Source organism: Haemaphysalis longicornis, unplaced genomic scaffold (genome assembly GCF_048455015.1).
Source record: "Haemaphysalis longicornis isolate Haplotype H1 unplaced genomic scaffold, Haemaphysalis longicornis Haplotype H1 scaffold_1, whole genome shotgun sequence".
Classification (NCBI taxonomy): Eukaryota; Metazoa; Arthropoda; class Arachnida; order Ixodida; family Ixodidae; genus Haemaphysalis; species Haemaphysalis longicornis.
In genome coordinates, this window is record NW_027526203.1 from 298,379,632 (window position 1) to 298,495,599 (window position 115,968).

General features: G+C 48.8%; 2 protein-coding genes across 4 annotated transcripts; one reads left to right on the forward strand and one right to left on the reverse strand.

Annotated features, from left to right (window-relative positions):
• Window positions 1-38,763: 38,763 nt before the first annotated feature.
• LOC144148863 (uncharacterized) lies at window positions 38,764-69,628 on the reverse strand. Its single transcript, XM_077680388.1, has 2 exons — window positions 68,946-69,628; window positions 38,764-40,630 (listed from the first exon to the last, which is right to left on the reverse strand). The coding sequence occupies exon 1, from the start codon at window positions 69,415-69,417 to the stop codon at window positions 68,980-68,982; it is 438 nt and encodes a 145-aa protein (XP_077536514.1). The 5' UTR covers window positions 69,418-69,628; the 3' UTR covers window positions 38,764-40,630; window positions 68,946-68,979.
• A 7,047-nt stretch (window positions 69,629-76,675) lies between these two features.
• Window positions 76,676-110,869, forward strand: LOC144148872 (uncharacterized). 3 transcript variants are annotated; one of them, XM_077680398.1, is made up of 2 exons: window positions 76,676-76,821; window positions 109,751-110,869. In XM_077680398.1, the coding sequence occupies exons 1-2, from the start codon at window positions 76,805-76,807 to the stop codon at window positions 110,052-110,054; spliced, it is 321 nt and encodes a 106-aa protein (XP_077536524.1). In that variant the 5' UTR covers window positions 76,676-76,804; the 3' UTR covers window positions 110,055-110,869. The 3 variants fall into 3 exon arrangements, with proteins under 3 accessions (XP_077536524.1, XP_077536534.1, XP_077536520.1); XM_077680408.1 differs by lacking the exon at window positions 76,676-76,821 and adding an exon at window positions 78,886-78,904; XM_077680394.1 differs by lacking the exon at window positions 76,676-76,821 and adding an exon at window positions 83,783-84,085.
• Window positions 110,870-115,968: the final 5,099 nt, after the last annotated feature.

A 115,968-nucleotide genomic window follows, 5' to 3' on the forward strand; every position in this document is an offset into this window, starting at 1 on the left:
TTTGGGCTCGTGCAGTGTGCTTGACTGTGGCAAGAGCGATGTCATATCGTCGGTTGCAGATTTTTCAGCCCAAGAGCCATCATGACTGCAAGAAGCTCGCTATCCTCACTTAGATTAACGTTTTCTCGAATTGCTCAAATTCGGCTATTACAGCTAGATTAATTATAGCTTGGTCAATTATTCGTAAAAAATTCGGTACTTATAGCTCGAGGATTCACGCTACATTCATCCTAAGCATTGGCTGAAAATTATTGAGGGAGTTAATGTTGCGAAAGCATTTAATCCGTACCATAGCAGAAACATTAAATGGAGGGAGGTCTATTGAACAGGCTGGTACAGGAACGATTGAAATTCATCCGCCTGGAAACCCTTGGGGGTTTCCAAACGTTGATACGTTCACTTCAAACGGCCAAATGTTAATTTCAAAAGTTCAAATGTTCAATTCATTTGCGCGTTCGAAGTGTTGAAGGCACAGAACTCCCACGAAAGCATGTCGAGGTGGAAGTTTAGCGTGCGCGCACACATAATTTTAACTTTGTTTTCAAGGCCTTGCAGGTACAAAGTATCCTTCGGACTTTGAACTTACTCTTTGTTGTATACTTTACTGGAGAACGAATAAAATGTTTAATAGTTCTGTCTATAATACTTTGGTGAACGGGAAGTAATGCGGTTTACTCGGGCGCATTTAGCTTCAAAAGCCTCACTTGGTATACTATTTCTCCAATTGATGTGATATTTGCTGTAACGTTGTACGATATAAACGAAATACTATTTCAAACATGTTCATGTCGGTGCGAACTGGCCCAGGTTTTTAAATCTAAAGCATTAGTCAACTACGTTGGTCGAAAATCCGGTGTGCATGTCTCCCAAAATGACCGACGGACGGCACATAAAGTTCCCTAATGCTCGAGCGGTACATACAAGTTATGAATTCTCGAAAGGACACCACACTTCTCAAGGAAGCTTCTATAAACAATATCCCTAGTTCAGGCAAATGCTACGCTCGCTGGGATTCGAACCAGGGCCCTCTGGAATGCGAAGCGAGCATGGCACCCCCGGACCCCCACAGCCCTGCGAGCTTAGTTGACTAAAGGTAGATGAGGTGAACGGGATGTGGCTTTCGACTTAGAAATGTGCGTTAGAAGCGTGCACTCAGTACTTCAGGAGAAATGTGAGCATGGTTAGTTTGGTGAGTAGCAAAGTATGTTCCCGCTAATAACGTATACGTAGGCCAGGCCTGTCACATATAGAAACCCAAAGGAGAAGAGCTTTGCAAAAGGAAAATGGTGGTGGTGGTGGTGGTGGTGATGATGATGATGATGATGATGGCGGTGGTGATGATGATTATGATGATTATGATGATGATGATGATGATGATGATGATGATGATGATGATGATGATGATGATGATGATGATGACGACGACGACGACGGTGGTGGGGTGGGGGTGGTTTTGGCGGTGATGAGAGGGCACAATGCGTACCACTGGGCAGGTTCCACTTTAAGCACCCCGTCCTTTCCCCGCGTATAGAATGAACGCTCCACCTTCCACGTGACACATGTTCGACAAATTTCACGGGTGAGATGCATGCGGCGATGGACCCTAAACCCTCGAGCTGAACCCTCGGAACAGACAACCGTTTTTTTGTGGAGTGCATGCCGTCTAGCTCATACGAAAGCCAGCGTTTTATATACTGCAGGGGCAACCGCAAGGAATTTCTAAATAAACAGGCGGAAATAATTTTAATTTGGCACTAAAACTTCTGAGGTCTGAAAGGTGGCGACACGTAGTGTCTAAACGCGGCACTATGTTACGTGCCCCAATGACTCCTTCGTTTTCAATGCACGATTCAAAAACCTCATGAATGAATAGGAAAGGTTGCCCATTATTGTTGTTTTAGCCGGGGACAAGTTTTTAAATGCCTTTTTTAATCTCGCGTGCAGTTAAAAGTGCGTTGCCGCACGGCTCACAGTCGCGGTTGCCAGCACGTATGGCTGATAGATCTAAAAATTCAGATTCCAAAGTTCTAAGCCTGCGCTATCAGCAAAGCCGTTTCGGGTTAAGGTGTTTAAGTTATGTTCTTTCGTTTGGGATAAAGAAAATATGCTCGACAAAAATCGGTCGTCTGTACCTTTTAGGGCATCTCTGGTTCCACAATTCAATGCTAATGATATCGCGTTCACTGCGTCATACGGAGTTCTTTGGTGTCCACGAGTAAGTTTTTTTGAGTAAGCACTATGATGTTCGACTTTGATGCTTGACACTACCGGGAGCTAAGCTTGTTTGGCTTTGGAAGGCCCCAAGTTTGTAACCTGGTTTTTAAAGACCGGATGTTTATTATTATTAGATATACTACTTATTATTCTAATTAATAGCGTACTGTTCAAATGCAGTTTACCCTGCAGCTGTGTCCAGGGAAATGCGTAACGAAAATGCGCAACGGTGAAAAGCAATGGGGTAAGCGTTGAAGGAGGGGTTGTGGGCAGTGTTTGTGGAGAAAAAAGACTAAGTGCCCATAAAAAATAAAAAAAGAACAAGTTAAAAAAAATCAAGTATTCACCTTTAGCATTTACAGCTTCACCTTTTCCCACTTAACACTGTACACCCCTAACAAAACCAGTGGCCACTCAGGCCTCCTGGATGCTAAACTGTTACAACGAAACGAATGAATTGCCCCAATGATGAGTTTCACGATACGATTTACGTCGAAAGATGTGGTGTACGCAATGGCATTGGGAATGCAAGCTCGACGCTGAGCACTTCACAATGCAACAGCTCAGATAGCATTTTTTTAGCCGCGGAATCGTTACTTGTGAATTCCGATCCCTCAGATACACTTATTAATCATTCAGGTGCGTTGCTAGAGAAATACAAAATATTCGGCAACGCATATGATTCGTGTGCTTGATCAATGTCGAAATGACGGCGGATTGTAGAGCATGTTGCGTTATAACCAGTGTTTCTAAAACCTGCGCAGGATTACGGCGACGCATCGTGTTAATTTAAGCATGACGACCGCTGCCGCGGAGCATTTGGCAACCCACAGGAAGCCACTGGAACTCCGGTATCCCGGCCCCCCGGCCAGCGCGCGTGCTAGCAAACCTGCGCGCCGTTCAGCAGGCACGCTGTTGGGCACGATGTCAGACACGATGTCAGACCAGCACGCTCGTGAAAACAATGACACCTCATATTTATTAATGTCGCCGTAAAACACTTTAACCTGGCAGAAAGTGGAGGCGAAAGAAATCGCGCTTGTTATGAGTTGATAAATGCGAAAGCATTAATGTCGTAATAAACGCCACTCAGTGTTCGATTGAACAACGCGGTGAGCTCTGGCTCTCCGGTATGGCATTGGACGCGTATTCCGCAGGCCCAGCTTTAGGTTGAAGTCCTATCCGTGGAACACGCTTTCCTCCGCTGTATTTTTTTTTCCTTTATCTTCCGAACTGTTCAGTGAAGACATCTATGTCAACGCCAAAAAATGGAGTACTTAATTCCTTTACGTCTTCCTTGGCGTCTTTGACTCTAATATATATATATATATATATATATATATATATATATATATATATATATATATATATATATATATATATATATATATATATATATATATATATTAAGACGTAGAAATTAAGATGAAGAAATGCACGTGGGCCGTTGCAAGGGGCGGCAGAAAGTTAGATGGGCAGATGAGATCAAGAAGTTTGCGGGGATAAATTGGTCGCAGTTACCACAGGACCGCGATAATTGGAGTATAATGGGAGAGGCCTTTGCCCTGCAGTGGGCATACATAGGCTGGTGATGATGATGATATATGTGGTTTGTGCGGTTGAACGCACCGACGCTACAAAGGTGATGAGGCGCGCCGTAGTGGAGGGCTCCGGATTAATTTTGACCACCTGGGGATCTTTAACGTGCGGCGAAATCTCGTGCACACGGGCGTTTTTGCTTTTTGCCTCCATCAGAAGAGCGGCAGCCGCGGCCGGGTATCGAACCCTATATATATATATATATATATATATCGAAAGGCGTGGGTTCGGTCCCCACTCTGGGCGCGTGTTTTTCTTTCTTTCTTTCTTCTGTATATTTAAAAAAATGTTTACCTCATTAACCGTAGTGAAAAAGAAAAAGAGCCTAACCACACCCCTATGCCTCCTTTGGCGTTGTAGACTGCTGACCTATCTTTCTGTATATATATATATATATATATATATATATATATATATATATATATATATATATATATATATAGTAAGAAACCTCGGTAACAGTAACGGCGGAGGGTTTATAAGAACATAAGTTGGCGGGTTGGGGTGAGGGAACCCGCCAACTTATAAACCCTCCGCTGTTACTGTTACCGAGGTTTCTTACTTTATATATATATATATATATATATATATATATATATATATATATATATATATATATATATATATATATATATATATATATATATATATATAGCCCTGTTCCATGTATGTGGGAAGATGTACAACATAATCGCCAACAACCACCCGCTCTTTCTATGTTGAGTGAACTCATTGATCTCAAAGGTTGGCCACTTGAACGATAAAAGCACCACTAGGAAGTCCAATCGTCCCCGCCGCCGACCATCTACCGACACCGGTATATAACTGTACAGAGCGATACGCGCGATGACATTAAAGGGACAGACAACCGATTTTTGTCGAGTATATATTCTCTATCCCAAATGAAAGGGCATCACTTAAAGCACCTTGACGAGAAACGGTTTTGCTGATAACGCCCTAGAACTTTTTAAATCGAATTTTTTTTATCTACGAGTCGTATGTGTCCCTCCCAAAACTAATGCTGGCAACCATGACATAGAGTATCTGGGCAACATACTTTTGTCTGTATGCGAAATAAAAAACAATATTTAAAAACTTGTTCCCAGCTAAAAAAGTTTGAATCGCAGACTTTCCTGTTTCTGTGTGTGTTTTTTTAATGCAACGGTCTATTTTGCCCGAATGCGCCATCTGTTGGGATAGACGATAGGTAGAAACTGGCTTCACGTTGTGGAGGCGGGAAGTTCGATTCTCCCCGGGCGCGACGTTTTTTTTTTTTTTTTTTTAAGCTGCCGTTGGCGTATTTGGAAACTGAAATCAAATATTTTGGCAGAACAAACGCCTCTGCCTCAGGCAGAATCGTCAAAGCTCCTTCACTGGGCCTGTTTACTGAACGCTGCCGTTGATTCTGGGCATGGAGGCTCAGTTAGCCACACTGAGAGCAACCCAGCGGCGGCGGGCGGCGTGTCTCAAAAAATTTCAAAATAATGCTAAAAAATACATATACAATTTAAGCTTTTATAAATACATGTGTTAAAAGGTTTCCAATACTTAAATAAACATTTAGGCAGTTACAGTAGCTGCTAGGTTTGCAGGTCACGTGACAGGCACACATATTGTAGTGCCAAGTTTCGACACTACGAACCGCCACCCTTCCGTTTTCAGGAAGTTTGCTGCCAAATTAAAATTACTTCCGCCAGTTTGTTTAGAAATTGCTTGTGGTTACCGGGCTATATAAAACGCTGGCTTTCATATGAGCTAGAGAACATATACGCGACAAAAATCGGTTGTCTGTCCCTTTAACAGAACGATGACGCGGCAGAGTTTTTTCCGCACAAAACGCAGCAGACGGACGATGACGGAGCAGCGGCGCGCGCCGAGCAACACCCGCTCTGCGTGCGCGTCGCGGAACTCCATGCGTCGCGGCGGGTGGCGCCAACACCGCTCCTGGCGGTGCAAGCAGCCTCTTTTAACAGCGGCGGCCAAAAACTCGAACAAAGACAGGCTGGTTGTGTCAGTGTGGCGGCGCATGCGCAGATAGAAGCTATCTCGAACCAAGTGTCACCGATAGGCGTCGTCTATGCCATCCGCGGCACCCCGCTCTACTGTTATGGACAAGTGTGTTGCCGTTTGTACGTCGAAGTTTGCATGGCTGATAAGCCGGTCTAGACGGAGCCGGAAATTCTTTGTGCTGGCCGGTACTATAGGTACTCATTGGTATAGTTGGTATTGATTGGTACGACCTGTACATTTTATGTTAGCAGTTGCGGGTCGCACTGCGAGCGAAGCGAAGCTGTCGAGGTTAGGGATTAAATTTAGCACCACTTGACGAAGCATGCCGTCCCTACCCAGCGATCTTCTGCACGTTGGCTCTCATTGTCGCCGCCTTCTATGGGCAGGCCGCTAATTTCTAAATCCTGTCGTGCTTCAAAGTAAGAGCAAGTGACCTTTACGCAAACTAAAGGTTATTAGGTGTGACGCAATCTTTTCCGCCAAAGGATGATAATACGTCATTGCTTTGCAGCCAATCACAAAGAGAGTGCAACCTTTAGCGTTGCCCACGCGATATTTTTGTGCAACAGCAAATGAAAAGTGCATCGACGTCTTTTGTTGATTGATTGATTGATTGATTGTGGGGTTTAACGCGCCGACGCAACGCAGGCGATGAGGCGCGCCGTAGTGGAGGGCTCCGGATTGATTTTGACCACCTGGGGATCTTTATCGTGCGCCGAAATCTCGTACACACGGGCATTATTGCTTTTCGCCTCCATCAGAAAAGCGGCCGCCGAGGCCGGGAATCGAACCCGCGACCTCGTGCTCAGCAGCGCAACTCCTTAGCTACTGAGCCACCGCGGCGGGTATCGACGTCTTTTGTGTCGGCCGCGTAATATTCGATGCCAGCCATGCATGTGATGCAATGGAAGACCAAGAAACGTAAATCTTAGAGCCGGTGCCGTGAAACCACATGAAACATCAAATACGCGAATACACACGCACCCATTTCGTCACTCGGAAGAGCGTGACAGAGCTGAGAACCAACCAGAAAACGCTTCAGGTCGAAATGTCGAATTCACGTGATATTCCCAAAGTCCAGTAAAGGGTTCCAGCGCCCTCGTTAAAAATGAGGACTACCAGGAAATTCTGGGCTAGAGGGTATCGGCAACAGTCAGTAAGCGAGTCCCAACGTGGACCGCACCGATGCCGAAAATATGGGAGGTGGTTCAATGTTACGTTGCACAAGGTTATATTTTGCAGGACATGCGCAGTGCACACGTGTGTGAACCGGATTTTCTCCGCCGACTGAACGTGTTGTGGGCGGGCGACGTTCTTCAGTGATGAAAATGGGGCGTGCTTGCGCATATCTTGGGAGGAACGGTCTGCTCTTTGTTGAGGCCTGGTTGAGTCAGAGGGGAAAACCTTCTTTTGCGTATGACGAGCTGCGACGTGTTTTCCTTCGTTGCGAAACCCCGTTCCAGAGCGGCGTTTCGTGCCAATCTCCTATGTGTGATTGCTAGCGAGCCTGTATCTTCGTGGCCAGGATATGCAGGAGAGAGTAATTTTAATGTAAGGAAAGAAAACACCGAGAGGTCGGCCTGAAAATGCAAACTCGGTTTTGGACTCTGTGTGAAGGAATGGGAAAAAAGCGGTGGAGTAATGATGAGAGATATTATTATTATTATACCAGTGAGATTAAGGTAGGTTATATACAAAAGATGAATGCCTATTATGTTCAGCAGTCCACCATGACGGGGCCTGCGCTACAGTCTGTATTTGCAAAAATGTCACGAATGACCTGAACGCCTTGATCGCACACTGTGGGTCTGGCCAGGGTCCTAGCAAGACGATATCTAGTTTTGGTGAAAAAAATTTTGTCTCTTGACAAAAATAGAGCAACATTCAACCAGTCACCGCTATAGCGACAACATTCCTTCAAACAAACCTTGAAAACACACATATGAGGCCTTTTGCACCCCTGTTGTTTTTCAGATCTACAGAAACTTATAAAATTTAACGTGCGGAAAGAGTGAATAAGTACAAGTCTTTATTTTGTTCAGTTTGCTGCAACTTCGATCACAAACATAAGAAACTCAATCTCGGACGGCATAGAATAAATACTCTAAATTTGTTTGCCACCTCGTCAGGTTAGTTGATTTGAGGGAAAGAACTGATTTGTTCGTGAAGGAATAAATAGACAACCAGCAGATCTCCCCTTAATTATATGCTGACGTTTTTCTTCGTGAACCGCGGACTGAAGCCAACCGCCAAACTACGCGCCAGAAGGCTCCACCGGGCTATTCACTGCTATCTGCCAGCCTTGAAAATTGGTTCCCAGGCAACGTCATCGTAAACGCCACTCTGGCTGCTTTTATTGGCAGGATACACCTTTCTTCGTGTAAACTACACCGACGAGAATCGAGCAGTCAACGATTCTTTCGAACTGACTGCGAACTTGGCTTGGAGCCACAGCTTGCCGGACACGTTTCCCATGTGAATAATATGACTATTGAGCTTGATTTTGTTGTTGTTTAGGGTATCCCTAGTTCATTTTCATTCTCCGGCGCACTTTTGATGCCCATTTCGTCAAGCTGTTTCGAAGGCACAGAGACAATCCTAAGACAGATGCGCTTCAAGAAAGGTGAAGCTAACTATGCACCGTTTCTCTTCTAATTTGCATAATATCAAGACTGCTGGTGTCGGGGGCTCAGGGGCTAAAGCGTTGTGCTGCTGAACACGAGGACGCGGGTTTGATCCCGGCTACGGCGGCGGCCATTTTTGTCTCGGAGACGAAAACTGAAGACGCTTGTGCGTTCAATTTCGTCGTACGACAGAGATCTTGGAATTAATCCGTATAGTCTTCCACTACGGTGCGCTTCGCAGCCCAGGTGCAGCTTTTGTTTGTAAAATCACCCCAAATTCATCTTTCTCTTTCAAGATCTGGGGCGGTATTCTGAAGCTTCGTCCGTTTTGGGTCGGTTTCAAAAGCGTCCGTTTTGAGCGAGCCCTTATTGGCTAAAAGCGAAAACCTCGGTGTGACGCGACGCAAGCACGGCGGAGCAACTGCGTTGAGCCTCGGCTTCACGGAGCAGACGATTCGGATCAGACGATTTTGGCAGTTCTGATATGAATGCACCGGTCATAGCCTTGTCTTTGGCTCGACGGGGCAACAGGAGAGCAAAAAATAGTTTTGACCAGTTCGAAATGCCTGCAGAAACATTCCGACTCTCGAAGAGAACTGTGCAGTAACTGTGCGACGAGCTGCGCGACGAACTTGGCCGGCGGCAGCGCGCGCGTCCCGTGTCGAGGGCCAAGTGGCATGCGCCCTTCGTTTTAGATGCGAAGGCATCTCATTCACCCGCCTTGTCCCTGCTTCCGGCGTCGGCGTCGTCGTCGTTGGCGTCCGCCCCTCCCCCATTCTCCTCGCCGCGCGAGCTGCGCTCTCCGCCGCTCACCCCCTCTCCTCTCCGATAGCGAACACTCTCTCGCGAGGGGCATTGGATTGGATTCGATTGGATTGGCTTGGATTGGCTTGGCTTGGCTTGGATTGGATTGGATTTGGATTGGATTGGATTAAAGTGAATTGTGTTGGATTGTGTTGCGCCATAGCCGCGTCAGGCGCACTGGCGCCGGCGCGTCCCCTCACCGTTATGCGCGCTATAAAACGCGGTGCCTGCGCCGCTCCGCTGCATCGTTCCAGCGCCGTTCCTCCGCTGTCCAACGCTGCAACGTGAACCCCCTATGCGTCGCATCTACACAGGGGTTCCCGCGAGGGGAGGTGGGAGTTTTTTTTTTATGGTAGAAGCACCTTAGGGGCTGTCGGCGTCTTCTGTCGTCTCATGTAGTAACGTTACCGGGACACTCGTTTTCGTGCGCCTCGCGGTAAAAAGTTTCATCTAGATGGGAAAAAACGCGTACTAACAGAACACTCCGGGACACTCGTTTTCCAACGCTTCGCGCTACTTCTCAACCTACTCCTTAGCATGCTGCAGCGTGGGACAAAAAGACAACTTACGACCAGTTTGTCTCTCACTTAGTTGCTTAAATCTGGTTGAAAGCAAGAGGTGGCGCCACCGCCTCAGCAAGCGCGGGATTGCTCCTACCATCGGCGCTTCTCCGGTGCCCAATCAGCGTGCTCCGTGTGGCAAGAAAGAGAATATCAATCTTTGAATAAGCTTATAGTCTGCATGATTCTCTCCTCCCTATGTTTCCCGTTAGTGGAGATGGCCGAGGATTTTTTAGGGGTGAAACGCCTTAGGGGCTCGGTCTTTCGGCGTTTCATGTAGTCACGGTACACTAAACAATTGGACACTCGTTTTCCAAAGAGTCGCGCGAGAACGCTTCATGCTTCAAAGACACGAGACTGTTACAGCAAAGCTGTATGTCTCTAGCCCCCGAAGGTTTCATATCCTTGGGCACAAACGCCAAGGCGCCAAGGCCTAAGACGCCGAGCGCTCATCACAGAAACCGCCTTATATACTTCATCATAACTGCGAAACCGCGTCATCAAAACCGCATCCTACACTTATACACTGCATGCTTCGCCCCTCCGCCAGTTTCACGTTAGTGGAGATGGCCCTGCGTTTCTTCGCTACTGATGGCTTTCAGTCAGCGGCCGGTAACGAAGAAACGATCTCGCTGTAGCAGCCCTCCATGAGCCGGTGCATCTACACCGTCGCCATCACACAGTGAAATAAACAGTCGTATGCGAGCTTCACAGCTGCCGAGCAGACAACCAAAATTTCACAAGCAATCGGGATGGAATTAAAAACATTTATTGCTACTTTACGAATACACATACGGGCTTAACGTTCGTAGGCATGCCTCGAAGGAGACATGTAAGAAACGATAATTCCGACCACTCACATATTTTTCCCAAGGAGAGTATCACAGAAATGCCAACGAAAAGATCACTTCAGCATGCCGCAAGTGCGTCCAGGCGAAAATACGTAACAGAGGGTCATTATCGTGATACACGGTCATTGTCATGAACATAAAAATCGTGGTCGAACAGCGAGAAAATTGAGCAACCATATCATTGTTTACACTTTACTGCCGCAGGAAACAGCTGTCTGCAGTTGCAAGCTTTCAACATTCGTCCGCCTCTGGTGAAAAATTTCAACGTCTTCATAGAAAAATCTTATCATGTTTAGGCTTTCAAAATACGTTTAAAATAAACACATAAAATATAGTTTAAAATAGGTTTAGTTCTTTAAAATAAGTTTGCGAAAGCAGTTGCGAAAAAGTCAACCCATTTCGGAGCACGTTAAAGATCCCCAGCTGGTCAAAATTAATCCGGAGCCCTCCACTACGGCGCGCCTCATCGCCTGCGTTGCGTCGGCGCGTTAAACCCTACAATAAAAAAATCATCATCAAAAGTCAACCGAAAGGCAGCCTGCAAAGGAATTTACGTCAATAAAACGGACGCGAAACGGACGTTTTCAAAACGGGCAAACGACAAACTCCAGAATACCGCCCCTGAGCTGACGAGGCTATGGCGGCCGCATGATATTGTCGTTTAATTAAGCGGCCTTACCAAAATTAACATAATTATGTAATCACAGTTTCCTACAAACGAGTGTGAGCTCTTAATTAAGTGTTTTAAGGCTCATGATAGCATTGCCGAACTGATGGCAGTCATTGTACAAGAGCTGCACACCTTGGATTTTATAATCACTTGAGCCAACGCTTTCTTCGAGATGTAAACGGCCAAAATATGCACGGTCAGAACAAGCCGTTCAGTCCAGATCGCTTAGCATGACGCGGTAAAATTAAAATAATATAAATAACTGCTAGAAATCATATAATATATTTTATAAGTATGGAGCCAGTCTAAAACCATCATACAAAGGCGTTTGAAACAAATATTTTAAATGCTACTATGCCCAAAAGAGGCATTCCAAGCGAATTTTAGGGGCCAAGCCCCTGAGTGGCGGGGACTGTTGGCGTCTCCTGACGTCGTCGTAATCGTCGTGTCATGTAGTCACGGTACTAAAACACCGGAGAACTCGTTTATGCGTCGCCCTAGAACGTAACGCATGCTAAAAAATCACCGGGACGCTCGTTCACGCCTCGCGCTCGAGCGCCTCGTAACGCGTACGAAAAAACCCCGGGACACTCTCTTTACACCCCGCGCTAGACAGCTTTGTGCTTCAAAGACAAGAGACTTTACAGCAAAGCTGTATACCTCTACCCCCAACGGTTTCACCTCCGTTGACAAAAATGCCAAGGCGCCAAGCATACACTTATACACTGCATGCTTCTCCCCTCCTCAGAATTCATGTTAGTGTAGATGGCCCGGGATTTTTTTTTTTCCTTTTTACAACACGCTCATTATCGCATCCTTGGAATCATGCTGATTGCAGTGTTTTACAGCAGTGAATTGTAGTTGTATTTGCTTCATAATCTAATAATTTTAATTATTTTAATTTTACTACGTCGACTGTGCTTACTGTGATGCATCAAGAACTCTACTGCACTATTTTTCTGCTGGTGTCTAGCCAAAAATTTTGTTTTTATCACTTTGTTTTATCTAACATTGCTTTAACGGGAAAGGGTTACTTGAGTGAATTGTCGAAAGCGCACCCGGCTGGCGCCCGCAAAACAGAAAAAAAAAAGAGAAAAAGATCGTCCATAGCAGCCAACCCTCCTTGCGCTCTCAACTACCATTGGCTGCTGCACTTTCCATAGCACGTGCATCCGGAAAAATAAAATGCTAAGACGCACGTCAAGATAAGATCAACAGAGTTCTGATTCGCGTGTATCGGAAATCTCGTTCCAGTCTCTGTTGGTCTTCAGCTTGTGCGGAAACAGTGTCACAGCAGCATGGATCGTGATTCTACAGGTAACTGCAGTGAGTCCAATGAATAGGTTGCCGCCTTTAGTCTACAACGGAAGAAGAGTCATTAACGAACCAGTAAAACAGAAACGCTTCGCCGCTCTTATCTCACTAGAGCATGTTTCGGGACCCTCTGCACCATTTTATGTAGCCTTTGTATATATTCCTTGATTTTTCTTACGATACAGCACTTTCAAATGTGTTCAGTCAGTTCGTTTGCAACGGTATACTGGGCATTGTCAAACTATTCCTTTAGGTTTTAGTACTGGAGACGACTCAGGCAAAAAAAAACGAGTAAATAAAATTGAATAAAATGGAACAAAGAGTCGCCCGTCATCACAGAAACTTGTGTGAAAGCAAGCAAGGACTAGGTTTAATAGGATTTTCTTTTATGGGTAGCACCACCGCACCTCCTGTTGTCTTGATTAAAGCAACGTCCAGCTATTCAAGGCTAGAGACGAAAGCAAAACAAAAACCTAATGACGCTTGTACATGAAAGGTCAATCGCTGCACACCAAAAACGTAAATTTCACCCTATTATGTACCGATAATGAGCAATATAGACACTTTTCTTCGTAGGCCACAAAACGTAAACATTGTTTTGATTGTTCTGCTCCTTCTATGTTGCATTCGTAAGCACATGACTTCAGACCTTTTGTTTGCTTACAAAGCTCTCAGCAGACTACCGGTGACGCATGTATGACGCCAGGAAGCGTTATGAAAATAGAATATAAAGCGATTCCTTCGTGTATCTTGTTTCGCTAAAAATGAGCGAAATTTAAGATACGCTTCGCGAGTATTGACAAATGCACGAGTGCTGACAGAGCCAAACGCGGCGATACTGCTTCTGTGATGTCACACAAGAACAATGAGAATGTCTTTAGTTCGAAGAATTTGGGGAAAACAATAAAAGTATTTTAAACGAATTTCCAAGTTATCGGATGTTTGTAGAGCGTTAATATTTGGCGCAGGTATTTTATGGGTCACTCAATCTGAGGACTGTAAGCGTTCATTGGCCATCTTGTAAAACCTTTAAGATCTTGAGAAAAGTGGCGAAAAGTGTTATTGGAGCCATTTGGCATTTTTTGTTGCTGAAAAATATACGAATGGAATACCACTAAAGCCAGCATGACATAGGTCATCTTTCAAGGCAGGTCCAAAGCGGCTATTAAAACTCACCTCAGAAGTAACGCGCGACGTTTCTTGTTTTGTGACTTTTGTGAATCTATGCCGTCGCCACCAGGCGCCATTTAGGAGCATTCCGTTTCTTGCTTTTTTATGTGTTCGTATTGCTCTCCTACACGTGTGGGCAAGCACGAGGTCGACCTGTCATACTAACTCCAAAACAGCTTGAAAAAAAGCTCCCTTAAAAAACCGTTCACGAGAGGATGAAGCGAAATAGAGAGGATGAAGCGAACAATGTCGATAAGCTGATGTGACGAACATCTCGCTGTATCGTAGATGCGTACAAATGCGCTCTCTCTGTTGGGTTGGCATGCGCTGTCACTATATGTTGGGCCGCCGAAGGCCCTCCGGAGGCTGCGAGGAAGGCAATGCTGAGCAGATTAGATCGCAGATTCTATCGGCAGTCTGAGTCGTTTTCGTAGTACTCCTACGTGGCACGCGTCACTCGGTCGTATATGTGGGCAAGGCCATCGCCGAATGTGGTATTTTCACTGCCGCGTTCACTGGATGGCTGTCGCCGGGTTGCGCAGGGCGTATACAGAAAACGGCCCCGTTTTCTCTTTTAATGAGACGAATTTGTGCAACACACGAGCGCATTCCAACGGGCCCATACCCAAAAGGGCATTACTAGGATATGGACACGGGTTAGATTCCCGGCCACGGAGGCCGCTTTTCTGATGGAGGCGAAAAGCGAAAACGCCCTTGTGTTCGAGACTTCGGCGCACGTTAAAGATCCCCAGGTGGTCGAAATTAATCCGGAGCCCTCCACTACAGTGCGCTTAATCGCCTGTGTAGCGTCCGTGCGTTAAACCCCATAATTAATCAATCAATCAATCAATCAATCAATCATTACTAGGGTAATGTGTGACTAAGGTGACATGGCCCTCAGTTTACCCTGTTGCTATGACATATTGAGATAACAGACAAGTGCGTAGTAATAATATACGCAATTTTTGTTCTTGTTGTTTTTTCAGTTGGGACAAAACAGAGCAGCTAAGGGCAATTCGGGCTGTCTTCCGCATTTTTAAAGAAGAAAGTCGGGTGATGTATCAGCCGCTTTTTTTTTCTGTGATATGATAAACGTTGCCAGATGGCATAGAGCAACAATTCCTGGGCAACCAGTTATGTATACTCAGACGGTGTAACACGTACCACGTATAATGGGACTGACTACGGGCCTTTTAAAGGCAGAGCTGCTTAAGACGAGCGTTATCTGTCCGTCGCACCAAAAAGATCTCTGGGAGTGATGATGTCACCTCGCGTTGCCTAGCGACCCCTGGCGCAGCTGTGCATAGCTTTGCGCCGGCTTCGCTATTCCGACGAAGGGGGAGGGGCCGCCAGCTTTGCTGTTTCTCCAGCCTTGCACCGCTAGTGTAAGCTGCGCCATATTTTTTTTTTTTTTTGCAACCTCCACTCTCAGAGCAGCTTGTTTCTCATCTGGGCACAACTGTCAGAGAATCGTGCCCAAGGAGCAGAGCCGTCGGCACTTTTCTGCAAAGCGAGTGCTGGCGCATTTTCTTGAAAGTGGCAGGCTAAAAAATGGAGGTGGATGTGCACATCAGGATCATTGTTCTGAAGTACTGAAGGCAACTGAGTATAGTGAACTGAAACGTTTTATAAAAGGCTGATCGAAGAAGTGCTTTTCACAAGTCAACCGATTTTTCTGCAGAAAATTGCGCGTCAGCATCGGCTGCTCTACCTAGGAGCTATATAAGCGTCATCCCCAGCGCCCCTTCTCGCGAGCGGCGGACGTACAGTTGCAAGAAAAAGTAAACGGAGCACGGCTGCGTGAAATTAGAACAATTTCTATTTTATGCGGCTGCCAGCAAAAGTAGAATATCCGCGGCCGGATTTTATTTTAGAATGACTTTCTTGAAAAGTCACTTCGAGATTGCTGGTTAGGTCCACGGCGAAAAAATCTCCGCAAAATTTCCAACCCGTGCTCCGTTTACGTTTTGTTTCACCTGTACATCTGTGGAACAACATTGAGATGGGGAAATATTTTTTTCAAGACGTGCAATGAGTGGATATCAAAGCATCGCACGGACATTTACTCATGAAAGGCGCGTAGCGATGACTTTTAGCCCTTGGCAGCGGAGTTTCGCACGGACATTAACGATTCACTCTGTAATACCCCTGGGCACCGATTACCGAAGTTGGCGCCCGTTTTCCTCTCACGCTCCCGGGTATTCCGCGCTGGCGACTTCAGCGGAATAAAAGGTCAATCGACAGAAAGCTGAGTGGACACCACCGTTATGTTGTGCGATTAGTGAAGTCGGGAAGTCCAGTCTCGACATTTTATTCGTGGGCAGCTGCAGGATAATTTCAGATTAATTTGCGGAGCGCTCACTGTCCTTTCCCAGGATGCTTAGCTGGCTTCATCAGTACACTACCCAGGAATTCCCACATCGCCGAAAATGAATGTATTACGTACGTATGTACGTCATGGTGCTGCCAGGTGCGCGCTTGCTCCTGCAAGCGCGCCCCTCGGTTTTCAGTCGTTCCCAGACGTGCACTGCGTTCCCAGTCGAATCAAAGGTTTCGTTGAACGACGAACGCCGCAATGAACTTTCAAGCTTCCCTCCGCGGATGTCCGTCGCGCTGGAAATACGAAAATTCATTCAGCGGTGGGAATTTCCTGTTTTAATTTAATGATATACGGCGAAATTTGGATAGTAAAATTGTAAGTTGACCTTAGCCCTGTAAAAGTCATCGAGCGCAAGCAATCACGCAAGCAAGCAATCATGCAAGCAAGCAAGCAAGCAAGCAAGCAAGCAAGCAAGTCAGCCAGCAAGCCAGCAAGCCAGCCTTCACGTTTAGATTGTGACACGCAGGCTGTGTACTTTCTCGGTCAATGAACCGCGTGGGTTTGTGCCTGTATGCGTACGCAGGTACGCGTCTTGGGCACTTTCTTGACACCATATGACTTTACAAATATATCATTTTCTAGACGGGTTTTTTTCGCCACTCTCTCGTATGAAACGTGAGACACATAACCATGTGTCATGTGTGGGTATGTGTGGCGTACACAGCAGCAATGACAGGTTGGATACTGTTTAATTTTTGCGCAGCTGTTTGGAGATGCTGTAAAAACTAGAAGCATTTATGAATTGTTCAACACAAGATTGTCACACAGTGGTTACCATGCCCGCTTCGACAGTAATTGGCCTGGGGTCAATCCCCAGAACTTGAAAACGAGCAAATGCATCTTATTTTTCCAATCTTCTCTAAAGGCACGAAAGCACGCACACACAAACATGCGACAATGGGTTGTGTACGGCATCTGCTAAAAAACATGGACTGCATGCGATTGCAACTGCCCGAGTTAATTACGTTAGCGGTTTTTTTTGTTTGTTTGTTTGCGGTTATATTTCTTCACGGCAGCCTTTAAACCAATTGCTAATCGCAACGGTATGCAATGACAGGATTGGATACGGTATCATGACTGAACTGCTTGAAATTACTGAAAACAAAAATACTTGTAATTGTGTTTTCGCTGTTTTCTTTTCGGGAATTGACGGCATAGAAGTTGTGAGCGCAAAGAAAAAGGAAGTGAGAGTTTAAAATAGATAGATAGATAGATAGATAGATAGATAGATAGATAGATAGATAGATAGATAGATAGATAGATAGATAGATAGATAGATAGATAGATAGATAGATAGATAGATAGATAGATAGATAGATAGATAGATAGATAGATAGATAGATAGATAGATAGAGGGGGGAGAGGGGGATTTAATGAATACTGCAGATATTCGCTAATATCATGGTTTGCTACTACGGACGAGCAATATAATTTTGAGATAGGGGCGAAGTGAGAAAAAAATAAAAAAGGAAGCCTGTTGGATCAACTTAATTTTGTTGCCAAATTCACGAACAGCTTTTTTGCCGGGCGAACTGTGACTTCGGGGATTTTACCTCTTCTGTAATTCAGTTGCACACCTACCTGCCTCTATTACACTCTGTGTTAATTCCTGTAAGCGTAACGCAGTTTTCTTCTCCTATTTGTTCATTCATTCATTGTTGTCGTGATTCCACGCGATACTATCAACATTGAGTGGAGGTAAACACTTTTTCCGTGAGTTATGTTTTTGTACCGCGTGGTATCTCATGGTCGAAAGGGGTCGGAATAACTTATCGAAAGCAGCGGCGGCCACGGTAAAAAAAAAGGGGGAGAGATAAAACGGATATGTCGGCTGACTAACCGCACAGCGACGTCGCGTATGGCGGCTACTCGTCGCGTGCGGCGATCAAATTGGCAATATCTGTCGCTCCATCTAATCTCGGTGGGATGCGCGACGGCAGTTCATAGGCGCTTTCCGTTTTATCAAAGGCCAACCGATTGAGTGAAACACCCCCAACCGGCTGTTTATTTCGCCTTTCAGTCTGGGTCGCTTCCAGGGCCAGCGTCCCAAGCCTTGCAGCTGAAGTCACCTCGGCGAGCGTATTCGCGCCCACGCCGAGACTAAACGGGGCCGTCGCGCGGGCTGCGTGTCTGCGGCAGGCCTCCGTGCGGCCGCTGAATACTTTCGGACGCGTGTCGAGGAGCCCGTTGCGCGTGCCTTGCGTAAATCATCCGCTCCCTTTCAGCCTGGTCATCAGGGAGCCATCAGAGGGCCGTCTCTTCATTGCACGCTCATCTCGTTTGGAGGAGGAATTAGGCTCAGGCAACGGCGAACTGCCGTCACTCAATTGAAGTCTCTCTCGGGCATTCAAACTAGCAGACTAACGCCGCGCGGAGCTCGTTTCGATTCTCATCACCTGCGCGTTGCCTTAGGAAACTTCCTGCAATGGGTGTGTTGTACGTGGGCTCATTTGTGTGTAATTGCTGGTGCGGGTGAGGTGAACTTCTGCTTCGCATTAGCGATAAGTGGCGTTCCATTGTAAAATCAAGGACGTCGCAGAACGTGTTCTTTTTGTTTTGTTCATTTCCACTTTTCAGGCTGCCTACCATACGTAAACTCTGGTATACTTAGCTACCAAAGTGGCGTGTTTTCTGGAAAACGTTAATGCCATTTTCTCCGCAGTTCTTGTGCAGCGCAAAGTGACCCCCGCTTTGAGAATGCCCTTTTGGGCAGGGCAAAATACGACAGTGACGAGGTGAAAGAAAAGTACTGTAAACGTCCTGCCTAATATTGCCTAAACCTGTTTATCCCCCTGCGTGTTGTCGTCGTCGGGAAATTCTGCACCGTTTCCCTGTCGTGTGCCTTCGCTTCTGCATGCCCTACGCATGACGTCGCTATTCTCTACACCGAAACAACCTCTGCGACCTTACGCATTGTTGCTCGCTTGGCGCTCTGTGGTCGTGATGTGCAGCACATTAAGAGCTCCACTCTGTGGGAATTCTACTTCTACGAGTGGTTTATACGGGAAAAGATACCGCCGCGGACACGTTACTACCATCTCAAGTATAGTGGCATTCCTAATGAATACAAGGAGGTGAAGCTCCTCAAGCACACGTGGGTGTTCTACGTTTGCGCGTGCGCTCCGTGCTACTTGCCGAAAGGATACATCCAATGAATTGCTCGGAAGACATTATCCGGATAGCAAAAAGTGAAGGAAGCTCGCATTAACGCGTCAGACTTGAAGGTAGCGAAGCTTTATGCAACCTTCACGACCATCACGAAGGATTGAGTTCACGATTGCAGCCGATTTGCTTCTTCTTCGCTGCCGCAACGACCTTTACTCCGTCTTTGTTGCTATCAGTGGGAGCTTCTTTCATTTTTTTTTTTTTTGTAGTGATAATCATCGGACATCATCTTCGAGGGGCGCACGCTATGACGGGTCTATCTCGTTCTGAGCAAGTGTTGCCACGATTACGGCGAACGCTGGAGTCTTTCTCGGTCCGAGCAAGTGTTTCCACGATTACGGTGAACGCTGGAGTTACGGTGAACGCTGGAGTTTTTTTTTGGCCAATCTTGGCCGATCTCCCTTGGCTTGACAAATGCTTGGCTTGACAAACGCGCGCCGGGGACGCTGGGTGGTCGCCGCGAGGCCTGCGTTCACGTGCGCGCGCTCGGAAATTGCTTGGAATTTTTAACTGCGGACACAAAAAACCTCAGCACACTGTCAGCATTCTTTCCGGTAGGACGTATTTTAAATCGTGAAGGCCGAGGAAGTTTTGTCACATATCTTAATCAATACGCTTCGATTAAGCAGAAATGGGGCTTTGTAAAACGGACTCCAGATAACGTCGGCGTAAAATAGGAGCTTTGCACCCTTTTTAAGAATACCGCATTCCTGTTGAGAGAGAGATAGAGAGAGAGATCAAACTTTATTTGAAGCGGCTTATATCCGAGCGGAACTGTTTTGAGCGTTCTAAATGCTGTGTTGACCAAGCAATGCATGTCTGCCAGGCGTACAAACTGTAACGGAGCTTGCGATCTGCACACGGTAAAAATGCGGCCGTAGCTTACAATATGTCTGGACGAACTGTTGTAGATCCGTTGTATGTATGTAAGCACGGATCCGTTTCTGGAGTTCTGCTGCTTATTTGTGTTGTGCTCAAACACCTCTGTTTACTCGAGGTGCTTCCTTTGGGCCCCTTCTCTCTATCCGCCAGCACGAGGACTAACGCTTCCGCTTCAACGCGCCAACCACTCGTGGGTTGTCAACGGTACGCGAAGCGTCGTGTATGCAGACTCTGGGCGTCATCTTCAACATGAACGATGCGGCGTAGTTTCTGGCTACTTCACCGTGCGCCACATCAGGGATATCATCAGCTTTGGCACTGTCGTCTACGTGACCTACTTGTTTTGCTGAAGAAAAAAAAAGGTGACCGGGCGCCGCTCAAGCAGAGAGCGCGAGCTAGCCTCATGCATTGTTCCTATTGTGTTTGTCGCTCCTCGCACCTGTCCGAGGAAGTCTTGCTCAGGTGCAGTGCGCCTCCCCTTCGGTTTCACCCATCCCGACAACGAGACCCGGGGGATTGAGGCCTCCTAGGGCTTAGCGGGCTTACACGTCTTGCGGGAACAGCGTTCAAATTTCGCGGGCGGATGTGTTTCTTCTTTTATTGTTTCAATGCTCCACATAATTTACTGCCTTGATTGATTGCTGGGCTTTAATGCACCGACGATTCACAGCCGATGCGGCACGCCGTAGTGGAGGGCTCCGGAGTAATTTTGACCACCCGCGGATACTTAACGTGCGCCGAAATCTCGAACACAGAAGCGTTTTCGCTTTTCGCCTTGATCAGAAAAGCGGCCGCCGAGGCCGGGGAGCGAACCCGCGTCCTCGTGCTCAGCAGCACAACGCCTTATTCTGCGGGCCACCTCGGCGGGCAATTTATTGCCTCTTTTACACCGTGGGTATAGAACAAGTGTGTTATATTCCAGCTTCGCTGGCACGTCACGCGAGGAGTAGATCCCCAAGGAGCGAAGGCGCCAAAAAACTCGCTGAAAGAGGGTCTTCACTACAAACCATTGAAGCGAGCGCAGCACAGCAAAACAAAGAGGCGGGATTCTCTGAAAGTTCGATATCCTAGAGGGTCCGAAAGAGGAGATAAAAAAAGCGCGCCAATGCACCCCGTGAAGGTGGTTGGAAAGCGAGGCTGTAAACGACACCCGCAACGATTGCCCATGCAACGTCACTTGAATTTACGCAAGTGGCTCTATAAAGAGTGAAACTAGAGACAAGTGAAATGCACTTAACCGCATCGTCTATCATTTTATCACTTCAAAAAGATATTCTATTGCTAAGGTTAAATCAATGCATGATTCATGAACGGTGGTTGGTTGAATTGTATTTGTGAAGCCCATGAGTGGAAACACTATTTTTATAAACTTCATGGAAGCTCCATTCCGGTGTTAGACGATCTCACTTCTCCTCCGTCTCTACCTCTGCCGACGGAGGTGGCGAGATCGGTGGCACAGACAGAGAAGTGCGATGCCATGCGTTGGTGTGAGCTTCCTTTAATATTTATAACTCCTAGCGCATGCGCAAGGCGCGCACACGTCCGCTACACGTGCCGTGGGCGGAGCGCACAGAGGCGCGAGAGGTCGCGAGACGCTATCGCGTGGCATTCAGCGAAACGCAGGGCGTAAACCCGCAGATGTGCTCGGTGAGCGCACCGTCTGTCTCCCCGTCTCCCCCTGCGCTTGTTCTCGTAGGATTGTTAGCTTGTGGAAGTGCCGCATGGCTGATCGGTATGCGGAACCCCCTAGGCCGACCAAGTGCATTTTTCGGGAACAGGCGGCGTTGGTGAGGAGCATTTATGCTGCGCAGAGTGATCCATCGGAGTGGCTGCCTCTTTTGGATGCGTGCGTTTGCTTGGCTGAGTTTTGACATGGTGCCGATCTTTGTTAGACTCATGTCCTTACCTTTTGCTGTCTGTTAGTGTTTTGTGTGTTAATTGTCTTGTCTGAGTTTTTCTGAAGTTTTTCTAAAATTTCCACGCAACAAAGGAAAAAAAATAGCTCGCAGCTCAGGCGGTTACCACGGGCTCTCGCTCCGTTCCTCTATTCGTTCCAGGTTCGATTCCCGGTGGTGCCAATGACTTCTTTCATTTGTGCGCGGGAGTTTTCTGATGACACCCACGGTCACGACAGAATCCTTGGGAGGTAGAGGTAAAAAGCTGTGCCTTAAAATGACAGACGATTATCCCTATTGATTAATTGGGATATGCACTAGCATATATTTGAGCTGACGAGCTGAATTGACTTCATCCATGCTCCCGTCTCCCCCAAGCCTAAGAGCTTTAAATATGGCTGCTTAGGCATGTATGACCTGGGCTGTATATTCATGGCGTTTGCCACGGGAGTGCGGGAACAGGACGGATTTTTGAAATTTGGTATTGTTTTTGAACATAAGTTGCACGTGCACCTGACAAGAAATAATTACTTCTCGCGTTTTGCTTGGTCCACAGGTACTCGTCTTAGGAAAGGTAAACCGAAATGAGCGCGGGAAACGAAGAGCGGTGTATATCCGACGGCTCGGAGGTAAAAATCACCGGAACGCGAACTGAGGTTTTAGCGAGAGTTCGCATTTCGTTTAACCATGCACACACACTTTGCTCAGTTGTATCAGCCAGTTTGCCTCCGCTCTTTCTACATGCAAATCGCCTTTCAACAATGGTCTCGTGCTAATATATGGACGTCGTTTTAGTCCAAAATTCTTGCTCGAGACACTGTTCCTGCCGCTAAAACAAGCCAATCTAACACCTGTGGCACGTGCTTTTATTCACTGATCATAACGATCCTATTTCAGGTCAATGAATGCGCTCAAGCGAGAATGCAATGTTGCCACCTTAAGAGACGGTGAGGCAACGTTACGGCCACGAAATCTAGCCACCAGCTCCTCTAAATCAACAATCGGGATTCAAGAACACTCAATGGAAACAGCCTGCAGGTGGTATTCGTTGAAAAGTTAAGATGTCAATTTCTTCGCTTGGCAACACTGGAAACGGCCACAGACATGGCCGATGGGCCACTGACATGGCGCGGCTCTGGCCACTGCGACCGCACGCCGAAGAAAAAAAAACATCGGCGTGCGTCGTCTGCTCCGTTTCAACCCGATTCTCTTCGGTGGCTTCAACAGAGATGTTATTAATCGCACTCACATTAGGCTCGAGGCAATACTTCGCGTTCGGCGAGGTAGAGTGTGCAACCTGCAGCACAGTCATGATGTGCTTAGCCCGGAAAAGTACCGCCATACCGCGGATCCCGACGTAACGACTGACGGCGCACTCACACGGTTGCCTGCATGCTCGCCTCGCCAGTGAATACAAGCAATAGTCGCCTGCAGCAGCATCGTGTGGCATGGAGCCACTGAGTGTCCGTACAGCTTCGTTTCATGAATGCTTCATAGTCTCACTGCATGATCTGGGCTGGGTGCAAAAAACCAAGCTTCTCATTATTCATTTATGAAATGATACAGCCCCATATTTGATCTGTGAGGGGTTCACTTATATGGCAAGGCATAACACTTTATAGAGCGATGAATAACCTGAAATTTGCACAACAATTTTTCGCGTAGCTCTCCTTCCTGAAGCTTCATTGGTACGAGCGCTAATGCTTATTTTTCGGCTCTGCAGTCCGTGCGACCTGCTTTGTTTAACACGTCGTATTTTTCGTAGTAAGTTTTTACTGCGTTTAACGATGTGCAATGAAAAACGGAAATGCCCAGCATTATTCTATCGAATTCCGGGGACCATGCGAGGTAAGTTAATCCTAGAAAATCAGAACCTTTTTTGACACCCGTTGCGGTGGCTCAGTGGCTAAGGCGTTGTGCTGCTGAGCACGAGGACGTGGGTTCGATTCCGGCTGCGGCGGCCGCTTTTCTGATGGAGGTGAAAAGCAAAAACGCCCGTGTGTACGAGATTTCGGCGCACGTTAAAGATCCCCAGGCGGTCAGAATTAATCCGGAGTCCTCCACTACGGTGCTCCTCACCGCCTGCGTTGCGTCGGCACGTTAAACCCCTACAATAAATGAAATGATGAACGTTAGATCAGATCCTTTACAGTGGAAAGGAAATGGGAACTTTCTCGAAGTCGTGCACAAACACCCTAAATGTTTCCCATCCCACCCGATATGAAAGCCAGCAGGCAAGAACGGCGAGGCAGGCGTTGGCGAAGTAGTTCATCATTTTTTCTGCTTGAAACAGAGATGTTATTTAAATGTTTGAAAGAAAGAAATAAGTTGGAGAAAAACATGCTCCACGGGTGGGACCCCAACTCACGACAATACGCTTGGGGGCTTCGACATGGAGGTAGCCAGCGCCGCTGGCCTGGGGACCAAAAATGTCCCCTTCACCCCGAGTTAGGGGAGAAGGGGACCTTCTCGGGTCGGTTCCAGATGGGTTCGGGTGATTTGATTTCATTCCCGTTCAGTTCCCATTCGACAAAGTCGCGTACCGAACCAGTTCACGAGCCGATTGGGAAAGTTGAATAATCAATACCAGCAAAAAATAGACTGCATAGTTAAAAGTAATCGTGAAGAAAATTACACGTTAGGTTCAATCGCAACTCGGTTTGCCCAAATAACAATGCAATGATGCCAATTTTGACGTCAACAGTAAACAAGTTGTCTTGGTAATAACAAAAAGAGATCAAGTAGTTGGGGTCCACCAGCCATTTCTTCATCCTGACCTTATAACGCCGCAAATGGCGGCCGCAAATGCCCTTATTCACGGCATTTGCGGCCGCCGCGAAAGCCGCCACTATAAGAACCAGGACTCTGCGATAAAGTGGTGCCTCCAGTTCCGTTTGACCGTGCCACTTGAATGCAAACAATGAAGTTAACCCACTGATAGCAGTGGGTCCTCCTATTGCGTCACTGCAAACATTGGGTCGTGTAAAACCCAAAAGTTCTTTAGTGTATCTTTTTTTTTTTTTTCGCGTGTGAAAACACCACCATTCGGTGTTTTCAGCGCTGTTCCTTTGTGTTCTCCGTCTCATCCCGTCTTTTCACGCTGTTGAAAATGATGCCAAACCAACTGGCCCAGATTTCCCTCCTGTTGCAGTTAATTACCGTCATTCGGGGCCGGAATAGGGTTGAGCGGGATACCAACAGCTATTTTTTAGTAAAAACAAGTTTTTTTTTTTTTATTTTATGGCCCTCTCCTTACACCCCGAGTAGAGGGTGTAAGGAGACCCAGCAGAGGATCAGCGCCGACCACGAACTTATATGCATTTAAGCTCACGCAAAATTACGAGCCGCACTGTCCACAAAATCACGAAGCGCCTAGCCGACAGCCGACAAAGCGGCCTAAACTACCAGAACCGACGGGTCCTTGAACATGAAGGTATTCAAGGCAACGAGGAGGCCCACATAATCTCACGGGAGCAACGTCGTCTTCACCCCGAGCAAGAAACCCGTAAAATCCTCTGATTTAGAAGCGGAGGCCGACAACGACGTACAGGACGGCATCGCGTTGGCGAAAGCTGAGCGGAAGGCCGTGCTACTAGACTGAGTGCCGGACGACCCCGACCGGTTGCCACCCGGATTCAGCTGTTGGGCAACTACGAGGTTAATGCGCATAAGAACAAGCACGATCTTTACACCTATAGGGCGCATTACTTTTTCGGCGGGGAAAACCACACATGTCCGCAATGCAGTACCGGAGCACTTTACAGCGGGCAACACCTCAGTGTTCAAAAAGAACGCTGCCTGAGGAGACTTGGCCGCCCGCTAACAGCGGCAGACGATGAAATTCTGGTCGACCCATTTGGAGCTCCGCTCACAGAAAGCACGCGCTTGATGTTTTGCTGGACTTCGTTAGAGAAGCCGGCATTGAGGACTCCTTTTATTTGCTTTCCCTTCCGACCCTAACCTCCCCACCTCTTTCTTCCCATCCCGTTTCCCGACCCCAACCGGAGCCTTGGACCATGGTTAGAGGGTTTCCCACTTTGAAATGTTTCTGTCCTTCAATATACGTGTGTCCATTCCATCCCATTCATACCCCACTAGCAATACATAAAAATATGGTAAAGAGTTTTTGAGAATTGTCTACTAATGTGTAAACACCCTATAGGCAATAACACCGTTCGGAAGACGTTTCAATAGGCTCATTGAGAGCAGTCTTATGTCAAAGTAAGAAAGCCCCATGTATTCTTTTGTATTCCTATGAATTATAAAATTCAACCCTAGGAACTTTTAGGGTGTGGATCGCCGATGCGCGATGCTGCAGTCTCGCGGTCTGCTTGACCCTGCAGACATTTTACTGCCAAACAGTATACCTCAACCAGCCAAGGAGATTTTCGTGTCCTCGCCAGCTCAAAATTCCCACGATACTACTGGCTACACAAACAAATATCCCAGGCAACTACTGGCTACTGTCTACACCAAGGACAAAAAAACTACTGGCACCGCCAGGGATAGACCCTAGGCCCGAAGACATTCGGAGCGAGAGCCCATTGTCTTGCCGACTATGCTACACCCACACGTGGAATCCCAGGTAATGGCTGGCAGAATCTCCGGTTGCATCTTTGTAGAGCTACGTGTGTGAATTCAAGTGATGCCGCATGGGTAATCGTTGTGGGTGTCGTTTACAGCTTCACAGTTCAACCACCTTCACAGCGTAGATTTGAGCCAGTTATTTTTCATTGAGCGTGCTAATACAAAAGAATCCCGTCTCGTGCCACTGAAGCATAACGGGTTAATAAAAGAAGATTGAATCCGAAAATGTTCTTTTTTAAGCTCTGTAAAACTGAAACATTACACAAGATAAGTATAGAAAATTCCTTCCTCTTTTAAGGCGAAGCTTTCTGCGCCGCATTGATGGCGACAGCCCCGTCACCAAAACGCACTGCAGGAAAGCCAACGTTACACAGTGAGTTTTACAAAGTGATGGCGATGATAAGAAAAAGCCCATCAAGCGCCTCAAGAAAAACACGCTCCCCGTGGTCTGAATCGAACCTGGGTCCTTCGCGATATGAAGCTGACGCCCATCCGATTGCGCCATTCTGACACCGTCGAAGCAGTTTGGATTTTGGCATTTGACTTTGACTCAGGTTGCACGGGAGAAATCTTGGCATTCTAACCATCTTTCTCGTAATTAAGAAAGGGGCTTTGATTTTGTTATTTTAAGTCTTGTTTCGCTATGAAAAGGCTTTTATAGTGGCAGCGATACGTACGCCTGGAAGCGCGGAGTCGATGTTTCGTATCGCCTGCAGTCTGCCGAGAGTGCGATGTTTCGTTAGCGCAGCGGCAACATACCATTTCAAATGGTATGTTGCCGCGACCGGCGGCAACATACCATTTCAGTATTGGTGCGCATCCCTTTCTTTGTGTTGGAACTATGAACAGGCTGTTCGTAGTTTTGGGATTGACCGGAAGAAGGAGAGCGCGTGGTAGAATCCGAAGTTCATCGTACGAGAAAAAAAAAAGCCCCGATAGACAGTGAACTCGAATGACCTACAACGAATGGCCAAACTGTCGTGAAGCGGTAAATGTTAGATCTTTTTTCTTTCGGTTAAGCTCCAGGTGAGCCTGTATGTATATATATATATATATATATATATATATATATAGGGTTTGGAAATGAGGGGCTCGTTAGGAAATACAGAAAGAAATGCCGGCAGTCTACAACGCTAAGGAAGGCATAGGGGAAAGGTTAGACTATTTTTTAGCGTTAGTGACGTTACATTATTATTTTTTTATTAATTACGTGAGAAAGAAAGAAAGAAAAACACGCGCCCAGAGTGGGGACCGAACCCACGCCTTTCGATTAGATCTCGAATGCCTTACCAATTCGGCTATCTGGGCGACTGTGTTCTCCTTCACTTTCTGGGGTATTTATATTTACTACAACTGTATCTGACGCTTGAGGGTGGTAGCCAGTGCCACTCAGACTACACGGGGAGAAGGGGACCTTCTTTTCAACCCGCTAAGTTTTCGCTAAGCGAAAGCTTAGCGAGGGCCTCGGTTCTGGCAGCCTTGATGCCAAGGTAGCATAAGAGGGTTTCCCGTCAGTTTCTCGCTTATGACAGGCTGTAGACGTTCGCGTCACGCCCCGGGGGTTGAAAAGAAGGTCCCCTTCTCCCCGTGTAGTTTGAGTGGCACTGGCTACCACCCTCAAGCGTCAGATACAGTTACAGTTGGACAGATTCGCTACAATTACAGATTCGCTACAGTTGCATGTAGCGAATCAGAATAGGAAATGAGGGGCTCGTTGAAAATAAGACAGTAATAAAGTTTGGCAGTCAAGAAACCCTCGGAAAGCAAAGGGGGGATATGGTAGGTCATTGAAACAGATAAAGAATTTGGAAAAAAAGAAAGTGGAGAATAAATATATAATAATATATATATATATAAAATATATATATATATATATATATATATATATATATATATATATATATATATATATATATATATATATATATATATATATATATATATATATGTATGTATGTATGTATGTATCGAATCAGAAAATGGGAAATGAGGGGCTCGGTGAAATAAGAAAGAAAATAAGGGTTGGCAGTCAAGAAAACCTCGGAAAGCAAAGGGGAGGTTGTGGTGGGTCATAGAAACAGTGGAGAATTTTTTGAGTCACAAAGAATGTTGTGAAAAATGCCCGCCGGGTGGGATCCGAACCCACGACCTCCAGAATACCGGTCTGGTGCGATAACCCTAAGCTACCGGCGGGGCTGTTTCCCCACCACTTTCTCGGGTATTTATGTTAGGCTTTTTTTTTTGTTTCCAGCACTTGGGGGTGGTAGCCAGCGCCACTCGGACTACTCGGGGTGAATGGGACCTTCTTTTTAACCCCCGGCCGGGACTCGAGAGAAGTGGTTGTCGCACCAGACCGGTATTGTGGAGGTCGTGGGTTCGGATCCCGCCCGGCGGGCATTTTTTCACCACTTTTTTTCTGACTCAAAAAATCCTTCATCTGTTTCTATGACCCACCACAACCTCCCCTTTGCTTTCCGAGGTTTTCTTGACTGCCAACCCTTAGTTTCTTATTTCACCGAGCCCCTCATTTCCCATTTTCTGATTCGCTACATGCTTAGCGAAGGCCCTTGTTCTGGCAGTCTTGGTGCCAAAGGCAGCTTAAGAGGGTTAAACGCTGGTCGGCCACTCTCGACATGTCGTAGACACTCGAGTCACGGCCCGGGGGTTAAAAAGAAGGTCATCTTCACCCCGAGTAGTCCGAGTGGCGCTGGCTACCACCTCCAAGTGCAGGAAACAAAAAATACCTCAACATAAATACACGAGAAAGTGGTGGGGAAACAGCCCCGCTGGTAGCGTAGTGGTTATCGCACCAGACCGGTATTCTGGAGGTCGTGGGTTCGGATCCCACCCGGCGGGCATTTTTTCACCACTTTTTTTCTGACTCAAAAAATTCTTCATCTGTTTCTATGACCCACCACAACCTCCCCTTTGCTTTCCGAGGTTTTCTTGACTGCCAACCCTTAGTTTCTTATTTCACCGAGCCCCTCATTTCCCATTTTCTGATTCGCTACATGCTTAGCGAAGACCCTTGTTCTGGCAGTCTTGGTGCCAAAGGCAGCTTAAGAGGGTTAAACGCTGGTCGGCCACTCTCGACATGTCGTAGACGCTCGAGTCACGGCCCGGGGGTTAAAAAGAAGGTCATCTTCACCCCGAGTAGTCCGAGTGGCGCTGGCTACCACCTCCAAGTGCAGGAAACAAAAAATACCTCAACATAAATACACGAGAAAGTGGTGGGGAAACAGCCCCGCCGGTAGCGTAGTGGTTATCGCACCAGACCGGTATTCTGGAGGTCGTGGGTTCGGATCCCACCCGGCGGGCAATTTTTCAGCAGTTTTTTTCTGACTCAAAAAATTCTTCATCTGTTTCTATGACCCACCACAACCTCCCCTTTGCTTTCCGAGATTTTCTTGACTGCCAACCCTTATTTTCTCTCTCTCTCTCTCTCTCTCTCTCTCTCTCTCTCTCTCTATATATATATATATATATATATATATATATATATATATATATATATATATATATATATATATATATATATATTGTGTGAATCAATCTGTCCGATGCGGTAGTGCCCACTTCAAGGAGACATGGAAAAGTGCCCTTGTACTGTCGTGGCCAATTCATCGTATACTTCGTCTGCTTCCCAGGACAATTATAATCATCATGCCGTTCCTCATCTATTCTTCATACCCATCCTCATCATCATTCCTGGGGAAGGAGGTCTGGGTTGCCGCTCAGAATAAACGCGCTGTTTCCACTGCCTCTGCGACGTGTCTTCTGGGTGACGGCTGCCCTTGACGTGTCCCTCTCTCTCTCTCTCTCTCTCTCTATATATATATATATATATATATATATATATATATATATATATATATATATATATATATATATATATATATATATATATACACACACGCTGGAGTCACGGCCCAGGGGTTATACCGAAGATCCCCTTCGCCCCGAAGTCGGAGGGGCGCTGGCTGCCACCGCCAAGCACAGGAAATAATTATCTTGACATAAATACCCAAGAAAGTGCAGGGGTGCACAGCCTCGCCGGTAGCGTAGTGGTCATCACACCAGACGCGTATACTGGAGGTTGTGTGTTCAGATCCCACTTGGCTTAATTGACTGCCTACTCTTATTTCTTATATTTCCTACTCTCTGTGTGTGTGTGTGTGTGGGGGGGGGGGGGGGGGTGTACGCCACATGGCTGGCAGAACTTGCTGCACTTCGTTACTCGAGTGAGATTTTTATTTAACAGAACAGTTTGGTAAACTAAGGCAAAATTTACATTACGCTTTTATCTCAAGTGGGACCAAAAACAGGTTATCCGGCTCTCAACAGCCATAACCCGGGAGTTTAGTCAAAATGACGTAATTTTCCTGATTGCACGTTGTAGTGGGGAAGAGGAAAAATCAGACGAAGCGCATGAGCAGAAATATGAATGGCACGATTTTTTTGGTTTGGGGAGGTAATCAAGTAACTTTGTTGCTCTTCTCTCATTGATGTAATGGAGAAATCAGACTTCATTATAATTAATTCGGTGTGCTAGTATTTGACCTTCAGCGAATGAAATCTGTAATTTCGCTTCTCAGTTCATATTCTCGCCTTCGTTTTTTTATTTATTTTCACTCGTTCATGCGAAAGGTATGGGTGCAGAGGCCTCCGGTCGTGTTATGTGGTTTTTAAGGCCACAATAATTTCTTGCGTTTTCTCAACAAAAAAATGCGGGCACCGTATTTATATACAGCATCAGAGCGCGTGGTGGGTCTGTATGCGCGGCCTCGCGAGTGCGTCCTTCTCCGTGTTTCTGGCGTCTTCTACAACTGGTCGACACTCGAGGTCTTCACACCTTCCGCTCGTTAAACGTCGTTTCGTAGAGCCGCGTGTTAAGAGCGATGCACTTACTGCCTTGCAGAGTATATATATATGCTGCAAAATTTCATCACCGAGCGTGGAGAACAGAGCATCTTCACGAAGTAATGCGCAATCTTGCTGAGACTCATATTCACTTCCTTCATTTCCAGCACTTTAAAGGCGGCCTATATATATTGTGACAAAAAAAAACGTGATTTCGCATGCCACTTCTGTTTGGCGCGTTGTCTTCTGTAGTAAAGCAATAAAAGCAGCCTGTGCTTTGAAGCTGTCTGCTTTCGCTTACGGCCCTCCAAGTTCCTGCTGAAAATCTGCGAAAAAATGGGCGATGTCTGTCGCAGTGTTATCCTACTTCTTCTTTAAGTTGATATGCAGATGTAGTCCAGCAAAGTGTTGCGTATAATGCAATAGAAATATTGTTTCATGGACTTTACTGTCTTTTTGAGGGGTTAATTTTGAGAATTTCGCGTTTCCCAGTGGCACGAGTCACAGCCTGATACGGGAACCTCAAAACGAGTGTCCGGCTTAAAGGGGCTCTAAAAGGCGTATTGAGCACACTAAAAGAACTATCGCATTCATTAGGTTGGCTGATAAACGTCATCTGTGCCATGTATAAGATTTTTACGTGCAGCAGGAAGCTCCCACTTTCGTTGAAAATATTGTTGCCCCGTTTCCACCCTTTCGTGCGTGTTTTTGGGCTTCTCCATCTGGCCGCATGTCCGTCATCGATTCTCCCATGTGCGTCACGAAGCAGACATCTTGAAATCGGACGGCTTTCTCTCTCACTTTTGGTGAAGAGAAGCGTCGTCGCTGCTCAGCGTCGACGGTTCGCGGGGGCGCCTTTGGTTAATTAGCGCTTCCTGCAGCACGCCGAACAGTATCGTGTTCGTCCACTTAAACAAGACGCAGCGTAGGCTTGGGGAGTAGGGGGGGAGGGAAGGGGAGGGTGGAATATAGGGCCACGGCCGGCAAGCAAACCATCCACATATGTCACTCGGCAGCCCTGAGCACGTAAAAAAATGAACTAACAGCCTTTATAAAGAGGAAATGGGCTCCAGGCCACCAGGGGAAAAAGCGAGGGTGGAGTACCTGTTTTTTTGTTATCATCTACCTAGTCGAACAAAGAGGCAGGCATGCATGGCCCCAAAACTCACAAGTGCTACTCTTCCGAGACCGCTGGTAATGTCTGTTATGGTGTACTTGCCCAGTAGTTGATAAACGCAGGGTCGCGTGGGGGTCTTCTTGAAAGTAAGGGGGGAGGGAGGGGGAGATGGAATGTTCGACGCACTCTAAAAAAAGTCCCTGTACAGTGCCGTGCAACCCTTCGGCTGCTTTTTATTACGGTTATAAATGTTTAGAACAGATCGGAACAATGGAATCGAATACTACAACAGCCTGTGTACGCGCGTGCATGGCGTCACCACAACACTACCAAGCTCGACATTGGAACGAACGAGCTGCCAATTAAGCAATATATAAACTGACATCGGTTCGGAACGCATGTATGTACGTGCTTACTCTGAAAAATTCGAGCCGATTCTTCAGTTATTCGCCCACATATTTGAGACTCCCATATGATGTACCAAGATATGTCATCACCAAGAACGCACGGGGACAAGGTCGTTCTCTTTTCGCGTGGAAGCGTAAACGTCCCGCCCCATTCCTTCCATCAGCTTTTCTAGTCGTGAGAGGAGTTCAGTATTCATAAGCATAATGATAAAAAAAAAGCCCAAACGGAACGCAGAAAGTCAGACGGCCGCGTCCCAGAGCGATGCTGCGGCGCAGAATATCGCAGTAGCAGACAACGCCAGCAACCGGATGTTCTTGCAGACGTCACCGAGAAGTGAGACATCATGGGCAGCTACGCTTGCGCGTTTCGAGGAGGTGGACGAAACGAGGGAGAATCGCGGCGTGTGCGAAAATGCAATGTTTTGATTTAACTCCCCTAATACTCATCGCTTTAACAAAATTCTTGAAGGAGATGATTGCTAGGACATGGTATTACCTGGAAATGCAAACACCCATGTATCGGCAAAATCTCTTTCAGGGCCCCTTTAAGAGTACAATTTGGCTGTGCGGGAGTGTGGAATCGCAGGGCGAAAGCTGTTCGTAATCCGGTGACTTATTTCGGCACGAATAAGGGTAACGTAGAATCGGCAATGGTTCCATCTGTTTGCCGAAACCCGCATGAGCCGGCACAACTGACCTTGAGTTCCTCAGTCATGGCCTATTAAAACTGGCCGATGATTACCCTCGCAAATTTTGAAAACAGATGTCACATTTTTTATTGCAGTGATATCAAATCTTATGACAATGCTTTATTGCTTCAAATCAATGGCAAACCAAAGGCAACCACGACGTAAACCGGATCGGACAGTCGAGTATACCGCTCCTGAAACGCCCAGCGAAACAACAAATTCTAGCACCTTCCCCACCCCTCAACCCACCCCCTCCTCGCGCAACCGTTTTAGCGGCACTCATGCGCCAGCGTACCGCAGGGATCTTTTGACGTCACTCCGCGTTACCATAATAACGAAGCCATCCCAGCCTCCCTCTACAGCGCCCCCTCTCCTCGTAACCATAGTTATGACCTTGGTTGTGGATCAACAGTGGGCATCATTTGCATCACTCACGAACACCCAATAGCAACGTATGTGGCTACTGAAACACCACGCCAGTACATCAGGCTCCTCACGAGGCTGCCGTCTCACCACCTGGCGCAGCTTCCTCAGAATCGACCTCGATCTACGTTTTCAGCCATTGTCAAAACGCACAGGGCTGAAATCCCGTCGAGGTACGCCCTTGCCGTTACACCGTCCTCCCCGTTGTGGTGCCTGGCACGACCTGAGATTCGTCTCAGCGTTCCGGAAATTGGAAAAAAAGTCGACTTGCCACCATTGGCCCTTCGACAGCTTACGATGAACGTTACAACGACAGGAAACATGTATACACGGATGTCTGAGTAGCGTCATCCAGTTCGACAGGTGCGGTGGTTGTACCAGCAGCTTTTACTACATCTCGATTCCGTGTCGCCCATAACACGAGCTTGACAGCTACAGAACTTGCAGCCATTCGTGAGGCTCTTGATCACGTTATCGGAGCTCCTCCTATAAAATGGGCTATCTTCTCTGACTCCAAGGCTACCTTCTTGATCACGTTATCGGAGCTCCTCCTATAAAATGGGCTATCTTCTCTGACTCCAAGGCTACCTTACAAAGCTTACGGGCATCCCTGCGCTACGGCACCCTCCATCAACTGGTTAGCAAAAGCACCCTTTAAATCTTGCGTGTGTCTATAGAAACAAGCCTAATTACAGCCACACAAACAAGTGGCAACAAGAAATACTGCAGGTAGGCAGCTAATAGCCATCATTGTTGGCGCTTATATTAATGATGGGAACTTCAGTGCACCGCTCCTAAATTCGAATGGTGCTGGCCTGACTCGTACATTTTGGTTCCAAATAGTGTATGGTATAATTATCCAAAGACATCAAAATAACTGCAACTTTTTTAATGGTTATTTTGTAAGGGTTGAGCATCCTGCCCGGGGCGTTCGACCTTGAATGACTCAGTAATCAAAGGTCCGAAGTAGGTCAATGGTGAGGCCCAACATATGACTTGAACCAGAAAACAGAGCCTGCTCTGTCAACATCACCTCCAGAGCAGTGAAGAGGCAGAGGAGCTGGCGATTGCTCTGGCCCTTACTCTACCGGACAAGACCAAGGTGGCCACGGATTCCCAGCAAGCCTACAGAAGCTTCTAGTATGGCTGCGTGTCCCGGTTGGCCCTCCGAGTGCTCAAAGAGAAAAAAACCTGTGAAGGAAACAGTAGAACTATTGTGGGTACCGGCCCATTCTGCGGTGGAGGGTAAAGAGTTTGCCCACCAGCAGGCCCGAGCACTGACTTACCGGGCCACGTCCGCAGTAGAGGCGAGAAATCAAGCATTGCTAACCTACAGGGACATAACCACTCATTACAGGCCCGACAGGATGACGCTCCCAGCACCACACGCAGCACTCACGAAGGAACAGCAAATTTTATACCGGCAAATCCAGACAGAATCCTTACCGCACCACCGTCTTCTCAACCGCATGTTCCCAAACCAATTTGAAGAAGCTTGCCTAACCTGTAAAAAATTAGGCACTCCCCAGCACATGATAAGAGAGTGTAGGTTAAGCCCGAAGCACCCGCCCCCCCCCCCCCCCCCTTACCTAAGCCTCACCCCACCAACCCCACCCTACCCTTTAACGAGAGACGGAGGACTTTGCTGACCAGCCCCGCCCTGGAGGATCAGCTACGGCTGGCCACCAGGGGCCAGGCGACGAGAGCAGCATATGGATTCCCGTGAACAGGGAGCCACCTCCGTCCAGTGTGGAAGTCGCAATGAACTCCTCTTAAATAAAGTTTATTCCCCCTCCACTACCGCCATCCTCATCCTTCTCCTGCTCCTCCACCTCATCATCATTACCGTCATCGTAAGCCTATCTGTGTTAGCTGCAGGAGGAACGTCTTACATTACGCAATACAAGCGTTACGTTTTGTATAGAACACACCCTGAAGACAACTTGGCTCCAATCGAAAAATTACCTCCCCGGAACAGCGCTTATGCCAGTTTTAACGCGAACTTCAATAAAAACCATGCACCCCTCCGTTTAAGGACGACGATGGTTGAACGCGACGCTTTATCGTGACGGATTTTTTGGTTGTCATCTGAGTTTGGACTGAGTTTCGACCATGTCGAAATGGAGCAATCGTATAGACGCCGGCGACATAACGCGAGGGACCCAGGTTTGATTCCCGACTCTGAAGCGTTTCCTCTTTCCCTTCACCCACGATCATTCATCCTCATCGTCAGAGAAAGTTGGCTTTCCTGCAGGCCGATTTCTCGTCATAGACGCCATCAGTGCGAGCACTGAAGCTTCGCTTTAACATAAAGTGGACCATGTTAGCACACGTAAGATCCCGCGGCACACGTAAGTCGAAATCCAACGCAGCGAATAACCCAACGGAAATAAGGTTGTGCGCCCGGAATGCGATGATAGCTCAATCGGATAGATGCCGGTTTAATAACGCGAGGTACCCAGGCTCGATTCCCACCACGGGAAGTGTTCTCTCTTCTTTCCAATTGAAGGTTTATTGCTCGCGTTGAACAAATTGCAGCCAGATTAAACAGCACCGCTGCTAAAATTGCAGGTGTTGCACGCCAGCCAAGACTCAAAATTCGAATTCCGTGCACGGGACGGCAATCTAGCCATGGCTGCAGCGTTGTGCGGGAGAACCGTATACGGGGCTCTGGATACTGCGTAAATAATATCACAGCGCAGATACCGTTTTTCGTCTCAAATTGTGCGCATGCCCCGCTATTCATCAGATGTGCTCCTTTCGCCGCAGCCACTGGTAGCTAATGCACCTTGTGGTGAAGCAGTCCCACGGAAATGGTTTAGGTTGTACTAAACTCAGTTTGGGGCAAATGTCACGACGTGTTTTCTCACAGGTATCTCTGGAACTCCGAATACACAGAGATCGTCTGAAGGACCTCCACTTGTGGTAACACAATCGTTGACAGAAGTCTACCAAAAAAGCGAGCTTTTCGTCGGATTTTAGACCACCTGAACTAAACAAAAAACAATGTCAAGCCATCTTCCTTGCTGTTGTAACCATTCGACGTTGCGTTTCTTTTTGAACCTGGATGATTTATGACTTTATCCTTGGATGTTACAAAACCTCGGCGTCACTCCGCAACTCCTGGCTGTTGCGAAACATCACTGTAAAATTCAGTGGGCTTGTAGCTGGAACTACTGCATTTTATAACATGAAGGCTAAGCGGTGTCCTCGCGCCTTTGGTTCACGGGCGAAGTGAAGTGGAAGCGATGCAAACGGCACTTTTATTGATAAGGCTCGCTTCCGGCGGCAAAGGCCTCTGCAACGTCTAGCAGATGCGAAGCGTGCGCGGCGTAAAGCAGGACGCATATTTCCGGTTCGTTTGCAAGCGGGGAGCCCTTGGGAGTATCTTGCACGCGCACTTTTCATGGCTGCGTTGTTTGTACGAGGGCATTCGGTACGTGAGGCAGTCGTCAGTCGTTCGAGGTGCTTGTGTTGGCCCTCGTGGCACGGTGGTAGGGCATTTGCAACGCCCCTATATTGCGGGGAATTTGTAACGCGCGGCAAGACGGTGAACGCTCCACGCACTGAGCGTGTCCTTCGCTCGAGGCTTTCATGGCCGGCGTGTGTAGGCAGCGTTTCGATCCGAAATTTGCTTCAGCGCGCACAATCAGTACAACCCGCGCAACAAGCTCACGATTCCGTCTCCTCAGCCGCACAATTATCCTTCACCCGTCACGTCTGCTGAGGTAGGTCTGTTAGAGCAGCCGAGAACGCTGCTGCTATGCGAAAATAGCTGAAACACCGTTTTTAGCGCAAAGCCATGCCAAACGGGCTGTCAGGCGTGAGAGACTAAATAGATAAATCATGCACCACTCCGTCTAACGACGACGATGGTTAAACGCGAAGCTTACCGGTGAGGCATTCCTGGGTTCTCGTCTGGGTTTCGACTTTGGCTCGCAGACGGTTTGGACTTTGACAGTCTAACGATTTAACTTTGACTCGCACGCAGTTTGGACTTTTGATCGCAGCGGTTTTCACTTTTACCCATCGCCATCTCATTTCGCATGTGTTCAACCATCTTTGCGTTCAACCATCGCCGTCCTTAGACGGAGGGGTGCATGATTTTTCTCATTTTACCCGTCCATGCAGCCCTCTCCAAACCCAAACTGCTTCGACAGTGTCGGAAAATTTCGCAATTGGATAAACGTCGGCTTCTTAACCCAAGCTCAATTCCGACCACGGGAAGCGTTTTTTTTTTTTTTTTTCACTTCACCCATGATCATAATCACCGTCAGAAAAAGCTGCCGTTCCTGCAGTGCGTTTTCGACGCGACACATGCCATCAGGCAGACATAAAAAGCTTCGCTTTAAAAAATGCCCCCATACACCCCGTAGTGCAGCTTTGACGTACCGCCGGTGTTTACCCGTGTGTTACTCCTTACTGTTAATTAAGACTATACGTTGCGTGTTTGTGGTATTTTCTCTGTGTTTTGTAAGTTTCTTGCATCATTTATACCATTTTCAGTTCTTATGTAATGATTCTTTTCTTTTGTAATGACAGAGAGAGATTTCGCTTGGGTTTATGGGAGAATTTATTTATTATCATATCATCGGAACGTTGAACGGTGGGTGGGTCAGCGTCTCGTCATGGTGGGAAGCGGCGAAATGAGCGAGAGTAGTTCACATGCGCAGAACTATTCCGCCAGTGCAGCCGTCGTCTGCTAGGCTGTTCCTGCAAGCACGGCATAACCTTTACCCTTGGCAGTCAGCCGGCTATCTTTATTGCGGTGAACAAGGCGCATGCGATAAGCCCAGCCATCGCCTCCTGTATTTTTGCCATGCCAAACGCATCAGCCCCGAGCGGTCAACCGAGCCTTTTCCGTCTACTCCGGCCACTCTCCCCCAATTGCGGCCTTCCCAGCGCGTTTAGTCACGTGCCGGTTAATCGAGGGGCAAAGCGGGGTGGAAAGCGGCAACGTCGGCGAAACGTGCTCCGCCGCGGTCCTGAGTTTTCTATCGCTGGCCAGAGCGCCGCTACTTCGGCAATCTCAAACATCGGTTGCATAGATTTTCATACGAATATACACTAGAGGGAAATCTGGTGCAACTGTCTAGGGAAGCCGCGCTTCAGCGAGCGGTCCGTCATGTACCGGGGTCGCACGTTCCACTTGTCCTTGGCATGGCTCACGATCAGGCTGAAAAGTTGCCTCTGGCTGCAAAAATGCAACAATATTACTGCAGAAGATTAATCAAATTTGTTTAGGGATCTCTCGGGCATCTCCACATAAGCTCCTGAGCGGTGCCGAGGGACTGGCACGCAGTATACAGTCAGGTGAAGGGTATACAGCTGCCTGAATTAGGTCTAATTTAGGGGGATTCGGAAATCGGGTCGTTTGTAAAAGACGCTATGTGTGTTCTTGCTGGATGGTGAGTTGTGTTTGTGAAGGTGTGTTGACACTGCGAGAGAGACGGTAATGGGTGGTAATTTCATTGTACGTGATCATCCGGTCTCTAGCGGATCTAGTGCCATGGTAGGGGAACGAATTGGGTCCGGCTCGGATGGTGAGTTCTCGAGCCATACTGTGGCTCGAGAACTCCCCCTCCATTCCCCTCCAGGCCAGCATGCTCCGGATCCCAGATGATTTCTACGGGGGACGTTGTGGGTGCTGAATGAATTGACTGTTAACAAGGAAACGAAAGACCACCAGCGGGCGTAGTTTGTCTCACCTAACGGTGGACACTGGAACACCTGCTGGTGGGGGGGGGGGGGAATGGGGAGCACAGTTGTACAGGAAAGGGAGGATAGAGAGGATAGGATACATATATGCACATATACAGGTCTAACAGGGCATATTTGTGCAATTTATACAAGTTAAACACTAAAACACGAAGGCAAAAAAATTCCACACCCACGCAAAAAAAGAACGGCCGCAGTTCAGTTTAGCTGGGGAGAAAGCGGAGAGCCGGGTGGAGTCCTGAGGCGTGCAGGTAGGACCCCAGGGCCTCATGGACTCCGTCCCGCTTTCTGGCACTGCCTGGCGGTCACAAAAACTCTTCGAGAGTGCCGAGCCCCTCCCCCGAAGGCGGCCAACAGTTCGGTCCTCCCTGCCACAAACTGGGGGCGCTCCAGGACCAGATGCGGCAGGGTCTGGACAGCCGCCCGGCAGTGCTGGCACGATGGGTCATGGACGAGCTCCAGGCGGTGTTTTCGCTCGGCCGTCCACACGCACCCCACGCGGAGGCACAGGACAGTCGAGCGTTGCTGTCGGGAGATCCGTGTGGCCCGCACGGGTGGTGGGACCTCTCCAGCGGCCAAACTCAGGTCAGGGTGCTGGGCCCGTACATGCCGCTGGATCAGCAGGCGGGCGTCATCCGCAGCTGCCTGGGCTGCCGTGGGCGGAGGCGGCTTGTTGGAGAATTTTGAGTGCCTGAGGTGAAATAAAGCCGGAGGGTAAATTTTGAACTCCCATTTTAGAATCGGTGATGACTGTAAAGGGGGTCCACTTTTACGTTAGCGCTAATCTAGTGGCGCCTCTTCCCCCGTGGCTGGGTTGGTGGTGCAGATGGTCGGGAAGTTGCGCTGGACCTGATTGTAAGGGCAATGGGAGACGATTGAGAAGGCACCATGCCGCCGATATTCCGCTGCGTCGACGTAATGGACGCCACGTTTCTCGCGGTATTGTTTATGTAACGCTTGTGCGCTTTGCGAACGCTTTTTGATGTTAAATTGTGGGTGCATGTTTCTAGGTATAGGCTTGATAATTAAGTTAGAATAGATGTCGTGAGGGAGTGTGGTTTTGACTTCTGGGGGTTCTAGAGGAGACATTCGTAGCCTCTAGAGAATATGAGCGCCCGTGGTAGCTTTTGGGATCTAGTGATTTGATTGACGAGGTGAGCATCAATGAGTTCTTCCGCGGTGTTATGCCCACGTATGGCTTCGAATTTGGCAGTGGAAGTGCTGAAGGGCAGTTGTAGCGCTTGTTTATAGGCATTTCTGAGTATGAGGTTGACTCTGCTAAGCTCTGTGTTAGTTGGGTTTAGATATGGAAGGGAGTAGGTCAGCCTGCTAAGGACAAAGACTTGAAGGAGCCGGAGGCGTTCAGCTTGTCTGAGGCCTCTGTGTCTATTGGTAACTCGTCGAATTAAATATATCGTTTGTGTGGCGTGTTGTTCGAGTTGGCGTATGAAGTGAGTATTGGATCTGTTATGGTGGATGGTTAAGCCCAAGATTTTGATTACTTCAACCTTCGGGATGGGGTCGCCTATCATGTATATGGGGATATTCTGTATTTGTTTGGCGAACAGGTGAGACCCGCTCTACCAGGCTCTTCCATCAGACTCTTTGTAGAGTGCTCTCAATTTCAGCGTCGCTGTCTTTGTTGATCCAAAGTGTAATGTCGTCGGCGTACTAATCAGAATTAAGATTGGGGATTTGTTGGAGTTGTTGGGGACGGTTAAGATGGCGAGGCTGAACAGTAAAGGGTAAAGAACGTCACCTTGTGGCGTGCCTTTTGGAGGAAGAGTCAGGGTGGTGGAAGTGATATCGGCGATTTGTATAACAGCTGCCCGGTTCGTGAGAAATGGCAGCATCTCCACTCCGTGGATGAGGGCGAGGGTGCGGAGTACCGGGACTCGAAATGACATCCAAGTTGCGCCCCGAGTGACATCTGATTTGCGCCCCACCCGTCATTTGATTTGAGCTGTGAGTTGCACCTTGATTATTCCCTAAATGAAACTGCAACTCACAGCTCAAATCGAATTTCGCTTGATTTTCCCTCGATGGTGGTGTGCGCTCGGATGGACGCGCACGGGCATTGGGAGGTCCGGAGGTACTCCACACCGTTACAGGCGGGGGAGTAAGCCGTTCGACTCTCGGGTACTAACTCACGGTCGTAGCCCAATGGGAAAGACGACTGACACTAACTCTGTCTGGTCTACCAGACACAGACTCGAATCTTGCTGGTGCCTGTGTGATTTTTTGCGATTATATACGCACGGACACGGACGGACGTTGTGCGGTCCTAAGGTACTCCGCGCCTAAAAACTTCTGATATAATTTTATGTGCGCTATCCAGGGCCTATGGAGTGTAAGCCTTTGAGTATCGCCGTGGGTGAAACATCATCAAAGGCTCTAGTTAAATCCAATGCTAGTATAGCGGCAGTGTCATGTTTATGCTGTGGCGTGATTATGTCGTGGGACAGTTGAAGAAGAATGTCCTGTGTGGATATTTTAGGTCGGAAACCAATCATTGCGTGAGGAAGGAGTTGTCTATGCTGTAAATGCTTCATGAATCGGTTGTGTATAAGGTGTTCCATGAGCTTTCCGAGGCAGGAGGTGAGGCCCGGGAGATCGGTCGGAGATGTTTAAGCGTGAGCAGTTTTCCTGGTTTGGTATAAATGTGATTTTTGCGTGTTTTCAGGATTGAGGTAAAGTGCCTTGAGTCCAATGGCGATTAAACAAGTTCGTGATGGCTGTAATGCAGTTATCATCTAGATTCCTTAACATCCTGTTGGTAATCTGGTCCGTACCTGGTGAGAGTTTGGTCTAACTTTAAGGATAGCTCCCTTAACCTTTGCCTCGGAAATCTCTTTAGCTAGTTCGTGGTTGTCTGGGCCGACGTAGGTTGGAAGTGTATCATGGGGGCCATCAGGTAAGTATGTTTCTATGATTTCGTTTATTAGCGTTGCATCAGAGTAGCGGTTTAGACGTTTGGCAAATATCTGTTCGATTAGTTTGCTTAGACAAGAAAGAATGGAACTTGGGCGGTAATTGGATAATAATAACCGATCATCTTTTTTGAAAACCGGTACGACTTTTTTTTTTCTTCAGAAAAGATAGAAAATTGCCGGAGCCTTGGTAATTTTGAATGGTGTGAGTAAGCCTGTGATTCTGCTCCGCTTTGGAGTGGTTGGGATTCATTAGATGCTTCAGTAAATGCCAGGTTCATACTCAGGTTTCCCTTCATCTGGTTGCAAATTTGTCCGATTAAGCTTGTGCAAGGTATGTTGCATGTTCTTGTATTTGCTTTTCCGATTCAGCGAGTTAGAGCGTAAGTTTGCAATTGTCTTTATTGCCTCTCCACCGCTTACTAATGCTTTTCTATGCCTCCCATAAATGTAGCGGATGTGAGTCTGTATTGTCAAGGGGAATTCAGGGTTTAATGTTTTTGTGACCAATTCTGTGTCTTGCATAAGGTGAGTGGTTCAGCTTTGTAGATCTATAAAGTCTGCACTGTCTTGTGAGTCCTGCAGAGCGAGGCCTTGTTTCCTGAATTCATCCCAGTCAATGAGCCATGTTTGCTTAGGTAGCCTTTTGATTGGATGCTTGAGTTCAAGATCGGTTTGAAGAGTAAAGTGGTCACTGCCGAGATTAACGTCTGTTACCGTCCATTGTGATTTCTTTATGCGTATAGTGAATGTAAAGTCTGGCGTAGAGTCTCGTTGTATGCTGTTTCCTATCCTGGCTGGGGTGTTTGGTTTGTTCTCGAATGTAAGGTGATGTATTTGTGCTTGATGCCAAAGGTCCTGCCCTTTTCTCGTGTTTTGGAGGTATCCCCGAGTCGCGTGCGGCGCATGAAATTCTCCAACTATGACTAGGCTATGGAGTCCAGCTTCCTTGCGGGCAAGCGAGAAAAGTAAGTTAAATCTATGATCTTTGGCCTTATGTTTACTGTAGATGTTAAGCAGGAAAAGTTTGGTTTGGTTTAGTTTTGTGGGTAAAATAGTGATGAAATCGTGAGGGATATCAATGGTGTCAATTTGAGTCCTGCTGGCAGGAATGTTACGCTGTACAAGTATCGCCGTGATTGGGTTCTGTTCTGCTTGATATGCTTTATATCTGGGAAGTTTTACAGATTTTCCAACTTCTTGTAAAGCTATAATATCAGGGGGGGGGGGGGGGGGGGTATATGACATTTTGAATATGCAGTTGTAGGACAGCTTTCGTCCGTGAGAAGCTGAAAAGCGGCAAAACCGTTCTCCCAATTGCCAAAGTACACAAATTCTTTAAGGAATTAGGCCACATTGTAAAACGCGTAACCACGGGAATAGCAAGAGTGAAAAAGTGAAATACGAAACGATGAGACTCATGCAGGCACTGATTATGAGCCCGATATCATACAGACTGCCGTACCTCAAACTTACCCGCACCGTAAAGAACCACATAAACATGTTCATCAACACAAAATATAATGCAGCCCTCAACTTCCCAATTTTCACGGTCGCCGAAAAGGACCTCAAATTTGGTTTTTATAACACTTTTAAATACATCAGTTAAGCCACCCTCCTAGGGCAAAAAAAGCGGCTGTTACAAAATAACCACTCCTACCCCCCCCTCCCCCCCCCCCAACCCTGTTAAGGCTCATGTTCGCCGAAAGACTTCGGCAGGTGGTTAGCCTCAAGAAACTGTGCATGTCACCATACTGTGCATACTGTGCATACTGTGCAAGAAACTGTGCATGTCGCCATCAATGTCGGCAACCGGCGCTGAAAGAGACAAGCGCGGGTTCTAATCTTGTACAGGGCCTATTAGTCCAGTGTGTGTGTGTGCGCGCGTGTGTTCATTCAACTTCTAAGGATCGGCGACGGGACACCAGTCGGGGACCCTTCCGAAAAACGGTCCAGCGCGCCACACCGGCTCGGCGTCACCGGACCAGCAATGGGAATTTCGGGAGGCTACGCGGGGAGGCGTGTGCGGTGGGAAGCGCCAATGACTCATCTTGCAGAGGGCATCTTGGTAGCGTGAGACGCTACTCGAACCCCCCGATAAGAAGAACTCCTTTTGTGAGAGCTTAGGCAGCTCATGTCCCCGGCGGAAACGAGGGTAGAGCGGTCACTGTAGTCGTTGGAGGGGGTGTGGAAGAAAGCGACGAAAGGTATTAAAAACGGAGCCCGACAGGAGAGAGGGGCACAGATCCAGAGACTGCGATCCGGGAAGCGGACGCGTCGAGTCACGAGAAGCGCTGTGCAGAATACAGGGAAGCAAAGCTACGGAGTGTAGCCATCGCTCGAGTGCGACGTTTGATCACCCGCCTCCACACTTAGCCAACCGACGTCCGCGCAGCAGCAGCCTCATCGCGGCAGTAATTCTGCCCTTCGTTCAAGCCCGTGCCGGAGCAGCCTCATCGCGGCGTACGCCACCTCTTCGTACGAGCCCGAGCCAAAGCAGACTCATCGCGGCGGGCCCTTCGTTCGAGCCCTAGCCACAGCGGGGTGACCGCAGCGGACTCCACCCTCAAGCCCGCAGCAGCCTGGTTGCGGCGAACGTCAGGCCCTTCCTACAAACCCGTGCCACATCACGCCTAAGCATCCCAGCGACGACGAGCCGTAAGCGGCATCGATCTAGTTGATCCTATTGAATACTATGTGAAAGCTTCTATCTGTCTGTGCTTCCATCTCCTCATGCCCAGTGTGGACCCAGGGTCACTTTAAGAATCCGGACCATCACAACCCCCTCTGCGGAAAAGAAACTGTGCGCCATGATGGACATGTCACTGATCCAGCGACCCATTACAAAAACTATTCCCAACTGAAATCGTTGGATCCAAACCCATACAAGGACAGGCGAGGAGCCAGGATCCAATTGTTAAAGTACTAAAATTATGCAAACACAGTACAGATCAACGCGGGAGTGTGCGAAAGTAGTGAGGCAAGAATCGCCGCAGTGGATTACCTTGGCAATCTTCGTGACTGCATGACCCTCCCCCACACACAGGAACGAAAAAAGTGGAAAAGTGGAACCATAATATATCTGGCGAAAGTACCAAATAGAAGCACAAACGTCATTAGAGGCTCTCCTTACAGCATTTCAAACATCATTACAGACGGAATGGCCGAACGCTTCGAAAAGGTTCTCCCATCCACAATGAAGCTCACATTACATGGACACCCGGACTTGAGTGTCTGGTAGAGAATGAGGCTGCTGACCAAGAAGCACGCCAACCCACATACCGTGCTCCTTGGAGCATGACTTCCATACTCCCCTCCCCGAAAAATATTGAGAACGCCTTCTCTTTCTCCGCGCCGCGGTGGCTCAGTGGCTATGGCGTTGTGCTGCTGAGCCCAAGGACGCGACTTCGATTCCCGGCCGCTTTTCTCATGGAGGCGAAAAGCGTAAACGCCCGTGTGTTCGAGATTTCGGCTCACGTTAAAGATTCCCAGATGGTCAAAATTAATCCGGAGCCCTCCACTACGGCGCCCCTCATCGCCCGTGTAGCGTCGGCGCGTTCAACCCCACAATCAATCAATCTTCTGTTTCTATGCATAGGAACATGATCCTTCGCAGGCCACAAGGGATTCTCGAACCGGATAAATCTCAAACTATGCGCGAAAAAAAAAAGAACAATTTCTATATTTGCGAATCTAGATGGCGAAGTCGTTTGGTAGCAAACATCTGACGTTGACTGAAAACTGTGCTGAATTCGGAAGACATGCACCCGCTTCCACGCAACCTAGCCACGTCCAAGGGTATGCTCAGGGGAGAACAACTCAAATATTACACATTACACTTCTGTGAAGAAATGGGAGGCCCCTTTGAGCAGCTCGTCACTAAAGAGCAGCGTGAGCTGATTGAGGTGGCAGGGAACGAGCTGCTGCGTCCGGGGCTCTAAATTTCCGACCCCGCTCAGCCTCAACTTGGGCGTGCGCAGCGAACTGCAAACTGCAGCCAAAATATACTCATTTTTGTGAGCAGTGGGAGAGAGTGGTGTCGACCTCAGACCTCGAAGACCAGCTTAGGCTTGGGAAGAGAGCCGTTGCAGCGGGCAAATCTCAAGGAGTGCTGGACTAAGCATCCCACCGCTCTGTGTTGGCATAGTAAACGTTTATACTCTCTCTCTCTCTCTCTCTCTCTCTCTCTCTCTCTCTCTCTCTCTCTCTCTCTCTCTCTCTCTCTCTGGATTTCCGTACACCCTCAGCCCGAACTCTCACTATCTCTTACTGAACAAACGTATTCGCTTTCTATTTCTCTCTACAAGAAAAAACGATCCTGTTAATATTGGCGGAATATGCACATGAGGGAATATGCACTTTGAACCACTGAAAGTGTCGCCTTCTTGCCGAAACTGAGCTACACCAAGCAGGCACGAAATTTCACGCCCACATCTTAAGCCACACAAGCGTAGATGGCGTATGTCTTTCTTGTGCAACGGCTATTTAAAACCGTTGAGCTAGTCTTTCCCAGCTGACCTTCGGTGCTTGGAAAGCGGAAATCGTAACGCAGCAACTCCGTTCCAAGCGCTCCTTCGGCGTCGGAGCAAGCTATCGCGTCGTAAATCCTAAGACGTAAACGCTGATGTCACTAGAACTTTTTTTCAGCGGCTATTATTTCTGCCGATAAAGGGAGGCCGGCCAATAGCGATATTATGTGCCTGGAGTCACATCAGTTACACGGAACGCGCGGACCAGATAACAACGTTTTGAGAGAGTTTAAAAGTTATCACATGTGCTTACAGCAGTAATAGTTCGCTTGAGTGTTTTGATTGATTGTAGGGTTTGACGCGCCGACGCAACGCAGGCGATGAGGCGCGCCGTAGTGGAGGGCTCCGGATTAATTTTGACCACCTGGGGATCTTTATCGTGCGCCGAAACCTCGTACACACGGGCGTTTTTGCTTTTCGCCTCCATCAGAAAAGCGGCCGCCGCGGCCGGGAATCGAACCCGCGACCTCGTGCTCAGCAGCGCAACGCCTTAGCCACTGAGCCACCGCGGCGGGTGCTTGAGTGTTTTGTGGACACCTAACCGAAGGACTGGAGGCACCCATTGAACATGTTTTGAAGAGGTAATGAAGAAAGGGGAAAAAGTGTTGCAGGACCCCGCGGAGATTAAAAAGGGCCAAAGGTATGGAAGACAAACTGCTTAGTCCGTAGGGACTGCATTGAATTTTCAGACGCCACTTTGAAAGTCAACATTAGCAAAATATTTTTTTTCTCCAAACACAGAAACATACCAACGAAACTGATGTTCTACATCAGTACGGTCTACATGTAAGCAGATGCGACATAATGCGTTTTCCCACTGAAAATATGCATAATGTGGCTTTCTATTTCAGTGGCAAGAACAAGACGTACTTGCTAGCACTGACTGATGCGTCTTGTACAAGTTTCGATGCCAGTTTTTTGTCTGCTGCAGCGCTATCTACGCAAATCAGCGCAAGGAGCACGCCGTTTACGCAACTGTGCCTACACTTCCGGCTTCTGCCTCTCCGACAAGTAATCTGGTGTTTTGTTATCTCTCAAGGAAGGTTAAGATGCTCACCGAAAAAGATTCCGCATTTTGTTTTTCATCTATATATCAATGACGAGACAGAATGATATTTCCTTCTTTTTTTCGTTCTAACCAGATCCCAAAATTTAGCACGAGAAAGCGTACACGAGGACATATTTCGATTGTTCTTGGCTTAACGAGAGGATAGAAAAAAATCGACAAGAATAATCTCAAGAAAATTCTAATGAAGAATTGTTTGGTAATTACAGTACCCAATAATTGAATCTGATGGTTTCGTTATCCGTTAATTGAAGTATCTGATAATGCTTAATAACCCTTCTGGCCGCATTAGTCGCACTTACGCAGAGTTCCCCCAAGCTTTACTGTAGTGAGGCTTCATAGCATCGCACACAATCGATTTGGGAAGCCAGCTTTACAAAAATTAAGTCACTGCAAGTCCCACTGAGCCCCTCTAAAATCGCTACAAATGCGTAGCTGAGAAGACATTTTTCACGAGACAGTACAGGCAGTCGCCGTCGAAGTTAGGGCCCTGCCCCAGTTACTCCGTCCCAGTTGCGACTCTGAATGCATCTGATCCGCATTAACGTCGTACAGAGTACTGAAGGGACTGGAAGAACGATGCAACTGCTCTACTTTCCTGGCTATGATATCGATTCTAATGCTAAATTCAAACTTACGTCCGCTTTCGCGTTAGTGCGCAGCGCTTAAGCGTCCGCTAATGTGGTTAGGCGGCTTCGTCGGCCCCGTTACAGAACGAACTAAGGAAACACCGGAGACAGAAGGAGAACTGAGGAGGACAGTGTGGCCGAAGTGTGAGCGGGAGTGCACTACTTCGGCCACATTGTCCTCCTCAGTTTTCCTTCTGTCTCCAGTGTTTCCTTCGTTCGTTCGGTTACGGGGCCGACGAAGCCGCCTAACCACATTAGCGGACGCTTAAGCGCTGCGCAATAACGAGGTGTGAGGGGGCGGGTGGTAGGGCCTGATAAGGTGTCGACACCCTACATCAGACCATTTCGGGCCCTTTTCATCCATCTCTCCCCCCTCCCTCCCCCCCCCTAAAAAAAACCTCTTAGCATAGCATAGGGAGGGCGGTATGCCGAGGCGGCGCCACAGAAGCCCAGCACGCGCTGTGTGATTGACGTACATTGGTCCTTCGGCGTCCTCCTCGTTTCTCCTTTCTCTTTCAATAAAGCAACTCTATCTCCTCCGCGTTGCATGACTCATCAGCACCACGTGACATTCTCGCGGGAGGTTCAGACGTGGTTTACAGCAACATGCTCCGCGCCAGCTACGCGCTGCGAGATAACAGCAGAGTAGCGCGCGCCGCGGTGCCTTCGCTAATGCGCGATCACTTTCTGAGACAGTCATGCGCTGCGACCGTGAAGAAATCTACGCTGGGCAGAAATTTCACACGAGGGAGTATAGTATCGTCATCCATTTTTTCCTTAAAACTATATATATATATATATATATACAGGGTGTTTCACCTAACTTAAGCCAGAGCTTTAAAATATTTCAATGCACTCTAAGACGCCGCAACCAAATGCATGTTGTTACCTTTTCTATGTGGTTTTTCACGCTATTTTTTATGTTGCTTAATTAGGTAATTAGTCAATTTTAATTAGCCAACTTTCGAACCACCAAAGATAGTCAAAAGCTCCCAATTAGAAAGTTGAAGAGCAGTATTCGAAACCTCAGAATAAACACTTTCTGTCATTATATCCATTCAATATTAGTGTTTTCCAGCGTATTGAAGATGCCCGCGAAATGCGAAATACAAAAAAATACCACGTCACGTGCGGGCTCGCGCGTCAAGAGTTGCGCGTCTGATTGCCACATGCCGCGGGTTCCAGTTCGACAGGAAAGCCCGCTTACAGTGCTGCGCACAAGATCCCGTGTTCAGTCAGTTCTGCTCCACTGAGCATCGGCGGTTGCGGCAGCGGCGGCCGCTAAGCTCATAAGCAGCCGACTATCGTGCGCCAGCTTTTGTCCGCGCCGCTCCTCGTCACTCCTGCTCGCCGCTGCCGCTAGCGCGGTGGCCCTGCAGCAGCTCGTACATGCGAGACGGGTGGCTTTCCCGCACGACCTGAAACTCAAGATGGCGGATGGACGCGCAACTCTGCTCCCTCCACGCGCGTCTTGATAACAGTGCTTCCAAACAATGCGCGCACAAACTACCATTGGCGCGCCGGCGCTTAAAAAGTGACAGGGCAAATGACGAACCTGTTGATTCCAGCAGGACAAGCGATAACCGCTGCGTCGGCTTATCCCTATTGGCGATCTGTCGCGAGAGAAGCACATCGCTGGCGCAAATGGCACAGCCAACGCCTACGTTGCTGCCCTGTCGCCTTTTAAGCGGCGGCTCGCCTATGGTAGTTTGTGAGCGCAACGTTTGGAAGCACGCGCGAGCCGGCGCGTCACGTGGTATTTTTTTTATTTCGCGGCCATCTTTAAAACGCTGAATAACACTAATATTTAATGGATATAATGACTTAAAGTGTCTATTCTGAGGTTTTGAATACCGCTCTGCAACTTTCTAATTGGGATTTTTTTCCTAGCTTCGTTGGTTCGAAAGTTGGTTAATTAAAATTGACTATTTAATTAAGCAACATTCAAAAATAGCGTGAGAAACTACATAGAAAAGGTAGCAACATGCATTTCGTTGCGTCGTCTTAGGGTGCATCGAAATATTTTTAAACTCTGGCTAAATTTAGGTGCAACACTCTGCATATCTGTGTCGGTGTGTGTGTGTGTGTGTGACTCAGTTCTTTATTGGCCCATAACACATAATCATGCTTAAATTCTGTGGGGCCGTCGTTAGCAAACGCCCGATGCCCCTTTTACATGACCTGCTGTCCCAGAGAAATCAATGTGCTATCGCTGTTGTGCTATCGCTGTTGCTGCAGCTGGAGCTATACATCATGTAGCTTTGTGGATGTTTCTGTACTTGGTGGCCACAGAACTACGTATCACCTCACCGCTACGATGTCTTCTACACGTACATGAAACGCGAACACGAAATTATGAACCAAAGAACAGAAATAGCGCGATTTCTTTCCGTACAAGTGAAATTGTTGCGTGGTTTTATTACAGTAACGAAGATTGAAAATGTGTCGACCCAAATATACCACTAGCAACCATTATTTTATCTCCACTGTCCATATTCTTTGATTTTGCGTGTTTCTGGCTCATATTTTCGTGTTCTCATTTCACTTGTCCATTACTGCACCTCTTTCAAGACGGTTGGACGTGACAGTGTCTTTCGCCACGGGGCGAACTTCACCCTGTCACATGGAATGTATAAAAGTGTGAGAGCCTTACAGATAGGAATGATAGCGTAGCTCTGCGTTCGTGTTGCCGCCACTTGACGCACACACACACGCACGCACACACGCACGCGCGCCCACACACGTACACACACGCACACACGCACACACACACACACACACAGAGAGAGAGAGAGAGAGAGAGAGAGAGAGAGAGAGAGAGAGAGAGAGAGAGAGAGAGTAAATTTTATTGAAAGCAAAACGTCAAGTCATGGGGTGCGCGTCACCAGTACTACGACATAAAAGAGAGGCGGTCGCACCCCTGACTACGATGAATGCGTAACCAAACATGCGGCAGTAGCGTAACATTCGGACGCGGTCGGGCTGCAGGAGCGTGCCTTCAAGGAGTAACCGACGGAACGATTGGTTCCTCATCTTCATAGGACAGTGCAACAACCGTCTATTCAACGAACGCAAAACTGCGTATACCACTGGACACCGAACGTATTTCGACACTGACTCAGATAGGCGTACAAATCGACATCGAATGCCCCGAAGTTTTCTTGATTGATTGTAGGGTTTAACGCGCCGACGCAACGCAGGCGTTGATGCGCGCAGTAGTGGAGGGCTCTGGATTAATTTTGACCACCTGGGGATCTTTAACGTGCGCCAAAATCTCGTACACACGGGCGTTTTTGCTTTTCGCTTCCATCGACGAAGTTTTCTTGAGCAGCCACAAAAGCCCCGCTTTTCGTGCGTTGGAGCATGTCTGTGTAGCCTGCTGCACGAAGGTAAAAATGGACACGGGACACATATCTGCGCCCTCTGCTTTCGCTGCCTCGCCTCACCCGCAGTAGCCTATACGTGGTATGAATTTTTATGCATGGCTTGGCGCCAGGACGAGTGAGGACAAAACGCCCCAAGAAAGCAGTTTCCGTAAAGCATTATAAAAGCTGCTTCCTGTGGAAAGCTCATTCGTGTTAAAGATGTGCCCGGAGCTGGATTATAACGCATCCACAGACATACCAAAAACCTGACTAAAGCGAGTGGGTCGACAGCCTCTATATTATTATTCGGTGCCATTGCACCTTGCGGCCGCTACATTTCCCTAAAAGGCCAGCTGTCAGATCGCAGCTTGCTCCCAGTTGGAAATGTTAGGCTCTGTTTTGCTCTTTTTTTTCGCTGTGCTTAAGTTAGAATACGTACATGGGTGCTACCGGTGGGGTGCAACTAACAGGACCGGTACCGAAATTGTTTTCCATGCCTATGCACTTCTCTTGGCCTGTTGCCGGAAGATTCGAAAGCGTTTGTATTATGTTGTCTTTTAAACGCGGTAGTCTTTCTTGGGCTGCGAAAATTTTGGTCTGTCTGTCTGTCTGTCTGTCTGTCTGTCTGTCTGTCTGTCTGTCTGTCTGTCTGTCTGTCTGTCTGTCTGTCTGTCTGTCTGTCTGTCTGTGCCTCAATTCAGCTGCCAGGCCAAAAGTTAAAGGGACCCTGCAGCACGCTTTGAGCAGTGCAAATAAACCTGCTGGACGTTTAGATTACATTGTCAGGAACACTTGAGCCAAATATTACAGGTGCACATGAAATGGTACGCTCGAAACCTGCGTAAAAAATGAGGGAAAACCAACCGCACTGCCTTCAGTATCCCTCATTATGCAGCACTTTAATTATGTCATTACAGCAGTGGTTGTTCTATTGGGTGTTGCTGGTCAACGTCACAGTTTCTTACTCGCATTACCGGTGACCAGCCGCCGTCGTCGGCGTTGTGCAACCTCTCCTCCACCTGAACCAATACACACAGTTCTGTGTGTGTGTGTGTGTGTGTGTGTGTGTGTGTGTGTGTGTGTGTGTGTGTGTGTGTGTGTGTGTGTGTGTGTGTGTGTGTGTGTGTGTGTGTGTGTGTGTGTGTGTGTGTGTGTGTGTGCGTGTGCGTGTGCATGTGCGTGTGAGTGTGCGTGTGTGTGTGTCCTTCATTCGGAGGTTCAATATTAAGGCCCACCAGTTCAACACCCTTCTACGGGATTATTGTCGTCACTCATGGCTTGTGTGCTTCTTAGACCATGGTTTCTACTATTTTCCTGCCAACCGTGTCTCGGCTTCTGACTGCGTTCATCTCAGCTTGGAGGGAGCAGCAGTCTTGGCAAGTCACCTCCGACAGCTCCTCATCACGAGACTCAGCAACCCCACCTCATCCTGGCGCACCTGCACACCTAGTGCCCCCCACGCCCCTTTGAAGGAAAGTTCAGTCCACGAAGACAGCGCCGCCGCTGACCTGCTCCCTTCATGTCAGGACTCGAACGCCGGCCCTTATTGAACGGTCCCTCTTCGCAAAGAATTCCAGGTCCTTGTGGCCCTGCTAACCAGTTTAAGGCAAACGTGCGCTCAGAACAAACAAGTGGGCACATCACAGGCGGGCCCTCGGCGCATGTTGGCACGAGTGAAGCCACGGATGTTAGCCCTGCTCTTAACAGTCCCCCAAAAGTTATTTCTCCACCAAACCGTCTGACCGGAAGTGGTTCATCCACTTGCAAACGACCAAGCGACTCACGTCCACCTACGCAGCCCACCAGACGTTTAACATCTAACGATGAAATCCAACCAGTTCTAGTTGCACTGAACTCATTCTCTACGTCTAACAACCTCGCCTCTCAGGTTTCACTCAAACAGACGCCGATTCCCCAGCCTCATGAAACCGCTCATGCCTACGACGGACGACTCCTCTTCGAGTCCGCCCTATCCACAACAGCCTCCGACTACTCCGTGCCAAACTGTCGGTGCTTCGTTTTCTTCTGCACCCAATGAACAAGTGCCTCGCTACAATCTCCTAGCACAGCACTCTACGATCCCAAAAATCGGAGGAAAAGTGACTACAAACTGCATATTCTGGTAAAAACTCTTCCTGTTTATAAAGTATTCATGAAAGTTATGAAAGGTGTGGAAAAACTAATCCGATTCGAATTTCACATATTTACGCTGAAAACCTATTTAGAAGCCAGTGTGGTACCTAGGGAACTGCGAATTATGTTAAAACCTGCCATAGAAAATATGGCAGTTTCTGACATTGCCGCCCGGAATAACGTGCTCTTGAGTTCTTCTTTCGGTCTGGCGCACATTGTCATTGGCCATTATGAATCTTTACTGACATCTATTCGTTATCAAAAAAGCCAACTATTCTCGCATTCTAAACTCTCGACTCATGAATCTGTGCAACTGGCTGAATACCAGCGAATAAGATCGGCCGAAATATATAGGATTAAAAGCGAGAAACTTCCAAGAGACAAGGCAACTGTACCTTATGCTCCTCCCGAGATAGCTGCCGCCGAAATTTGCCCGCTCTCTAACAATGCCACATTGGCAGATAACCCAGTGACATACAGTAACGTAGTTAAATTAACTTGTATTCTAACGAACTTTCCGGTGAAGGCGTTTTACTGTTGTCTCGAGGACTTATTTTTGCCCAGTGACGGGTGGTTACAACGAATTTGAGCTTACGAAGGACTTGGATACTTTTGCTAGAAACGTAAGATTCCGTGAATATTTTCTGGGCAAAACTTCTGCCGATTTCCCTGCTCCAATTCATCCATCCCCCAAACATTAGATCCCGCCTACCCAAAGAGATAAATGCTTGGACCTCCAAATCCGCGATGACAGTCATCAATCCTGCAGATAAAGGCGGAGCAATTGTAATACTAAACAAATTGGATTATGTCAGCGAAGCTACCAGGCATCTTGAAGTCACCACGTATTACCAGCGGCTTGATAGAGACCCCACCAGGAATTTTAAATCAGTCATCACAAGTTTTCTAACCAACCTGAATGAACAACAAAAAAAAATTTATTTCCGCTCTGAATTCACTGGTTGTGTTGAGCTCCGTCGCAGGTCGATTTTACCTTCTCCCGAAAATCCATAAGGCAGGAAACCTCGTTCGCCCATTCGTTTCTGGCACAGAACTAATCTCTCTATTCTTAGATACAGTAATAAACCTGATTCCGCCTTCTTTTTCATCCTATATTAAAGATACTAACCACTTCTTGTCAGATATCACCTACCTATCTGTACCTCCTGGTTCACTTTTGGTTACTTTGGATGTGGCATCCAAACCCGCATACACCAACTACCCGCATACGGATGGAATACGGGCAGCACTTCCCTCCTATAACGACCCCGCTTGCGAAAAAGAAATTGTCAGCTCCACTTTGGTCACCCTTCTAAAATTGGCACTGGAATTGAACAATCTTGAATTCAATGGTGTTCATTACCTTCAAATCAATGGCACCTCGATGGGCACACTCATCGAGGCGCCATTGACTTATGCAAATATTTTTATGGGCCTACTCGAAAACAAAATTTTCGCAAGTCGCTCGCTGAAGCACTAGACGCTATCTTTATGATTTAGCAGCACGGGGAAGCTCACTTTTTATCGTTCATTTTTGACTTTAACAACCCGCATGCTTCAATTTCTTTTTCTCACGCATACTCGGAACAAACTTAATTTTCTGGACGTAACATTGACGATGTGTGATGGCCAGCTCACAGCAACGGTTTATAGAAAGCCTACTGACAAGCATCAATACCTCCATTTGAACAGTTATTTTATTTATTTATTTTATTTATTCATACTGTTAGCCCAGGGGCCGGTACCGGGTGGACGTACAACAGAGAACATGGAGGCAGTAACTACCGCCTCAGACACGAGAGCAACGCAGGATGTGTGCGATACAGTATGCGGTACAGAATGCGGCACAAGTATCGTATACAGCTATATTGTGCACAGGTGCAAAATGCAAAGATACAGAGTGCATGGGTACAAAACAATAAGCAACTCTTGCACAAGCGCAATTCAGCCAAACTGGTTACGACACGTGGCTTCCGTATGGGCGCGGACCCCACTATAGGGCCAAATCATCAAGAAGAGACAGCACTAGCGGCTTCTATGTAGTGTGACAAGGATTTTTCAAACTGCGCTAAAGAGTCTGAGTTAGTAATTTCTGGCGGCAAATTGTTCCAGTCTTCAATTGTATTGGGAAGGAAAGAGTGTTTAAATGTACTTAAACGAGTCATTATAGGCATTAATGGGTTAGGGTGACTACTTCTAACTGTACGAGACAGTCGAGGTTTCAAATATTGCTCTGTGGTAAAGTTAAAGTAGTTAAGTAAAGAAACTTTAATCTCGCTACTCAGCGCCACGTTGCGAGAGGTGGCAGGTTTAGTTTATTTAGCATGGCAGTAACCGAATCTGATGACCTGTAGTTGGATAGAATAGACTTTGCAGCCCTCCTTTGAATTTTTTCATTTTTTTCACTGGTATTTCTTCGAAAGGTCCCATACGATGCAGCGTATTCTAATAGTGGACGGACAGTGTTTCTGTAGGCAGTCAATTTAGCTTTCGTAGTTGCTAGTTTGAGGTTCCTTCTCAAGAACCACAATTTCTGTTCAGCTGCACAACATAATTTATTCATATGCGTTTTCCAATTTAAATCATTGGAAATTGTGACCCCCCATACTTGAAGTGAGTGACACGTTTTAAATCCTTTCCAACGAGCTCGTAATTGAAGGAGAGGACAGTTCTAGTTTTCTTTGTTATTCTGGCGAATACTGTTTTGTCATGATTAATTTTCATGTCCCATTTCGCGCACCATTCATGGATTGTTTGCAATGCAAAATTCAGAGTTACTTGATCACTGTGAATGGATATTTTAGAATAAATTAAGCAATCGTCCGCAAACAAGTGAACTGTGAGCTTTCCGTCAATACTATCTGCAAGATCATTGATATAGCACAAAAATAAAACAGGGCCGAGGACACTCCTCTGTGGTACCCCGGACTTGACCTCTAAATCAGTTCATTTCACTCCCTTAATCTCGACATATTGCGATCTGTTCATGAGATATGATTTAATCCAGTTAATTAGGTTCTTATTAGCTCCAAAGTGAGTAAGTTTATTTACAAGTTTAGCGTGCGGTACGAGATCAAATGCCTTCGATAAATCCAAAAAAACTGCGTCTATTTGACCTGAATCGTTTAATGCGCTAGCGAAGTCATGAATTGTCGGGAATATCTGCGTTACTGTTGACAGTTTGCGCCTGAAGCCGTGCTGGTTTGGAAAAATTAACTTAGAACTATCGAGGTAGGTAAAAATACTTCTAGATAGTATATGTTCCAATATTTTACTACAGGTGCAGGTATTTGAAATAGGTCTGTAGGTTTCAATATCATATTTGCTCCCACTTTTGTATACAGGGGTAACTCTTGCAGTTAGCCAGTCATCAGGCAGTTGGCTTTGATTTAATGACGCGGTGAAAATTATCACTAAGTACTTAGACACCCACTCTGCATACCGCTTCAAAAATCCCTTCGGGATACCATCTGGTCCAGGTGACTTCTTTACATCGAGGTCCAATAAAAATTACGCCCACCTCCCCTCGCGGGAACCCTGGTGTGATGCGACGCTGAGGGGGGTTCAAGCGCAAGCGGAGAGCAACCGTCGACCGAAAGGCCGCCGGAGAGCGGCACACCGGTTATATTCTAGGCACTATATATGCGCAGCGCGCCCGAAGGAGAGGAAACCGCGGAGAGAGACTGCACATGCGCAGCACCGCGCGCAGCGCCGCCCACCGGCGGAGTGAGAGCGCGCTGGGCCGCACACGCTCTAACCTGGGCACGCGCCGGCGCCAGTGCGTCTGCCGCGGCTGTGACGCAACACAATCCACTTTAATCCAATCCAATCGAAATCCAATCCAATAGAAATCCAATCCAATCCAAGCCAAGACAAGCCAATCGAATCCAATCCAATGCCCCTCGCGAGAGAGTGTTCGCTATCGGAGAGGAGAGCGGGAGAGTGGCTGCGGACAACGGACGCACGCAGGAAGGACAGGGCCGCCGACAAGAGATGCTCTAAGCGTCGCATCTAAAAATCGAGAAGTTTGAGAGAGAAGTACCCCCTATTGAAAGCGCTGACACGGTTGTAAGTGCCCAACAAGTCTTCCACGTCGTCGCCGCTGAGTCCGGCGAAGATCGGTGGGTCACGCTGTCTGCTGCTGATCGTCCAGTATGGCATGCGTGGGCTGCCAGGGTTACTGCCATCAGCAGGGTTGAATCTTTCCACCTGCATGTCGGAATCCGGCCGAAATATTCGCCGACTCGACCGGAGCTCCAAAGGAAACGTTGTAGACGACGTCGGTGGTCCAACTGCACCTGCACCACTTGAGAGCCTCCGGCAAGAAGGCTTGGTTGAAGGCGAGAGGCCCTTTATTCGGCAGCAGCCCGTACCCGAGAAGGGACCTCCAACCACGATGATGATAATAACGCGTCGCGCGTTCAAACGATGGTGTGCTGATGATAAACGGGTGAGGTAAGAAGACGAAGAATTGTCCTGATGGCAAATAAATGATGGGAAACCATGAAGGAAGCTCGGGGCTTATAGTTAGTCACTAGCGCTTACAATATTCATATTACACTCATCTGCGGGAAACCCATCATGCATGTTTTCGCATGGAACACTGCGTTGAGGCTGTTGACATTGCCAACATCAACGATTGCTAATGTCAACGAACTCGGTCACAAATAGTTTTCGTCATACAAATGCCGGTAAAACAATCAAGAGCTGCAGGCTTCCTGCAAAGGACGAGGAGTTTTAATTGAATTCGATGCACACAAGTTTGCTACAAACTCATCTTTTAAAAAAATAACACAAATAGTAATTGGAAAGCTTGTATGGCATGGCACGTGTAGGACGTTGATTTCTGTCGGCAAAATTGGAATTCACAACCGTACGCAGTGACATTTCAAATGGACACCTGCAGGATGGCTCGCTTTCCCCTGCTAAAGCTCCGCGGTCTTTAAACCCTTAGCGGCTTGTGTCGAGTTCACCATGTCATGAGTTCTATGGCCTGCTATTTATTGCATAGCAAGTCACTCACCTTTAATAATATTCCCGCGAGTATTACAATGTCGCTGCCGAGGTCAGCACCCCACACTATAGCTATCTGCCAGAGAACGCGAGATATACCCGTAAATGCTGGAATTCGCTGTTAAGGAAAGAACTCGCATTCGTATTAAGCGGTGTGAACTGTCCACAATTTTGGTTCATCTCTGCACTCTAAGGTTGTTCCACAACGTTCCACAACGACCAATTGAAGTAGTGACCAAATGTTCAAATTCAGCGAATGACGAAGCCCATCATATGATTTAACTAAAAAAGTGCATGTGCGCCGGGACAACACGCAAGGCGTGAATGGCGTTTTGCATTGCTCAATGTCCCTGCGCAGATGCACTTTTTAATTTAAATTCAATGCTCGGCCACGTCATTCGTCGAATGTGCACACTAGCCCCCTTAAACTGTGCATTATGGAGCATTGTGGTGAAGACGCCTTACGGGGGCTTCTTAGAGTGTGAATAAAAATTGTTTGATTGATTGTAGGGTTTAACGCGCCGACGCAACGCAGGCGATGAGGCGCGCCGTAGTGGAGGGCTCAGGATTATTTTTGACCACCTGGGGATCTTTAACGTGCGCCGAAATCTCGTACACACGGGCATTTTTGGTTTTCGCCTCCACCAGAAAAGCGGCCGCCGCGGCCGGGAATCGAACCCGCGACCTCGTGCTCAGCAGCGCAAGAATAAAAATTATTTGCTTAGATTGTATGAGTAAATAATATTAATACCAACAAATGCCGAAGACATTATAGTTGGAAGGTATACCCCATCTAAAAAAATTGATGTACAAGGCTGTATTTCAAGGTTATTTTTTTTTCAATATATTAGAAGGTTATTTTTAATCAACAAATGCCGCAGCAAGACACGTTCGACTGTGTTGCTAAAGATGCATTAAATTATGGGATATGAGACAACAAAAGTGATGCAGTTTTTTTCAATGCGCACTTTCTTTTCATCAACTCTAAAATACAGAACTTGAGAAACTTGGGCCTGTATCTGGATGTGAATATTGCACTATTTTGAGAAATTTACTGAAATGTTGCTGCTTTCGAATTAATAGCTAAGAAATATCGTGAATTTTTCCCAGAGCGTCGGAAGGAAAGCTTTTTTTTATTGGATTTCACATTTTCGATAGGCCTTGCGTCCCTACTGCACAGCCGCTGGAGTTACCAAGCAACCGATATGCGCTATCATTACCGCGAACTGAATAACAAGCCGGGAATACACTGTAAGACAATCTTGTTGTCCAGCTTCACCACAATGGAATCGATTGACTTTGAGCCAACAATGAAAATTCGGTGAATTACGCTGTCAAGCACACACGATTTGGTTCAAAAGTTTGGTCTGCGCTGTGGCACTGCAGAATATCATGCTTGCATTACGTGATGCCACATGGCGGATCACATTTTTCAGCGTTGCTGTCATTCATCTAATTTGGTTTGTTGGCGGCATGGATTGGTCAATCAAGTGCATTGTGGTGGAGATAAACAACGGGATTGACCTACAGTGCAATGTTGTGTCGGTTTCTTTTTCTTGCTACTCATCAAGAAGCGCTTGAGCTATTATTTTCTGTTGGGCTTAAACGCAAAAAAAGCTGTCTAGCTTTTTTTACGGTTCATGAAGCCACCCCAATTTCCTCAGGTACGTCGCATTGTGATAGTCTCAAAAAATAACCACGAACTATTCTATTGCTAACCATTTCGTCCACAATCCATGTAAATTGGCACGTTTTATTCCTTTAAATCAACTACACGCGACCGTTTTTGCAACTCATGATCTGACAGAAGACAGTGTGTCGGTAGGATTGGTTTTTCTAAAAACTTTCGCAGGACAAAGCTTATGTTTTCACCCCTCCCAGCTTGGCCCAAGCGTGTAACAGAGCATCAATAAAGGCAAATCGCGTGAGTTGCTTGCTGGCTGGTTGGCTGTGACAACAAGCAAGGGGATGGTCATCTTGTGATAACGATAACTGGAGACCAGGCGTGCCGATAATCCCAATGGAGGGCAAAGAGTGCTTGACTTCTAAGGGCCACCCATTGTCTGGTATATTAGCTCGCACTTATTCACACCTGCTTCTGAGTTCTCAAAGCCACGGGGTGACTCCTGTCCTTTGCTCCTGCTGTGGGATGAGACCACGAGCTCAAATTTATTACAGGGTGGCAAAACGGGCTAGTTGACTGCTGAAGAAACAACCCAGATGATTCTAGGGCTTTCATGTACCACCGACGCATGATCCTTGTTCATCCCCGCAGATTATTCGTCACTCCGTCGCGTGCGGGGCAAGTTTGGTTCGTCGCTGGGTGTTTCCCATTCCAGATAAAGCAACCAGGCTCACATTAGTGGCAAGTGCCGGAAGATGATTGGTCCGGGGGAAGTTTGCTCCCGCGTCAGCGCAGGAACCCGTTCCGCTTCTGGGACCCCATGGTTTGGTGCTATGGTCTAGAAACAAGGAAGTCATTGCTGACACTTAGGGCGGGGCGAGTGGTCAGTACAGTGTTAAACAGGATATATCATGACGAGGGAGCGCCGGTCTTTCGAACATGATGAAGATTGAGGTCGTCTGACCAAGGTGGCGGAGCCGTAAAACTGCAGGACGTTGACGAAATGCTCAAAACGAAGGAAGTCTTCTGGAAGGTTCATGGACACACCCTGTATAACTCCACCCTGGGCATTATTGTTTTTTTGCCCGCATGCGTTATTAGAGAGTTTTAGCACTGTATACTCCGTCTGTTCCCTTCGTACCGTGTTGACCGGGACCTGACTGAGTCTGCGCGCGCGGGCACTGCGAGAAGAAAACCTCCCGCTGTAACGAATGCGCTGGCACGGCGAGGGCCGGCCCGCGGAGCTAATCCACCCTACCGGAACGAATTCGCAAGTGCCCAATCGGACAGACGCATGCATACGGAGTGCTAAAACTCTCTATTGAGAGGTGTGATTGCCCCTGAATAGGAAGCTGCCAAAGCGGAAGAACTTTCGTAGTCGCTGAGCCGCAATATGCATGTATACCATCAATAAAGGTTGATGGGAGTCGAGGCTTGATGAGAGGTCGCGGCATTGTAGTTTGGTGAGATGGGCGCTAGTTGGATTGCCTGCCCCGTGGTGCTGGGGTTCACAGCAGCCAAGTTGGTGTTTCCGGTGAAATTTATGATTAAAGTTCGGGGCGAGAGTAGGTGGAGCACCGAAATGCAGGGAGTCCAGTTGACTTGATGACTTGTAGCTTGCATGATCAGTCCAAGCGAGGCCGCGGCCGCCACAACGCGGTGCCCAGGACTCCTTCAAGCGGAGTTAGAGTTAGCCAGCTGGAGTCGGCACTGACTCGACCCTTGAGAATACCGGAGGAAGATGCCGTTCTCGCATATCGAGAAACGCATGCTGTTCACAGATACTTGTCAGAACGACAAGCGAGCAAATGTCGAAACAGGAAACTTGCGTTAGGGGAACAGGATAATTCCAGCACTTTTACTAATTGGGCGGTTTTGCTGTTAGGTAAGTGCATTCTCTCTTTTCCAACTAGGGGTGGTGACTCGTGAGCCGTCATAATCGGTTGGTTTTCAATTTTGTTGTGCGCATTATTTCGTGACTCAGTAACCCTACGGTAAGATTTTTTAAAGTTTCATCCATAATAGTGCTAGAAAGGGTTCGTATACCAACCACAATAACAGCAGAAGCGTTATTAAATTCAGAGGTTGACTTGCATGTACTCAAGTTCAAAAACGTGAAATCCTCACCCCCACCCCCCAAAAAAATGCAATCCCCGAATAATTTACCAGCATCACGACGGCGAGGAACTCTAAAGGTTACACCCTCGATCGCTTTCACATGCACATACAGGGCTCTTAGCAAGAGCTTAGTAGACACATATGTACCCGCCGCGGTGGCTCAGTGGCTAAGGCGTCGCGCTGCTGAGCACGAGGTCGCGGGTTCGATTCCCGGCCGCGGCGGCCGCTTTTCTGATGGAGGCGAGAAGCAAAAACGCCCGTGTGTTCGAGATTTCGGCGCACGTGAAAGATCCCCAGGTGGTCAAAATTAATACGGAGCCCTCCACTACGGCGCGCCTCATCGCCTGCGTTGCGTCGGCGCGTTAAACCCTACAATAAATCAGTAGACACATATGTAAGTTAAGAGCTAGGAGATCAGCACGATGACACAGACAGATGATGACGAGGATTATCATTATGGGTTTCCCTTTAGTATCAGATTGAGAGATGGTATTTAAGAGCACTGCATTACGAAAAAAAAATGAAGGAAGCTCACACAAACGCGTAAGACTTGAAGGTAGCGAAGCTGTACACAACATTCACGACCATCACGAAGGTTTAAGTCCACAACTGGAGCCGATTTGCTTCTTCTTCGCTGCCGCAACGGTCTTTACTCCATCATTGTTTCTATAAGTGTGAGCCTCCTTCATTTTTTGAAGTTATAATTATTCGACATCACTTTGGAGGGGCGTGCGCTATGACGTGTCTTTCTCGTTCCGAGCAAGTGTTGCCACGATTACGGGGAACGCTAGAATTTGGGGGAGGGGGGGCATTCCTGGCCAATCTTCCATAGTGGGTATGCTTGGCTTACAAACGGGCGCCGGGGACGCTGGGCGGTCGCAGCGAGGTACGCACACACGAGCGCTCGGCATTTTTTTGGTTTTTTAACTGCCGGGCGATCGCCGCAATCTCCTTCAGTCTCCCTAAGTGGGTATGCTTGGCTTGACAAACGTGCGCCGGGGACGCTGGGCGGTTGCCGCGACGCACGCACACACTAGCGCACGGCATTTTCTTGGTTTGTTTAACTGCCGGGCGGTCACCGCGAGGCACGCGCTCACGTGCGCTCGGCATTTTCTTGGTATTTTTAACTGCAGGCACCAAAGTCTATAACGATTTGCTAAACAGCTTCGCTGTTAAAAAATGTGATTAATATTGTGTTTTTTTTTTTTTTTGCATCGACGCTACACGTTGGCAACGCAGCGTGTCATAGTGGAATAACGGAGGCTACGAAATAATTTTCTACACCCTATACCAACACTCAAGCGTTTTCGTTCTTCGCCTCCATCAAAAAAAAAAAAAAATGGCCGCTTCGTCGGGGATCGGAACAGCCTCTTCTTGCTTGAGTATTAAAAGCTTACGCTCTAGCGCTAGCTTTTGGGCAAGGCTCAAGGAAGCATATTTTAGAACGTCAACACGACAGCCGCAACACGTACAAGGCGTCAAGATGCATTATACGAATAGGCATACGACTAGCTATACAGTGTGTCCCAGCTAGGACCAACATTAAAAGGAAAAAAAAACCGCACAGGCAAGATCGGACCAAATGTTGACAAATTTGCCAGCTAAATGTTGTGTGTTGTCAAGGGAAGACCTACGCGACGCGTGGAGTCGATCCCAGCTGCCGAGGTCGTCTGCGCTGGCAGCTCTATTCGCCCAACAGCTGCGTTATCTCCTCCTCGCCCCTTACTCCGCGCCTCGTCTGTTCATTGACCTCCTAGTGGATTGACCGGTGACGCGTTTCAGTCTCTAAGAAACCTAGGAAAAGTCAAGCCCGAGCATTTACGAGTCACATACACGTTCACATAGGCATAATGCTGTAGACGTCGCAAAATGCTCTCATGCACAGGATAAATTCAAACGATGGAGAACCGACCGGCGATGTGGCTCAGCCACAAGAACGATAAAGAACCGGCCACCCATCCTACTTGAACCCCGCAGCCCCAAGGTAGCATCTCATAAGTAAACCCACCAGTTCACTAGATGACGGCGAGGTTTTTCTTTTTTTTTTTTGCTTTTTTTTTGTGGCTGACTTCACTGCTCACTTGTTTTCCATGCCCCAGAGAATAGCATTTTAGTCAACATCGGCTAGGAGTTGCTTACCAACTTACCACTGCTTCCTCGTGATATATTAGGTGTGAATTATAAAGCGCAGATGACGAAGCTAAGCCTGTTTCACTAAGTGGAGAATCAGATGAAATTGAAGCTGAACACTGAATTAAAGATGAAAACAATTCACTCAGCAATACCGCAGGTGCTCTCATCACATGCTTTCTCTCGACATTAGTTCCTGTTCTCGCTGCTCCGCCGCCGCTCCACCAGTCTGCGCCGGCTGGCGTCCGTCGTTCCAAGTGGAGCCGTCTCTGCCTGCCCAGACCTCAAGACTTTTAACAACAACAAATGAGCTTCCGCACTCCGATGTACACAGTGGCATCTTAAGGCAGACTTCAGCGTTTGTAGCAACGCTTTCACATGGGCTTCGCAGCAGCCCAGCGCCGAAGATGAGCACCCGAACAAAAGCTGGTGACTATCGCAAGATGCTGCTTTATTCATCGGCGGGAACTGGCTTCTTTGTCCTTACAAACAGTCCTAAAATATTTGTACATAGTCCTTAAAAATGTTAAGAACGATGAAGAAGCGGGTGCCAGCCTGTGCACAGAGCCGCAGCTTACTATAGCCGCCGGGTTAGTCAGCGAGGATATCTGCGCCTGGGCTGGTGCAGCCGAGCTCTCTAAGATCGCAAGCCGAAGTTCAGCTGGTGACTATCGTAAGCCGCCGCTCTATACACAGGCTGGCACCAGTTTCTTTGCCGTCGTTCACAGTTTTGAGCACTGAACGTGCAACCGCGGCCGATCGAACCCGCGTCCTTGTGCTCAGCAGCACAACGTCTTTGCCACTGAGTCACCGCGGCGGGCGACGAAGGCAAGTCGTAAACGTTAGCAGAAATGGGGGTCTAATGGCAAGGTATAAGCTCAAGTGAATGAGAAAAAGGCGTTGTCGTCGAATACTAAGCAAGGCTTCTGAAGACATTCTGCCGCTATTCTTTAGTAAATTGTCAGCGGTATTGTGGGGCGTTTCTGGCCGCTGAAAGTGCGACAGAGAACGTTTTTTGACACATTCAGCATTTACGCAGAATGTGTTTTTGGAACTTCCGCTTTCCTGCGTAAATGTCTTGGTAACGGTACAGTTATGATTGCGTTAGGTGGGCTAATTAGCACAGGTCGCTGGTAGTTTATCTTACATCTTAGCGTAAATGAGACATCCCTTTACAACGACAACCGTCTTGGGGATGTTTTGTGACACCTGCGAAGGTAGTAACATAGCCATTATACGGGGAGAGTTTGCCAATTTCAGCCATATATACAAGGAGATTTTCTCGACTCCTTAAAGTATCCTACCGTCATGCTCCACCCCCAACGAGACCCTCAACCCAGATGACCCGTGATGGCGGTAGAAAATCCCCTTGGCTACAGTCTCGCAGTTTCAACGTATCTTGTGGGTGCGCGGGAGGTAAAATGCAAGAGTAGATGAAAGGGCAACCACACGTGTACCTCGGTAGTGCCAAACTCACGACCGGAGGCTCCCGTGACCACCATCAAAATGCATGGCTCCTCGCAGCGCGCATTCACCATGCCAAAATGGTATGTGCGGTAATGACATGAGGTGTTCGGCACCCGAAGCGGTGAACCGTGCGAAATGTCCAAAGCAACATGATGTGGCGCGATCACGGTTCGACGAACTTCCAAGGTGCTTCATAGCATCGCTGTTTGTCTCTATTGCATCACATCGGAGGCGTTTGACTTCTTGCTTCCTAAGACTAGCCGAACAAACGCTTTTTTATTCTCCAAAATGTGTTTTTTTTTTTTCGGTATAAAAATAACTATGGGGAAGAATTAAAAAAAATCGCGAGCATATCTAACCGCACTCTGAAGTTCCCGACATTTCAGTCCTAAAATAAATCAATTGAACGCAGCTAATTAGTCTGATGTAGCCAACATACTGGACACAGTAAACAAATACTCGACTTCAGGAGGCGACTACTGCCAGAAATGAATAGGTTTCATCTCAGCAGGGTGATCTTGCTTTTTCTTAAACATTATGCGTGGTTATTAAAACACATTGCACCAGGGAAGGGTGGACGCCAGTGTTGCAAAATTCCAGTTTGACCAAGAGGACCACCATTTCGCTTTCCTCCAAAAAACTCAAAAATGATTGTCAGGTATTCTTTCTGCACATCACTTCATACCAGGAGAAATGACATAGACATGGGATGCCTGTGAGACGGCTCCAGTTATGATAAAGCTGTCTTATTGGCTTATTAAGCATGTGATGAGTACAGTCCAGATCCAAGAGAAGCGCCAAATAACGAAGATATGATAACTTGAACATTTGTTATATATATATATATATATATATATATATATATATATATATATATATATATATATATATATATATATATATATATATATATATATATATATATATATATATATATATATATATATATATATATATATATATATATACAGGCGAGCCCGCTTATAACGAACACAACGGGAAACCGAAATCACTTCGTTATATCCGCTTTTCGCTATATCTGGACAGAAAATCTATATATACCAATGGTAACGGGAAATGAAGATTTGTTCGTTATAACCGCTATATCGTTAAAACCGGGTTCGCTATAAGTGGTCTATACTGTATATATATATATATATATATATATATAGATTTTGATGAGTTTTGCAACGGGCCAGAAGAAACGGTCAGGTAAAAGGTAAGAACAACTTTGCGGTTAACTTGTTTATTATAAATTAGTCCGACAGTTTCGGAAGTGGAACTTCCTTCCTCAGGGACAATCCCACATATATATATATATATATATATATATATATGTATATATATATATATATATATATATATATATATATATATATATATATATATATATATATATATATATATATATATATATATATATATATATATATATATATATATATATATATGCCCTTTAATTTTGTTTCTTCTTCCCTCAGCATAAGAACACCTTGTCGGTGCAATCATCAAGAGATATAAAATGAGAACACGAACATCGTTATTGATTTTTTTTTATAAAGTACGCGGCGCAGGTGTACAGTGACCAATAAAGGTTTAAAGTATTGTGAGCATGCACCGAATACGTCGAGAATGAAAATATAGGCACTTGATTTACAGCCCGAGGAGCAGAAAGAATTTGGCCCACGAATTTTTTTAATGATTCTGTACATCCAGGGCTTTGCGCGAGCGTTTGATGACCGAAAAAGAGAGGAAGAGAGAGATCGCAGGGTTTTTGTGAGACCTAGAAAATAATTATCACGACAATGACGAGAATGAAATAATCACGACGACACGACAAGCCGTGGGGCAGATAAGCACATGCCGTTCGAGTCTCGAGAGCGAGAACCGTAACTTCACCTTTGCCTCAAGAAAACGCTTAGTCCCAAACAAGACGTAAGTTGTGTGAAACGATCCCGCAGCCTTATCTCAGAGCTAGGGCGCTCAAAAGCTCAGTACTGGCCTGATCGAGAGCACGCGGAATGTCCAGCGAGAAGTCACAGGCTGTTGTACATCTTGGATCGGGCGCACAGCAGCAGCATGTCGGCTTCGCTCATGCTGGCCTGGTGGCCAGCCACCCGCGCAGCGTTGGCGGCGCGCGGCAGCGTCTTGCACCAGTCCTCGGCGTCCCGCTGCAGGGAGGCGCCGTGGCAGACGTGGAACTGGCGCAGGAGCGCCCGGCTGCGCCTCTCCTTGGCCACGTCGTACCAGACGCAGAGCAGGCCGCTCAGGCTGACCAGGGTGAGCACGATCCAGGGCAGGCTCACCATCACGCAGAAGAGCACGCCCAGCGCGGCCAGCGCGCACAGCGCGATGGTCATCAGCGCCGGGAAGAGCAGGAGCGCCGCCTCTTCGTCGTCGTTGCCGCCGCTCTCGTGCAAGTCGAGACTCACCATGTGCGCGCCGCTGCAGTGAGCGTGGGAACTGCACGTCATGCCAGCGCTCCTACAGTGAGCCCGGGGCGCGTACGTCGCGAGCTCTGTACTCGCGCTAGGGTTCCGCTAATATGGCGCGCATAGCGCGAACACAGCTCGACGCTATCGTCGCTGGCTCGAAGGCGCCGGAATACGCGAAGACGGCTAAGCAGAGAGCTATCGCGGCGCCTACGCTTCTCGCGAGCGTTTCCGCGACTGAGTAGCACCTCGCTCACCGCGCGAATTTTTTTTTTTTTTGAAAGCTTCCCCACAGCTGACATCAACGCGCTCCGAAAGCTGTTCAAGCGAATAGGCGAACAATGAGTTCAGGCGTAGCTCATCAATCAAGTAAGCCAGACACGCTGCTTTGCTAGCTATGACAACGTTTTTTTTTCTCGCTCTACCCCTCGGTACAGACAGTGTGGGCGGCATAAATTCGTACCATGCACGGCTGGATCGGTGTGTAAACGTAACCAGCGCGAAAACACGGAGGAGGCCCACTCCTTCTCCGCGCCTGCTACAAGGGGCGACCCCGCTGCCGCGAATGCGGAGTTTTCCCACAGATGCACGTTGAACAAAAGTAAAGCCCTATCCACGAATATTCTAAAGTAGCTGCAAATGCAGAATCCGAAAGCACCTACGTACTACTTATGAGTTGTGAATACGTCCATTTGAACGCCGCTGAGTGCTCCTTGGAGTTTTGCTCGGTGCGTAATGCTTTTCGAGATTTGCTGCGGTGTGTTCGAGTTTTGCAATTGAATTGCTCCAAATTATTTTTTTTGAGTTTCTACGTTAGCATGCTCACTGTACGCCGGAATTCATTTGGTATGATATTGTTGAAAATTCTACTACCGGGAACAGTGGCCTGGCTTGCTGCTTGCTGGGTGAGGCCAGCGCAGCGCGTGCTTGATGGCGTGTCGGTGCCGGTGGACAACCGCCGCCACCCTCCACTTTCAACGCGGCACTGCGCACCCCCAGGCGTTGCCTAGCAGCGCGGTCCTTTTCTTGTGCTTTATCAATGTTAATTACGCGCTATAAAACGCTTCACAGTCACGTGGGTTTAAAAGCCGTTCCGCTGTTTCTCACGCCGCCAACACCGGCTTTTTCGCTCAATGGGCCATTTAATGCTTTCTCCCGGCGGCGGTGGCTGCTTTTCTGATTGAGGCGAAAGGCGAAAACACTCGTGTGTCGAGATTTCGGCGGCGCGTCAAAGATCCCCAGGTGGTTGAAATTAATCCGGAGCCCTCGACTACGGCGCGCCTCGTAGCCCAGGTGTGGTTTCGGCGTGTTAAATCCCACAACCAATCAATGAATGAATGAATGAATGAATCAATCAATCAATCAATTATTGTCTTCACAATGATATCACGTGCGGCCATGACAAAGCACCCTCGGCCATAGCGGCGAGGGAGGCAAGTACTAGGCGGTATACGGTTTTGCACTAGTAGGCGCTGCTTTTTTTTTTTTTTTCCTATCCCACCCAATAGTGACCTTCCAAGCTTAATTTGGCTCCCGTCAGCGGCAGCCATGACTACCAGCCGGAGCCCAGTTCGTCAACGCTGCAAGCCGCTATCATGTAGCACGTCCGATGAAACCGGCAGTATCTAACCAAGCTCGCCGCGTCCCTAGCGGCTTTTCCGAGCGCTCGCATCCCTTTGTTTGTCGCGCACTTATCCTTTCTTGCAATGCGGATGGACAGCAACAAGTGCGAGGATGGCGCAACAAGTCCTGTGAACGCGACTTAGTCGGCGATTTAAACCGCCGTTGTTATGCTTCACTCCGACGCAAACGCAGTGTTCCCCATTATTTGCCGCCTTAGAAGGAGACGAGCATATGTATGAGAAGATGAACTAACAAAGGCCGCTCCGGTTGCAGCACGCTGTAACTGCACTGTCTAGTGCTGCGGTGTCCTTCGAATCCAATGAAACCTTCTCGGGAAATTACAAAAAGTGATGCCCAGGGAAGCCGCGGTTACAGAGCCTGGGTAAGTTAACGCTGCTGACAAAACCGTATACGGAGCAGTTAAATCGCTCAGTCATGGCTCGATTTTGTTGTCACCCCATATTAGACCCCTCAAATTTATGGTAGTATAGGAAAAACGGTCTAAAAAACGGCTGCAGAAACCGATTAAACTAACTTGTGCGCGTGTTGTTTGCACTAGACTATAGGGTGAAGTGTGCACTGCAATGTGTTTTTTTGTATCTGTATTATATACCTTTGTATTTCATGCTTTATTCGCTGCGAAATTCACATTCCTGTGTAAAGAAGCACTAAAACGCATGCCCTTCCCACAGACCTGATAGCGACTATAAACGTTCCTCTGGTATTTGTGAATAGCAGTTTATTGCAATGAAACACAGATTTTCGCAGTATACATGTCGGACGGAACAGAGCCTAGTGCTAGTTTTTTTTTTTTTTTTTTCAGAAATGGGCCCCTTTATCCGGGAATACTGTTTCAGGTGTGCGTCACCGACACCGACCGCTCATTGAGCAAAATAACACGCGCTTGTCGGTACTGGGGATCAAACACGTGCCTCCTTGCTCCCACAGCAAGATCTTGATCACTTGGCCTTGCAATGAAAACGCGTCTGTGTGGTTTTATGTACAGGTTTTATGGGCTATTATCAACTCCAGGAAGCGGAAAAATAAATTCTTCTTTGTAGACACTGCCACAGGCTGTTTCTAGATATATTTGGAGGGTAATCCGGTATCGACAAAAGAATACTACGCCAGGCACCAGACACTGGCACATGCATGGCTCATGCCCGGCAGGATATTGACCCTGAAGGGGCAGATCTAGCTGTTCGCGGCTAAATAGATTTCTCGAATCATTCACTGTTAAGAACATGAAACTTCCTCACGCAATAGCCACGTACCCACACCTGGCAGACGCCCACGGGGGAGCTAAGCCACAAATGGATGGACCCGCCGCGGTGGCTCAGTGGCTAAGGCGTTGTGCTGCTGAGCACAAGGACGCGGCTTCGTTTCCCGACCGCGGCGGCCGCTTTTCTGATGGAGGCGAAAAGCAAAAACCGCCCGTGTGTACGAGATCTCGGCGCGCGTTTAAGATCCCCAGGTGGTCAAAATTAATCCGGAGCTTTCCACTACGGCGTACCTCATCGCCTGCGTTGCGTCGGCGCGTTAAACCCTATACAATCAGTCAGTCACAAATGGGTGGGAGATGCGCACATTCAGTTGGAGCACGTCGTCACATGTGGCTTTTTTTTTTTTCTTTATATTGCACGTAAGTAAGGCCAAAGCGAAGTAAACGACGATTACTAGATGGAGTAAGACTCATAATGAAGGCCACATCATCAAATGAACATAGGGTATAGGCAGGCAGCGATTAAAATACGGAAACTCATCTAAAGTGTCCGGGAACGCTTACTTGATACATCGCACCCTACTGCTAACGAGAGGCGTTTTTAATACCTGATTCGATTCCTTCCCAACATATTGCTTTGTCTTTAACGAAGGTACGCGCTCCTTCCGAGCCGTGCTGGACGATTGTACGTGTGCGTTTATGGGAGGAGGGGGAGGAGAGAAACGTTTATTGGAGCGGAAAGTGCTGTTGTGGGTGGCCTTCCTAGTCCGGATAGCCGCGAGTCGTGGAAGCTGCTCTTGCCCGAGACACGAGGTTAACCTGCGTCTGGGAACAAAGCTTTTTTAAATGCATAGCATTTTAGTAACTCACAATGTCACGCGGCGTTCGGCCTAGTCCGCAGCCAGGCCACTACACTATAAAAGAAACAACAGTTTCCGGCGCCCGGATTCGAACCCATGACGCCGCGGGCGGAACGGCAAGTGCCGGGCGCACTACCGATTGAGCCACGCAACCAACACGGATTTCGATGCACCGATAGCGCCTTATATCCTTCACTCATTTATGGTTTGTTTCGAAAGCGCCATAAGTTGTCACGCGCCTCCGCAAGATGGCGACACAGGTTCCGCGATCGAGACTATGATCGAGAGACCCGCCATAAGTTGTCACGCGCCTCCGCAAGATGGCGACACAGGTCCCGCGATCGAGACTATGATCGAGAGACCAGCAGCGCTGGTCGCGTCTCGTGCTGCCGGGACGCCCCGCTGTAGCCCACCGCAAATTTGATGACGTGCAGCGTGTAACAAGAAAACCAACAACCAATACGTAATCCATACGACTTGCCGGCGCACCCCCTCGGAAATGCTGTGCATTTGATCGTGCCCCTCGCGAGGGGGATGTTTTTTTGCTAACAGAGTATGTGGCAAGCCGTTATGGAAAATTACGTCGCACCACCTGCTCGGCTTCAGCAGCTTGCTTCGGTACAAACTGGCATCGGAGCACGTCGTGGATGAGTCACATCGCCGGGGATTTATGTCAGTTTGTGGCTCCGCCGGAACCTTCGTAGCTGCCGCTGGCAAACGCGTACGTATGGGTAAATAAAGTTCTGACAGTTTTATATATAGACCGCGCGTAGGCTGTTGTAAACGCAGCCACAGAACACATGTAAAGCGGACTGGTTGCAAATCGGCGGTAGAAGAAATTGCTGCGTGGTTTGCGCGTTGTTCTGCAGCACTTCATGCGGAGCGTTGGGTATGTTTTAAAGCCGACTTCCCCGCCGTATTCTCACTATTCCTCCACCGAGCAAACCCGCTCCAGTGGCACGTCGACTAACCAGGAAGCGGCGACGAAACAAGACGCACGTTTCCTTGGCGGCGTCACGTGCACGTTCTTGGCAAGGTCGTTCGTCTGGTTAGCTAACCAACAACAACACTGCTCCATCGATCGCCGCCTTGTTTTCACGGTCACGGCCGGCAGCTCCGCGCGTCGGTTTATTCAACACGCTGGCGGCTATCGGGCTGACGTTTGCGTGCGAGCCTTCGAAGCTTTCTTTTTTTGTTCTCGCGTCACGACCAGTGGAGCAGGGCGTGTTTTTCGTTAGATTGCGTACAACGACATTTCCACTTAAAACATACTTCGACTCTTCCGTTAAAGAGATGACAGGAAGCAAATGGTTTATTTGTGCCTGAAAACTTGAGACAATATCTCGGTTGTTTTGTCGGTTGTTGGCCCCGCGCAGCGTTTTCTGAGGCACATCAGGTAAATGTACAACGACCATCGACAGCTTGTGGAGCTAAGGGGTGGATCACTGCAAAGAAAAGATAATAAACAGTGGGCCTAAGACTAAATTCCCGTTGTGCGCTTTCGCCATGTAGCTTCCTCAGGGATAAGTAAAACCTGGACTTACGGGGACGTAGCCGCCGACACACAACAAAAACCAAAACAGGTAGCAAAATTATTGAGAAAGAGAAGTTCAATAATGCACCCACCATTAAAGGACATGTGTAACTACTAGAAATTTTTATTTTTATTGCGATTCCTTCTTAGGAGGTCAAATCCTGCGAGCTCGTGAATTAAACAGGGGCTTAACGTGACAACTGATATAGTTGTAAAAAGAACGGTTAAACGAGTCACATGCGTGGCATAGTTCTGCTACGGGAGCACGGACAACAACAAAAAAAACGGTCCACATTAATCTGCGGTCCAATGATGGGCCAGTGGAGCTGACCATCATTTGATCGCACAATCGCCACAATTCAACTGACTGATTGATTATGGGGTTTAACGCGCCGAAACTACACAGGTGTTGAGGCGCGCCTTAGTGGAGGGCTCCGGTTAATTTTTACCACCTGAGGATCTTTAATGAGCGCAAAAATCTCCAACACACGGGCGTTTTTGCTTTCGTCTCCATCAGAAAAGCGGCCGCCGCGGCTAAGAATTGAACCCGCGTCCTTGAGCTCAGCAGTGCAACAACTTACCGCTGAACCACCGCGGCGGGTTCCACACATCAGTACGCAAATCGTCAAAGGCAGCGACGGTCGTCGGGATATTCCCTAATGCAATTCGTCCACTTTTCCTGGCGTAACCAATTCACACTCGTCTCTCTCCACGTTAAGGAGCGCGCCATATGTCATCCGCTCCTCACAAACACAATGCAGGATGCGGGTTAACTTATTGTTTTTTTTTTTTTTGTTACGCGGACGACGACAACGGCGACGATGACGACGACTGGGTCATGAATGACTCGAAAGAACGCACGACTAACGGCCTCGCTGTAACAAAAGCAGTCAAATGTGTTTGTGTGTCATCGTCTTAAGTGAAAAATATTTTTTTCATTGTGTCCTTTCCCGCCAGCGCAAAACTCAACGTGACAATTTTATAAAATGTGGCTTCCTTCCTTTTCCCTGCACCCGCCCTTGGTACATTCTGTATATATATATATAACCCTGGAACGAACTTATGCTGTACTCTGCAGTAAGGAAGTCCTCTTCCTGAAACGTCAGTAAACTTGTACTTTTTGTTTTTCTCGTGTGTCGCTGTCTCTACTTAGGTTATGTTCTAGCGCTCTGTTCTTTCTTTGGCGGTAGGCGTTGTGCTGCTGAGCCCAAGGAGACGCGGGTGCGATCCCTGCAGTGGTGGCTGCTTTTCTCTTGGAGGCTAAAAGCGAAAGCGCCCGCTTGGCGAGTGTTCGGCGCACGTGAAAGAACCCCAGGTGATGAAAATTAACCCGGAGTCCACCACTACGGCGCGCCTCATAGCCTAAGAGTAGCTTCGGTCGTTCCCCACAAGCAGTCACTTAATCTTTCTCTCGCGGTTTCCGAATCACCATATGGCCGTATACTTTTCTAGTTTGAGTTTCTATTACGGTCCCTAAAATTTACTATGCATGAACCCAACCTCATCGCTGATGTCAACACACTCCTATAATTCACCTCAAGCGAATGACCTTTCCCGAAAAATGTCACTGTCACTGCCTGGAATCTATGGGGCGAGAAAATTCTTTGTTCAGTCAAACCAGATCACTTCAGTTAAAGGTCTCCACTGAAGCTTAGTATCCAACAGTCCCGATCGATCTCTGCACTGCTGAACCAAACTGCAAAAACTATAGAAATGTCCCTTCCCGACTGCCTTAGCATACGGCAGTTCTGCTATTAATGACGAGCCTGCTGCTTTCACTTTTCTTTTGCTGCGGGTATTATTGCTGTCATGCGGATGTCATCAGAAATATGTTAACGAACGACCGCTAAAAAGAGGCCTTACCAGGCACTTCACAGTGTCATAATGGCGTTGCACAAAACACATCTTGTCTCGTTCTTCCGCTATTTTGTATACGTGCGGGCGGTCGTGCGTACATATCCACAGTTGCATCGCGACCGCCGTCGGTATGTAGTTTTCTTATCCCGCGCTTCACGTTACTATCACCAGACGTCGGCGTCACATCTTCGTTTTCAGTCTCCAGTTGCCCGCAGGCGCGTCCAGCCGTTTATCGTGAGCTGCCTTTTGCTCCGCCTCCTGGTGTATATCGGCGCGAAGTAGACATTTTCAAGGCCGTGGACCCAGGATGGCTGCTTCGAAAATCCCCGAGGAATGAACCCCACAGACGCGTAAGTTGCGCGCCAGGAATGCTATTTCGAGAGGCATTGCGGCAGCATCAGAGCTGGCCTTCCCATTTCTGAGACGCACTGCGTATTCCCGCCCTCTGTTTTGATATGGGTCCGTTACGTCGAGATCTTAAAGGCGAAATGCTTGAGGCAGAAGCCAATTAGTCGCACGTTAGTTTGGCGAACGTTTCGATTCCGCAAGACATATTTTCTTTCGAAAATAAATCAGACGCTGCTAGTGGTTCCAAGCTAATTTTAATGATGGCGAGTCGCTGGTTCAGTAGCCTTTGTGTTAGTGTACTGCAAAATGGAATGTCTTGTTTCTGCGCTGTAGCGTTGTTGCCTTTGAGCGAAACTATTGCAGTATATTCAAGTGTGCACTATCGGGCCCCATCAGAATGCGAACCCGGGAGCGCGTGAATTTCGGTATACATGCTTAGCTACCTGGTGGGCACCCAAACCAAAAAAGAAACACCCTACGAGATTACCGCTCTTACTGTTCTGGGCAGGGCCATGGCCTCCTTTATGTCTCCCGATAACCAAAATTCCACCATTAACTTTGGTGGCACCACATCTATCTTAAGTGGCTCCCTGGTCACTCTGGTATCCACGGAAACATTGTTTGTGACGCAGCTACCAAAAAAAAAAAAGCGCGGTATGCCTACAGCTGTCGGAAATCCGCATTCCCAAGTCTGCAGAGCGGCTGTGCCTGACCTGGAGTGGATACTGCAGCTGTCGGCGCGGCACAACCCACTGAGATACTCGCCACCCCGCGATAGCGACCCACAGTGTAATTACCGGTTTGAACGAGGGCTAATAAAATAAGATTTGGGGGTCCTGCACTATTACGCCTCCATGGTGCCTACACTCGTAGCTTTTTCCTTAAGGCAGGCTGGGCGTATTCCCCGCAGTTGTTGGTGTGCTCTGTGAAGGGTGGCATTAGAACGTTTTCTGCGGCTACCCGCGTTTTACTACCGAACACGAAAGATTGAGCAGGGTATTTGCGCGGCTGCGACGAGGGGGAGCGTCGGAACTTGGACACTTCCTTGGATCATGGCATAGTCGTGCTGACGCGGCGCTAGCGGCTCTTTTGACTTTCATAACTGCCTCAAGACGGGATGAGGTCATCTAACCTTGAGGTCACAGTCTTTTTCTTGTGTGTTTCAAAGTTTCATCATCTGATTCCTTATTTATTTTTATTGTCCCTCTGATTTATTTTGTTGTTACCTTTGCTTTATTTTCTTTCCTTTGTTCGTTTCACTGTATTCACTACCATACGGAGTATCAGGCCCTGCCGTTAATATAGGACTAAACTGTTCATTGAGGCTATCCGTCCATGCATCCATCCGTCCATCCATACGTCCTACAATGCATCCACCCACCCAGCCACCCACTCGTCCATCCATCCATTCATCCCCAACTCTCTCTCTCTCTCTCTCTCTCTCTCTCTCTCTCTCTCTCTCTCTCTCTCTCTCTCTCTCTCTCTCTCTCTCTCTCTCTCTCTCTCTCTCTCTCTCTCTCAATACCAGGCTATATCGGTAGGAGGGTGTTGTAAACATCTCTCTTCCGCCCTCCCTGACTTTGACAACCACTGACTACTACACGACTGCTACCAAAAGTGGTCTGTCCCTTTCAAGCGGCCGGAAGTACAAATGAATTATGATTTTTTTCCTTCTGAGTGAAATAGGGGCAAGAATTACCAGAATCGAAGGCAAAGAAAGACAGAGTGACTCTAGGCTGTCCCACCAGCAGGTTATTGAGGATCACTCAAATTTTAGCGCCGAGCTACCCTGTAACGCGTTAGGCGAAGCTCATGCAGACACAGCTCACCGTCACCGAAGGTCGAATCGCAGTAGTCGTGCCTCGCATGAAGTGTTCTCGCTACTCGCGCTCATGAAGCACGGCTCATGTATTTACATGCTTTTCCAAGCTGAAAAGCTTCCTTTGCGAAGCAGACGACGCTAACGACTTCTAAATTCGCTTCATTTTCAGAAAGAGTACGCCTAGACATCACCAGCAGAACCTCATAGCTCTGCGACCCCACAGTTAACGGTCCATTTCAACTGGATACGGGATGACAGGACAGGTACTATAAGTGCAAATATCATGACCATCATTCGCTCACGCTGGAAGCAGGGGCATCAGTGCTTTACTGATGGAATAATGCTTTAAGCACGGTATCGTATAGCCCTGCCGGAAAGGGCTCGACGCATGACCGAGCCCTTCTCGAGCATCGGTTATCAGCAAAGAGCGGTTTGGATCCATGGTGTCAAGATACCGTCTCTACTTTTGTACAGATGCTCTTAGTTCAAATCCAAACTCTCCAGGACCTTTTTAACACGACAGCGTTGCTAAGTTCATTGAGAAACTCACCATAGGCATCTGCACTATAGGCGTCTGCAGCTGCAGTGTTACTTACCCGTGCGTGGAAATTCTTTTTACTTATACAGTTAAACCTGGATGTAATGAACCTCTGTGTAACGAATTCGTGGATTTAACGAAGTTTTTCAATGCCCCATTGCCAGCCCCATTGACACCCATGTGTTTGCGACCTCTATGTAACGAAGGCATTGCGACGGTTAACCTTGCTGTGACGGATTCGCTACGCTGATGAGCCATTCTCTTTTATACTTTTTCTGAAAAATCGGCTGGAGAAACGCACTAATTTAGCGAACTTCACCCGCACCAGAAACTACCGTGTGTTTCCAGTGTGAGTGCGGTGTTGGTTAGGTACTAGGCTTTCCTGACGGCGCGTAGTCGCGCGTTTCCAGTGCCATCTGTTGGTGTCGGTTCGTCGGTGATGAGTTCTGCTGCCAGATAACGAAAAGTTTCGTCTTTTTGAACGCACGAGCTCGCAATTTTAAATGCCGTCTCCGCAGCGAGAAAGAACATCGCCGCCCAATTGAGTTTCCCAGCTGCCACCCTCTCAACAATTTTGAGTGCGGCAAAGAGCATCGCGCTCGTGAAAACGCGCCCTTTCTGCATACGTTTGGTCCTTGAAATGGGTTAAGGCACCGAAAAGTGTCAAATGGCAAGAGTGGTACTTAAGTTACGTTGTGAATGCGAAGTAAGTGACCTTGATTTTGTGGAATGCCGTGTAGGAACTAAGTTCACGGGAAAGCAGGAGGCGCAAATAACGCAGTTTTTCACTGAGTTTACCATCTCTAATGTCCAGCATTATTGTTTCGTTTCTGCTTCATTCACGCGAGCCCTAACTCTAAACCTGCAGTAACGAAAACCTGCGTGTGACGAAAAATTGCGAATTTTTGTCAACTTCGTTATATCCAGGTTTAACTGTACACACTATTTTCGGAAAGTGGCGTGGTGCTTTCAGGTCACAGTCGGCACAGCGAGCACAGAAACACTGTTTGAATTTTGGAACTCACCAAGTCTTGCGTATAAGTACATGACATCGTATGTACAGGCTCACGATGAAGGGCGGTAGCAAGAGAAACCTTGCAGTTGTAAAAGGCCGCGTCCACACGTACAGTCGTAATGAAGCTGTAGGACTATTCCATTTTTGAAAACTTTTCCAATCACTTATGCACTTGAAATAGAAAAACACAGGCTGTACGGTGTGCTCATTCACAGTGCAAAATAAAATCTGATTGTACGAACGTGTGACTATTGATACAGGATGCACCACCTTGCTGCGTATCTTAACCTTGAAACGTGCAGTTGGACGAGCTTGCATGTCCGAGAATTCATGCTTCAATGGCCACGCACTCCCATGATCACCTTTCATTATTGGACGACAGTACTCGCCGTGCATGTTAGCAGCCGCCTCACGTGAATGAATGAGCGTGGATGAATGCGTGTGTATGTGCGTGCATGCGTGTGTGTGCATGTGTGTTTGCGTGCGCGTGCGTGCGTGTACATGTGTGTGTGCGTGTGCGCGTCTGCGTGCGCGTGTGTGTGCGTGCGTGTATGTGTTTGTGTGTGTGCGTGCATGTGCGTATGCGCGTATGCACATGCGTGCGCGCGTGCGTGTGTATGTGCGCGCGTGAGTGCGTGCGTGCGTGAGTGCGTGCGTGCGTGAGTGAGTGCGTGCGTGCATGCATGCGTGCGTGTGCGCGTGTGCGGGCATGAGCGTATGTGTGCGGGCGTGAGCGTGTGTGTGCGCGCGTGCGTGTGTGTGTGTGTGTGTGTATGTGTGTGCGCGTGCCTATGTGTGTGTGCGCGTGCGTGTGTGTGTGTGTTGCGTGTGCGTGTGTGTGCGTGCATGTGCACGTGCGTGTGCGTGTGTGTTTGTGTGCTTGCGTGCTTGCATGCGTGTGCGTGTGTGCATGTCCGCGTTTGCGCGTTCGTGCGTGCGTGCGTGCGTGTGTGTTTCTTTTAAGGTCGGGTGAAGCTCAGCCTGTAGTTTGGACGGGGTTTTGTTTGGGTGGGGTCAGTGGTTGATTGGGTATGGGAATGTGCTTGGGTTGGGTTAACGGTTGGTTTGGTGTTTTGAGTTCTGGTTTGTTTTATACTGACTGGTGACAAGCTTTGCGCGCACTCCTCTACTTTAAAGGTTAGGGGTTGGTAACTGTTTTTTTTAATGACGATAGTCTTTCTTGGGCTACTTGAACGGGAAAGTTTTGTCTATCTGTCTGTCACTCGATTCAGCCAGCCGGCCGAAGTGAAACAGATATATACTCACAGCAAAATCTAAACGTCCAAGTGCAGTGTTAATGTTCATACTTGTCAATATTGCTGAACAAGAAGAGGAGATTTAGCAAATAAAATACAGAAAATCAATACATGAGTGATATTCGGAGTGTTCCTTTATTCCAAATTTACTGGATGCTTGCTTTTTCCGATAGCAAATAAAATACTACACCAACTGCAGAAAACCGTCGCCTGCTGTTGCCCGTGCCACCTGACGGCATTCTAGAAAATCAAACAGCAACAACAAAAGGTTCCACTAGATAGGTTTCGCGTTCCGCTTGGAAGGCTCGTGGAGTTGAGCAACGTGGTTCTATAAACGTTGTAATAGCGCGCCTCGATTCACGCGCGTATCCGCCGTACGGCAGCGCTAGCACCGAGGCACCCGACTTGGAACACTGGAACGCGGTAAATTTAAATTCTCTTGAGCAAACATCTAGCGTGTTATCTTGGGGAATGAACCAGACGAGAGAGGAACAGCATGAGAGGTGAGTGGGAAAGAGAAAGGCCACTTGCCAGGGGCGCCAGTCTACTATCATCCTGAGTCGACATTTGCAACGAAAGGAGCTGATACGCGGCCATTTTTTTTCTTTTGTGCATTACATCAACCCAACGGCGCCCAGAAAAATAAAGTGGCTGGCCAAGCTAACCTTTTGCATCATGCAAGGTCCGTCATGCTAGGCACTTGCTTGACTATATGTCCGTCGTTATTCATAGGAGCCCGGCATACATGTTGCGCGCGCACACAAAAGCGTGGCGCGAAGGGGTTTTTAAACGCGGAGCGTTTCTTAGCCGCACGATGTCCCTCGACCGTCGGCGGCGGCGTCCACACGCTCACTGCGCATGCGCGTCGCGGCGAGGCGCAGGTGCGCGTTTCTCCCCCGTACCCTCCTCGCTCTCAACAACAGGTGCAGCGTTGTTGTCCGTCCGCACCCCTCCCCCTACACTATAAAAAAAAAATAATAGTTATCGGCGCCTGGGTTCGATCCCACGACCCTGTGGGCGGAACGCGAGGTACATGGTGCTCTTCCCACTGCGCCACAAAACCGACACAGAATCAAAGGCTACGAACGCGCCTTATATCCTTGACTCATTCAAACTACGTCAAGAAGCTGCTGATACACGGCAGCAGTTGCATCGATCTCGTCTTCACCAGTTGCTGCAACGCACAACCACTGCTTAAAGACCCCTTAACAGTACACTTTAGCGACCACAAAGCCGTCGTTCTCAGCGTCCAATACAACGACAACAGCAACAAATAAATAAATAACGACTTACAACAACCTACTCCTTGCCTTCACTTCTTGCGTCACAAAAAAAAGAAAAATTGGGCCCATCTCTCTACGAGGGGGTACTCGAGTCGCAAAATCACGAAAGTAATAATGAATATATGAAAGAAATAATAATAATTAATAGTAATAAGCAATAATAGTTAACACATTCACTACCACCCCACCACCACCCCCCAAACACTAACGTTAACGCAATACACCCACCCCCTACGCGACGCATTTACTCGAGTCCCCCCTCGTGGGGAGATGGGCCAAATTTTTTATCTGTAACGTCACCCAAATGAATAAGTTTCCGTGATGACTGTTTAGGCCCGCAATAAGCTCCCCGCTGGCTGCACACGGGTGTTAAAGACGAAAGAGAGTCACTCCGTTAATGGAAGCCCATGCTAACGAATGCTAACAATAGACCCTCGGCCCTGTTGCGCAGCATGGTTCCAAAATTATAGTACGGAGTGCTGCAACACTGCCTCTATTTCTTACCGTTATGCAGTAGCAGGCATGAGTTGTGGCTTTTATTATTTCTCTGTATGTATGCTTCTACTGGCCCCGAAATAAATGAAGTGCCGCTATTCCGCGTGCTATCGGGGTGATCTTGTTGTTTGCTTTCCTTTTGACACTTGCCACGCACCATTTCTGATTTGATATATATATTTGCAGGCCGTCTACTTGGGTTAGCAAACGGCTTATCGTTAATGCGAAAGAAAAGTAAAGCTAGTTCATGTAAGCTAAACCGTTGCTGACTCCGCGGATCATGTTTCTTTCGTTAATCGTAACGAATGGTTCATAGCGCTGCAGAAATGTGCTAGTACCGTACTACCCTGAACGAAAATTCTCTATTCAAAGCAGCTTTAATACTGAGAGGGTTTCAGCGCGTGCAACCGAAGCCGGCTTCGAAACACTGACAAAGCTGGATCTTTGCGAAACTGTCATGCACCTTGCGCATGCTTTCCAAATTATAAAAAAAAATGTACATTTGCTTGCTCCGACAACGCCTTTGACAACAACGGCGAGCTCCCTTGCGCCAACTCAGCAATAATTATGGTGACGTAAACCCCGTGCTTCCAGCGCACTCTCGATGCCACACCGAAAGCGCAGCCCTGAGCAGTACCCCCTTTTGATCAATTCATGTAGGGCATCATCTTTGCGTGCGGTCAACTCGTCTTCGAGACAACTGCGCGTCCGTTCCATCGTTGTCTCCGCAACGTCTATCCGAACGGCTTTTCAAGACGAGCTGCACTCGGTGACCCCACGCATAATCATTCCGGCAACGCAGCCTGCCTACACGCCACTGCCGTTCATCAAACTGCAATGCACTCTGCCCACAACTTGTAAGTGTAGAAGCAGTGATTTCCCGCTGATTACGTCCGCAGGCTGTATTTTTTACTGTCACGTTCCTTGCTTTCGTTATGTCAGGCACTCTAACGGGATGCATGTTTTTTTTTTTGTTTTTTTTTTGTGGTGGTGGTGTTTTTGTTACCGCACCTACTCCTGAAAATTTTCTTTTACTCGCGTCACACACCCATGAGTGTGATACATCAGCCCACCAACCTTAAACGTCTGCAGAAGGTGCCCTCACTGCGGTATTTTACACTGCACTCCAAAACAATCCCATGGTTCGGCGCATGACAATGTACTCGAGGGACCAATTCGCGTCCAGTCCGCATTGTTCCGTGTTCGCGCCTTTTTTTTCGCGCTAGAAAACATGCCTAAGTTACCCCAGTACGAACTTTCCCTACTTTCCCCACTAATTAATGCATTAGTTGCCTGATGCGACCAGGTGGCAAAGCATGTAGTCCTGTCTTGATAGCCTGGAGCGGGAATATTGTAGCGGTAGACGAATCTGCACTTCAGAGAACGTCGCGGCACAGCACAGTAAGGATTTAAGAGAGCAATGCATTTGATTTTCAGTATATCGCGGCAGGAGACCGTTATACATGCAGTGCGCCTAGACGGCATCACTACGCCGCTACCCGGCGCGGTGGCTCAGTGGCTAAGGCGTTGTGCTGCTGAGCCCCAAGGAAGCGGATTCGATTCCCGGCCGCGGCGGCCGCTTTTTTGATGGAGGCGAAAAGCAAAAACGCCCGTGTGTTCGAGGATCCCCGGGTAGTCAAAATTAATCCGGAGCCCTCCCCTACCGCGTGCCTCATCGCCTGTGAAGTGTTGGCGCGTTAAACCTAAACCTCCCAATCAATCAATCAATCAATCAATCAATCAATCAATCAATCAATCACTGCGCCGCTACGCAGTGATGACGTCTAGCCGAGTGCAGCGTCTAGCCTGCGATGTGCTCCGCTTCACTCCAGAGGGAGCTTAAATACGAGCAATTCCGTTTCTTAGGGCATTTTATGTCACGAGACCGTAGAATCATTAAAAATGTTTTCGGACTTGGCGCTTTTCGCAGTGCGTGCCGGAGACCTCTTAGGGAACCTGTTTATCTGCTGGCCCCCAGGTTGGGGCTGACAATCAAGCACTTTCCAATACTGAAGCGCGTTTTGCTCATCGCTTTCTCGTCAGCTGCATGGCGCTGGCAAAAAGGCAGGCGTCACGATGGACCTCGTGCACTCCGAACCTGCTAGGCGGCAGTACGTGTATACAAAGACACAGTGTGAAAGCCGATGGCTGCTGGGCACGGTCACTGAGGATTATCTCGGGTCCACCCTAAATGTTAGTGCTAAGCTGTGTGAGCGCATGGTGTTGTTAGAACGAAAACGACAGCTGACTGAACGGCTCCTGTCAAATGCTCGCAGTACAGCTTGCGTGCACGTAACTAACTCCCGGAGTTAGTCCCTGCCCAAGAAAATACTATAACGGACAGGTCCTGGCTGCGCTCTGGGCGGGTTCTCTCAAACGACGGCCTCGTAAACAAGGCTGATAATTTTAGTCACATGCCTTTTTAACAGTGGTTTTAATGCTAAAAACGCGTGTCCTCAACGCTTGCATGCAGCCTCGTCCCAGCTTACATTCTGTGCGTCGCCGACCGCATTTCGGATCAATGCCAAACAAACAAGATTTAGCCCTTTCACTACGGCGAAGATGGAAGACCAGCGAAGAGTCACCATAGGAACTCAATATTGTTATGCAAATACAGCTCTGTATTTGCTTAACAATACTGAGTTTGTATGGTGACTTGCTATTGATCTCATAAAGACAAATACACAACTTTCTTGGAATTAATTCTTAATTGATTTTCGTATAATTTGTTTCGGGGTAGCTTCGATACAACAAAAGTTGCAGCCGTTTTCTGTAACCATATTCCCTCCGTAGACGGCTTGGTAACTTCTGAAACCCTCATATATATCCCCGTCATTACGCGCAGCCGTCATCGTAGCAACGGCGTAGTAGGCGCTGGTCATGTCAGTTCGTTTTGTCAATATATATACAAAGCTTGGAAGTGCGCTTGTTGGCGATGTCAGGTTTGAAAGGAAAAGCGCCACAAAAACGCGGTGCAGCGCTTTACTCTGCCAGAAACTGCGATTCATTTGCGGAAACTTTAGTCACCGCCACCGGCACGCGCGCATGATCCGCTCGGCCGTGAACCTGGTAGGGGGTGTCATCGCGTACTATAAGCAGCCTAGCGGTGCCGCTCAACTCTGCGTGCCGCGACATTATCTCCGATTGTCCCATACAATACGTATACGCAGGCGTTGAGCACGCGCGTAAGCTGTGTAAGCCGTCGTTATACGCTTCTCTGATGGTATACGTAATTCGCAGTCACGCATCGTGACTGTACGATCACGGACATCCAGCGGGTCAAAACAGATTTGTCGAGGGCCGTTACAAAAGGCAAGTAGCTCGTATACACGCCAGGAGGCTGTTATCATCCCCTCATGTCCATCTTTGAGGTTCTGCGTTACACGTCTTCAGGTTTCGCTTGATTATGCGTGTGTTTCCCATGTGCTGGAATGACGATAAAGAACGGGTGGCACACATCGTTCGTGGAATTCTGTGTACTATCTATCAGCTGCATATCCAAACAAATTCAGTGATAATTAGCACAATGGCCTAGCATGCTCGCTCCTTAATGTCTGTCGATCCTGCATTACTATCCGTCAGATATTGACAATTCGAATTAAGGGGCAATAATGGGAATGATATGAGAAGAATTTATTAAGTGAATACTCATTTCAAGAACGGGATTCATAAGCTCGTTGCGCTGATGTTTGACTTGGAAGCAGCAGCCCCATTTTCCATATCCCGGTGATTTGGGCCGTCATTTCCGTCGTGAAAGATGCCGTGCTCATCACGGCCTCTGTTGGTAACATTAATTCAATCTACGTAAGCGTCAGCCCCATGCTCGAAATATCAACAGCTGATTATCACGAGCCAAGCCGCGGGTGCTCACACAAAGAAGGCAGCTGGGATAATGTCATAACAAAAGCCGAGACGAACTAACAGTTAAAGTGGCGCAGATGACAAGATGTTAGCCGACCAATCAGGTTGCAGGTAACAAATAAAAGGCAAGGAGTAGCCGATGTGTTCCTCACGGGTATCTTTACGCCTTGTTTCAGTCTCAGACCCGTAGACCATAGGCACGGCACGCTGCAGGCAGTCGAGAAATCTCCCCTTCTTTATCGACGCCCTATAGCGTGCGCTATTGGTAGCTTTGTTGAGAAAAGCGCGGTGCTCACAGCGGCCTCTGTCCGGTGCAGGGTGCCTATAAAGCGCCAGCAAATACTATGTGCTGTATACGACTTATCACATACTTGTCCAGCACATTTATTAATGAAGAGAGGCCCTCTTCTTTTCGAAATCTGACACACCTGAAATCTGTGTCTGTTATGTAAGAACACCAGTTTCGTGATGATTCGAGGTACAATACGGGTTGTTCAAACCGGGCACCATCAGAAAGCCTGTAAACTTGCTTAGCTACATCTGCTTCTTGAAATTTGACTTTTTTTTTCACCGAAGACTGCGCAAACCACACGCATGGTCATTGTCAGCTAACGGGCGTCGCTTGTTATGTGTATCCAGCAGTTTTCTTGGAGCTTTGAAAGGCGAGCTGTTTGAATTTAAACCCAATTTAAACCCAACTTTTTTTTGGTTTACAATCCTCAATGTAAGTGATAGCGAACAAGCATTCTTGACAATCCAGCTGGTTCTCACCTGGTTAGCCACCACGCAATTACTTTTAGCTTGTAAGTAGCTTTGGACGGCGGGATGAAGGCAAGAGGTCTCTTTGTCAGCCTCATGCAGTAAAAATGTTGAAGTTCTTGACTGGAACTGCGCACAAAAACAAGGTCCAGAGAAGAGACACACACACAACGGTTACGCTTCTTGTGCGCTTTTGTGTGCGTTTTTTTTTTTGTCCTGTTTCTCTCTGGTCCCGTTTTTTGTGCACAGTTCTAGTCATGAACCATTTTAAACTAGCTGAGCTTTCAACTCTGGTAGAAGTTCTGGTCCACCTGTGCCCGCGCTCCAAGGGCCGTAGCATACAAACGCAGGGTATTAAAAAAAAAGCTTGTTTACTTCGTTTACCGTCCGATCGCGGCAGCACTCGATGCGCGAAAGCCAGAAACAAACCTTGCCGTGTCCTTACTACTGGTCCGTGCACCGCATAGCAATGATTTGAGGCATCGAGGGCCGCTATTGTGCGATGCATAGGGCGAGAAACGTGGCACTGAAAGTCCTTCATCTCTCGCCCTCAATTTAAACTGGCCGCGGCGGCCCTTTTCCATGTCGACGGTGCGCAGCCAGACGTATCTCCGCGCTTTGCTGGGGCCCGACTGCTAGCGGCGAACGCAGATCTGTCCTTCGTGCAGCCTACCGTGAGAGTAGCAGGGTAGCGCCCGGGGCGGCAGCTGCTGCCTTAAAAAACCCGGAATGCACGGCCTCCCTCGCACTTTTCGATTTCTCGCCGAAGGCCCTGAGGCAAGTGTTCCAGTGTGTTCTGGGCTCGGACGTAAATAATTGCTGTCTGGTGGGGAAGCATGCCTTCAGGCGACTAGGCCAGCAACTTTCTCCGTTTGCGTACATTGCAAGCACACATGGGCCCCAGAAAGCTGGATATAAGCTGCTCGGTGATTACTTATGCAATAGAACAGCAGCGCCCAGGAACCGATTAACAGGGAGCGACGGTCGCCACGCAGTGATTCAATTCACGTTGCCTGGAAAGCCGGAGTGAAATAAGCGGGGCGCTTACGCCTTAAACGGCTTAAAGGGAGCCCACTTCCCCGGGGTGTCGACTATCTTGCTTCATCTGTTTCGAGGCTCGTATTGCACGGAATGAGGGGGGGGGGGGGAGGAGGGGTAATCCTACCATTCACGATGGATGCAGCTACTGTGTAGAACATCTTATGGTGCTTTAAACTGTTTTCTGAGAGGACTAATTGATTTCTGAAAAGGAAACGTGAACCATTTAGCAAGCTGGAGACGAGCCAATACGTGTCGGTACAGAAAAGTAGTGCGCTCGCTAGTGAAAACATGGAGGTTCGCCAGCGCTTGGAATCACCTGCAATTAGGAAGGTTAAAGGGTCCCTGCAATGGGGCTGTTCCAGCATCGGCAGGGCCACTAGGCATCGGCTGCGTATGGACTGATGCAACAGACATGACGTATCGATTAGCCGTGTTTTGCTTTTGTAATGGTTGTGGATATATCTAAGGGTAAGAAAGTGAGCGGTTAGCACCATGTACCCTTTCCGCTGTCGAGCCTTTCATTTTTATGGTCCTAACTTTTATTTGTCGTTACACGTTACACGTATTAACAAAAAAACTTCTAACAATGCTCGGAGCAGCGAGGGTACGCGATGTTATCGCAATATTCGTCATTGGCTTGTTTATATTGCTGTTATTTTTCTAGAAAAACTTGTTGGCTTAACGTGATCTGTTGGTAGAAGGAAGGAAGGAATAAAGTTAACGGAAAGGCAGGAATCTCAACCAGGATGTGGCCTGGTTTGCTATCCTGCACGTGGGGAAAGGGAACAATGGTAAGAAAAGATGAAAACAGCAAAATAAGTGGAAGGCAAGGACAGAGTGTAAACAGGTGTTGCTAGCGTTACGACACTATAGACAATAAAGTTCACTGACTTCGTAGAATAGTCGCTTGTGCTACAGCCTCCTGTGGAAATTTTGATTGATTGTAGGGTTTAACGCGCCAACGCAACGCAGGCGATGAGGCGCGCCGTAGTGCAGGGCTCCGGATTAATTTTGACCACCTGGGGATCTTTAACGTGCGCCGAAATCTCGTACACACGGACTCCTGTGGAAATTAATTTACTATGTAGCGTGCACCACCCCACTCCAAGCCTAATTTCTTTTTATTATCACCTGCCATCAGAGATACTGACAATACTTATGCATCGCTTCCGCAAATATTCGAATATATATTCCCAACTATATGTCGCATAAATTACGTAAAAATACGTTCTAAAACGTTTAGGCTTTTTTTTTTACTCGCGGAAGAAAAAAACTTGGGGTCCGCTATTTTACGGAATGGCAGGATGCAAGCTTCGCTGTCGAGTGCTTCGCTTCGAAGGCATTTCTTACCTGAGTGATACCCCCGCACGGGGCACCTTGAGTATTCATGGTGACGGTATTGGCGATACCGCGGACCCCGAGCCCCCCAACATAAGCTGTGACCTACCGTGGTGATGTGTTTTTAAGGTGAAGGGTAGAAACCTCAAACGGTGGCCGTCGGAGCCCAGGTCAAGCTCCGGCGGATGGGCTCCCTGTCTGTTTACCAGGCAGGGAGCTCCGGGACCTCTCTCGGTATCAGGGTAACCCGAGCGAAGGAAGTACCCCCGTCCCCTGCTTTTTCCTATGCCATATGGTAAATCGAAAAACCCCCTCCAAACCTGATCGGACCCTGAAAAGGGTCCGCACCGAATAATCTTTTCCACCTCGTCCTGCCATCAACTCCCCGAAACCCGACAACTACCCACGTTTTTTGATAGTTGAATCAGTTGACAAATCCAAGCCTCTTTCTTCACAATCCGTATTCCTTGTATCGAAGTTTCTTGAAGCCATCCTTGGCAAGAGGTACAATGCTAAAAAACTAAGAACCGGTGAGGTCTTAGTTAAGGTCAACACGCAGCAGCAAGCCACAACTCTCATCAGCCTAACCCGCATGGCAGACCTTGATATCAGAGTCACACCCCACCGCAGCCTCAACAGCTCCCAGGGTGTGATATCTGAGTCAGATCTCCTAACCGAGACAGAGACTGATCTGCTCGAAGGCCTAAAAGACCAAGGCGTGACAGCAGTAAGGCGCATCGTCATTAGGAGAGACAACAAAGAAGTACCCACCAAACATCTGATTCTGACTTTCGACCGCTGCACACTGCCCGAGCATGTCAACGCAGGTTTCATCCGTTGTTCTGTCCGGCCGTACATCCCGAACCCGCGGCGCTGTTTCAAGTGCCAGAGGTTCGGGCATGGGACCAACTCCTGTCGCGGCAGAACAACATGTGCCAAATACGCCCAGCATGATCATGTCTCCGACAACTGCACTGCAACCAACTTCACCTGCCCGAATTGCCAGGGTCCACACGCAGCATACTCTCGCGCTTGTGAAAAGTTTCATCTTGAGAAAAAAATCATTAACGTTCAGGTAACCGAAAACATCACCTTCCCAGAGGCGCGGAAGAGTTTCGCCTCTTTCCCCCTGGGGAGGTACGCCGACGCAGCTCGCCGGGGGGCGGAGCGGCGTCTGGTCTCGGCGGGGACCCAGTACCGCGAGTCAGACTTGGTCCCCCCCCCCCCCCGGGTTACCTCTGGCAGCCCAACCATCCTCTGCACCGCTCGCTCACCCAGCAGCGGCTGTGGTGGCAACGTCTGTTGGGGATGCCGCTGCATCCACTGCTTCCTCTCCACCGGCCCAAAGCACACGCAAGGGCACGGAGATGGAGACGGAGGCAGTCGCAGCGACCCCCTCCCCCGCCTCACTGCCTGTGCCATCTGTCGTGCTCCCCACGCCTTCGGCACTGGCAGCGCAGGCAAAGAACACCCGAAAGGGTACCACGTCAAGGGGGCCCAGTCCGCTGGGCACCCCATTGCCTTCAGATGACGACGTGGACGTCGAGCCCTTCCGGCTTTCATCGCAGCGGAAGGAACGGGCTGCGACGTCCAGGTCAGTAGAGAAGGCCAGAAAACCCCTTCCAAGAGTCCAAGCCACGAAAGACCCTACATAAATAGTGACACCCCAGTAGCTCTGAACACACAATAATGGGAAGAGAAAATGTTGTTCAATGGAACTGCAGAGGCCTTCTGAATAATCTTGACGACGTGCATGAGATTCTGCATGCCAATCAGCCAAGTGTAATGTGTGTCCAGGAAACACATCTGAATTCCAAACACACAAATTTCTTGAATAGCTACCTGGTATACAGAAAGGACAGGGATGGCTGCATACACTCTTCTGGCGGTGTGGCCATAATCGTCCGGAAATCCTTAGCATGCCACCCTGTCACTTTAAACACTATCCTTGAGGCTGTAGCAATACGCTTAATAATATTTAATAGGTTGATAAGGGTATGCTCCATATACATTCCTCCTGATGTTGCACTTTTGAGCTCTGACTTCAAGGCGCTGGTTGACCAGCTGCCCGAACCATACATTCTAACAGGCGACCTTAATGCTCACAATTCTCTTTGGGGCTCTTCTCGTACGGATGCCCGGGGTCGCCTGATAGAGAGGTTTCTTACATCCTCTGGAGCATGCCTTTTCAACAATAAACAGCCTACATATCATAACATAGGACACAACACATACTCATGTCTTGACTTGGCTATTGGCTCCGCAGTTCTTTCCTCTTCTCGAGTGGGGTGTGGGAACTGACCCATATGGCAGTGACCACTTCCCCACCTCACTTACATATATAGGTAAAGGCCCAAGCAGTTCATCTTCCCATAATAGGTTCAATGAAGCACGAGCTAACTGGAATACATTTACAGAGACATCGAAACTACACCACACAACTATACTACACCTACACGTAGATGAAGCCGCACAACTCCTCACGGCGCACATCCTCGACGCCGCCGAAAAGTCCATTCCCCACGCCTCTGGTGCCCCGCGCCACCAGCGGAGGCCGTGGTGGAATGAGGACTGTAGGCGGGCGCGAGAGGCCCAGAACAAGGCGTGGGGTATCCTCCGTCGGTACCCCACGACGGGAAACCTCCTCTTGTTCAAACGGGCCAAGGCATACGGAAAACGTGTGCGCCGTGAGGCAAAAAGAGATAGTTGGCGCTCATTCATAACATCTATAAACTCATACACAGACACACGCATGGTATGGACACGTATACGCAAACTCAAAGGACAACATACACATAGCCTGCCCCTGGTCAGTACAACAGGGGACACACTGGAAGACCAGGCTGACACACTCGCACAACACTTCCAACACGTGTCAAGCTCTGCACACTACACGAACACTTTTCTGAAACATAAAGCCTCTTGTGAAAAGAAGTCCCTAAGCGACAACAATAAATCACAGACTTCTTACAACTCCCTGTTTTCACTACATGAGCTGAGGGCTGCTCTAAGCACGTGTAAACCCTCAGCTCCAGGCCCAGACAACATCATATATACAATGATACAACACCTACACGCAGATACACTTGAAGCACTTCTACATCTATATAATAAAATATGGCTTTCGGGGCACATTCCACACTCTTGAAGGGAGGCCATTGTAGTGGCTTTCTTGAAGGAGGGAAAGGACCCGTCGTCCCCCTCAAGTTACCGTCCAATAGCCCTGACGAGCTGCCTGTGCAAGCTCTTCGAGAAGATGATCAATCGCAGGCTCGTGTACTTCCTCGAGTACAATGGTCGTCTCGAGAGCTGCCAGGCAGGCTTTAGGGTGGGGTGATCGACGAACGATCAACTGGTGGCTCTTGACTCATACATCAAGGATGCCTTCATGCATAAGCAGTACTGTTTAACTGTCTTTTTCGACCTCGAGAAGGCCTACGACACCGCTTGGCGTTATGGGATCCTTAGTGACCTCAGGTCATTCAGTGTTTCAGGTAATATGTTGAACACCCTTGTTAGTTATTTGTCGGAGAGAACGTTCACAGTAAGAGTTGGTTGTGCACTTTCAAAGGTTCACGTCCAAGAAAATGGCGTGCCGCAAGGTGGCGTATTGAGTTGCACTCTCTTCATAGTAAAGATGAACTCTCTTGGAAAGGCACTGCCACCAACAATCTCTTATTCTATGTATGTAGACGACGTGCAAATATCTTTTAAATCATGTAATATGTCAATATGCGAACGTCAAGTCCAGCTTGGTGTCAAGAAGCTTGCCGGCTGGGCAGACAAGAATGGGTTTAAATTGAATCCTGCAAAAAGCTCCTGCGTTGTGTTCTCCAGGAAGCGCGGGGTCCATCCGGACCCAGACATTACTCTTAATGGCGTGTCGCTTCCTGTGAACAAGGAGCACAAGTTCTTAGGTGTCGTGTTTGACCAGAAACTCACATTCATTCCACACATCAAGGAACTTAAACATAAATGTCTGAAAACAATGAATATACTTAAGGTTCTCTCTGTCGCGAAATTCGGGCCCCTCCATGGCTGTCTCTTTTTTTTTTCGCTCGCCATATTGGGACCCAGCGGGAGGATCCCGGCGGAGCAGGAATGTTTTCGCCGCCATTTCGGCCCGCGGGGCAGTGGGCCATGTGTTTCGGAAGAGAGGGGCGAGAGTGCCGCGGCCAGCGGAGGTTCCACCCGCTTGGTTCTCGGAAGAGGCGCGGTCCGAAAGACTGTGCTCGGTGCAGCGCGGGGTTCACGACTCACGGGGAGAAGGAAGCGAGCAGTGGCGGTGGAAGGTGGTGCGGTTGTGACGCGGCGGCCGGTTCTGTGGGCTGCGCTGTAGCCCCGAGTGCGACGACAGCGGCGACCTCGGCCCCCGAGAATTCCCCTCGAGGAGGGGACGGTGCGCGGCCCAGGTGTGCCCGAATTGCGTCGCCGATCAACGGGACTCATCGCAGACGACCGGCGAGCCGACGCATCTTCCCCGACGAGACCGAGACCACCGACCAAAGTCCAGCTAAGACCTCCTCCCCTTCCCCACTCTTCTGCAGACTCTATAATCGCCCTCACTATTATCTTCCTCCTTCGCATCGACTCCGCGGACTTGATTACCCTCTTTTCTTAGTGTACCCTGTTGTGTGTACGGGTGTGTGCGTGTGTGTCTAGCGAACCGAGTGTTAGAGTAGTTGGGGGGGAAGCTCCCCTGCCCGCCTATTGTGTGCCTTACTCCTTCCCTCGTGTTTGTTAAGCCGAGCTTCGTTTTCTTTGCCTGTATTACCCTCTCTGTCTATCTGTTTTGAATTTCCCGTGAATGTTAAGTAAATTTCCGTTGTTTCGAAACTGTTTTCTCGTGCCCCGTCTCGTGCCTCACGCCAGCGGCCAATCAGGCGTGGACCTATCGCCGGTTAGCCGGTCCGAACCACATTCTCGAATTCGCACGTAAGGGGGAGTTGTTTGTCGCTCCTCCCGTCCGAGACATCGGCCACTAAATTATTACTTCGCTTAATTCTGTGACAAACTGGCGTCCACGGCAGGACCGCTAACCACGATTGGCCCGGGGCGTGAGGCATAGGGTAACGGGTGATCTTTCCGCGGCAGACAGAATGGCCGATCTGGAGCGTATAGTTGCTCTGGGTAAAGAGATGGGCTTTGAAGGGACCGCTCTTCAGGAATTTTTGAGAGAGGAAAGAGCCGCAGAGCGCGAAAGGCGCCGGGAGGAGGATGAGCGTGAGAGGGAGCGCGAGGTGCGCGAGAAGGAGCGCGAGGAGCGTGAGAGGGAGCGCGCGGCGCGCGATAAAGAGTGCTCAGCACAGAGGGTGCTAGAAATGGATAAGGAAATGGAACTCCTGCGCACGAGGAGCGAGGCTGGTAGTAGCGGCAGTGCAGTGGGCGACTTGAATGAAACCGAAGCAGCATCACGACCGCCCGCGGTTAGCCTGCACAAGCTGATGGCGGCGTCTAACGAGAAGGGCGACGATCTCGACGCCTATTTGACTCGTTTTGAACGTGTCGCGGAGGCACAGAAATGGCCCCGAAGTCAGTGGGCCACGACGCTCAGTACTTGCCTCACGGGGGAGGCTCTCAGCGTTTTCGGACGAATGCCCGCGTCCGATTCCGCTGACTATGACAAGGTGAAGCGGGCACTCCTTCTCCGCTTCCGCCTCACGGAAGAAGGTTTCCGAAAGAAGTTCAGGGGGGAAACGCCGAGAGACGACGAGACTCCATCGCAGTTCTTCGCCCGACTGGAAAATTATTGGGAAAGGTGGCTACAACTTTCCGGGACGGAGAGGGCTTACCAGGGGGTCAAGAGTCTGCTCCTGTCCGAGCAGTTTTTGGAGAACTGCGGGCCCCCTATGGCACTCTTCCTAAAAGAAAAGAAGACGCGGGACACTGAGGAGCTCGTCCAAAGGGCGGACGACTACGTAATGGCTAGGAACATGAACAACTTTGGGAGGAAAGACCAGAAGCGGGAGGACCCCCTGGCGGGCAGAACCGCAGACCCAGGCCGGCGCGAGCAGTTCGACAGGCAACCACATCCGCCAGCACCGGGCGTACGCTGCTACCTGTGCTACCGGATGGGGCACGTCGCCGCCCAGTGCAGAGCGAACCGAGGTCAACAAGGCCCGAAGAACACGGGTCTGGGGGCCGCAAGGAACGTGTCCGCCTGCTTGCAACAGGGGTACTCGAGCCTAAGCGAGGACAAGCATACCTCTGTAGACAACGCTGCCGAGCCTCTCGGGGCACCAGACCTGCCGGTGGTGGAGGGCCGAATCAAGGGCCGTCGCTGCAGGGTTTTACGAGACACGGGGTGCAACATCGTCATCGTCAGCCGAAGATTTGTGGACGATCGAGAATTAACCGGGGCCCACCGGACTGTTCACTTGGCGGACCGTACTGCTAGGAAGCTACCGGAAGCTCGGATCCAGGTAGACACGCCCTACTACAGCGGGGAGATAGTGGCGGGATGTATGGATGACCCGCTATTTGACCTCATCCTGGGGAACGTCGACGGGGTGAGGCCACCAGGGAAGCCCGACAAAACATGGACGGCTGAGACAGAGGAGACACAAGTCAAGAGCGCGGTGACGGAGCCTACCTTACCCGCAGCGGCGGTGACGACCCGGCAGCAGGCTAGAGCGAAGACTTCGGAGAACTTCCGGGCCCTACGTGCGCCGACGCTTATCTCCGACGTCAGTGCGGGAGAAATGCGAGAGGATCAACAGGCAGACGAGACTCTGTTGCGGTGTTTTGAGGCCCAAAGATGGGGAACGAGGTCAACCTGCAAAAGAAATGGCTCTTGCGGGTTCTTCCTGCGCGACGGTCTCCTCTTTCGAGAGTATGTACCCCAATCGGGAGCCCCTTCCGTGCAGCTCGTGGTGCCGGAGCAGCACCGATACAAAGTTCTCCATTTGGCACATGCGGGCTTGATGGCGGGGCACCTTGGCCGGGCGAAGACTATTGATCGGATACTGGCCGACTTTTTCTGGCCGGGCCTTCATGGGGACGTGAAGAGGTTTATCGCGTCCTGCGACATCTGCCAGAGAACCGTGGATCGCGGCACGGTCAGAAGAGTACCGTTGGAACGGGTTCCACTGGTGGACACCCCCTTCCGTAAGGTCGCCATCGACATCGTGGGGCCTCTCAAGCCGACGACGCGCAGAGGCAACCGATACATTCTAACGTTGGTCGACTACGCTACTCGCTTCCCCGAAGCGGTCGCGCTGCCAAGTATTGAGACGGAAAGGGTGGCCGAAGCTCTGCTGCAGATATTCTCGAGGGTGGGTGTACCCGAGGAGATGCTCAGCGACCGGGGATCAAATTTCACTTCCGAGCTTATGACCGAGGTGGGGCGCCTACTATCCTTGCGACTACAGACCACGACACCCTACCACCCGATGGCCAATGGCCTGGTCGAAAAGATGAACGGCACGCTAAAGAAGATGCTGCGCAGGATGTGTGCTGAACAACCGAGAGAATGGGACAGATTCTTGGAACCCCTTTTGTTTGCGTACCGGGAGGTTGCTCAAGCCAGCACCGGATTCTCCCCGTTCGAGCTGCTTTACGGCCGAAATGTTCGTGGTCCACTGGCCATCCTCAAGGAGCTGTGGACCGGGAACAAGGTGGAAGAAGAGGTCAAAACCGCCTACCAGTACGTCATCGACCTGAAGGAGAGGCTTGAGACAACGTGCCAACTTGCCCATGAGGCGTTGGAACAGGCAGCCGAGCGATACAAGGCGTACTGCGACGACCGAGCCAAGATGCGTCACCTCCAGGCTGGGGACGAGGTGCTCGTCTTGTTACCCACAGAACATAACAAGCTCACCATGAAGTGGAAGGGCCCGTATGCCGTGGCGGAAAGGAAGGGAGAAGTTGACTACGTGGTGAATGTCGAGGGGACGCCCAAGACGTTCCATGCGAACATGTTGAAAAAGTACATCAGGAGGGAACTAAAATCAGGTGTCCCTGTCCAGACGGTGTCAGCCGTGGCGGTCGACATCGGGGCCGAAGAGATGGCGTGGCCCCTCGGAGGCGAGGTGGGACCGGAAGACATTGTCGTGTCGGATCACTTGACTACCCGACAAGCGGGGCAGCTGCACTCTCTGCTGTCGAAGTACAAAGGCATATTTTCGGATCAGCCAGGACTCACAACGTGGGCAGAGTGTTCTTTGTCCACGATGACGGACGCGCCGATCCAAGTGAGGCAATATCCGCTTCCTTTCGCTGTGCAACAGAACATCGAAAGGGAAGTGTCGGCCATGGTTGAAATGGGGGTGATTGAGAGATCCAGCTCACCGTATCACGCACCCGTCGTGCTGGTCAGAAAACCGGACGGCACTTACCGGTTCTGTGTGGATTTCAGGAGGCTGAATGACGTCCTAGTGCCCGATGCAGAGCCTATTCCGAGGGCTGACTGTCTAATTGCGGAAGTTGGGGGGAGGAAATACTGTTCAAAGATGGACTTTTCTAAGGGGTACTGGCAGGTGCCCCTCGATCAGGCCTCCAGGGAGAAGACCGCCTTCTCGACCCCTAGTGGACTGTATCACTTCAAAAGCATGCCCTTCGGTATCAAGACAGCCCCAGCAGTTTTCGCAAAGCTCATGCGGCGAGTACTGGACGGCATCGACAACGTCTACCACTACTACGACGACGTGCTAGTGGCCACAGAGACGTGGGAAGACCATTTGGTGGCCATCGACCGGGTGCTCGCGCGAATCTTGGAAGCCGGAATGGCGGTCCATCCCAGGAAGTGCCAGCTCGGGTTCGAGCAGTTGTCGTTTCTGGGTCACACCATAGGTCACGGACACCTAGGTCCCATGGAGTCAACCCTTGACAGGATCCGGCACGCTGCCCGTCCGGTGACCAAACGTCAAGTGCGGGCCTTTTTGGGGTTGTCTGGCTATTACCGAGATTTCATCCCCGGTTACGCCACAGTGGCCGCCCCACTAACCGACCTCACGAAGAAGCTCGCCCCCAACACGGTTAAGTGGGGGGTCCGGGAGCAGCGCTCCTTCGAGGAACTGAAGCGGATCCTTTCCGAGGCACCTGTTTTGCAAGTCGTCGATTTCGACCAGCCCTTCGTGTTACGCACCGACGCCTCCGACCAGGGGCTCGGGGCGGTTTTACTGCAGAGGAAAGGCGCCGTGCTCCACCCTGTGGCATATGCAAGTCGGAAGTTGCTTCCGAGAGAACGGGCGTACTCAGCAATAGAGAAGGAGTGCCTCGCCATAGTCTGGGCGGTGAAACGCTTCAACTTCTACTTGTATGGGAGGTCCTTCACTATTCAGACGGACCACCAGCCACTAACTTACATCCGCCAGGCTCAGTTTACGAACGCTCGCGTTCTCCGTTGGGCCCTCCTGCTCCAGGAGTACGATTTCACCATCGCCAGCATTAAGGGGCGAGATAATGTCGGGGCCGACTACTTGAGCAGGGTGTAGAAGGACTACCTGGCTCCTGCGGCCTGGAAATGACAGCGGCTCCATTTTTTTTTTTTTTTTTGCTCGTTCATGGGCCGGGTCATTGATATATGTGAAGTGTTCGTGTGCTCCGCGGTGAATGTCTCTGTGAATGTATAGCCAAGTGTACCCCGTGCCACGCTATGTAGTCGAATTTTCGCCTGTTTCTATTGCGGCTGCGCGAGATCATGTGTGAGTGGGGGGTCCGCATGGCCTCAGAACTTTATTGCGCCATTGCGAGTGCGTATTGGAGTGTACTATGTATGTAGACAGTGTGTAGCTTTTTCTCTTTATCTTCCTCGACTTAATTTTCGGTGTATGCGGAGAAGCGCGGCCCTGTTCATATGCAACGCGCTGTTACTTTGTTATCGTGTGTATCCCCGGGCCCTCCTATGGCCAGTATGGCCACCCCCTTTTGGGCGATGTCGGTTACTTGGTGTGGTTTTGTCTGGTGCCCGTATTTCGCTTTGGATGTTTGGTTTGAATGCTATTGGGAATAACATTCTTGATGGGGGGGCAGTGTCGCGAAATTCGGGCCCCTCCATGGCTGTCTCTTTTTTTTTTCGCTCGCCATATTGGGACCCAGCGGGAGGATCCCGGCGGAGCAGGAATGTTTTCGCCGCCATTTCGGCCCGCGGGGCAGTGGGCCATGTGTTTCGGAAGAGAGGGGCGAGAGTGCCGCGGCCAGCGGAGGTTCCACCCGCTTGGTTCTCGGAAGAGGCGCGGTCCGAAAGACTGTGCTCGGTGCAGCGCGGGGTTCACGACTCACGGGGAGAAGGAAGCGAGCAGTGGCGGTGGAAGGTGGTGCGGTTGTGACGCGGCGGCCGGTTCTGTGGGCTGCGCTGTAGCCCCGAGTGCGACGACAGCGGCGACCTCGGCCCCCGAGAATTCCCCTCGAGGAGGGGACGGTGCGCGGCCCAGGTGTGCCCGAATTGCGTCGCCGATCAACGGGACTCATCGCAGACGACCGGCGAGCCGACGCATCTTCCCCGACGAGACCGAGACCACCGACCAAAGTCCAGCTAAGACCTCCTCCCCTTCCCCACTCTTCTGCAGACTCTATAATCGCCCTCACTATTATCTTCCTCCTTCGCATCGACTCCGCGGACTTGATTACCCTCTTTTCTTAGTGTACCCTGTTGTGTGTACGGGTGTGTGCGTGTGTGTCTAGCGAACCGAGTGTTAGAGTAGTTGGGGGGGAAGCTCCCCTGCCCGCCTATTGTGTGCCTTACTCCTTCCCTCGTGTTTGTTAAGCCGAGCTTCGTTTTCTTTGCCTGTATTACCCTCTCTGTCTATCTGTTTTGAATTTCCCGTGAATGTTAAGTAAATTTCCGTTGTTTCGAAACTGTTTTCTCGTGCCCCGTCTCGTGCCTCACGCCAGCGGCCAATCAGGCGTGGACCTATCGCCGGTTAGCCGGTCCGAACCACATTCTCGAATTCGCACGTAAGGGGGAGTTGTTTGTCGCTCCTCCCGTCCGAGACATCGGCCACTAAATTATTACTTCGCTTAATTCTGTGACACTCTCCCACCAATCGTATGGTTCCGACAAAGAACTCCTACTACGGCTCTATACTGCTTTGGTTGGGTCTCGTTTAGACTATGGCAGTGTGGTATATGGGTCGGCGACTAAAACAGCGTTGCGAATGCTTGACCCAGTGCTACACTTGGGGCTACGGCTTGCGTCGGGTGCTTTTCGCACTAGCCCTGTCGAGAGTCTGTATGCCGAGTGTAATAAGTGGAGTCTTCAGAACCAACGGACGTACATGGACTTACTTTATGCTTTTAAAATTTCATCGCTGAATAACCATCCTTTTTATCCTGTCTTTAACGATACATCAACGTCTCTGCTTTTTGTAAATCGCCCATCCGTTCCTCTGCCCTTTTCACTTAGAGTGAGAGAGCGAGCCTCGGATCTCAGCGCTTCATTTTTAGATGTGTACAGGTCATCCTTTTCAAACATTTTACCGCCTTGGCAAGTTCGCCCTGTGTCGTGCGACCTTTCTTTTATAAAACTTGACAAAAATCGGGTACCACGAGCTGCAATACTGCAGCACTTTCTGTCTCTGCAGTTTAAATACCCACTTGCAGAATTTTACAGTGACGCGTCTAAAACCTCCACTATAGTCTCCTGCGCTGCTCATGGTCCGAATTTCAGTGCAGCCAGAACCATGAGCGTCCACACAACAATTTTTTCAGCAGAAGCATATGGAATTTTACTGATTGTACGACACATACTGGAAAATCAAATTCCGAAGTCTATCATCTACACAGATTCCTTCAGTGTTGTTCGCGCACTGTTATCGCATACACCCCCAAAAACCACATAGTTAATCTTGTATTTAACACCATCATGTATTTGTATGCGCAGAAGCATCAGCTGCTCCTCTGCTGGGTCCCAGGACACGCTGGGATCGCTGGGAACAAGTTGGCAGACGAGGGGGCCGCTGCTGCTGCACTCAGGAACACTGTAGACATAACAACCGTACCATATACAGACCTCAAGCCACACATAAGACAACACTTGCGTAGAACATGGCAAACACACTGGAGTGAACAGACAGATAACAAGTTACACGTTATAAAACCACGCTTGGGACCATACACCACTGACACACGCAACAGACACACAGAAGTCGCCTTGGGTAGGCTGCGGATAGGGCACACCCATGCCACGCACTCTTATCTGCTGACGGGATCTTCTAGATCCCAGTGCAGCAGGTGCGGAGAGGCCCTATCCGTAGTGCACATACTAATCACATGCAAGGCACTTCACACAACACGACACAAACACTTCAGAGAACTCTACAGACAACATATTCCCCTACATCCATCGCTGTTTCTGGGTGGCGATGCCATGTTTTCCGTGAAACGTGTGTTTGAGTACTTGTCAGACGTGAAGTTTTTAAACCTCATTTCCTATCACGCATAATCAAATCTGGCCCTATACACCAGCCATCACCACTGCCGTTAATTGATTTTATTGTTATTTTGGCTTTAGTAGCCACTATTTTCTCTTAGATACTTTTGTTTGGCGCTCTTTGCCCCAGCTGGCCTTGCGCCAAAAAACTCTAACCATCATCATACCTGAGTGATACCAAAGTGTCATAAGGGCTGAACCTCAAAGAAGTTTTCTGGGAGCACCAAAGTATTTTGTTTTGCGCGAATTTCGTTTTCCGCGGAGTTGAGCTGTACCGTATTCTTCCATGAAAGGTTTGCCATCAATGTGTCATGGGGCAGTCACAGGGGTCACCGTATGAACATCATGTGAACTAGCATAAATTTTCCGGTGTGTAGGGGTAAGGCACAGAACGAAAGAGTTGCAGTAAGCGCACGCGCCGATACAACATGCAACATCTGTTTATTTCATCTACCATTCATTAAGTTCAACCTTTTCTGCTCTCTAAATGCGAAGATATTTCTAAGACTTGAATGTCCCGGAAACTAACTATATATATATATATATATATATATATATATATATATATATATATATATATATATATATATATATATATATATTGTAATGCGGGTTTATTGCCTTGAAAGCGGAGAGTAGGAGAGGCACTCAGAAGTGGCAAGGGGATAAGTGTTCCAGCCGGCAGTATATCTCGAGCACTTCACGAGCTTCACGCCGATGACGATGCCGCTGCGGTGGCTCACCGTGCTGCCTCGTCGTCATCTGCACAATTCAAGTGGTCAATCTCCTTGAGTGGCGTACGCCAATCACAATGACATTGCTGACGGTTGTTGTGGCCGCGTAGCTTATCAGTTGCTCGGTAGTGCTCGCATGGTGGCTGCGCGCCACTTGCTCGTCTTTCGCACTACAATATATATATATATATATATATATTGCCGCGAACCATACATTGGGTTTGTTTATTTGTGTTTTGCTTTTACCGCCCGGCTGCGCCGGTCTGTGTTATCTCTGCGCCAAGGGAAGCGCGTGTTCCATTCTTTCTTTCTGTGCCGGATGTGTTATCTGTTGTCATAGGGAGAGCATTCCAATCTAACGTGAACAGCCCAGAATAATCTTCTTGGATCTACTATGTTCTCGATGCGAATCGACGTTTCGAGAACCACGCGCGCCAAAAGATAAAAAATTCCCCCGCATTTCCCCGAGGGGGAGAATGTGAAAGTGCGAATGCACGGTTGTCGGCCCGCTTGCGGCGCTTGCGCTCGGCCCCCGCAGCCCACCGCCTCGCCGCCTTCTCTTCCATCTCTTCCATCGGGTTTGTAGTATCACGTGTACACCACGCAGTTATCAAGCCGCTATAACGCCGCTGAGTCGCCAACGCACGCCGCTGACGACGTAGTTTGAATGTGTTAAAGATATAAGGCGCGTCCTAACACTGATGTCAGCGTCGCGTCCGTGGCTTGGTCGGTAGAGCGTCGCGCTGCGGCCGCAAAGTCCTCGGATCGAAACCTGGCGCCGGATGCTGTTTCTTTTTTAAATATAGAGGAGCACTGCGGACGCCGACGCCGCCGCCGACGCCGGCGGTGGATGGTTTGGGGTCGCTTATAAAGTGCATTCGCACTTAAAAGCCTGCAGTGCGGACGCCGGGGCATTCGATTCGACGACACTCGCCTGTGCAAGTCACTTTGTTGACCGCTGCTTCGCCGCCTCTGTATTCTTTTGAGTTGTTAGGGGAGCCCAAGTTCACTCCAATAAACGTGTTTCTCATTCAACACAACTGCATCGTCCTTGTCTTCGTGACATATATATATATATATATATATATATATATATATATATATATATATATATATATATATATATATATATATATATATATATATGGCGGCCTGGGTTGTGGTGCGACAGACGGAGTGGACCTTTAGCCTACCTTCTCGTGGTGAAGTCCCTTATGTCATAAGCCATTATTCGACCGGGTACTGGGAATCGCGTCTGGCAGCAGTGATGTCCCTTACAAGTCACGCAAGCTCCTTGTAACCTCCTCCTGCGTGCCATGCGCAACTTGTGGAGTTGCCGCTAAGGAGTTCGCAATGCTGACTCCGATGGGGGTCAAATTGCGGAATATTTTTGGGAAGCGGTCAGCGGCTACCCTACACACTATGTGATGGTTAAGCCTCCAGTTTTTGCGTGCGTTCGTGCGTGCGTGCGTGCCTGTGTGTGTGTGTGGGTGGGTGCGAAGCAGTAGATGTCTACCCCCCCACCCCCCTCAACCTAGTTTTGTTTTCATTCCGGTGAAGCCGATTTATTCGGCGCCGCTCCGGGGCTCCTCCCCGCCACCGCTCACCCCTCTTTCACAACTGGTATTCCCCTCGTCACCACCGACGCTTCTTGGACTGACAATGACGGTTGCGCCTTTATCAGATGATTGCGGAGAATCAACAGGAGCGCGAATGGGCGTAAAAAAACGCCTGAAAGCCGCCGCCGCCTGAAATTCCACCTACCCGAAGAGCTGTGAATTCCTGGTGAGCACTAGACTGGTTGGAGCACCGGCGTGAGCACATAATTCTTCTTCAGCTTAAAATGCTTTACGAGAGACATTTTCGCCGGTGTATTTCGCGCCTAAGTATGCGCCCATCACCGATTGCCTGTTTATGCGTGAACGGAATAGGGGTGGAAGTAGAGGGGCGTGCACGCACAGTTTGACTTCGTGCCGCTACCGATATATGCCCGTTGCGCTGGTGGGAGATTTAACCGGGAAAGACTCATGCCTCATACGCTCTGTAAGCTGTCCTTCGTAATCGAGCAGTTCGGGTCTGGGTTGGTGTTACACCGACAGTATAGATTCCCACGGTGGGGGGAAACGGACAGCTAGAAAAAAGCTTGAGGCCTTCCAAGTTTTAGCTCGCTATGGGACAGACGCATGTCGTTCACCTAGAATAAAAGCGGGAATTGAAGACGCGTCGGCCCGAACAGAAGCGCGAATGATCGAGAAAACGACGGAAAACCGCTGCTGCCGCCATTGCCGCCTCAAGTTCTAGCCTGCCGAGTAAGCCAATATTGGGCCTGTTCGATTTACAGACGTTCTGGCCATAGAGTTTCTTACAGTATACACTAGAGAGGAATCTGGCGCTAGCGTCTATGCGGCTCACATCAAAGCCGTCTGTGTAGTCATGGACCCCCATTAGATCATGCGCTCGCCTTAGTTTCATCATTGGCTTGGATTAAAACGCTTTAGTGGCCATATATTCGAACGCAGTGCCACAAAAAACGCATAGAATGCTGTGTTATTATATAAGTGGAAAATCAAACAGGCTGTTTTAAAGCTAAGAAAAAAGGGATTAAAGCGCATTTTTGCAGGCACGGTTGTGCCTACTATTCGGCAGGCCAAGCTGGTATTAACAACAATGTTAATGTTTGGGGGGAAACTCATTAGAGCCTCTTACTTTATTTTATTTCAGATAATAAGTTGTTTGAAGTGTTTGGAAAGCTTTTTGAGCGCACCTATCAAAACGTCGTCTTCATGGTGAACCGGTGCACCGACCGTCAGCTACAGTTTAACAAATCTTGTTGCTGAGCGAGTTGGTTCATACTTGAAGAAAAAAGAAAACGTGGCGTTAAAAAGTTGCGGACGAAGAGAAGTTAGGACAGATACAGGCGCCCGTATCAGTCGTATCTTGTCGTCGTCGAAGTAGGTTTTGTTTCTTTTTTTTTTAGTCAGCTACAAGTTTCGCGGCGGTATATTACCCGCTCAGTCATACGTTTCTTCACTCCGCGGCATGACCAACGTCAGGTAATATCACGCACTGCCTGCTGTTTCGCTGAACACGGCTGCCACAGAACAGGGAAGATTTCGGCTTTCTCGTAGCTCGTAGATGTGTTAATGCATAGTGAAGAAAGCAAATCCTAAAAACCGCTTAAGAATCCAATTGTCATGCCAAGCCCAAGCCCAAGCCAAAAAGGGGGGTCTTCCCATAGCCCCTCCCCCTCCCCCCCTACGACATGGCTTCTCAAGTGCAGTTTCCTCTCTAGTATGCTTACTAAGAAACTCTATGGTTCTGGCAGCCCGCTGGCTGCCAGAAGCTTGCTCTTGGGCAGGAAGTTTCGTCATGATTACGTAGTTCAGGAGCTTGGTGTACACCGGAAACAGAAAAATCTAGGAGCAAGTCTGGCGCAACGGGCACTGAAGGCAGCAACCTCTTTTTTTTTTTTTTTTTTTTCTATCGTCTGCTACGGCCCACTTCACAAAATGTATTTCTGCTTTCACCGTCAGTTTCGTCGGCACGCTTGATCCGGACGGGCCTATTCCCGAAGCTGCTAAACGCGAGCATGACGCAGTGACGACTCATTTCGGCAGCCCTTTGTTGTTGCTGGACATCCATTCCTTTTCAACTTACGAAATCAAGAATTCATTATTTTTTTCTTTGGCCAGAACATACCGCACGTTCCGCTTTCTTTGAATCTTTTCCCAGGGTGTTCATTGGGTCAATTGAAAAGATACACGTCAATTGAAAAGATGTACGCCTCAAACAACCAAATTTCGATTTACGAGGCGCTTTCTGGCAAATTTCGATTTACGAGGCGCTATGAGGCGCTTTCTGAAGCCGTTTTTTGATGAGCTGCTGACACCATTTGCGGGCGCACAAATGAAAACATACATCTTCACGTACAGGCATATATATGTTCGTGCAAAAAACGCTTACCTTAAAAAATAAAACATGTATGTTTCCGTCTAACTCGAAACGCTGCTCTCTCGTCTACGAGATGAAAAATACTTGCTATGTTGCAACGAAAACCATGAGCTCTGCGAAAACATGCCTTATGAAAAGACAACGTTTAAATAAAGTGAAATGTTGTGCTTGCAAGATTAAGCTGCGCATTGGCTAAGGCAACTTTAAAACCCGAAATAACCGCATATCTTCAATGCTATGCTGAAACTGGCCGCACGGCAGGAGTCAATGGCCTTTAAAAGAAAGCCGTCATAGAGAAAGCAAATATATGTTTTTCTCTATGGTGCCGTCTGCTAGCTTCCAGACTGAAGCCAGCTCGCCGCCAGAGCACAAACATCCTGGCGGTTCTGGCAGCCCGTGGGAAGCCAGAGATCAGTTGATCAGAGAAAATCAAAGGCGATCTGTCTGGTGACGCCGGAAGTAACGAATTAAACTGCCCCAGACAAACGAGAATGACCGGCTCTTACTTCTGGCTGCCCGCGGGCAGCCCCAGGCAGCCAGAAGTGGAAAATCGAACAGCCCCATTACTTGTTCAGCCTAAAGGGCTTTCTGAGCGACATTTTCGATGGTGTCTTTCACTTCTAAGCACGCGCACATAACCGGTTTCTGGTTTACGCGTGCACATGTTGGGAATGGAGCGAGGGTGGGTGTGCACGCGCAGCTATAGGTTTCATGCCCTCATTGGTGACATGTTCGTTGTGCTGGCGGGAAGTTTAAACGTGGGCGTCAGACGGTCCAATTCGACCTGTCCGGTGTCCTCAGTGGTTGAGCGGATTGGGTTGATGTGTTACACAAACCGAAAGATGCCTACGGCGCGGCAAGCAAACGAACACCTTTATGTTTGTCGGCTGAAATAAAGCTTGGGTTCCAAGTTTCATTCAGCTAATTGGCTGGGAAGTATGCTCAATCGCAAATTACAAACGTGCTTTATTTCGTGCACCTTCCTTCATTCTTCGTAAGAGTGGAAGGATACTATTTTTTTTTGTACTCTCCTCGTCTTGCCGCCTCTGCATTGGCACCGCTTGTCTGGGGCAGCTTATCGCGACGCGTTCATACTGCTGGTTACGATGATAGGCGGTCCCGTGCACGCTGTCTGCTGTACGCACACGGCGGACCGAATCACTTAGTCCTAGGACGCGGGTTCGACTCCAGGCCAAAGCAGCAGTTTTTAGGATAAAGGCAAAAATTAAAATTTCCGTGTGTCGAGATTTCGGCGCAAGTTAAAGATCCCTGGTTGGACTAAATTAATCCGTAGCCCTCTCTACGGGAAGCCTCAACGTGTGTACAGCTTCGGCGCATAAAAAGGCAACAGTTTATTTAAAGCTTTGTGTTGCAGACTGTGTGCGCCGTTCGTATCTAATTCCCGCATTTGTTGGCTTGTCTGCGAACAAGAATGCTCGGGGCTTTTTAATTACCAAATTGTTCCAGAGGATGGTTGCCGATTTGGAAAAAAATATATACGAATAAAACAAGGCAACAGCGATGTATTGGCTAGTCCCGACAAGCACATGCCCTTGATTTTTGTAGCTGCTTTATCAAGCTTGATCAAAGCCTCTGCCATTGCAAACTAGCGCCTTTTTTGCGTCACCGCAGTTCTTCTGACTACCCTCATACCAGCGCTCTTCCTGGTGGGGCCGTGGAGTCAGCAGTACGCTTCTATACTCTTATGAGTGCGTGTGAATCTTTTGTTCAACGCCGAGTTTGTGATGCAATAAACTCAACCATCAGCTTCCATAAGCCTGCCCCTCCCCCCTATTCTCTGTTTCAGAGTAGCGGCACTGTGCGAACGTAAAGTGAAAACGGCAAGGACCGTGCTTATAATACAAGTAGTACCTCGTGTTTCTTTCCAATGGTGTTGCTACTGATATGTACAGTGCGTACAACTACCCGCATCCGGCTTCAAGAATCGTGCACCAACGGCTTCGATTGCAGCATCTGCATACCGTTTCTTCCTGTCACCACTGTTGGTTATTACCTTTGTTGGAAGGCGGTTGTAACATGGACAAGTAAGGCTGCCCCGTGTAGGGTATGCTCACGAGCGCGTGGGCTTTTCGCAAGCACCTTACATGGGGTTTATTTCGCTGATTAGTTCAATGATGCCAACTCTGGATGAGACTTCCACGATACTTGCATCACCATCTATACGCTGGAAGTTCATACGGCGGCTCAAGAAAGAACCAGTGATACATGTGATCTGGAGTTCTGCGCAATGAGTGTTGTTTGTGGAAGGAGAGTCGCATCTTAAGCGGTTCCGCCAAAGGGATAATTCAGTCGAAATGATCTGCGTGTAATTCCGCTATGCTTGCCACAGAGCTTTGTCGTGTTTAAAGACTGCCTGCGAGAGCGCTCATCCGACCTCCTGGTCCTCACAATGGAGAGTTATACCATAGGCGTATCTTGCCGCGGACGGCGGCTTCTTCTCGTTGCAGGTCCGCGCATCCTTCCATGCGAGGGTGGGAGCTCAGAGAGGCGTGCACCGTGCTGGCCTTCTTCGTGCTGCTCACTGTGGGGCTGCTGGCCATCCCGTTGTGCATCTACTGGGACACCCGCTACGCGTTCGTCACTTTGGCCGCACTGGTGGCGCTCTGCCTGCTGGCGCGCACGGTGCACGAGCGCCAGCGCGACGCCGTTCTCTGGACCTCGCTCACCATTTCCCTCCCCGTCGGACCGCCGACGGAAGAGGAAGAACACCTGCTCCGCCGGGACAGGCGGCGCGACCACAACAGTGTCTAGCAGGCAGCACGCGAGACGCTTCAGGGACGTCGAGCCACTGGGCGCTTCGTCTGGCCTCGTCTCTATCGAAAGTGCGCGAGCCCTTCCGCATGTGAACGCCTGCAGTGCACGCGCCATGTACGGGCCAGCAGAAACTGCCCAGGCCACTTCGTGGTCCCATAATGGCTTTCTTGGGAATCCGTGTGGGATCCGAATTGGGCATGTGTTTCTCGCGTCACTGGACCAGGAGTTCCATGTTTAGTGTTTTTTTTTTCTTCGTGCCCTAGTGGGTGTTGTACCGTGTTTTTACCAAGTGATACCGCCTTATGTGTACATGACATGTCGAACTACGCTTCGTGTCAAAGCTTCCGGCTGAAAATGTTTGCCGATTTTGACTTTCATGTCATATTGTTACAATTCCCAAGACGCTTATCTGGCATGATCCCCCATCGTTTATGGCACGAACTTGTTCGTTCTTTTATCTTTGAACACTTTCAATTTGCAACTTGTCTTCTCATCTGGTCTTTCATTTCACCAAGCCCGTTGCTCTAGTTAGTTTTATAGTGCATGCCTATCTTCTAAGCACGTTCCCGAGCGAACAAGCGTACTAAATAAATTCGTAGCCCTCCACTACGGCGCGCCTTGTAGCCCGGGTGCATACCTTCCCCGCGTAACTCTCCCAAAATGTTACAACTTTTAATTTCCGTGGCTATTGTGAAATGTGCCGCATGCCGCATGCCGCATACACAGAATATTACCGGGTAATTTCCAGATTATGAGGAGACACAGCCTAAAATGTCGCCTAGTAAGAAATAAAACTCATATATTCCGCTTAATCATAGTAATTTTTAATTTGATTTTTCATTTTCCTGCTGCTCTGTCACTGCTGCAAGGTATGTGGGGCAAGCTAGTGATGCACCACATGGCCAGGTTAAAGATCAACTTAAGAAATATTTAAGTGTCATCTCAGAGAACACGCTGGCAAGAATTCTCAGAATGGTCCTACTGAGGAGGAGGAATCAACTTTTACTGAGCCCAAAAAGAAATCGGTGGTGCACGCTGGCACCAGACGGGGTGGTTCCCTAGTTACGGGACCCATATGTTCCCAGCAGCTCCTGGCCCCTGTGTGTCAGTGCGAGCTGAGTCGGCAGGGCGGGGCTGGACAACAAGGTCTCCCATCGCTCAAGGGGTTGGGGATTGGGGGTGTTGTGGGGACGGGAAGGAGGGGGGGTCTTGATGAGTTCTGTGCACTCTGCCAAGATGTGCGGCAGGGTGCCCTTCTCTCTTTTGCAAAACGTACAGAGCGTATCGTGTTCCGCAGGGTACATGCGGTTCATTAGTACGGGATGCGCAAACGATCCCACCTACGCTCGACGCAGGATCGTCTGCTGTTGCCTAGTCAGTTTGCGGTGCGGTTCCCGCAGTCTGCACCTCTCGTCACGGTACATCCGGGTAATGTCCCAAAAGCGGGTAACCGGGTGTGGTAGCTCTTCCGGCTCGTGCTCGGCCCGAATTGACATTTCTCGGGCATGGTAGTCGGCGATGGTTCTACCTGCTACCCGCGCGTAAGCCGGGACCCACACGAGCTCTATGGCTCTACCCGGTGGCTTGCACTTGGATAGAATGGCTCGGGCCGCGGAGGAGATTACCGCCCCTGCGGAAGCTTGAAGCGGCGGAGCCGCTCTCACGATCCCCAAAATACAGAAAATCTTTAACGAATTAATTCACAGTGTAAAACGCGTAACCAAGGGAACAGCAGTAATGAGAGAAGAAACGATAAGACTCATGCGGGCACTGATTATTAACCGGATATAGTACAGCCCTGCGTACCACAAACGTACCCTAACTGAAAAAAACCCAAACGCCTTCATCAGGACAGCATATAAGGCAGCACTCAACCTCAAAATTTTTACGATCGCCGAAAGTTCCTAAAATTAGGTTTTTATAACAGCTTTTGAAGACATCAGGGACGCCACTCTTCCAGAGCAAAGGAAGCGGCTGCGAAAAAAAAAAAAAACTTGCTGCAATCCACGCTGTGCAGGTGGTTGGAAAGCAAAGCTTTAAACGACACCCACAATTGCCCCCGCGACGCCACTTGAATTCACACACGTGGCTCTACAAACAGTGAAACCCGAGATTCTGCCAGCTGTCACCTGAAATTCGCGGGTGTGTCGCCCCGAACGTAGCAGCGTCGTCCACGACCGGGCTAGACCGGCGGACTCCACCGCTGCAGCCCAGCCGTGCGTCGGCAGAAGGAAAACGGAGAGCAGCGTCATTCGAAGGGTGACCGCAGAACCTAGCCATCCTGATTTGCTAGCTCGGGGCTACGCCACCGCGCGGCACAAGCGCAGACGCCGAAACAATTGGGCATGTGAGCTTAATTCCGATTGATACCCATTTAAACTAGTTAGTATAGTAAGTTTGAGAATTGCGAGAAAGCTGGGGGAACTTTTTAAAGGCTATTTATCAAAACCAGTTGCTCCTTTCGCCTTTTGTAATACCTGTTAAAACACAACCGAATTGATAGTCACCAATTTAGAAAACGGAGTCCCATTCGTGACAAGCAGTGCGCAAAAAGTAGCGTTTCTCCGGCGTCCAGATGTCTGTATGTGGTCTCTACATTTTGTTTTCCCGTCCTGCAAACAAATCCTTAACGTATCTTTGCCGTACGACCACTTAATTCCGTCTGGTCCTGTTTCCCAGGAGGCGCTGTCGAACAAGTTAATCAAGCCGTGCGAAGGAAGCGCGCAATGGACGCGAAGCTGCCCCAAAACAGGCCCAAAACAACCGTCGCTAAAGCAGACAACAGAGCCATCCCGCCGACGCGCCCGCCGTTGTCAGCAGGCACCTGAGCGCGGGGAACGCTGGGTAACTAATCACCGCACCGTCTACACTGTGCTCCGTGAGTGAAGACCGCCTTCCCACTCCCCAGCCGCTTTGGGAGTTTCTTGTCGCGCACGCCACGAAGGAACCGTTGGCTGGTAGAGGTAAGAAGCTTTGCTTTAAAAAAATCGGGACGGGCTATCGTATGCAAGATAGACTTCCTCCACCCCCACCCCCCGCGGAAAAGAAACTGGATGTCATGATGTAAATTTCACCCATCCAGCGACTCCTCACCGTTCCACTCACCAGCATCCGTCGCAAGACGGGCACGGCGCAGCTCATTGACTGGCAAGCCTTCCGCGAAGCTTCACTTCCAACCTAACTGCCGAAAGGTAACCTAGAGCAATGGACGCAACAACTCCTCGATCTACGAAACTCTCACACTAAGAAAATCACGCGCATGCAGGATCTACCGGCAGTAGACAACCATCTCAACCATCTATGGACGGTACGACGTAGCCTACTCAACGGATGGCGCCGTAATAAACAGAATCGCAAGCTTAAACGTCGTATTGCGCAGATTACAGAAGAGTTCTCAAATAGGCCAAACAACTGCAAGCCCCAAAACTGGCGCGGCTTCTGTGACCAATGAATGGCACTCACAATCAAGAAAGCTTGTCACATCCTACACCACCTACTGGGAAACACCCCTACCAAAACTGCCACTTCGAAAAATATAGCCAGACTTTTCCTCAACCACTCTCAACCGCCTGATCAACTACTCTTTCAGATCCGTCACAAGATATTCGGACCCACACCATCTGGCAGCTCCCTCGCGGTCTACGCCGGCACCCCCAATCCTCAGCTCGATGACCCTTTTTACTAAGGACGAACTCACGCAAGCACTCACCCGGTTAACCCGCACAACAACACGCGGAACACGATTTAATAACGTACAAGCTACTTCGTAACCTTAACGACGACCACTTGGAATCTCTCCGTGCCTGTTACAACCGCCACTGGACTAATAGCACAGTACCGCCCCAGTAGCGCCACGCAGATATCACTTTACTTCCCAAGCCTCACAATCCATCACTTTTGACAGCATACGACCGATCTCCCTCACGTCCTGTGTGGGCAAACTTTTTGAACATCTGGTTACTCGCTGTCTAACGGACTTCTTGAAGACACCAACCGGTTACCTCACACCATGTTCGGGTTCCGTACTCACTCTCGGCGCTAGACGTCCACCTCCAACTCAAGAACTGATTCTCGACTGTCTTAGAAAAGTACGCCCAGTTCCGTCTTGTCCTCGATATACAAGGCGCCTTCGATAACGTACCTGACACAGCCATTCTCCGCCATCTTCAAACAACTGGCTGCGGATCTGCCACATATAACTATGTGAGAGCCTTTTTGACAAAATCGAACTGCCACTCCACATTGGCCCTCACAAGACAGAGACCTTTCCCACACCGGCAAAGGGCAGTCCCAAGGCTCGGTTGTCTCATCACTACTTTTCAATATAGCGCTCATGCGACTCCCGACAGTACTTGAACAAATCCCCCACGTCTCGCACGCCTTATATGCAGACGACCTCACCATATGGTCCAACACAGGCTCTCCCGGACAACAGCAAGATGGTTTTCAACAGGCATCGACAGTACGCTCCAATATCTCCAAACCTGTAGTCTGTGCTGCGCGCCATCAAAATCCGCCTTACTCGCCCTCCGAGCACGAACCCGGGGCCGCCCACCATACCCGACCCCCGACCCTTCACTCACTCTCAACGGGCAACAAGCAATCCCCACCGTCAAACCCTCCGCATCCTGAGCGTCCACTACCCCCCCCCCCCCCCCCCCCCGATGGCTCTGGCGTCACGTACCTCCCCAAACTCCTACAGTCTCCCAACTTACACACCTAATTCAACGAATATGCTCTCGCCGACACTGACTGAAGGAAACAGATAACTGCCGCATCCTACAAGCAATGCTGATCAGCCGCACCACCTTCGGGGCACCCTATCTTACTTAAAACCGCAAGAAAATGCCAAGATCATGTCGTAATACGGAAATCTTACAAGACAGCCCTCGGCCTGCCCACATTCACTTCTACCAACCGCTTACTGAAGCTGGGTCTACACAACACCCTCTCGGAGAGAGAGAGAGAGAGAGAGAGAGAGTAAACGTACATTAATACGACCCATGTCCGGGTCCGCGCTCAAGGAGGTTGATATCAAACGACCCCCCCCCCCCCCCCCCCTGATGGGTGAGCAGGTGCTGAAGAGAGTTGTCCACGAAGAAGTCGTCTTGCCGAGGTGGGCAACCCAGGCCTCCAGGAGGAAATGTGATGAGGTAGTGAGCGACGTTGCGGTGTGTGGGCTCTGGGACAGGTCAAGTAAGTGTGTGTGAGTGTGGGTATGGAGCCGCACACTTGGCAATGTGGTCTGCCTGGATTGTTCTGTATTTGATGCAGAGTGTAGTCGTTTGGTAGAGAGTGTGTTTGAGCTTGCCTTAGGAGTGTCGTGTACTTCCTCGGAAGGCAATCGGTGGTCTGGGGAGTTCTCTGTGGTCTATTCGGAGTGTTTTCATATACGCTCTTCGTTCCTGATGGCGCACTTTCCCTGTCCTCTGCCGGGAAGTAGGTCTCGGGCCAGGCCTGGGAAGTTTCGGAACACCAGGCCGTTGAGGCTTTATCGTGGACGCGAGCATTGCATAAGGAAGAAGAATGTCCTGGGGTCCATTCTAAAGTGATTGAGATATGAGGATGGCACTGTCCATACTCAGCTAGTGCAGCTCGTATGTTTGGAGGCAGTTCGTTGCGAAGGAAAGCCCTCAGGACTGCTTGGGAGTCAGAGCGAATGACAATGCTCTCTGATTGGTAGTCATGTTGAGTAATGGCTTGCGTTATGGCCATCATTTCTGCTGTCGCCGCAGAAGGGGACGTCGTGGTGATGATAACGACTGCGTTGCTAGAAGAATCTATGCTTGCAGTGACTACTTTGCCAGCGGTAAAACTGGCGTCGGCATGGTAAGAGAGTGAATCGGTGGGTTGCTGTATGCGGGTGAGTTCTGCTCGTCGTGCGGCGTCCTTTCGGGGTTCGTATGCTTAG

Coding starts and splice junctions, on each gene's coding strand:
- LOC144148863 (XM_077680388.1), bottom strand. CDS start 69,417: ATGACGTGCAGTTCCCACGCTCACTGCAGCGGCGCGCACATGGTGAGT.
- LOC144148872 (XM_077680394.1), top strand. CDS start 84,066: ATGCACTCTGCCCACAACTT. Junction 84,086..109,750: donor ATGCACTCTGCCCACAACTT/GTAAGTGTAGAA, acceptor TTCTCGTTGCAG/GTCCGCGCATCCTTCCATGC.